General features: G+C 37.5%; 5 protein-coding genes across 7 annotated transcripts in view; 2 read left to right on the top strand and 3 right to left on the bottom strand.

Moving 5' to 3' along the window:
- Window positions 1-13,521: 13,521 nt before the first annotated feature.
- On the top strand, window positions 13,522-35,784 carry LOC132107027 (brain-enriched guanylate kinase-associated protein-like). The gene is made up of 7 exons (XM_059513156.1): window positions 13,522-13,939; window positions 21,085-21,287; window positions 22,914-23,075; window positions 28,563-28,629; window positions 29,461-29,568; window positions 29,687-29,767; window positions 33,123-35,784. Exons 2-7 carry the CDS (start codon window positions 21,190-21,192, stop codon window positions 34,506-34,508), a joined length of 1,902 nt encoding a protein of 633 aa, XP_059369139.1. The 5' UTR covers window positions 13,522-13,939; window positions 21,085-21,189; the 3' UTR covers window positions 34,509-35,784.
- A 563-nt stretch (window positions 35,785-36,347) lies between these two features.
- On the bottom strand, window positions 36,348-39,510 carry LOC132107028 (retinol dehydrogenase 14-like). Its single transcript, XM_059513158.1, has 2 exons — window positions 39,085-39,510; window positions 36,348-37,423 (listed from the first exon to the last, which is right to left on the bottom strand). Exons 1-2 carry the CDS (start codon window positions 39,436-39,438, stop codon window positions 36,806-36,808), a joined length of 972 nt encoding a protein of 323 aa, XP_059369141.1. The 5' UTR covers window positions 39,439-39,510; the 3' UTR covers window positions 36,348-36,805.
- Window positions 39,511-40,378: 868 nt separating this feature from the next.
- On the bottom strand, window positions 40,379-51,129 carry LOC132107026 (cysteine-rich protein 2-like). The gene is made up of 8 exons (XM_059513155.1): window positions 50,946-51,129; window positions 46,288-46,382; window positions 44,953-45,010; window positions 44,507-44,632; window positions 43,730-43,798; window positions 43,487-43,581; window positions 41,572-41,629; window positions 40,379-40,812 (listed from the first exon to the last, which is right to left on the bottom strand). The coding sequence occupies exons 1-8, from the start codon at window positions 50,986-50,988 to the stop codon at window positions 40,748-40,750; spliced, it is 609 nt and encodes a 202-aa protein (XP_059369138.1). The 5' UTR covers window positions 50,989-51,129; the 3' UTR covers window positions 40,379-40,747.
- A 3,342-nt stretch (window positions 51,130-54,471) lies between these two features.
- rad51b (RAD51 paralog B) lies at window positions 54,472-116,172 on the top strand. 3 transcript variants are annotated; one of them, XR_009424219.1, is made up of 12 exons: window positions 54,472-54,718; window positions 54,805-54,918; window positions 55,010-55,114; window positions 56,857-56,993; window positions 57,071-57,190; window positions 57,794-57,977; window positions 64,211-64,283; window positions 82,619-82,728; window positions 88,862-88,940; window positions 104,517-104,675; window positions 115,318-115,633; window positions 115,707-116,172. XR_009424219.1 is itself a non-coding variant. In XM_059513160.1 (11 exons), the coding sequence occupies exons 1-11, from the start codon at window positions 54,635-54,637 to the stop codon at window positions 115,431-115,433; spliced, it is 1,281 nt and encodes a 426-aa protein (XP_059369143.1). In that variant the 5' UTR covers window positions 54,472-54,634; the 3' UTR covers window positions 115,434-116,172. The 3 variants fall into 3 exon arrangements, 2 of the variants coding, with proteins under 2 accessions (XP_059369143.1, XP_059369144.1); XM_059513160.1 differs by having other exon boundaries at window positions 115,318-116,172; XM_059513161.1 differs by lacking the exon at window positions 104,517-104,675 and having other exon boundaries at window positions 54,474-54,718; window positions 115,318-116,172.
- A 3,188-nt stretch (window positions 116,173-119,360) lies between these two features.
- The window catches only part of LOC132107031 (mRNA decay activator protein ZFP36L1-like), a 3,655-nt gene continuing 959 nt past the window's right edge, over window positions 119,361-122,056 (bottom strand). Inside the window, exon 2 of the mRNA XM_059513162.1 lies at window positions 119,361-121,088. Coding sequence (XP_059369145.1) covers window positions 120,084-121,088 — 1,005 coding nt within the window. The 3' untranslated portion in view covers window positions 119,361-120,083. The remainder of the gene's footprint in view (window positions 121,089-122,056) is intronic.

The following is a 122,056-nucleotide window of genomic DNA, read 5'->3' as shown; positions in this document are numbered from 1 at the left end:
TATTCAGCATAGAAATGTCAGCTTCTATTACATGAAACAAACCTTTTTATTTTGCTCATGATTTGTATTAATATGAACAAAAAATAGTAATAAATAAATAAAAATAAAATCCAAACTATTGTTGTTGTTGGATTAACAATAATATTTGTATTATTGTAATATATTAATAATTGTTTTATTCTTATTCTTATTATTATTTAATATTGTTGTTGTTGTTTTATATCAATGATTTATAACACTCTGAGAAATGTACACTCTACATATATAACATCAAAAAAAAAAAAAAAACACATGCCTGAAAAGGTTTAGGTTGGTAAAATGTATTACCTATGATACAAATATAATTTATTTGAATATTACGATTTGAACCTGAATATTACCCCCCCCCTAAATAAATAAATAAAAAATATTATTTTCTGCCTGTATAACCCTTTGATTACTCAGCAGATAAAAATTTTTTTTTTTTTTTTTAAAGCAATCAAGTTTAAATCAAGCCAAATCAAGCCATCTCATTAACCTGGCTTACACATAACATACTAATATGCTTCTAATATCCAAATCCGTTAAAGGATTTTTAGGCTGCATTAATTAATCTACATTAATCTACATTAATCTGCATTAATCTACTGCACTGAAAGACAGCGGAGACCAGGACAACTAGAGCCCCAGATACAGATCCCCTGTAAAGACCTTGTCTCAGAGGACCACCAGGACAAGACCACAGGAAACAGATGATTCTTCTGCACAATCTAACTTTGTTGCAGCCTGGAATTGAACTACTGGTTTCATCTGGTCAGAAGAGAACTGGCCCCCCAACTGAGCCTGGTTTCTCGCAAGGTTTTGTCTCCATTCTGTCACTGATGGAGGTTCGGTTCCTTGCCGCTGTCGCCTCTGGCTTGCTTAGTTGGGGTCACTTCATCTACAGCGATATCGCTGACTTGATTGCAAATAAATGCACAGACACTATTTAACTGAACAGAGATGACATCACTGAATTCAATGATGAACTGAAGAAATCAGAAATCAGAATCAGAAATCAGAATGAGCTTTATTGCCAGGTATGTTCACACATACGAGGAATTTGTTTTCGTGACAGAAGCTCCGCAGTGCAACATAATGACAGCGACAGAACAAAAACACAAAATGGAATAAAAAATTAAAAAAAATACAAATAGGTAGGTAAGGAACGAAAATATACAAATTGACAATGTATGGTAGGTATAATACAATGAGCATTATGTATGTACAGGTATATTATGTGCAAAAAAATTTAAGTGTACGCTAAGTATGGTGTTAGATAAATAAGTGTATGTATATATAAATATAAAGTGTAGTGTGTTCCACAGTTATTATCAGCTGTTCATAAGATGGATTGTCTGAGGGAAGAAACTACTCCTGTGTCTGGTCGCTCTGGTGCTCAGTGCTCTGTAGCGTCGACCAGATGGCAACAGTTCAAAGAGGGAGTGTGCTGGATGTGAGGAGTCCAGAGTGATTTTAACAGCCCTTTTGCTCACTCTGGATAAGTACAGTTCTTGAATAGAAGGGAGGGTTGTATCAATGATTCTCTCAGCAGTCCGAACTACACTCTGTAGTCTTCTGAGGTCAGATTTAGAAGCTGAGCTGAACCAGACATTTACTGAAGTGCAGAGGATGGATTCGATGATGGTGGAGAAGAACTGTTTCAGCAGACCCTGTGGCAGGTTAAACTTCCTCAGCTGACGAAGGAAGTACAACCTCTGCTGGGCCTTTTTCACAATGGAGTCAATGTGAATGTCCCACTTCAGGTCCTGAGAGATAGTGGTCCCCAGGAACCTGAATGACTCCACTGCAGTCACAGTGCTGTTCATGATGGTGAGTTGGGGGAGTGCAGGGGGGTTTCTCCTGAAGTCCACAGTCATCTCCACTGTTTTGAGTGTGTTAAGCTCCAGGTTGTTGAGAGTGCACCAGACAGCCAGTTCTTTAACCTCCTGTCTGTAAGCAGACTCGTCACCGTCCTGAATGAGGCCAATGCGTGTGTTGTCATCTGCAAACTTCAGGAGCTTGACAGAGGGGTCCTTAGATGTGCAATCGTTGGTGTACAGGGAGAAGAGCAGTGGGGAGAGAACACAGCCCTGGGGAGCTCCGGTGCTGATTGTACGGCTGCTGGATGTGTATTTTCCCAGCCTCACTAGCTTCTGCCTGTCTGTCAGGAAGCTGTTGATCCACTGACAGACAGAGGTGGGCACGGAGAGCTGAGTTAGTTTGGGCAGGATGAGGTTTGGGATGATCGTGTTAAAGGCCAAGCTGAAGTCCACAAACAGGATCCTCACATAAGTCCCCAGTCTGTCTAGGTGTTGCAGACCATAATGCAGTCCGATGTTTACTGCATCGTCCACAGACCTGTTTGCTCTGTAGATAAACTGAAGAGGATCCAGCAAGGGTCCAGTGATGTCTTTCAGGTGAGCCAGCACCAGTTTTTCAAATGACTTCATGACCACAGACGTTAGAGCCACAGGCCTGTAGTCATTTAGTCCTGTAATTTTGGATTTCTTTGGGATGGGGATGATGGTGGAGTGTTTGAAGCATGAAGGGACTTCGCACAGCTCCAGCGATCTGTTGAAGATCTTTGTGAAGATGGGGGCCAGTTGGTCAGCACAGGATTTCAGACAGGCTGGTGTAACACAATGTGGGCCTGGTGCTTTTTTCCTTTTCTGCTTCCGGAAGACCTGGCGCACCAAATCCTCGCTGATCTGAATTGCAGGTGTGGGGGATAGGGGGGATGCAGGAGTTGTGAATGGTGAGATCGCTTGATTGGAGATGTGTTCAGGGCGGGTTGCAGGAGTTGTTAATGGTGTGAACGGTTGTTTGGAGAGGTGTACAGGTTGGGTTGCAGGAGTTGTGAATGGTGTGAATGGTTGTGTGGGGAGGTGTTCAGGGCAGGTGATGGGTGTTCTTTCAAACCTGCAGTAAAACTCGTTCAGATCGTCTGCCAGTCATTGATTCTCCACAGTGCTGGGGGGTGGTGATCTCCTTTAGATTTTTCCACACTGATGCGGAGTCGTTCAAAGTATACTGAGTCCTTATTTTTCCAGAATAATTCCTCTTTGTCACTTTGATCTCCTTTTCCAGTGTGTATTTAGCCTGTTTATACAAGACATTGTCCCCCTTCATGTAAGCATCTTCTTTGGCCTGACGGAGCTGTCTGAGTTTTGCAGTGAACCACGGTTTGTCATTGTTGTAATTTAGTTGAGTCTTTGTAGGAATGCATATATCCTCACAGAAACTGATATATGATGATGTTACGGTCTCTGTGAGTTCATCCAGATCGGTGGCAGCAGCTTCAAAAATACTCCAGTCAGTGAGTTCAAAACAAGATTGTAAATCCTGCTCTGCTTCATAAGTCCATCTTTTTACAGTCCTTAATACAGGTTTAGCTGATTTTAGTTTCTGCCTGTAGGTCGGTATAAGATGGACCAGAAGGTGATCAGAACGTCCCAAAGCTGCTCGTGGAACAGAGTGAAATGCATCCTTTATTGTTGTGTAACAGTGATCCAATATATTACTGTCTCTTGTGGGACATGTAACAAGCTGTCTGTATTTTGGCAGTTCACGGGAGAAATTGGCTTTATTAAAGTCCCCAAGAATGATTAAAACAGAGTCTGGGTGTTGTTGTTCTGTCTCTGTGATCTGATCAGCGAGTTTCTGTAAAGCTGGGCTCACGTGCGCTTGCGGAGGAATGTAAACGCTCACCAGAATGAACGATTGAAACTCCCGCGGCGAATAGAACGGCTTGCAGTTAATGAAGAGTGTTTCGAGATTTGAGCAGCACATCTTCTTTAACACAGTTACATCTGTACACCACTGTTCATTGATGTAAAAGCATGTCCCGCCGCCGCGCGATTTCCCCGTATATTCTGCTTCGCGGTCTGCTCTGAACAGCTGAAAGTCCGGTAGTGGAGCGCGCTGTCCGGTATGGCGTCATTCAGCCAAGTTAATGTGAAACACAGAGCAGCAGAGTGAGAGAAATCTTTATTTGTCCGAGAGAGCAGAAGCAGTTCGTCCATTTTGTTGGGTAGAGAGCGGAGATTTGCCAGATGGATGCTAGGCAACGGCGTTCGAAATCCGCGTTTTCTGAGTCTCACGAGCGCGCCAGCTCTTTTTTTCCCCGTCTGCGCGTCCTCTTGAAGCGTGTGATCAGCGCAGCCGCTCCGCCGACAAGAATGTCCAGCAAAACATCAGAATAGTCGAAAACCGGTGATATATCGGGAGATGTGTGTTGCCGAATGTCCAGCAATTCGTCCCTGGTGAAACTGATTGCAGGAATATAACTAAAGACAGGACAAACTAACAAAAACACAAAAACAACTGCAGAGCACGTCACGGAGGCAGCCATCCTATATCGGCGCCATCAAAGGGAGATCCAATGAAGGAGTCTCACAAAAAGGTGACTTGACTTGACTTGACTTAAATTACAGTATCTATCAATCAGAACTGTTCCTCTTTCCATGACATTTGTTTTATTGTTTTTCCATAATTTAAATTATGGTCATATACATATCCCTCAGTCAGGTCTCTAAAAATTATTGAGAAAAACAAATACAAATGGAATGTGTTGGATGCCAGAAAGACAAGATCTCTCAAGACTAAAGGTAAAAGTCTAAAGGGTAGCACCGATTGTCAAATGAGGAAAATATACAGACGGTCAATGCTTAGCTTTGAGTAAATAAAAGTGAGGTTTTATGCTTACTGCAGTGCACCACAGAGAGCAAGTAGTACATCTTCACAGGGGAAGTTTATGTACTCATGTTTAGCAATTGAGAAGTAAATGCCAGTCCAGGATCCCACACCTGCCTGTTTCAGCGGATCTCCTATAGGCTACCGGGGATTCCTGATGGTGAACTATTGGACTGTCTATGGGAGAAAACAGAGAGCATGTTTTTTGCCGAGCCATCACCAATTATCCCCACTTGTGCTGATGTAACGGGAATCAATTTCACAGCCACGGGCTCTCAGGGGTCCCATCACCTCATCGTCTTCCTGTCAGAAGATGTGGGGCTAAATTTGCCTCTGGCACCATTGGAAAATAGAGAGATTATTAAAGACATTCATCATAGGAGAATCTAAAACTGTCCACTTATTATGAAGTACAGTTCAAATTATAGAGATCTGCAGCCCTTGTGGAATAAAAGTCCCCTTTGTCTGGGCTCTTCCCACATTTGGCAGCGAAAAGGAGCCCGGAAGGAGTTGTTTGCCTGAATGTGTGCAGAAGGCTGGGCTTGTCGCACAGCACCAGTGGGAACTCATGAAAATGCCCTCAAGCCAACACTATATATAGCAACGTCCACAGCAGTAAGTAGCACCATGGACTTGGGTTAGTTTTCTGGGCAGCATGGGAGGTATATTGAGGGGTTTTTGTTTTGAGTAGGGTTGGGTTAACGTATTACAAGTAACACGAGTTATCGGATTACTTTTTCCCCCGAAGTAACTTACAAGTTACTTACTTTCCCAAAAAGTAAATTTACAATAAAATATTGGCGTTACTTTTTCAAATCAGTAATGAAATTTACTTTGTTTTCCCATTCATTGAGAGAAATTGGGAGTGAAGTGCAGAGCACTTCCTTCAGCTTGATGCTTTTTAATTTACTTTTGGTGCAAAAGGGCATTTACAATTGCAAAAAAAAAAAATTATATATATATATATATATATATATATATATATTAAAGTCAAACTATTTTTTTAAGTAATAGAGTGAACTGCTATGTTAAATTTTTCTTGACAATATTTTTAAATAAAGAAAGAGTAAAAACATTTGTTTGCAGTGTTCTCTGTCAACTCTTTAGAATCAGAACAAGAAATCTTGATTCTTTTGAATCAGTCTCAGGCATTTAAAAATATATATTAACGTATATTATGAAAACTATATAGTAGGTTAAATGTAGCAAGCCATATTTCCATGTAGCCTATTGTGTATTTATCTGTACTTTTTCTGAAGATTAGCTTTCAGTTTAGATCAGCTAAAGTTAGCTTAGCTAATTTTATATTTGATGTTTTGGGACGCTTTTTAGCCAAATACACAGAAATATGTTCGCATTCATATTACCTTAAAGGGTCATATGACGTTGCTAAAAAATTACATTATTTTGTGTATTTGGTGTAATTCAAGTTGTTTACGCGCTTTAAGGTAAAAAAAAAAAAAATACAACCTTAATTTCCACAAACTGTACGGGAAATGTACATACAGTTTATTTCTAGATGGTAAGATAAGCTTTTCATTTCAGTTTAGAGCAATATAGTAACAGAGGCTACTGTATTATTCATTGTATATTTCAAAAATCAAGAAATGTTATTATAGTATAATGTAATGTAATGTTTAATGCATTTTATGATGTTGATATAAAAAAATTGAATACATTTCCATTCTCTTTGCTTTTTTGTACATGTAATTAAATGAAGTTTGATTAAAAAAAAATAATCTAAAAAGTACATTCCCTACAATTAGTATTACTTTACTAACTACAATTTTTATCATGTACTCTTTAATTCGTAACAGACTACAGTTTTTAAGTAATCTACCCAGGGTTTGATTTGATACTGAGAATCATGAAATCTGTAAGGTCTGGTTTCAATACAAATTTCTAGCTTTGCTCATATTATAACACTGGTTTATAATAATAATGATGCAGGTTGTAGAAAGAGTCAGCGTCATCAGCAGCTCTTTTACTGTGTTCTCCCTTCTGTAACACTTCTGCTCAATAAAATTAAAATGACTCATGAACAGGCCTCCTGTAATCATTTAGCTGCTTTAGTGCCATTATTTCCCTCACTCCCCAAACCTCCTCCAGTCTCTCTCTGCCCCTCTCATTTAGAAAATATTGATTTACAATGCATTTTACTGTTAATATACACTTAGATCACTATCAAAGGGCACCTATTATGCCCCTTTTTACAAGAAGTAACATCGGTCCTGGGTGTCCCCAGAATGTGTTTCTCAAAGACACGTGAGGCACAGCAGAGGTGATGATTTGTTCAGACTGCAGCTGGGGTGTTTTTGCATGAGAAACTCAACAGATGTAACATCACAGAAGGCCATCTTTCAATGTGTTGAACTTTTGCCACACTTATTAGCCACACAAGCAGCCTAATTAAAACTAGTCATCGGTGACTCATCACTTCACTCTCAAACAGTGGAGGGAGGAGCGGTCCATAATGTGTAATGGTGATATTATCAGGAAATAATGAATTTGGCTTAAACAACTAACAACAGACAATCTAATGCTTGTGCGACAGATTCCTTTATATTTAATGAAAATGTTAAACTCTCAGCCATAAAAATGAGTGTGTGAGGTGATCTGGTCATCTGTTATCAATGTGCAGTAGAAAGCATTGACCTGGAAGAAAGAAGTAAAAAAAAAGAAGGTATTTTGTGCTATCAATAGATGTCCTAATTAAGGGCAAATTTCTAAAGCAATATCTCTCATGACCTGACAAACACATCTCTTCATAAAATGTACTCATTTGATCTGCATGTGCTTGACTAGCTCTGATATATTGGTTGATAACAGACGCCTCTTTGCTTTTAAGAGAAAAATGCTGGTCATATTTGAATACAAAAGAGCATGTTTTTAATTTAAGAATTAAAATAACATTTACAAGACATTACTTTTAGCAGATGCTTTGATCAAAAGCCACTTACAAATGAGGACAATGGAAGCAATCCGAATCAGCAAAACAGCAATAATAAGCAAGTGCTATGACAAGTCTTAGTCTCATATATACTGTATATATATATATATATATATATATATATATATATATATATATATATATTATTTTTTTTTTTTATTATATTATATTACATTTCAGTGCTTTCAACACTCATTTATTATATATAATTGTTAAAAAAAAATCTATTATTATTTTTTAAGTAAGGCTGTAAGAAACATTTTATTTTGAATTTATGGTTGTGCCATGACATTTTTAGAATCATTCCATTTAAACATTATTGAAAAAATGTATAAAAGAGTTTGAGTTCAAATGTAATTAACCTGAAGTGTACATTTCTAAGTAATTTTGTTCATTTGTTTTAAAGTTTCCTTTTCTTTGTTTTGGATACTCATTTTTTGTCATTGACCAAATGCTATTAATAACAGTATCTCCATTTTTGTTAGCTAAATGGAAGTGGATTCTAATCTGGGTGATAAACTTGCTCTTCCATGTAAATGGCAGCCAGGGGACCGAATGATTCTGTGGCCCAAATATTGAGTTTTTCCCAGCCACTAATGCAGATGGTGGGCAGTTATTAGGGCTAAACAACTTAAAATCTGGGTTTCGTGCTCATTTAATGTCTAGGCACAGGTCTCATATCAGGTCTCAGATATTTTATTCATCTCGAGGACATGTGGGTTGGTATCTTGCAGCCAGACACACCAGCTGGAAGTCACGCAGCCTCACCTTTAGTCCCAGCAACAGCAGCAGTCCACGGGCCTCTAGTTGGGATAGTATGAGCTCAGAGGCGACCACCTGGCTAAAGCTCAACACCAATAGATGAAGCAGAGCAACCTTGTTGCCAACAAAAAGGGCGTAGCCCCCTCAGAGAAACTGGGAGCTGCCAGCAGGGGGCAGCATTGGCCAGTAGGGAGGAAGGGAGCAGCTCCAGTAAAGTGTCCTCCGGACAGGCCATGTCACATTTGGCTGTGTTACAGCATCAACTGGAACTAAAAATCGAAGCCAGTTTGAAGTTCTCGCAGTTCCTGGATGAAGTGAGCCGAGTCCTTCACCCTCCCAACATTTCATGTTGTCCAGGCAGACTGAATCTCTTCTAACTCTTCCATCTCCAGTCACAGTCACAGCAAGTCCAGGATCACAGATGCTTAACAGCAGCCGGGGGACGTCGATTTTATCCCTGCAGAGCATCTAATCCGTGGATGGGATGCAGGAAGACCAAGGTGCGCCAGAGAGTGTAGGAAAAGAATACCTAGAGACATACATTGACTCTGTGCGAAGAGAAGATAAGATAAAAGAAGTTAAGGCCAAGAAAGAGACGGCCATCACATTTGAGAGCAATGAGAGAAGAGAGGTTAAGGGTCCTCCTCCAGAAAGTCATCCAAACCCCATCCAGAGAATCAGACCTTTGAGTCCACTGCGCTATAGAGAGGAACCCCTCTCTAGATCCCCCAACCGATCCGTTTCCCTTCCCAGGGACATCAACACAGTAAGCCATTCTTCTCACTTTTTTGTTTTTGTTTTTAATAATCATTATGATATAATTATTTTATTATTTACATTATTTTATATTTTTTTAATCAATTATTTTGCTAATAATTTTTTAAGTTTAATATTTTTGCTATAAATATTTATTATAATATAATTATTTACATTATTTTATCATTTATATAATAGTGGGGGCAGTGTTGGTATATATATATATATATATATATATATATATATATATATATATATATATATATATATATATATATATATATATATATATTATGGTTCATTATTGTTGATTCATTATTATTGATCATTATTATTCTTTATGTGATTCCATAAGTTTCAAAAACTGTATGTTATTCAATAAAAACTATACTGAGAGTGAAAAAAAAATCAGTTTACATTTAGATTTTTACATTATTAAGACTTACATTTATTATTATAATAGGGCTATTGCAGTTGGGCCCTCCAATGGACCCCAGGTTGAAACACTGATCTAAGCTTTGCTATCAATATTCATTGAATACCTGTTATATGACAACAATTACCAGAAATGTTTTTAGATTTTATTTCTTCTTCAGAGTTTTAGTGAAAATACATGAGTAGATTTACAAATCAATCAATGAAGTTCTTAAAGTCCCCTACGCTTTAAAAGAACAACCTCCGAGCAATATATTTTATTTTTCTAAGGTACTGCTGCCATCCAAAAAAAGGATCTCTTTATAACAACTATCTCAACAGACATTTTGGAGATATAAAGGCCTGGCTGTGTAGGATGCGTTATCATACAAACCACAGCAGTAGTAAACAATGCAGTCTGTCCCTGACTCATAAATATATCAGAAGGCATTGCTTTCAGTCAAGCTGAGCTCTGAAAGGAGAAGGCTTCCAGAATTGAGCCATGGTGCTTCACTCTCCATATTAGTCCCAAACACAGCGGCATGTCGTAGTGTGTGCTATATTTGTAATCTTCCTCTCCTGTGCTCTGACTGCATGCGATCTAATAGTCTATAGGAGTATATTAAAGTGTAAACGAGATGCAGGCTTTGTCCCGTTCTGTTCAGCAGAAGAAACCGTATGTGTGAAGGATAATCAGATCAATAACTAATCCGGCGCTAAGGGAGCCGGGTTTCTCATTAGTCTGCATGGATCACATACTGTATCTGGCAACTACTTGGATCAATGTAGTTTTACATAACTGTACTGTAGATAAACATGTGTGCGGTTATATCACGCTGCGCTGAACTGGTGCACTTTTTCAAGCACAAAGTACACACAGGCAATGTAATATTATTCAAAAGGCTTCATTACTCCAGATGAGCTGGTTGAACCTATTAACTTTCAAGTGTTTTAAACATGTTTACCTGTTAAATTCACAAAGCGTTCATTTGTGGAACACACACGCACACACACACAAATCGTTGGCTTAATTTATTATCTGATTAAAATGCAGTCTTTGCCGTCACCTTAGCAACTGCTTGAAAAAAAGGTGGGCGGTGAGGGGGCAGAGAGACGAGTCTGTGTGTGTCTGAGAGGAGAGAGAGAGTGTGTGTGTGTGTGCGCCTGTCAAATGTAACTTGCAGAGCTCCCTTGCCATTTGTCGGAAAGTGAGATTTCCAGTCGGTGCCAGAAACAACCTTCATTTGAAAAGGAGGTTGATCTTTATATTAGAAGATTGAGTCGATTTCCTGCTTTAATGGACACTGCAGATAATAAGCAAACCTTCACGGCGTCAACTACAGTAGTGCCATGTTTTAAAATAAATGTATGGTTCCTTAACACTACAAAAAGCTAAATATGAAATGTAACACTTATTCACTATTCACTAAGAATTACCTAAAACATTATCTTCTCATTGATAGTTGTATAAAGTTATGTTTAGGCATCTAAAATATGGTCATGCAGAATAAGGAATTGATTTGTGCATCATAATTACTAATAAACAGCCAAGACACTTGTAATATGCATGCTAATAAGCAACTAGTTAATAGGGTTCCCTAATCTAAAGTGTTACTGTGTCATTTTTCAGTAGTATTTCATGACAAGAGTACACTGTGGCTCTGTGATGCTGTCTAAACATTGCTGTTTGTTTCAGTAGTCCAACACGCAGCAGTGGAGTGAGTCGGGGTAACTCAGGCACATTTATGTAAACTACATATTTTATTTTATGGTTATATGATGATCTAAACAGGGTGAGATGAACAGAGTGTAATAAACCACATTTGTGACCCTGGACCACAAAACCAGTCTTAAGTGTCAATTTCGCTAAATTGAGATTTATTTATCATTTAAAAGCTGAAAAAAAAAATAAGCTGTCCATTGATGCATGGATTGTTAGGACAATATTTGGCCGAGATACAACTATTTGAAAATCTGGAATCTGAGGTTGAAAAAAAAAAAAAATCCAACTACTTTGAATATTGCCTTTGTCCAAATGAAGTTCTTAACAATGCATATTACTAAGCAAAAATTAAGTTTTTATATATTTACGGTAGGAAATGTACAAAATATCTTCATGGAACATGATCTTTACTTAATATCCTAATGATTTTTGGCAGAAAAGAAAAAATTAATATTTTTTTGCCCATACTATGTATTTTTGGCTATTGCTACAGATATCCCTGTGCAACTTAAGACTTAAGGTTTTGTGGTCCAGACTCACATTTATTGTGTAAAAAAACCAAGTCTGTACCAAAATGACATTCATTACAGACTACATGATGAATCACATACAGTTGTGGTGTCATTTCATTGTTGTCATTTCGTTGCCATTTTTGCCTCTAAACTCATAAAAACCAAGTTTTTTTTATTTTTTATTTTCTTGCAGTGATGCCATTAAAGAACCATTTCTGGATATTTTTGGTTCTTTTTGTTTGTGTATGTGTGCGTTTACCGGTAGTTGTTAAATGCATGAGTTATGAGAAACATGAGATGTGTTAGGAAAGAAATATGTGAATATCACTTGTAAACAGTATATATATTTTAATCAAACAATCTGTGATAAAGTCAGACTATGCAAAAAGTGTAAAAAATATTATGTTATTGGGTATTTGAGGTACATAAAGTGCTGATAATGAAATTAGCCTTACAAAGACATATGAATTCCTTTTGATTCCATAAATTATTCAAACATAATTTCCACCACTCTCATTTATGTCACGTAATGTTATCAAACAAATCAAAAGTACAATCTATAATTTTTTTTATTCGCTGATAATTTTTTAAAACAGGCGTGCATTTTTTAAATGTATTTATTTTTTTGCATGATGTGATGAAAAAGTTAAGGAATTTTAGAAATATTACAAAAGTAAGAAAAGTAATGAAACCAGTAAGGGTATATAAACTCTAAAAGTGTTTCATGTATTTTTTTAAAGTCCATAGGGTCAAAAGTACAATGTATATCTTCTTTATTCGCGGGTAATCTTTTAAAAACAGGCGTGCAGTCTGCCTTTTTTTTTTTTTTTTGCAAGACATATAAAAACTACAAAAAAGTACTCTATGCTATGTAAACTTCTGAGTTTTCAATCAGCAAAGATGGCAGCATCCAGTTATTTTGGGGCTCCCTGCACCAGCCAATCAGCAGCCATTGAGATGAACGAGAATGCTCGGTATATGTCTGCAGTCTTAATTCTTATTATAGAATTAAATCTTAATAAAGTCTTAAGTCTTCAACTTAATGTTTAAATATCTAGATAGCAACCTAAGACCCTGTTTACACAAGTGCGTTTTTGTTTCAAAACAGCGTTTAACAATGAAAACGATCCTCGTCTACACTGGCGTTTTCACTGCGTTTCAGAAATGATCTCCGTTCACACTACACAACGGAAAACGCATGTCACATGACCATACATGCAGGTACAAACATAGATATGTATACGTAAAAAATAACTAAAGAATATAGTTAACTAACAAAGTTAAACACAATATAAACATGATAACATAATAAAAAAACCTGATTAAGTATCCAAGTGATCTAAACTCTTCATATATTATTAAATACTTTACAAAATTAGCATACTATACATAGCATATCAGCTTTATCATTTAGATTTTAGGCTTGTAAACTATTAAACTAGCTTGGATGTGTTATCCCACATTGGATCACGTACTGTCTGCCTGGTGTTGAATTAATAAGACTGGAACAGCCCTTGGTCACTGCTGCACACTAAATCTGAATGGGAATGTGACATAATCTCACTCTTGCATTATTCATGGGGCGGCAGAGAGACAGAGCGAGCCAGCGAGAAAGTGGATCATCCCTCCCTGTGATTGTTTCATCAACAGATGAGCCCACCTGTTTCCCTCTCTCACACCATCTCTCCCTCTCACACTCTTCTTCTCACCCGCTCCCTCTCTCTGGTCTGCTGTCTGTCCTCACATCCTGTGGATCCTGGCGAAGCCGATGAGTGAGTTTCTCTCGGGGAGGAGGAAGGAGAGGGGGCGGCGTGTATGATGTTGTGTATCTGCATTCAAGCTGTGACTGTGCTTTCCATTCGCACTTAATCTGTCAAGATTTCTCCCCTCCTCACACATGAGCTCGGTGCAGAAGTACACTGGCACCATTGGGTAGAGAGAGAGCAAGAGAAAAGGGAGAGACAGAAGGAGAGAGAGAGAGAGCGGCGGTGTGTGCCTCAGACTGCGCAGTGATGCCTCGGCAGCTTCGGGAACCGGGCGCACGTTCCTTTCACTAATTGCCTCTTCTTCCTTCTTCCAGGCTTCGGACAAGGAGATGCAGACCATAAGGTAAGTGGCTTCACCTTTCTGTCATTTTCTGTTCCTCTACCCCTCTCTTTCTCCCATCCCTGATGCCCGGACTGCAGCAGGAATTCACCCTCGCAGCGATGCCCGCGCTCTCCACCAGAAAACGGGGGTTTGGCTGCTTAGAAAGCTTCAGTCTGTTCTGGAAGCTCAGTTGTTTGGGTTGGTAATGCATTGTGGATCACATCTGAGTATTCTTGAATAGTTACATTTGCATTTTAGAGATGTAGAAAGCCACATAATGGCCATTCCCAAACTGAACGGCACCTTTCCATTGGCTGGAGAAGATTCAAGCCATGCATGTGCTGTCATCAGATAGCAGTTCCCAAAGGCAACTTCAGAGATGGGGCTTGGGATATTATTTATGAGCATGCTAAGTGTTGACTGCCGCTGCTGTATATTATAGTATAGAAGTCATGTTTGGGGGGTAGGTATGACTCAAGCTCAGTGGGGGGGCTTGACGGATTTATTGGGGATTCCCCCTCCTTCGCATTAATTATGATAGATTACAGGGTGAAACAGAAACCCTCCAAAGCATGCTGATGGATTTTAGCTTTGTGTTGCTAAGAGAAATGAAAAAGTGCTAAGTAAATATATTTGCGAGGACTCTGCGTCCATGATGAAAGCCTCTTGTCACAGTGGATCGCCTCGATTAAGACGTCAGCTCGCAATACAGCAGTCCAACATTAATTTCCTAAAACATTTCCTGCCTGCATATCTGAACTAATTAGACGAATTCAATAAACTGCATTGGATACATTAAAATGCATACAAATATTAAGAAAGCAGACCTAATCGTTTGTGTGGAGGATGCAGTTTTTAATGTGGAATCTAGTATAGGTGGTGGTTTAAGTTAACAGTGCACCAAAATTTAATCTGTCGTATTAATATTCCCAGTGCTGGATTAAATAATTAACAAGTCATTTTAATTGAGTAGAAAGGAAGTGATTGTTGGTTAGCTTCTGTTATAATCACTTATTATGTCAGCGATGATTCTGCAAAGGTGGTACATGAGGGCTGATGGACAGAATATGCAAACATAAGGTGAAACACCAATTATCATCTCAATTTTTTGCAAATGGCCAGCATGGCCTTGACCCCTCAGTGCAGCAAATCTGTTGTAACACACTGAAATTGCTCCTTCTTGGTCCTTAACTCTTCTTCCACACAGTAAAAAAGCACGAGATCCATTCACATTTGACAGGAAGTTACATTTTTTTAAATTACAGTAGGATCTTTTTGTATATAAATGAGTCAATCTCGCAAAGCCTGCCAAAAACGTGCACATCAGATTTCACCCCATAAAACTACGAGAAAATAGAGACTACTGCATACATTTATGTTGTTAAATTAGATTTTAATTTATAATTTAACTATATTTATATTTATAATATCACCATAAGCCGATATATAACTATATATAAATATATATCTATATATATATAGTCTTTTTAAATATGCCATTTTATATTACATTCATGAGAACTAGGGGAATAAGCTTAATGCATCGCAAACTAATCTTAATATGAAACAGGCTTTAGTTATAATTTCTTCGAAGGTAAAATATGATTCAGACTTATTGTGTTGAGATATGTCAAAAAAATGGACGCATGCGTGGTCTGCCATTTCAAAACAAGGTAAAATTGTCATTTTGTAATACAGTCTGCAATATATATGTTTAGAAATACGTACATATATTATGTAACGATGCATATGAGATTATTAGAGTAACAGAAATTTGCTGCGGTGTAACTATTGTGTAAACCCATTACGACGAGGGTCTTTTGAAAAGTAATGATTATTTTCCAGGCTAAAGAGTGACTTCTGCTCATACAGCAGCACAGTTAGACTGTCCAGAACTGTTGCATATGATCATTCTCTTGGTTTCAGTGTATGTGGCTCAGTTGAATGATATCCCCAGCGACGTGACTGAAAACAATCTTTGTTTTGCAGCCTTGGGCTCCGATGTTCTCATCTGTTCTGAAGAATTGTTTATTAAAACATGGTTTAAATCAATCGGTGCTGCTATTTTTAACACTTGTGAGTGCATCTTTTTGCTGTTGTATGTGTACATATCCCCGCATGTTCAGAAATTTCTACGTACCATTCAGCCTGCCAACATTCAGGCTTGCAGATTTAATATTTTATATACTAGCATATCCCTGCATCTCAGAGGTATTCTGTGTGTGTGTGTGTGTGTGTGTGTGTGTGTGTCACTTAATTAGTTGTTTTTTTTACATCAAAATAGTAATAATGGAAAAACATATTTTGGATAAATATATTTTGCTGAAAATATTTTTTTTTGCATTGTGTTATTGATATTTGTATATAAACATATAAACACTATTTTCACAAAGATGCTTTAATGGAAATAATTCCTACTGAAAATGATTATTTAAGTATTTTATTAGATAATTGTTTCAATAATTGATGCTAAATATAAATGCAAGTCATTGATGTATTATTTCTTTGATTTGAACTTTGATGTAAAATATGACCCATGGACTTTGTGAGATGCTGCTGATATGGCTTATCAACCATTATTGCATTCGAAGGTATCAAACGGTAGGTGCTAGGCACTGAAAACCTAAACTCGACTGGGACAATTCACCTCATTCAGTGTCATGACAAGATGTCGTCTCCGCAAAGTTTCCTATCCTAGTTTTCTACAAAAATGGATCTAAATGACTCCCAGTTGATTTGCTGGGCACCATGACACATTTTATCATGGCCTTCGGCGTGACATGTTGCTGCTGCTTCTCAGATTTCCGTTGCTCATCCAAAATTCTGCCTGGATAGACTGTCCCGATTCTTCTCCTCTTCGTTTATCTGCCATCTGCAGGCCGCGTAATCCATTTAAGCCATAATTATTCCCCGCTGTTTGCAAGTGGGTGGCTGGTGGATGGAGGGATGATGTGAGATTGAAAGTGATAGATAGAGGGCGAAAGAGACAGAGAGAGTAACAACAAATCAAGTCAGTGCAGATAAATGACTGGATTGGTCCATTGTGTCTTGTGTGAATATCATGGCTTCTCTTTTTAAAGTCAGAATGACATGGCATTCACAAATCGTCATACTTCCATAACGTGATGTATTTCAGATTGAAACAAAATAGTCAATGAGAGAAAAATAAAATAAATAAATAAATAAATAAATGTAGGACAGGACTCGATTTTATCCATTGGGAATTTAGCGCATTGTAAAAAGTGGGCGTTTCATGCTAGAAAGGAGCCAGACCTGAATGCGATGTGGAGGAGTGCTTCCGACTTGACTTTTGAGGAGGTTTTTTTGGCCAGGAATGTGGAGACTGAAGGTCTGGGTTGTATTGGCAATAACAGTATCCTAAAGTAATGTGGAAATCGTTCTTTAGGCTGCTCCTGCTGACTATCAGTTGTGACGTTATAACCCTGAAAACTCAACATGTGTTCCACTTCCAGATTTTCCTATGGGAATTATAATGGGGTTTTTAACTTGATGTTATGTGGACATTTCCTTGTACAATGCAAACTGCGCACACTCACACTCCAAACATTCTTTTGTAGTTACTTATAAAAACAGAATTTTTTAAATTAACATGCTTTGAAATTTCACAATTATGAGAAACTTTCCTATAGAAGGATTTTGGTCACACTTTAGTTTGGGGACCAACTATTACCTCTGGCTTTTGTCTCAGTGAACTGATTTGAGAAAAAAATGAACTGATAAAATACTATAAATACTGTAGGTACAGACTGTGACTAAAATATTTATAGTGATTTCAAATGCATTGGTGACACTCGGGAGAATTATGAGTGTATTTATATGTGGTAGTGCAAAGCACGATCAAATTCAAAATTCAAAAACAAATGCCCTCATTCTGCACCAGTTCTTTTTCATGAATCAGTGAAAAAATTCATGAAACAGACTCGAACTTACTCATGAGTTAGAAGTTTGAATTAGATTCGCTCAGGAAGCGTACTATTGCTGTCTACTTCACTGAACCGTGAGTTAATTTCTGCTGTTCTTCTAAACTTTATTCACCAGAGAATCCTGAAGAAAGAAAGAAAAAAAGAAAGCAGCTGTTTTCAACATTTGTAATAATGATAAATAATTATGCAATATATAATAATTTTATTTAACAATATTATTGATTTTATACTATATTTTGATCAAATAAATGCATTTATTGTTAGCTTAATAGACCCCAGACATTAAAAACGGTATTTAATATTTTAGGTTTGTAAGACTTACATTAAACTACTGTATTTACTGATTTGGTTTTCCTATGACAACATGTAATTAAAGATATATTCATAGGGTTACACTTTATTTTAAGCCAAGGTGTCCTTGTTAAAGTGTCATTATACATTTAAGTACTGATGAATGTGAATGAACTACATGCATTTACTATATAGACAGGGTTAGGGTTTGGTTTAAGGTTAGTTGCATGTAATTGTGCATCATTTATTATTATGATAGTAAGTACATATCATGAAAATGCGTATAAATAGTACACCAAATAAAAATGTTGTAAAGTACTCGTGGTATATATACGAAAAAATGGACTTTGATGCATATAATATATAGTTATCACATGCATGATACAAAATTTGCTGCAGTGCATATGATATGCAGGTTTTGTGTGTACATGTGATACGCATCCACCCTACAACCCTAAACCTACCCATCGTGTAGCATATACACGCCAAAGTCCATTTAACCAATAAACAATGGTAGTTTGAAATATTTTAAAATACATATATATATATATATATATATATATATATATATATATATATATATATATATACACACACACATATATTATTGGTGTTAAAGAAATGAATGATACTGTTTATCATGAGTTCCAGATGTAAGTTTGGTTCATAGCATTGTTGGCAAGTCTATGGTATTTGGGCGACTTTCACACTGTTTCCACGTGTTGTTTTTTAGTCCACAGGGCTAGATGATCCCCCATCTCCCGGTTTGACTATATTTTTTTACCAGAACTGGAATAGGGTTATTTTTATTAACAATTGGACTGGATTTGTTATGCAGACCTGGCAACCCTCGTCCAATTTGATTCCATGTTGTTTAGTTGATCCAAAGACTTTGTGGGATGAATGTCGGTCCACGAGTGCATGTGTGGTGCATCATGGGATGTATGCCAGTGCAGCCATGTGTGCACATACGATGAGGGAGTTTTCTGGGAGATAATGTCTCTGCGTTGAGAGGCGCAGAATACAAAGTCTCGTTCCTTTCTTCCGTCTCACTCCTTCCCCTCTAATCTTCCATCTCCACTTGTCTTTCATTCCCTCCCTCGTGCCTCTAAGATGTCAGCTGCTCTTTCTGAAACATCAAGCGCAGCCAATGCAGCGGCTGCAGTCCCCCGTGATATAAGACGCATTGGGTTCTGTGGCCCGCTGTGGGATTATACTTGCCCCTCGTGATGTGGTACATGTTCGTGGGTGAGGATTTAGGGAGATGTGCTATATTGACACCCTGCGGTGATTCAGGCGGGAGAGAGAAAAAAATGAGTGTGCGATGAGTCAGAGGTGGGGGGGAAACCAAAGAGAAATGCATAATCAGTTGTCACAAAAATCTCTCATTCCTCACCTGATGAACTGGATGGAAATATGTGACATGAAGACAGGAAAAATGATGTCTTTCAGTGCAAGTATCTGTGCAAAAATAAAAACAGACAAGTAAAAAGGCACTTTCCATGAATAGGATTTAATAAATGGCATTATAACATTTTGTAAAGCACTGGAGGTAAATTATTGTGTGTGTGTGTGTGCTCTTATTTTTGTGACATATCAGGACACAACTCTGTATAATGACATGGGTATGACACAGGTATTACTAGGAGAGGGTGACTTATGAGGACATAACCCATGTCCCCATTTTTCAAAACGCTTATAAACCATACAGAATGAGTTTTTTTGAGAAAGTAAAAATGCACAAAGTTTCCTGTGAGGGTTAGGGTTAGCTGTAGGGTTGGTGTAGGGCCATAGAATATACAGTTTGTACAGTATAAAAACCATTACACCTATGGGATGAACACACTTTACACAAAAACAAACGTGCGCGCGCGCGTGTGTGTGTGTGTGTCTGTGTGCACGGTCCTGGCTACGTTTTGGGGACAAAATATATTTAAAATGAATGTTAATTATTATTATCATTATTATTATTATTGTAAACCTCTCTCTTAGTGTAGTGGTGCCTTGAAAATTAAAATGATTAAAATAATCCACAAAATGATACAACAATGCATTGACCTTCACATGTTATGTTGATATGTAATTCATTTTTATTAAAAAAATATATTTATTCACTCATTTTAATTGCCCAAAAATGTTTTGCTGTCCCTTGCATTATGTATTTCCCCTATTAGAGCAAAAACCTTTGAAATGCAGTACTATAATACAGTTAATAACAATAATGCTCTTACAGTTTAAAATAAGTTTTATCTTTTAATATATATTAAAAGGTCATTTATTCCTTTGATGCAAAACGTAATTTTCCGCATCACAATCATATAGGAATGATATCTGAATGATCAAGTAACACTGAAAGAGATATTACTCTTATTGTATATTCAATTAAATAAGTACAGCCTTGCTCAGCATAAGACTTCATTTTTAAGAAAATAACACATTTAGCATGTTCCAAATCTTGGTAACAAATTTCAGTAAATATTCAGTATATATTCAGTAGCTAGTTTAAAATCTAGTGAGACTGACAATCCTTTTCTGAAGTTCGAGCACCTCCTTTCAAACTTTTGAAGAGTTTCGGGCCTTGTTTCGAACCCTATTAGTGGAAAAGTTGCCATAAATGTGTGGTATAAATATTCTCCAAACTGCAGTACTCTATATATTATCTATGCGCATCTATGCACACGTAAAGTTCTGCATGTGAATGTTTTTGATGAAGTCGCAAGTAGTCTCATCACTTCACCTCCAGTCAAACCGAAACATCGGCCCAAAGAGGTTAATTACGCCTGTCGCCGCGGGCTCATTCTCGCCGTGACAGTTTCATGCACGAAGCTCCAGATGAATCGCAAGTTTAATGACACTTTCTTAATTGCTGTCGCTATTCTTTTGTAATATGATTGCAAGTGCCACCAGCCACTCTCTTTGCTCTGTTGGCAGGATCTCCAGCGGTCTGTCAGGGCTGCATGGGAAACCTAACCTCAGACTCAAGCAGGAATAAGTGGAATCCCTGTTAGGGAGCCGAGAATACATACACAGACCTTCATGAGAGGTGGTCTACTGCGAAAAACCATGAAAAAGATATATATTGGGAAAACAGCCCTTAAAACACCCCGGAATGGTTGTAAACATCAGAAAAAGAGGTAAGATGCTCTCTCAACCCTGTCATCTGCCCAGCGCAGTCATCCCATTAACCATGTGCATCTCTGTCGAGTGCTGAGCTGTGACAGATTGACCCAAGACTGTGCTACTGTACACACAGAAAGGACCATAATCATCTGCTCTCCAATCCACTTGTGACTATGGATGTAGTATTGTTTTGCTAAGTAATGCTGTTTAAAGAAACAAAAAAAGGAAAATAAATTATATAATGAAGGTATATTATAGCTGAAAGGTTGAACTGAAAAAAAAGAAAGAAAAGAAAAGAAAAAAAATAACAGGCACATTTTGACAACTAGCAATGGTGTCTTACAATATTGAAATATTGGAAATATGTGCTATTAATTATTGAATTTGTTTTATCAATTGATAGCCCTTGTTTTTACGATTTCATTTTATGCATTTTTTATTAAGTAGTTAATGTAAAAATTTTCTCGCTATATGCAATTATTTTCAGAAATCTGTGCAAATTTTACTTTTTCAATTTATGAAATTTGGTTTATTTTAAGTCACTAGTACACTTGCAAACTAAAACTGAAGCTTTAAACTAAAAACTTTTAGCATTCAAAGTTATGTGCAAGTATTCAGAATTATTTACAGAAATCTGTTCAATCAATCTTTTAATCATTTGACAGCCCTCTCTCTCTCTCTCTCTCTATATATATATATATAGTACCAGCTTGTTCTTTAGCAATGTATCATATTATTTTGGAACATATAGTATTAGCATGGTGTTCATTGACATTACATGGAGTACCATGAATAGCATATTGTTATTTATTCAGTTTCATAATATTACTATAGTGTCACCATACTACATTTTGTTAGGGGAATCTAGCTTTCATTTTACGTCAGGCTTAATGCTTTTGCTTATTGCCTGTCTGTATTGAAGCATCAGCAGTGATAACAGTTTTTGGTGTGTTTTCTGCTGTCTCCTGTCCTGTGGTGGCTTGTGTGTGCTCGCATGTGTATATCGATTGCCAGTACATTTATTGCTCAGACGTGTTTCATCCTCACTGCTTTAGACACGTGTCGTCTGGCCGTCTGATCAAACGAGTTTTGTGGCATGGTGAAAGCCGTCGGCTCTGTCAACAGTCAGAAAGTCATTACCATTCACCACACATCTGTTCATCAATATTAAACCATTAGACGCCGTCAGTGGTTCTCTTTTGCGTATCATAAAAAGCTGTGTTTGGTTCCATCCATCTCTCCCACCCCATCCCTGCTTGTGTGTTTGATCTATAAATAGACCGTCTGTACATGGCATTGGTCATGTGACGAAGGATCAATGTGGGAAACGGGAAAAATGAGTGTTAGGGATTAAAAAGGTCAGTAAACCTGATTTACCAAGGCACTCTTAATGTGAGTGTGTTTGAGTTGCACTAAATGTGATCAGTGGGTTGTTTGACAGTTATCAATCATGTCAGCAACAATAAAGAATAAATACATTCATAAATCTGGTCCAAACTAAGGGTGTAATTCATACAAAAATTTGCATTCCCTTTATTGATCCTGAATGTCTGTCTGATCCATGCAGAACGGATTCTGGGACTATTTTGTCAGTTTTTGTCATATGAAGCAAATGTAATCACATGCGCATGTGTATGCAGCTCTCTGCAGGAACAGAAGGAAGACCTGCGCAAACGTCTCTCCTACACCACTAATAAGCTGGAGCTTTTAGAGCGGGAGTTTGACTCCACGAGGCAGTACCTGGAGACCGAGCTGCGCCGAGCCCAGGAGGAGCTCGACAAGTTCACCGACAAATTACGCCGGTAAGACAAGCGGATACAATAGCATCTGGCCTTAATATAGTGGAGCTTTCTATTCACATATGGTAACTAACTGAACAATTGATCAACTTGGCTCTCAATTTGCCTACTTTACTATGCTCTTTAAGTATTTACCTGCTGTTGCTGCAAAAGATATTAGAGAAGCACAACATTGGATTTTTGTTGGTAGGCTGATATTTTTCAAGTGTTATATTTGTGATTTTAATTTATGTAGGCTATAGCATTTGACCTTTAAATCTTAAATCATTAAAATTACTCTACTAATTAAGGTAAATACAGTAGTGTAAAAGTATTTGAAACCCACCTGATTTTGAATTTTATTGTAGCCTATGTTCCTCTCATAGTATGGGTTTATATTAGTCAAGACACAAAGTATTCCCAAAGTGTCCAAATATTCCTACTTCTTTTCTATATAGTAGGCAATAATCAAAATTACATTTTTTTTGTAGGTTGCAAGTCTTCTTGTAAAGCAGTTACATTTACATTACATTTAGTCATTTAGCAGACGCTTTTATCCAAAGCGACTTACAAATGAGGACAATGGAAACAGTCAAAATCAACAAAAGAGCAATGATATAAAAGTGCTATAACAAGTCTCAGCTAGCTTAACGCAGTACACGTAGCAAGGGCTTTTTAAATAATATTGTAAATAAAAAGAAAACAGATAGAAAAAAATAGAGCAAGCTAGTATCAGAGGTCTTTTTTGCTTTTGTTAATTGTATAATAAATGAAAAGAAAACAGATAGAATACAAAAAGATATGATTAGATGATATGATAAGATTTAAGAATAGAATTAAAATAGCGAGTGCTAGAGTTAGAGGGTCAAATAAAGATGGAAGAGATGTGTTTTTAGCCGATTCTTGAAGATGGCTAAGGACTCAGCTGCTGGAATTGTGTTGAGCAGGTCATTCCAGGAAGGAACATTTAAAGGGTTAGCTCACCCAAATATTAAAATGATCTATTTAATAACTCACCCTCATGTCGTTCCAAACCAGTAAGACCTCTGTTTATCTTCGGAACACGGTTTAAGATATTTTAGATTTAGTCCGAGAGCTCTCAGTCCCTCCATTGAAGCTGTGTGTACAGTATACGGTCCATGTCCAGAAAGGTAAGAAAAACATCATCAAAGTAGTCCATGTGACATCAGAGGGTCAGTTAGAATATTTTGAAGCATCGAAAATACATTTTGGTCCAGAAATAACAAAAATAATGAAATTTTTCAGCATTGTATTCTCTTCTGGGTCTGTTGTGAGTGCGTTCACGAAATGAGGGTGAGTCATAAATGAAATAATTTCAATATTTGGGTGAACTAACTCTTTCATTTAAAAGTCCGTAAAAGTGACTTTGTGCTTCTTTGGGATGGCACAACCAAGAGACGTTTAATTGCAGAATGCAAGCTTCCAGAGGGCACATAAGTTGTAATGAATTTAGGTAAAGGGGTGCAAAGCCAGTGGTGGTTTTGTAGGCAAACATCATTGCCTTGATTATTATCCGAGCAGCTATTGGAACCAGTGCAAATTGGTAAAACAGAGGTGTGACGTGTATTCTTTTCGGCTCATTAAAAAATTAATCTTGCTGCCATGTTCTGGATTAATTGTAAAGGTAAAGAGTCAGTAAAAAAAAATTTGTAAACAGTAAAACATGATGACCGCACTGTGAATGTATAGGGATATTTTTGCAGGTGTCAAATTATGGTGTTTCCCAAAAGCATCATTAGCCAACTATGGTCAACAGTATTACCAACATAATAGTTTTCCAAATCTATATTTCCAACAAACATTTGCCAACAGCATTACAGAATTGTGTGGTTGGAGCTACAGCTGTTAACCTGTGGTTTGAAGCATATTTTCTTTCTAGGACATGTTAGCTTGTGTATTTTGCTCAAGTCCATGTATTGCAATCTATATTGTTAATTCCATACATTAACAAATTTGTTTATGTCTTCTACTTTAAACATTAAAACATAATTTCTGAAATTTGTATTTGCAATACTACTACAGGGGCACCTGGAGTGATGTAAGGGAAGCTGCAAAATATGGCTAAATAACGGAGAACATGTTCATTAATTACAGCAATAATCCAAAATTAATTTGCTTAATATCATTAATGACAGTTATAACTAATGTGGTTGTTCGAATGACATATTTGACAAAGTTCCTGTTTTCAGGAAACAGTAGCTAGTCACAGGCTTGTCTCTCCAACAGTGCATCGTATTACGGTGATTAAGAAAGTTACATTGTTGTTCAGGAAACACACCTCTGAAGTATAATTGTCTGCTACTTCTGACTATCTGCATGTGAGCTGAATATAAAGCATAATTGTGTAATGCTGCAGGGCATAATCAGGTTCATATCTGCATGGCTAAAAACAAACAAAATTAAGGTTATAGATTGCCCTAGTCAAATCCCTGACTTTAATCCAACAGAAACTATTTTTACAGTGGTGTTTTGAATGTATTATAAAATTGCACTTAGTATTTTTTGCTTTATTAAAAAAAAGTTTTACTACTAAAGAAATAAACAAACAGTACTTTTGAAAAATATGATATCAGTAACCTGATTAAGACTGTTTTAATTGTACATAGTTAGTTGTACTTAGTTAACTCTCGGGGGTTGCCATGTTGAGATCCAACACTTTCTCACTACCAACTCTTCAGGGTACTCCATTGCTTTTAGTTGTTTGCATGCATAGAAACCATTTAAGCAGAAACCATTTTATATAAATGTATACTTTCATTGGAGCACCTAACCCCACTCTACTCTAAACCTAGCTCAAAATGATCCCGTTCCATCAAAACGCTTGCATCTTATTCAAAAAGATACTCCCGAATATTAGCATGGTGCAGTTGGTCAAGAGCCAATGGCTTATCACAACCAAAGCTGACGTCAATCAATTTTTGAATTTGTGCACAGACTGCAGACAGGATCTGAGCTTTACAACAGATGGAGATCGTGTCCAAGTATATATATATATATAAAACTAACCATTGGCTATAAACAAACTCAAAGTCAAACCTGACTTGAATGTCACCACCATCAAGCTTCTGACAATTATTTATTCAAAAAACATTTTGCCTGAAAGTTTGAGTTGGAATAGTTTGCAAGAGTGCAATTAGAAACACAAGAAGACTGTAAAAGCAGAGTAGATAACGCACTGTTTTGCTAGATAACATTAATTGTTCTGACAACCCATGTAGTTCCATTAAACCACTTGCAACTGCCATTTCCAAGACGAGTAAAAACTCTGATGTATTACCAAAGTATTTTGCAGTAAAAAAATGCAGGCATTTAACTAAAAACCTATTTGAACCTGTAGAGTGCAGGTCCCATCCCAAATCACACCCTTAACTCTTGGAGTCTTCCTCTGAGTCCACACTTTCATGACAGTATGTTGCTTTAACTGCTGGGTGGAAGTCTTCTTTGGAGCTTGCCTCAGTGCGGGCTCAGCAAAACTGCACATTGAGGGCACAAAACGGCCGCAAAAGGGGCGCTCGTTAGCATCGTTCTGTAAGATTCTGAAGACTGGGACACCCTAAGGCCCAAAACACGCTGCACGATTTCAGCAATCCTATAAATTCACTGCATGTCACACAGTGCGACGTGGATCTAATAAACTTGGCTACGACGTGTGCAGACTGTGCGATGATGACACCCATTAGACTAGGCAATGCACTTTAAAAGAATAAAACATCAGCATGCACTTGCAGCAAACAAAAAGATCATGATAAATCACTTTAGCTGTTGTATTTTTTTATATGTGCTATATGTGGAAACGGCAAAAGAGGAGAGCTTGAGTTAAGCAGTTTTATGTCACATTGATTTCATGTCGTAATTTTATTGGTTAGTCAGTAAACGTGGATCGTAGCAGCAAACACACTGTGCGATGATCATGCTGTATCATAGGCTATCTGTGGTCGTAAGACCATGACAACGACCGTCTTTGAACCTCTCTCACTGTACAACTCAGGACCACCGATTAGGAGCCACAATCACAGAAATCACCACGACTGTTTCACAATGCCAGTCCTTTGTCTGGGACAGCTGAAAATCGTGCAGTGTGTTTAGGGCTTAAGGCAGGGGTCTCCAACCCTGCTCCTGGTGAGCTACTATCCTAAAGATTTTAGCTTCAACCCCAATCAAACACACCTGAACCAGCTAATCGAGGAGTTCGTGCTACTTGTTAATTACAGACAGGTGTGGTGTTGCAAGTTTGGAACTTAAGGCCATGTCCACAGAGTTTTTCCTTCTTCCGTTTAAAAAAAAATCTCCATCCACATGAAAACGCAAAAGCATGCTATAAAGCACTGTCAAGAGCATGCCAAGCCAACAGGTGCCAATATAATCTCAACTGTAAGGCCATGTTGGCCAATCAGAAGCCTGAAAGAGTTTCCAGTAGGCGGAGATAACAGCGCATGCTCTGATGTCACAAGCCAAAATCTCCGGTCTCGCTGTCTACACGATTACACTGCAACCGGAGTTTCTGAAATTCTTCACCTTGGCAGGCATTTTTAAAAATGTCCTGTTTCAATGACCTAGTGCTGTGTTCACGTGTGGACGAATGGCCGAACCGCATTGAAAAAGCTGCGGTTTTGAAAATAAAGTGGACAGGGCCTATGTCTGCAGGATGGTAACTCTCCAGGAGCAGGGCTGGAGATCCCTGTCCTATGGTCTTGTGGACTTGACGGACACAAGCACATGATGGCCATTGTAAATTAGCAAGACTGCAAGTGCACATAAAGTCTGTCATTTGGGACAGGGCCTTTATCATCAGTAAATTAAAATGTTTGGCTTTGCTGCTTCCACACCACTATGTGTCAGTATCCATTTGAGATGACTGCCATATTGACTACAGTGAACTCCATTTTCAAGGAAAGAAAAACAAAACACACACACACACACATCACAACTCTGCATTATGCCTTTACTTAAGGTCTCTTTTACTCTCTTTGGGGAGAAAATAGCAACCATTTAGCTGTGAATACTGTTTAGTTAGATACGGTGAATAATAGAGAGTATCACAGACTTCTTCACATTATATACATTTTTTTTTTGTGGCAGCTGCCATTATGAATTTTCTTTCATTTAAAAAGGTGCTTTTGCCATAATATTTATTCATACTACAATTTGGGATGCACTGTTTCTAACCTGGCCTACTATTGTGGATGGATAGTAAGCGAATTGGGACACATTGTTTCACTTCACTTGGCCAATGCCAAGTGCGTAGGAGTCAGTTATACAGTTATAGCTTGGCCATGTGTTGGGCTCCTCGGTCCATTGTAAAATAAATGCTATGAATTGATGCTGCAACACATACCATAATATAATGTGGAAGATGAACAGGTGGTAAGAGTTTTGGCAACCGACATTTGATTATCTAACAGATGTATCTAAGAAATAAGGAAGGCATTTAAAACCTTCCAGTGCATGCTGGATTAGAAAAAAGACGTTTTGTTCATGTGTTTCCCACAGAATTCAGAGCAGTTACTCAGCACTGCAGAGGATCAACCAGGACTTAGAGGATAAAATCCACCGAAATGTGAGTGCACACATTGGCCACACACTAAAAAAAGCACAAATTATACATGAGGTGTCTGGGTGAACGCACACACACTGCTTTTTTGTTTTAATGTGTGAATGTTTTTGTTTGCATATGTGTTTACGAGTACTCATCTACCTCTTTAAGTGTTTTCCTGATTAAATGGGTTTTCGGCTAAAAGTGTTTACATCGCTGTCCACACTTTCTGTCCATGTGTGTGCATGTTTTCTGATGTGGCAGATTAGGGAACGTGTTAAACATGTACAATAGCGCTGAATGCACTAAGAGTCTATTTGAATATCAATAAACTGCAACGGGTGCCCCTGACGTTAATTATAGTCCATTAAAGCAGCCTGTCCGCCTTCACATGACAGTGTGATAGTGAGTCTATTATGCTCGCAAAATCTGCATCACAGCCTGTTTGTTAATTTGAAGTTCGAAACAATTCAATTATAATTAGCCTGCCTGCTGGAGTACATTGTATGACTATTACATGTCTGTATTAGGATCCACCCCTCAGGGTTTACTCTGAGTTTGTTATAGTAAACACATTTTTTAGCAACAGATTGCGCCTATAAAGACGTCAGTGATGACCCTGAAGGTTATGGGTTCAGGTATGAAAGAAAATCATCTGATATCAGCCTTCTATTGATGTTTCTTTCAGTATGCTAATTAATTTCCATCTGCTGCAGGTATATCCTAGAATTACTAAACACGTGCACTGACTTCTCCCAGTGTGGAATTGTCTATGTTAATACTGGTGGTCTTTTAGGGCCTATATCATTGCACATGGATTTTTTTTTTACTGAAAATGTGCTCCTTTTAATCCAGTCACAGCACCACGACGATGAGAAACGGGCTCTTAGCAGAGAAATCATTGTCCTTAACAATCATCTCATGGAAGCTAAGATGACCATTGAGAAACTGAGAGAAGACAATGTAAGAGAAATAATGAAAATGTGATTTCTTTTACACACTGAGGCTTAATGAAGGTCTTTCAAAGGATGGTGTATTTGCTTTTCATTACCTAATGTTCCTTTTCTACCACTCTTAATAGGACTTGTACAGAAAGGACTGTAACCTGGCTGCACAGCTCTTGCAGTGTAATAAGTTACATTACAGAGCCCAGTTATCTGAGGTAAGTTGGCAGACAAACCTTGCTGAGTAGATGTGTCCATTATTACTTTATTTTTGGGTGCTACAGTATGCAGTAATTTGTGGCATAAAAAACTTGTTAGTTACTTCATTATTTCCTTTCTCTAGGCAATTTTTTTTTAATTAACAATGATTTTATAAGGATGTGCATGATTTTCCATCCTGTAAGCAGTGTTGCCAGATTGGATGGACGATTTCCAGCCCAAAAGCTCACAAAAACCCACCCACGCCAACAAAAAACCGCCCAAAACTTTAACTAACAAAATAATGTGATACAACAATGTCAGTAAAAGGTGTTAAGAGCCATTTTAACTCCTTAAAACTAAATAATAGGCTAAATAATAACGTTAGATAAATTTCCCATGGATCAAATGGTGGCAAACACATTAAAGACAATTACCGAATATGATTAAAATAGGTTATGCAAGCAGTCACCGTCAAAACGTTTGATTGATTTACAATTGATTTACAGATACCCTCGAAAAAACATATGCATCATTTTCAATGTCAACAGTCAGAATTTAAATGCATAAGTGTCCAATATAAGTGATAGGAAAAAGCAACGTAATTAGGTATTTCACACTTGTTTATGCACACATATAACAGTCAAAACTGTGTTGTCATTCATCGATAAATACCGTATGAAAATTAACAACAACAACAATAATAATCGCCATCCGAATCCATGAGTTTATCACTGAGGTGGTATGTAAATTCATTTTCACAGCGGTCCACATGAGAAACAATACCGCCCTTATAGGGGCTGTAGTCTTTTGTGAAGTTCATATTGTAGAACATTACATTTGCACAGTCAAAACTAAGAAGATATACCAATCTGTACTGTTTAAAAGATAAAAGACAAGATCGTTTAGATATAGATTAGATCTAAATAGATTATGTTATAAATTAAATAATTTAAATGTGCTCTATTTTAGGAGTTGCAGTAATATTAGAGTCTTGGTGTCATCTTTCCCTCAACAGGTGTAATTCACGTTTTGAGTGTTAAAACACTCTCCCACTCTTTACCATGTAACATATATTTAGGCATTATGATCACTCATACAGTTCATACATTTAAAATTAGATCCGTTTTTGCTCATGAATCATCACATGTGTCTGTAGATCACTAGTGATTGGCTAAAAGCACGGCCGCGACGTCCACATCAGCATCAGCACCTCTGCACTGCAGTCTATAACAACGTGATGACTGTCCGGATGCAGTATATGCACACTTGAGCTTGTTTGTTAGCCAATTAGCCTATAAAATTTATATTTTTGAAAACCGCCAAACTGACCCCAAACCAGCCCAAATTTTGTCCACCCGCCCAAGACAAATTTTACCCGCACAATCAAATTCAAACCCGCCCAATCTGGCGGGAAGCCGCCCAATCTGGCAACACTGCCTGTAAGGTTCAATCAAGCAGCAACCTCCCGCTCTCTTTCGTGAAGCCTATACGGAAGTGACGTAAACTGTAATTTGTCAACTGGCCGCTAGAGGCTGGCTGCAAAAGGGAGTCAATCCCATAGAGCGTTTGCGCTCAGATATTGAATGACTAATTATAACAGCTATTATAAAAGCTTTTTTTTGTGCTTTCAAAACAGGGTAAATATTAAAAATAAAATAAAGCCTATAATATACACCACCATTCCAAAAAAAAAAAAAAATAATAAAAAAGCTCAGTAAAAATGTTTAATGGTTTTGAGACAAATCTCCTCTGCTCAGTAAGGTTGCATTTATTTGATCAAAAAATTTATAATAAATATATAACTAAGTACAGCAAACAGAGAATCTAAAATTTTAATATTTTAAAATGCCTTTCCTCTCATCCTAAAGCTTCCAGCTTTCAGTGTCACAGATCCTTCAGAAATCAAGCTGATTGAAAAAAAAAAAATATATATATATATATATATATATATATATATATATATATATATACGCTAATATTAAGTATCTAAAAATGAAATGCACATTTCTCTTTAACAACAATAAATTTAACATTGAACAAACAAAAGAGCATAACAGAAAATTTGCAACTGGTCTGTCAATGTGTTGGATAAGTTATTTATAGCCAAACTTCTGTTCCAAGCTTTTATATAGCCTATTTGGATATCATACACACAATCTTTTTCCAAAGGTATTTTATCTAAATAAACTCAGCTATCCCCTTTAGTGCAATGTCACTGAACCAGTAAACTCTTTTTGAAAGACTGTAGGAAATCATGAAGCAGGATTCTTTTTATTTAGTGGTATATCTATTAATATTTAGGTCAACCACAGTAAATTATGTTCTTGTTTAAATATTGAGGTTCTGTTCCAATTAAGAATAGATGACTCTTCTGGCATGGTGAAAGTTGGAGGATATTTAAGTAGTACTGTGCCAATAATCCTGGCAGTCTATTCTTCAAATCTGCTCCAAGCCTTATGCCATGATGCCTAGAACAGGGACTTATGTTGGAAAGCTGCCTGCTGTAAAAACCTGTTCATATTTGGAATGGAAACATCAATGTGCCTGTTACACAATGTGCTCAAGGAATTCAGCCTTGAATATTGTTTTATATGAAATTGCCAAAGCGTTGGCACGAAGCATTCATTAAAATAGCTGGACATAGCTGGACAAGGTGTCTCGTGGTTATGAGAAAAAATTCTGAATTTCTGAATAACCATAAAGAAATTTCTTTAAAAGCATCCCAAAAAATCTCAGATGCGACAACACTCAGAAGGTCAACAGATGTTGCATGAATTAGATATCAAATTGGATTTGTTGAACCGAGACCAACCCTACTGATTTTGAAGGAATACAGTTTTTACTTTGTCTTGGCTTCTCTTATAATGTTTCTATAATAAGCCATGTTCTGTTAGCTAATTAGCTGCAATTTACTTGCTTCTTGTTGCTATGGTGAAAGAAATGAGAGGTAAAAAAAAAAAAAAAAAGAGTTGTGATATTGAATTGATGCCTAGTACTCCGTGTATAGTGTCAGTGTTCTTCCCGTGTGTAGTTGAGTTCTTCCCTCTGGCCAATTTTGAAATACTAAAAACCATGTACTTACATAGACCATTAGTACAGACTTGTCTGAAGATTTAATACTGGCCTTTAACAACATCTTTGGCTGCCTGCTTTGCAAATGGTTTTCACTGGGTACTTTGATTCCATTCACCGATCTCTTGTATGTTTTTTACTGCCTCTTAAGGATATTGACCTCACCTAAGCTGTTATGCCCTCTTATCCCTCCCAAATAGGATTCCATAAGAGCCTATATTTTTCTCTTAGTGTGCGAGTCTTTCAACTCCTGTTGTTCATTGGGTCCATCTAATGGAAATCTGTTTTACTCTCTTTCAGTTGCCTGCAGAGTTTCAGGAGCGTGTAAGCTTGCACATGGAGGGTTCTTCACTCTGCCACTCCCCATATGCCGACACAGTGCCTGCCTCTGTCATTGCTAAGGTCCTGGAGAAACCAGATGAGGTCTGCAGCAGTCAAGCCTCTCGCTCACCTAGCCCACAACCCCAGGAACGCCAGGGTTTCCTTGTGGGCACAAGCCTTGTGGGTAGCACTGAGCGCCTTGGCCTCCGAGCTACTTACAAATCAGACCTTTACAGCAGTGACACAGCACTTTATTGCCCTGACGAACGGAGACGAGAGCGCAGACCCAGCATGGACCTCCATGGACAGCGGACAGTGTATGAACCCCAGAACTCCACTGATAGCAACCCAGAAGAAGGATCCATGTCCCTGCAGCCCGGCTTCTCGCAGGACCACTTCCGAAAGTTTACAACCTCTGTGGGAGGAGGCTCTAGCTCTTACTCCAGCTTTAGTGGAGGAGGGTCAGAGGACAAGGGTCAGAATCCCCCAAGCAGTGCTGCATCTTCTCCACGCCACCAAGCCCTTTACATGGACTGGAGAGATGGGGGTGAATATGAGCACAAGAGTGACTCTTCCTGGGAGAGGGAGAGTCCAAGCGCCTTTTCCAAGGGCCACACTTTTCAACCGCCTGAGTCCAGCCACCATCAGAATGGTAGCTCTCCCATCTACAGTAGAACAATGTCCTCCTGTTACAGTGAACCTTATGAGCCCCTGCCAACTTCCACCTCACCCAGCATCACCTATGGTGACAGCCGGCGTGGAAGTGCTTTTGCTCCTGAGGAAGAAGAGCTGATTGGTCGGTGGAGGCAACTAAGTGTGGAAGATCTGAGTGCCCACTCATTACGCAGTCCTGGGCGGGCCTCACCCTACAGCTTTTCTGAGCAGCACTTCTCTGTCCGGCCTGCAAAAATTCGCCTTGGTCCTCTCTACAGTAGCTTCCAGGAGGGTACTGACGTATACCACCATCATGCTGGGGTAGTAGATCCCTTCTCTAGCCCCAGCCCTGATTGCAGCCCAGGCCTACGGCAGCAGCAAACCCAACCTCACCTTTACCACTCCAAGGAGGATAGCCAAGAGTCCGAGCACAGCCTCTACAGCCCCAAGGATGGTGGGGTGGCAGCCGGGGGCCAGGTAACGGAGTATGTTGACGTTAGTCCCAACAGTTCAAATGAGTCACTTGACCATGGATCTCTGGACATGGTTGCCGAGCTACAGCATTACCAACCCGAGAGGCACAGCATGTCCCCTCAGGGAACAACCCCACCACCTCCTCCACAGCAGCCATACCAAAAATTTGGCACACTAGGGCTGTCACGTAAGGACAGTCTCACCAAGGCACAGCTCTATGGTACTCTACTAAACTAAGAGCAGAGTTTCCTGGTTACGCTCTTTTACAGTCCTGTGGTACTCTACTAAATTAAGAGCAGAGTTTCCTGGTTACTCTCGTTTACATCTCTGTGGTACTCTACTAAACTAAGAGCAGAATGTCCTGGTTACTCTTTCACAACTCTACGGTACTTTACTAAACTAAGAGCAGGGTTTCTGGGTTACTCTCTTTTGTCAGTAGGTGTTGAATGTTAAGCTACAGTTTGAACCAAACACATGATGGGATTTTCTGTTGGAATATTTTCAGTCCATCAGCTCTCTTATGATTTTTCTCTCTATTTCTGTATCTGTTACAGTGTTTTCTAAACATCGAACATTAATTGCTCATGTTTCTACAGCTGATATGAAGCTCTAACATTCAGCACTATTTGTATAGCCTATTTTGACAGTTTATTAATGGTTCTGTGTGGTTTGTGAGAAAGTATTTTAAGTGCATTAGCTGCATTATGAATTTTTGGAAACTTGTCTAAAGAGAGAGAGATTTACTTTATTTTACCAAAAGCCTTCTGGGCTCATAAAGGTTGTGAATGGAGAGCACATGCTATGTAAAAACAAATGCTAATTTTGACAAGAAAATTGATCTTTTATTATATAATTTATGAATAGCTGTATTTATTGTTAAGTATGCTATATCTATAATTGTTTAAATGTAACACTATGGAGAGATTCAAAAATCTATATAATTGTAAATAATTTTTTATTGATATAAATAAGGCAATCAGCACAATTATACAAGCTGCAAACAATTTAACATGCCTCAAATGAAGTTAAATCATGGTGACAATTTGAGATTAACGATCCATTGACAAATTGTTCCACAGGTTTGTGGGCGAGACTTTTTTTTAGAATAAATTCTGCATGGATTCATATTACCCCCAAGTCATCCCTTCAAGGTCAGGTCTTAGCCAAAGTGAAACTTCTAATCTATTTCTATTTCAAATAGATTTGATTCTACTCAAATCTATTACACCATCAAACAAGTACATTTTGAAAGCACTGGGCTTTTCTTTTCTTTTTTTACTTCTGATGTGTTTTATTGGGCGATGGAATTTCTGAGGTGATTGTTCTTTTCGATGTTTTCTCTCTTTTGTTCCTCAGTGCTGTAAGCCCCTCCCTCAGGCCCTCTCTACCTCACGATTCAATCCCTCTCTCCTTTCTTAATCAACTGGGATCCTGTGTCAGTTGACACAATGATGCATGACTCTGTTTCTTCTGTTTTGCTTTCTATATCTAATAAAGCACAATAGTTGCACCACGTCTTTCTGTTTAACTTCCTTTTTGTTTCCTTTACTGTTGAAGAGCTAGACTGGCTACCGATGTGTATTGGGAAGAATTTATAATCTGGAGTTCTGTTTCCTGCATGAAATGTTTCCTTGTTGTATGTGAATGGCAGCATACACAGGAAGGACCTTGGTCCTCCTCCACAAATGACAGAGTTTCTTTCCAGCATTCAATTTATTCAGTCTTTACAGAACAACAGAAGCACAGCATTTACACTCAAAACATTTCATGTTAGCGCGTGTGATTAAGGACAGTAACCAGTAAAATCCCTACAGCTCCACTCTGAATAAAATTGATCTAATAATAGCTAATGCAAAGAGGTATATAGTGGAGGAAATTAAATTCATGCAGCAATTACTCTGATTCACTTTTTTGTTTGAGTAGTGACACCACACTATATGCAGATCCACAACCTACGTGTTTCCTTTTTGGATTTCATTTGGACACTGGAATGCCACAAACATCTTCAAATACATCTCAAAATGAGTCACAGGGTGGGAGTTGCCAGGTTTATTTCACAGCCTTATAAGGTGATGACATTCTGGGAGACTAAAGTGTGTCTAATTCACGTCAGAGAAGAATAGGTCTGTCAATTTAATTGCTGATCAACATTAAACTACATTGGATGTAATAACTTGGTCACCAGTTAATCTACATTAAGAGATATGCAGTGGTGCACATGCTATTCTGTATTCATGTTAGCTCTGAGCCATGTGTTTCTTGGGCACGTTGCTCCTGTCATTTGTATTCAAGGGATATGTCGGACTCGATACTTTCAAGCTCTCATTCTCAGAGAAGAGTGAGTCACAAGCCTGAGGCCATCTCTGAAAACACTGCAGCAAAGATACAGGGAACAGATGGAAATTTTAATTTTCTGTCCCTTATCCCACAAATCCCTCAGGTACTAGGCCAAAAACACTCCCCAAAAATCCAGTGCACTGATATTCGAGGTTTGCATTTGCCACATTTGTGAAGAGTGGTTCTGCTTCATCTCCTTACCCCTTAAGCCCCACCATGCTTTCACTCAGGTCCCACAGCCGTTTAGCAGTATGGTCATCGGTGGCTTTAGACAACAACTGTTCTTCTTCGCAATTAGCAAAGCATTTTCCAGACACACCCTCAACTTCAGGCGAGCAAGCCAGGTACAATGGGGTCTGAGCACCCTCCAGTGGGCTTTTGAAGAACAACCAAGAGACCAGCATGAAAAGAGGCTTAATCAGCAGGGGGATGTTGACGTGCCGGCCCAATCTGGTCCTTACGATACCAGGAGTGAGGGCATTTACAGTTACCCCAGTACCATCCAGCCTGCGGGCCAGCTCGCGAGTAAACAGTAGGTTGGCAAGCTTGCTCTGGCTGTAGCAAAAAGCTTTGTTGTAATTCTGTTCGCTGTTCAAGTCCTCGAAGTTGATGCTGCCATACTTGTAGAGCTTGGAGGAGACCACGACGATTCGGCTGGGAGCCGACTGCTTCAGGAGGTCCAGCAGAAGGTTTGTCAGAAGGAAGTGACCCAGGTGGTTCACTCCCAACTGCATTTCATAGCCCTCTTCTGTCCTACTGTAGGGACACTGGTAGAGACCAGCGTTGTTGATAAGAACATCAATCCTTGGCTCCTCCTAATTTTGTAACACAATTAGGAGTTAAGGAAATTTGAGTTTGTGCACATCTAATCACACTTAGTTAATCTAGTGTATGAATGCAATAAAGAAAACAAACAACTTTAGACACATGAAAAATGTGGTACAGTCATTTAGCTTGGCTAAGACTGAAATGTAAAAATACAGATAGACTACTATCCTCAAGTCTTCTGACATGATGTTTCAGAGGCAAAAACTGTGGATATAAAGACCTCAAGGAGGCTGTCTGAGGAGGCTGTCATGGGATTTGAGGTATATCTATGAGGGAGAATGCTATTCTATCCAACAGAATTTTGTGTAGCTAGATATTGACTCGCTATGTAACTAAAATGGCTTTATATAAATGTTTATTAAATCTACATGGGAAATAAGGGCTGGCTGTCACTTGAAGTTGTTACAATGGCTGTATGTCAGTAACTAAAATGATTTGAGGTTTTAAGTAAAACCAGTAAGACATGCTACATATTAACTAGGCCTGTTGGCATGTGTTGTGTCACAAATTCATTTAATTTATCAAATACATATTTATTGTTACCTATTATTGTTTAATTAATGTAACACTATGAAAAGACTTAAAAATGGATGTAATTGGAAATTATTTATTTAGCTTTAAATATGGCAGTCAGCATATTTATACACACTGCAAGTAACAAATATTACAAATCCCTAAGATGAGTTAGCCTAAGTCATGAAAATAATTTGAGATTTCACTGCGACCCGTTGACGGACCTTGTGAAAATATCCTCTCAACCAAAGTTATACTTCTAATCAAAAATACAAGCAATTAAATGTGTAAATAAAATTCAAATATGAAAATTAAAATGACGGTAATAATAAATTATGACAGGATTTTTCTGACGCTCTCCATTAAAATGACGGACAATGTTAAAGTATAACACAACCTCAGCAAAATACCCACAGTTTATACCACCCACATGAAAAAATACTATAGTAATTTCTATTAAAGTGTTCATTTTACTGTATATATTATACTATTTACAACACTTTTTTAATGAATGCTACATCAAAAATGTAGTATTAACTATAGTGAACTGATCAAATTTAATAAATACTGTAGTATACTTTAGTTTTTTATAACAGTAACCAGTAATCTATTGTAGTATAATATATCCTATAGTTGTAGAAAACTTTTGTAATTTGTTTATATTACTATAGTTGTTATATTACAATAAATTAATTCAAGTACTTTTCTATAGCATGGTAAAAAAAACACTATAGAATTTACTATATATTACAATATGATTTTTTTCATGTGGGATGTTATGGTATAATTACCAACAATAATAAGTGATGATAATAATAGAACTAAGTTGCCACAGTTTAATTGCGCTAAAAATAATTGTAGTAATATGGTTAACACAACAGGAAGAGTACATAACATATATTTCATATAATATTTAGGACATTGGATAGCTTCACTGAGAAACACAAGTGCTCAGTGTTTGACCTTTAGTTACACAACATGGAAGTGTTAGCTTTTTTCCTGGTTTGTGTGAACTACTTTTGCCTGAGCCATTTCTTCGTGCATGAATTCATACTCCATGATGTTGTAGCATACATTTAATGACATGCAACCTAGTTTCAATGACTAAAAGAGAAACAGACAGTTGTAAACAAACCCTGATAATTTCCTCGCAGAAGCTGCGCACCGACTGGAGCGATGCGAGGTCCAGGTGTTTGACAACGACCTCTCCCTGATTCGGACCGGCTTGATTCTTGATGTCCTGGGCCGCCTCCTCGGCCCTCTGTCTGTCCCGACAGGCCATGACCACACGGGCCTGTAGCTTCAGCAGCTCCGCGGCCGTCGCCCTCCCGATGCCGCTGTTCGCCCCGGTCACTATCACAGTCTTTCCGCGCATCAGACCCGCGGGGAAACGCAGCAATTTCAGCGCTTTCCGCCTGAAGAATATTCTCCGGGCAATGAAGAAAACCCCACCGCCGAGGACAGCGGCTAAAATGACCGCAGCAGACATCAGTGTAGGAGAGCTGCCGAGTGTTGAATAACAGCGTGCGCGTGAGCACAGCTGCACCACAATACCCAGAATGCACTGCTTTGTTATGGGTTAAAATGTATTTCCCCTATGGAAGTGTGTTACACGATATACCATAGAGCTTAATTATAATAATCGGCATCACTGTATGCAAACGAAACGTAAATTTGACTATTAGTGCAGCGTTTCCGTAAATTTATTAGCCTATAACTATATAAAATAAAACAGTTGCAAACAACATTCATTAATGATCTGTGACAGATCCTTGTTCTGTGCAAACGCTGATGTTATGATATAACAAATATGTTATAATATATAGACTAAAACAACATCACTAATAGCACACAGAGACATCAGTGTTTGCTTATCTGCTGCAATAAGTCTATAGGACGTTTCTTTTACATTTAGTCATTTAGCAGACGTTTTCATCCAAAGCGATTTACAAATGAGTAACCATACGTTTCGTATCAGATGTCAAATAGGTTCTTAGAAGATGTCTTTAAGATGTTTATGATTGGGAATGTATGTAAAACTGAAATCTTACAGACATCTGCCAGATGTTTATACACAGCAGATGCTTTCCAGATCAAATGATCTTTAGCAGACATCTTGCAGATGTATAGTGCTGTCTGGGATTCAATTGTATTATTATAGGGCCTATATAGTAATATAACACATCTGCATTTCCATCCTTTTAACTGAACACAATTATTTGTAATTTATGCTTGATTTTTTTAGAGTTGGTATTGATTGATCAATGGTTTCCAGCTTGAAAAAGTGAAATAAAACAATTGAATACACTTAACAATGTTTGTTTTTATTAATTTCAAATACAAAGTTTTTTAATACATAAACATACCAGAGTCCAAAGTTCAAAAAACAAACAAAAAAAGTCCAAAGTTGAGAAAACATGTACTGTCAGTAAACTATAATAAATAAGTGTGCTAAAGTGCTACACAACTACACATATGTTAAAACTACTGGCAAACACATTTAATTCTGAACAGAATTTTGTTGTGTTACCTTTAATTCGATGTCACAGTCAAAAAATCCATATCTCAACTACATTCTTAAAAATATATAAACCATATATAAATACAGCAAAAATGCTAAACACATATTCCTGTTAGTAAGTAGTAATACTAGCTCATTTTAGTACAATTAAGTGGCACTCTGTAGATGAACAAGATCAGTGCAGACTCAAGAAAGAGAGGAAGTGGAGTTAAAGGAAGCAGACGAGAAGCTTGAATCTACGGTTGCTAATAATATACTGCTGGTGTGGCTGTGGTTCTTAGGACTGGCTCTCAGTATTTGGGTCCTCGTAAATGTAACTGCCAACACCTCCAGTGTTCACTCCTGAACAAAAACAGCGAAATTATATTATTATGGGTTTAAGATGAATATTTCAAACCTCAAAACAATGAACCTTTACTACACTCTAATAAATGCTGGGCTGTTTCAGTAAACATGGACTAACCAAACTTTTAAGTTGAAAATGTAATTGAAAAAATTTCAGCTATATTTTGATCCAAAGTTGGGTTGAAAGAATCCAGAACTTTTTGAGTGTATGATTTAAAGAAGTGTAACAATAGTTAACTAAATCTTTTGAGGCATATTTAGAACAAGAATTGTTAAATTACAAAAACGTGATGATTTTTACAAAGCTCATTGTTCTGAAAACCGCAGTGTGCTCTGATTGGTCAGCTATCCAGTGCGTTGTGATTGGCCAAATACCTTAAGCATGTGATGGAAATGTTACGCCCCTTACCATATTTGGAAACACATAGTGTCTCGACAACATGGTGGCTGTGGTAGCAACAATCCTACAGTTACGCCTTTTTTCTTTGCGTAAACATTTGGGCGGTGTTATGCAAATCTTCCAAAACAGTGACGTAGAAATGTGGGGGCGTGTTTAAACAAGGTGTTTTAGGAAGGTGTGGACGAGTCCTAACTTTTATAAAGAATATCTCTTTGGGTTTGAGACTTTAGTCTTTGCAACTTTACAGATCTTATAGGCACAAACAGCTTGTAACACTCCAAAGAAAAATACAAACTTGAAATTGCATCATATGACTCCTTTAATATGTGTAAGATAATGAACAATGGGAAATGTACCTTTTGGCCCAAAGAGAACAGCGTAACAGGGTTTATGGCAGTACGGCTGGCCATCGTGCTGCAGTTTAAAACAGAACCCATGTTCACTATTAAATCAGATTTAATCAAATCTGGATGAATTGCACAACAGTTTAGTCTAGATGTTTTTGAGCTGCACCTTAGAGAGGGGATAGTTACATTTCTATTCCATCCATGCAGATACTTTTTTTTTTGGACCAAATTATATTTTAAATGCATGTACATATATGTAGTGAACATCACAATATAAGCAAGTACAACCCGAATTCCGGAAAAGTTGGGACGTTTTTTAAATTTTAATAAAATGAAAACTAAAGGAATTTCAAATCACATGAGCCAATATTTTATTCACAATAGAACATAGATAACTTAGCAAATGTTTAAACTGAGAAATTTTACACTTTTATCCACTTAATTAGCTCATTTAAAATTTAATGCCTGCTACAGGTCTCAAAAAAGTTGGCACGGGGGCAACAAATGGCTAAAAAAGCAAGCAGTTTTGAAAAGATTCAGCTGGGAGAACATCTAGTGATTAATTAAGTTAATTGATATCAGGTCTGTAACATGATTAGCTATAAAAGCTTTGTCTTAGAGAAGCAGAGTCTCTCAGAAGTAAAGATGGGCAGAGGCTCTCCAATCTGTGAAAGACTGCGTAAAAAATTTGTGGAAAACTTTAAAAACAATGTTCCTCAACGTCAAATTGCAAAGGCTTTGCAAATCTCATCATCTACAGTGCATAACATCATCAAAAGATTCAGAGAAACTGGAGAAATCTCTGTGCGTAAGGGACAAGGCCGGAGACCTTTATTGGATGCCCGTGGTCTTCGGGCTCTCAGACGACACTGCATCACTCATCGGCATGATTGTGTCAATGACATTACTAAATGGGCCCAGGAATACTTTCAGAAACCACTGTCGGTAAACACAATCCGCCGTGCCATCAGCAGATGCCAACTAAAGCTCTATCATGCAAAAAGGAAGCCATATGTGAACATGGTCCAGAAGCGCCGTCGTGTCCTGTGGGCCAAGGCTCATTTAAAATGGACTATTTCAAACGTGGAATAGTGTTTTATGGTCAGACGAGTCCAAATTTGACATTCTTGTTGGAAATCACGGACGCCGTGTCCTCCGGGCTAAAGAGGAGGGAGACCTTCCAGCATGTTATCAGCGTTCAGTTCAAAAGCCAGCATCTCTGATGGTATGGGGGTGCATAAGTGCATACGGTATGGGTAGCTTGCATGTTTTGGAAGGCTCTGTGAATGCTGAAAGGTATATAAAGGTTTTAGAGCAACATATGCTTCCCTCCAAACAACGTCTATTTCAGGGAAGGCCTTGTTTATTTCAGCAGGACAATGCAAAACCACATACTGCAGCTATAACAACAGCATGGCTTCGTCGTAGAAGAGTCCGGGTGCTAACCTGGCCTGCCTGCAGTCCAGATCTTTTAGATTAAACGAAAAATACGTCAAAGACGACCACGAACTCTTCAGCAGCTGGAAATCTATATAAGGCAAGAATGGGACCAAATTCCAACAGCAAAACTCCAGCAACTCATAGCCTCAATGCCCAGACGTCTTCAAACTGTTTTGAAAAGAAAAGGAGATGCTACACCTTTTCCGGAATTCGGGTTGTATATATATATATATATATATATAATCTTTTTATTTTATTTTATTTTTTTACTGAAAATATATTTAGTTTAAACCTTTAAAGGCATATAGATCACAAAATGTACTTTGAGGGACAAAATAATGTAAAAATATAAATTATTTAGATTGAAATACAGGCCCAGAATAGTATGGAGAATATAAGTAACTTAAAATTTGCTATAAATTTTTGGGCTGAGAATCAACAGGTCTTTCCGTTGAAAGTGTTTAATGCTGTCTCTGTCCCTCACCTCTGCATGGCTGCCTGGAGCCAGAGTCTTGCTGCACCTCTCACAGCGCAGACAGGGCCTGTGCCAGTCTTTACCCAGGGAACTGACCTTTTCAGCTGGAACACAAAGAAGGAAACACGGGCCCTTCTGTAAGCATCAGGCAACCTCAGGAAATGTTAATGTATGTCCCGGCACTGCTGAACACACAAGTTCCAGCACAAGTCCATATTTGGTGAACTTTGCTGTCTGAATGTCAGCGCTTACCGAAGTACACTGTCTTGTTGCACCTTGGGCAGATGTTCGGCTGACCAGAAAACGAACTGAAGCTTGCAGCTGGAGAATATTAGGTAAACAGTTATTCTCAAAAATATCATTCATTTAAATGACATTAACATTTAATTACCATAAATGTAATACTCCTAAAATAAAATACAGAACTCATTATCACCACCCTCTTTGTTCTAGAAAGCACAGTAGAATTAGCCCATGCAAATGTTGCAGTTGCCTCGCTATATGGTTGCTATAGGATAAGGATAGTTCACCCAAAAATGGAAGTTATTGGTAACAAAGTAGTTGCTGGTTGCCGTTAATTTCCATGTTACCAGCAACTGTTTGGTTTTCCACAATCTTCAAAATATCTTCTTTCGTGCTCAACAGAAGAAAGAAACTCAGATTGTGGGTGAGTAAATGATGTAATTTTCATTTTTGGGTGAACAGTCCCTTTAAGTCTGTGGGGGGCATGGTTTTTTTTCTATGAAAAGAATTAGAAATTTGCTTCAGTTACTAACAATATAATATATAAGTGATTTATACAATTTTATAAAAATCATTAAAGATTTGAGCTGAAGGTGGACAACTTTAGAACTATGCTATAAACTATCAATCAGATGACAGAAGTCATGAAGCAGATCGCATATAACAATCATTTTTTTAAGGCAAGTTTGGATCGTGCTGAGAATTTAAAGGCATATCAAACAAATACAGTAGGCTGTGTTGTAAAATATTTAGTCTGCATTATTGTCTATAGTAATATAAACTCACCCTTCACTGGGCCCCTAGTAGCCTTTTTCTCTTCAGCCTTGGGCTTGGTTTCCATTGCAATGGGGGCAGTGTCTTCACTCACAGGTGTTTCATAGACATATGATCCAGCCCCGCCGATATTCACACCTATAGGGATATGACAGGCAGTACAGTTGCTTCTTTTCTGATTGTGTTTGACATTACAGTGTGTAAGAATCTAGCATACATTAGCATTCTTTAACATATATTTTTTCACAAAAGAAAAAGTCATACAGGTTTGAAATGACACAAGGCTGAGTAAATGCTGACAGAAATCACTTTAATCCATATCTGAAGATCAGATATTAAAGCTGCTCTTGTGCAGGCTGTCTGTCTCATTAAGAATCTGTAGCATCAAAGGAAGGAGTGTCCTACTTGCTGCAAGCCACACAAATTATGATCTAAGGCACTAATTAGATGTACTGCACCTTTTGGTCCATAGAGGGCAGCATAGCATGGCTTGTGGCAGTATGGCTTCCCATCATGCTGTTTAACAGTGGAATAAAGCACATCACTGAGATTAATTAGGCATCCAGTTCCTGTCTACTTGTACGTTGTCATCAAAAATTAACACTCATGCTGTCCAATTATTAAAGCATGAAATATTCTCAACATCTAAAGAGTAAACAACTGTACCGGCCCTTTTGAAAAAGAATTAGGCTACGCTTTTAAAAAGAGTCTTATTATGAAAATAATACACTTTAGAAAAGAACTAGTGCTAATTGGAGTAATGTTTTCTGACATTTATTTTGTGGAATCTTACAGTTAAATGAAAAATGTATTATAGTAAAAAAATTATAATAAATGCATTAATAAATGCAACTAGTTGGACTATGTAATTTCATATATACTTTTATTGTCTTTGAAATATGGTTGCCCAATACTGCCAAATGAAGTGACAAGCATTGATGGTAAACTAAAAAATACCATAATGTAAAAAAAAACTTGTATGCTATGTATTTAAATATATTTGTATTTGAGCATTTGTAATGGTGAAGTTGCATAGTACATTTAAAAATATATTTTTAGTAACTTTTCTTACTATTTTAGGCATATAAAGATGACAGAAATACAGAAAAGAGTAGTACGTTGGCATGCTATTCCAAATTCAGAACTGTCTTTATGAGTGAGTCATTGAATATTTCACTAAACTGTTTTGTTAAAAAAACACTGATTCAGTCATGATCACAATTCAACAGCATCATGAACTGTTGTGATTTACTTACAATTCAATTCAAGTTTATTTGTATAGCACTTTTTACCATACATACGTAGATACAAATCATTACAAAGCAACTTTACAGGAAATTACGTTTCTACATTATTTAGTAGTAGCTTATCAGTGGTGACTGTCAGTTTGTGTGCATATGACAGGATTTTTCTGAAAAATTTATACAAGACGTAGTCAACCAGGCGATGAACATTATTAACAGCAATTATAATATGATGCAATCCCACTTGTAGCAATATTTGTTAGTTCTGTATGTTGTTTCAGGGTTAGCATCATCTCTTACAGACTCGAAGGACTGATTAATAACAAAATTGCTAAATAAGAGTAAAATTTTGAATTTGCAAACTGGAAATCAACATCACTGACATTAGATGTAATATAAATGTACATCTGAATGTCATGATGCAGCAACTTCCAAGGCAGTAGCAAATATACATGAAGGAAAAGTGCATTTAATGGGATCTCTATCTTCAACACGTTGTTTTATTGGGGTGTTTTTTTTTGTTTGTTTTTTTAGCTGTCTTCCTCTCACCTCTGCATGTCCTCCTGGATTCAGAGTCTTGTTACAGCGTTCACACTTCAGACAGAATTTGTGCCAGTCTTTTCCCAGGGATGTTACTTTTTCCGCTACAAGACACAAAGAGATTTATTCCCTTTCCAGATCATCATTCATCTGAAGATGTACATTAAGATGATGGTTTAAGGGGCTCTTTAAATAAAAGTGTTAAATCTCTTTCCTGAAGCCAACAATTGAGCTGAAATGACTCCGTAGAGACTCTTACTGTAATGGTGCCTGCCAAAGATCAGAGCTTTGAGTCTATCCTGGACCATCTAAATGTGTTTATCCATTTAGTCTTTTGTCAATGCACATCTTAATGAGTCTCAGTGAGAGATAATGTGAAGCGTATTGTCTGTCTGTTTACTGTCTCACAGAGGATGTCTGGGAGATTTGGATGACTGCGAAACACTATCATAGAGTGAAAGGCTCTTATCAAATCTGACCTTGTCATATCGAGGCCAAAATATTCCAGACACGTGCCTCAGGGAGCACAGAACACCCTCATGAGGTGATCTCCACAGAGCAGTGTCACGTCTCTCGGGTAAGGGACTACAACGAGCTTCTTCATTGGTTCTGTTATGTCACAAACCCAGATAAACCCCGCCCCCGGGAACATGCAACAAAGGAGGCGAGGCCATGTTGTGCTGCTTTAGAGAAGAGGAAGAGAAAACTAGGAGTGCACGTAAGAATCTGTGCATATATGAATTGCGATTCTGTCTTTTATGGATTCTAATAGATTCACAAGTTCCAAAATCATTGTTCTAAAGCAGTGGATCTCAATCCTGTTCCTCACGGCGCCCTTTATACATTTATACACATTTTCACATAGCTATGAGAAACGTTAAACATGGACGCGCGTATGTGCTGTATTAAAGCTTTAATCAGAATAAAACCGTATATTAAAAGCTAACAGAAGCAGTAGCATTAACGAACAACAGCGTATCTAAAAAGTATGACACAACAACAAACAGACATACCATTAAGAGCCGTGCTTGCACAGGTTCTGTACGATCCTCTTCATTAATAATCTCTGCATCTCAATCAGGCTCAAATTGATAAGCAATATAGAGGACGTCATTGTTTACAATACAACCAGAACACATTCTGAGCTTGAGAGGGGCGGGATGTATGTGAAAAATACGTTTTTTATTTATTTTTTATTGTTAATTAATTTTTTATTAAATGTTAGACTGCACCCCATAAACGCAACCAAGCCTAGAAAATAACTAGTCAACCACCCCTTTAAGACCGAAGAACTGCACAGTAACATTTCAGGTCAGACTTTGTGAAATCCATTCCAGGATGTTTAGGCAAGTGTGTTTATTTGTCTGTGTTCTGTTGCAGGATGTTGCCTCAGGGTAACAAATCCATTTTCTTCATTTTGTGAGCACATGATGCATAGAAGGCAATAAACCGGCTAATAAAGAAGGGATAACTTTGAATAAACCAGTAAAAACAATTCTAGCGAAAAACAAAAATTTCTCTGCATGATACACCATGTGTTTCTATCTATCTATCTATCTATCTATCTATCTATCTATCTATCTATCTATCTATCTATCTATCTATCTATCTATCTATCTATCTATCTATCTAATCTATCTATCTATCTATCTATCTATCTATCTATCTATCTATCTATCTATCTATCTATCTATCTATCTATCTATACAGTACTTACACACGTCAGTGAAATAAAATGAATCATGAAAATATTAACCATCACTACTGTTTTAAATGTATATCCATGGAATGTTCCTTGAGAAATTCAACATATTTGAATGATTTCTGAAGGATCATGTGACACTGAAGAGTGGAGTAATGGTGATGAAAATTCAGCTTTGCATCACAAATACTTGTTAAATGTATAATAATATTTCACAACATTTCTGTTTCGACTGTATTATTGATCAAATTAACAGCCATGGTGAGCATGAGAGACAATCATCTTTTAAAACAAGTATCCATTATTATATATCAAACTTTTTAGTGAATTTCAGAGAAACTGAAATACAAATGTAGCCTATTAGCCAGTTATAGTTCCTTCATGTAGCAGTTTGACAATTTTCCATTGCCATGCAGTTTTGTTTCCAGGCAACTAGTTAAAATGGAAATAATATTTATTTATTATAACAATATTTTATTATTTTTGTATATTTTATATGTATTTTTTGCTTTTATGGTGTCTATTTAATGCTAAATGCATGCGATATTACTTTTTTGGTTAATCTTATCTATTTTCTTCTCCATCTTTGTGCTCACAAACACAGCAGGACAGTAACAAGATTAAAGACTGTTTGTTTTTTCGTGCAGCAGACAAATGTGCTGGAGTTGAACAGACAGTAATTAGTCCTTGTCTCTAGATTTGCAGTTCTGTTTAATGCTTTCATGATGCCCTCTTAACCTGGGTATCAAATGAGCTGTTTCCATAGTGAGGATATGTGTGGCAAATTGCAGTCTGACAGAAAGTTACAGAGGTTGCAAACACTTCATCATCATTTTTTTATTTATTTATTTTTTTTAGAAATACTAATAATTTAAATAATTTAATGACTTTCATGGACCAAAACCAAAAAAGGTTAATAAAGGAACAGTTCACCCAAAATTGAAAATATACTCACCCTCAAGTGTTCATCAATGGATCCTCTTTAGTGAATGGGTGCCGTCAGAATGAGAGTCCAAACAGCTGATTAAAACAACACATTAATCCTCAAGTAATCCACACCACTCCAGTCCATCAATTAATATCTTGTGATATGAAAAGCTGCACATTTGTAAGCAACAAACACATCATTAATACGTTTTGAACTTAAACAATCACTTCTGGTCAAAATACCAGTCTCTCTAATCCATAATATCACTTCAATCAGTGAAAAAGTCCATCCTTTGTTGTCTTCTCTGTTGTTAAGAACTGTTTTGGACTGCTTTTAAACTTTCCTTATTCAGACTAAACAACAATTTCACCAGGCAGAGGACACACTACTCGGGAAAGAGGACTTGTATTTTAAGTCAGAAGAAGCAAGCAACAGTTTGAAATGAAAAACATCTTAATGATAAATTTGTAAATTGTCTAAAACACAGCTTTCTGTTTCACAAGACATTGATTGATGAACTGGACTGGAGTGGTGTAGATCGCTTGTGGAATATTGTGATGATTTTATCAGACTCTCTTTCTGACGGCACCCATTCACTACAGTGGATCCATTGGTGAGCAAGTGATGTAATGCTACATTTCTTAAAATCTGTTACGACTCATCTACATCTGTCTGAGGGTGATTGTCTGAGGGTGAGTACAGTATCATTTTTGGGTGAACTATTCCTTATAACCACTGACTGGAAAGAGAAAGGCCTGCACAAACTGCTGTTATAATGGCATAAATACATGTGTGCGGGCAAAATGCATGTTCCTAAAAGCCATTTAAAAGTAGCCGTGTGCCAGGCTGCATACTTAAAGGTTATTTGATGTATTCAAATGAACAAGAATGCTTTCTCGGGTCACAGCTGTGAAAGTCTCAAGTAAGCGAGGAGAAGCCAGAGACAAAGTGGATCTCACATTTTAATTATTATAATGCTCAGTGGGAGGCAGTCAGCTCAGCATATGATATTAGCACAAACAAAATGATTAATCATGCATGTTGATTTTATGCTTTGAAAGAACAGAATGAATGTATGAATAAATAAATGTCTTAATTCTGGCTGACTGCTGTTAATGATAAATAATCAATTAATACAACGACTAATTACAGTGTGGGGACAAATGCCGGTGAAACCTGCAGTTGAAAATAATTTTGGCCTAGTTACATTTCACCATGAGATAAAAAGCATGAAAAAACATCTCTGTTTAACATTTTCCAATAAATCCAAATCTGTTACACACCCCATTAAAAGGAGGTTTTTAAATGAAGGGAAAGTAAAGGTCTAGAATGGACAGGTGAAAATGTTTACAGGACTCATAAAATGGCTCAAATAAGGCCGACTGTGGTTGCATTTCAATTTGGTGGTTTTATTGGTTTATGCTAATTGCATACTTGTTTCACTCATGGCTGGTTACATAAAATAAGTCTCAAAGCCTATTGAAAACCTAATTAAGCGATTGTTCTTGCACGTTTTACAGTCACCAGATTTAATCAAAGAGCATAGCTATTCTAGTGCAATGGGATTATGAGCATTACCGTAATAGTGTCATGTAATATATTATACAGTCATATTTCATTCATCTTTATCCCACATTTCACGCGTCTTCCATTATTAAATCAGAAAACTCTCTCTGTATAGCTATACAGTGGTGATTTCCATTTAGTTTATTTCACTGTACGAGCTCAATTTGGTCTCTCAAATAGGTTACCATGCACATAAAATACTCAGCAGATAACATAGCTTGATTAGATGCAGCAATCTTAATCATAAACGTAATTAATTTACTAAGAATATCGTGCAGGCGTGATTAGCCAGGTAGTTAGGCTACCATCGAGTCAGCACTAATGTCTGAATGGTTTGCAGAGGTTATTTATAAAGCATACGAGAATTAATGTAAATTAATACACTAGGTTATTACATCTACGGTGCAGACACCCGTTTGCATTGTTTTATTCGTGGCACTGCGAAATAGAAGAAAAAAAGGGAGGACTTACCAAAATAAACAGTTTTGTCACATTTGGAACATTTTGATGCCATGTTCCGTGCGAAGCTGGGATTTCCTTTGATTTAAGCACGCTGTCTTTTATTCAGACCGGAGTGCATGCGACTTGCTCGTTCTTAGAGATGCTCAAAGCGCGAGCGCGTCCTCCCTTTCAAGATCGCCGGCGCGGATCCTCCCTCGATGACGTCAGCGCAGCGGGCGCGTGAATGTGCTCACCCTTCATTTCATTAAACATCGATGTCAGCGCACACAGAGCATATAGACACCATGCCATTCATAGAAACCTTATAATATATGACAATACCTACTCCACCACGACCGAACACAATACTGCACTGAAAAACATTTGATATATTATTAATAGCCTACATCATAAATATTATAGAACACATCTATCTACGAAATACATTATATAATAATGTAATTATTTATACATTATAAAATAATGTAATTATTTATTATTATGAGAAATAATACAAGGATTAGATTAGTTACTATAAGAAGTACAATGCAAGTTGATGCAGTCTGACTTTCAGGAGAAAGATGCATACAATCTAGAAATTCCGAATTTATGCAAATATTATTTGTAATAAATCAATGTTTTAATTCAGATATAGTTCAGACGTATTTTTTTTTTGATGGCACAAATTCAGTTTTTGGACTTCGATAGCCACGTTTTTGATAAACCATTTCGCCGTGTAAATAAAAAAAAAAAAACAAATTATTATAATTTTTGGGCTGGAAAACGATTAATTGCGATTAATCGCATTCAAAATAAAAGTTTATGATTACATACAATATATATCTTTTTAAAAGTATATATATATATATATATATATATATATATATATATACTTGTATATAATGTGTATTACACATAAATATATTTTATATATAAATTTCCTTAATATATACATTTGTGTGTATTTATATACAAATCAATATACACAATAAACACACACACACACATAATATGTAAACAAACTTTTTTTCACATTTTGAATGTGATAAATAGTGATCAATCTTTTTGCAGCCCAAATTTTATTATGATTAGTTATTAATTTCCACATTGGTCACACAGAAAGGCTACAGCACATTTTATCCGGACATATGCAAACAAGGCTAATCTGCAGGCCGAATAAATCACTAAGACATACACATGTTGTTTGTTGACCCTCTTATAAAAGGCAAAGTAAAACAGGATAAGAGGATGGCGTATGTGTCAGACACAAATGGACAGCAAGCCACTGATGCTTTTCAAACTGTTTGCATTTATCCATGTTGACCCTTTTGTGCCATTACAGTGTTTACAGAACTAGAATAACAACTGAACAAATAAAGTACATCAACAAATGAAGGAACCACTGATAATGAACTGCAAGGGCCATTTACTCTAGACAGAAACAGGTGGATCATGTTGAGCTCAAAAACTTTACCTCAGGCTGATTTTGTTGATAATGTTTAAGCATTATAAAAGTCTTGCATGCTGTGTTTCTATATACAGATATGCTGTAAACTGATGAAAACACGGTAGTTTGATATTTATAATTAATAATTGACATCATGTTCTGGTTGTTCTGTTGCAATAAATCTTTTACCAAAATATATTTTCCGTATTGGCTGGAATTATCTGCAGTCATTCCTCTTGGTCTATTTTAGCCAGACCCTCGCCAAGTGTCATGAACAGGCAGGGTGCTTATCTCTAGCAGGTACAGAGATAGTGAAAGACAGGCCTGATACTTTGTCCATACATGGGTCTTTTGTGTGTTCACATCGGCCGTCAGATGCCATGAGAGCAAAGCTGGTGGCTCATACTGTCTGTGAGCTTGAAGACGGGTCAGCGAGTTTCTCTATACCATAGAAATAACATACTGGTGCATTTTGGTGCTGATTTAAACACGTCCTCAGAGACTTGGTCATCTGATTTGGTCTCCCCATTGTGGCCTCTAAATAAAGCATGTGTATTTTCAAAAGCCATAAACTATTTCTGAGGATGGGGACTTTGGCCCCTCACATTTATCATGCTAAAATATTTTGAAAAATGGTTTCCATTTGTCATCTTCATTGCCTTGCAAAAACAAGAACGTTTGAACTTTTGATTCCCACATGCTTTTAAAAACCTAAACCTTTTCATTTCAGTTCTTTTGTTGACAATGATGTCTCCTTCTTCCAGAAATTTGATGCATTACGTCACACCTTGCTTTTCCTCCATTCAAGTGTCTGTTAAGTATCTTAACAAAATTCCCATGATTTTTTGCATTATTCAAATGAGGAAACTATAAAAAAGACTTCCACTTTATTGATGTCAGGAGGGAAGAGTTGACAGTGAGGCATGACAAAATAACTTGGAAGGATCACAAAGGTTATCAAAACACTAAGAGGTTTAGAGGAAAGCATTTAATCAAGTCGAAATAAACATTAAATATAGCAAATATGATTTATATGATTTGTTTTAGCTAGGATTAACCACAACCTCCCTTATACATGCAACTTATGCAAAATGCAAAACATGCAAAATATGCAGTAATTATCAAGTCATTATTTTTCACTTTATTTTATTAAAAGTGGTCAAGAAACATATGCTTTTGATCACATATAGTACATGTAAATGGAAGGAACCCCCCCCCCCCCCCCCCACACACACACTTTACTTAAGTTAGTGAAAATTCAAGTGCAAAAAAAAATTAAAAAAATAAAAATAATTACAATTGATAAAAAAAAAATAATAATTGAAAAACTATTACAGCTTTTGGAAATATTTTTCACAATTATTACTATTTTTTATTTTCTGTATTTCACAATTATTTTGGTTTAAGATTTAGTCTTTTTAATATCATTCATTTTAATATATAGGTTATCATTTTATTTAGATATTTTAGTAGCCTATTTAATGTAAAATTAAACAAAACGGGACATGTTGCTATGGCAACTAGACGAAATTAATTTGTTTATTTTTTAAAAGCAACAACAAAAACGTATGATCCTAAATTAGTTTTATTAATAATATTAATACTATTTTAAGGCTGTTCTTTTTACTGTACATTAGTGCTGTCAAACAATTAATCGCGATTAATCACATCCAAAATACATATATACATAATGCATGTGTGTCCTGTGTATATTTATTATTTATATATAAATATAAATATTAAATACACACGACACACACATGCATTATATTATATATATAAATACACACACATGCATATATATATATATATATATATATATGTGTGTATTTATATATATTTCCAAAATAAATATTGTATGTGTGTATTTATGTGGTACAATCTTTGGTACTGTATGTTCCCTGTCTTGCACTGTAAATAATAATAAACATATAAACATAATAATAAGTATGTCCAATAAAATTAATGAGTTGTACTCTGTTTATTTAAAAATAATAATAATAATAATTGTGTATTTAAAAAAAAACAAAAACAAAACAAAAACAGCTTTATTTAAATCGTAAACTACATTATCCACAATCCACATGGACTACACTTTTTCGTTTGCTTCCGGGCGCGCTTCGCTATTTCAAAACTCATAACGTTTTCTTTTTTTCATAGAAAAGTTTAATTCTAAAGCTCTCTGTGCCATGTGTGCAATCGTTACGGAAGAGTGTAATTAATTATAGTCATATAACGATCGCATAACTCTTACAACGGTTCTTCTGTGCCAATGGCAAGTAAGAAGTTACGAAGGACGGGCGTCTCAGCGGAACTCTGCGAGCGACTCAAGCGCCATCAACTGGAAACCTGTCAGGTGAGAGACCCAGCCTCAAACCTCCTGCTCTGTTATTATATGAATGGAGGAGACTTCTGTAAACGTGTGTGCTGTGTGACCTGCAGGATGTCCTGTCCATCACACCAGTGGAGCTCATGCGGCTGGCTGGACTCAGTTACCCCGCGGCTCTGGAGCTCCTGCAGCTGCTCAGTAGAGCCTGTGCCCCGGCTGTGAGCCGCGTGAGTCTCCGAGTCTCTGACCCCGTCCTGCGATGATTTAACTCGAGAAGTCTTTCATTAGTAGTGAGTGATGTGTTTTTGTTGATGACAGGCATGGGATTTGTGGAGGAAGAAAGGAGAGCTGTGTTTCTCCACATCACTTCCTGCCCTGGACACATTACTGCGTGGAGGACTGCCGAGGGGTGCTCTCACTGAGGTAGCGCTAGTCTACCGACGCATCTGAGTTAAAGAATCATGTCATTATTTACACCACCGCTCAAGCGTTTGAAAATAATTCAGATTCATGTAAAATATTAATACAGTTAAAAACACCTGTGCTCTATTCGATTAGATTTAAAATACTACTGAATGTTCAGTAGCCATTAGCCAGACTTCAGTGTCACATGATCCTTCAGAAATCAAGTTTTCATTGAGTGACAATCAAATGTCATCTGTCATTATGTCAAACTTGTGCAATATTTGATTTAAAGGGTTAGTTCACCCAAAAATAAAAATTATGTCATTAATGATGCTCAAGTCGTTCCAAACCTGTAAGACCTTCGTTCATCTTCGTGAACCAGTGGCGGCTACTGGTCTGTCAGAGAGGGGAAGCTCTAATATTAAACTCTGTAAAACTGAAACAAGGAATGTGGTGTATAATTGTGTGAAATGTATGATGAAAATCAAGCAATTTCGCCAAGCAAATATCAAAGAAATAGGTTGCAGCAGTTTTTATTTCGACTGAACTTGAGAAATCCGCGATGGGACTGAGCGCGAATAGCTTCAGTGATTCCTTATAGTACAGAATCGCTGTCAGTCAAAAGGAGATGCAGTCTTTCGACAGACCCTTCAATCATCACGCAGAAGCTCGGAGTCCGGGCCAGCCCACTCCCCATTCACCCCCAGAGACGCTGAGCGTCCATGGGCGGGACATAATCGCAGCGTTTATCCAATGACTGTCTAGTTTCGAAGCGCTGAAAAAAACGTTCACAGCAGTCCCATGGCAGTCAATGGACGCTGGGCTTCAATAGGGAAATGCACTGTGATGCTGCGGGAATGTATGAGAAGGAAATCGAGTCAGCCGACCTGCTATAAGTAACTGATTCTGAACGAACTCGTCTTTGAGATGAACGTTTTCTAACGCATTTTTAGTCAATAAAATGTTAATACAATAGTACATATTTGACCATTAATTTTGTGACATTATAAGGGAAGCCGAGCTTCCCTTGCAGTCTTAAAGAAATCGCCACTGTCGTGAACATAGTTTAAGATATTTTAGATTTAGTCCGAGAGCTCTCAGTCCCTCCATTGAAACTGTATGTACGGTCTACTGTCCATGTCCAGAAAGGTAAGAAAAACATCATCAAAGCAGTCCATGTGACATCAGAGGGCCAGTTAGAATATTTTGAAGCATCGAAAATACATTTTGGTCCAAAAATAACAAAAATTTAGCCCTTTATTCAGCATTTTCTTCTCTTCCAGGTCTGTTGTGAGTGCGTCACTGCAGTGTTGTGAACACGCTCACAACGGACACGGAAGCGAAGACAATGCTGAATAAAGTTTAATTTTTTTTATTTTTGGACTAAAATGTATTTTTGTTGCTTCAACAAATTCTAACAGTAGACCGTACACACAGCTTCAATCGAGGGACAGAAAACTTTGTGGACTAAATCTAAAATATCTTAAACCGTGTTCTGAAGATAAACGGAGGTCTCACGGGTTTGGAACGACATGAGGGTGAGTTATTAATAACATAATTTTAATATTTGGGTGAACTAACCCTTTAAGAGCTCATTTATTTTCCCTACACAAAGCTATTTTATTTCTTCAAAAGACAACATGTAGCACACAAGTACAGTACTTTTAACATTATATAGGTTTGGAATGACATAAAAGTGCATGGATTATGCCAGTCATCATTTCTGGGTGAGCTATTGTGACGTGTGTGTTGTTTGTCAGGTGACCGGCCCGTCAGGCTGTGGAAAGACTCAGCTGTGTATGATGCTCAGTGTTTTGGCTACGCTGCCGAGGACTATGGGAGGTCTGGACAGCGGGGTCATCTTCATCGACACAGAGTCGGCGTTCTCTGCTGAAAGGTGTTGGAAACGTTTGCTCACTCTCTGTCATGTACACGTTTAGCGTTTCTCTCACACAAACGATCTGTCGCTCTAAGATTGGTCGAAATGGCACAGGCCAGATTCCCAGAGTTCTTCTCGGTGAAGGAGCGTCTGCTGGAGATGGCATCTCGTGTTCATCTCTTCAGGGAACTCACCTGCCAGGACGTCCTGAATAGGTTTGGCAAACACTTATACATATTTAATTATAATTAATTCAGTTTACTGTACTTTCAAAGAAATCGTTATCAAAAAATGAAACCTGTTATTTTTCCTTTTCAAGCTGATTCACAATGGCTTCCATTTAATTTCTATTCATTTCTATGCAGAGCTTTTAGAGGATCAGCTCAAACTATAGAGTGTGGCGCTAACTACGCCAATGTTTTGGTTTTAGTTCCAAGGGAATGGAATGGGTGCCATAAATTATAACATTAACACTAAAAGAATGAATTATTGAATTAATTAATTCATTAATAATTAATAAATAGATTAATAAATTAAATTAATACATTTTCTTTTTTTATATCTCACACACACACACACACACACACATACATATATATATATATATATATATATATATAATGTAAAAATTTTTAAGTCTGCTAAATATGTAAATCTAAATATGAAATGAAAATGCAATGAAACAAATCGTGAATTTAAATGGATTGCCTGTAGCATTATTGAATATAGATGAGGTCATGATAGTCTCTTTTGTTACGGCAGGCTGTATTTAAGCTTGTAAACACATATTAGTGGGGCGTTTTATTGATGTTGCACAGGCTGGAGCGTCTGGAGGAAGACATAATTGCGTGTCGAGCCGGGCTCCTTATTTTGGATTCTGTGGCTTCTGTTGTGAGGAAGGAGTTTGACACGTCGCTGCCGGGAAATCTAACGTTCAGGAGTAACTTACTGGGCCAGGAAGCCGCTGTACTCAAGTACCTCTCGCAGGCCTTCTGCATCCCAGTGAGTGTTTACATGGGTGTGTGTCTCTGCAGATCTGACTTTTGCAAAAATCATGCACTTGTAGTACATACGTTCAACCTCAAGGTGTCGCTACACATTTACGTTTTTTGAGTTTCAGTGCTGTGTTTTAGGTCACCTCTTTATTTTAAACACCAGAAAGCATCAGAGAGCCCAGATTCATTAGAAAAACACTGGAGGCCCATTCACACAAAACCATGTTATCTGATCTTGGGAATTTCCGCACTAGTCTAAAATCTTCAAAGATATATACCCGATGCCTTTACTCACCTCCTTTTATCTCGAAGAGGAAAGGTAGGATTGCACGGGAATATGGTTTTCTGCTTCCTACTTATAAAGAGTATAAGAGCTAGAGGACTGATCCTGGATCAGGTTTTGCTCGATCTACTCCTCTTATCCACTAGGAGGACAAATTAATGCATACAGTGGGGTCCAGTTTATTTAGATATTTTTTCTAATTTAATACATATTTTGAGCATATATTTGAATCATTTCAGTGTTAATGATTGATATAGAGAAGCATATAAAATAACAAAGTCATGTTAATTGCTTTTATATTTCTATTTATTTTAGCTTCTGTTCATTTTTTTTCCAGCAAATAATTAAACATTTAAGTTATTATTATCCTTATTATTACTACTACTACTACTGTTGTTGTAACAGAGAAACATCAAATGCTAAGAAATTCATTTGTTAATTGCTTTTGTATTTCTAATTATTTTTGTCTTCATAAAAAAATATTTTCAGCAAATTATGATTTTGAAGTATTACTATTATTTTAGCTATTGTTATTATTATTATAGATAAACGTAAAATACTAAGAAATTTGTGGTTGTTAATTGATTCTATTTAATTTGGTTTGTGTTTAATACATATTTCTAGATTTTAAATATTTAAATTATTAATATTATTACAGAGAAGCATACAATACTAAGGAATCCATATAAATTTGTTAATGGCTTATTTTTTGGTGTTTTTTATTTATTAAAAAAGCTAAATCATTACAGTATTATTACAGAATTAAAATAAATTGAAATATGATAATATAATTAGCTGAAAAGGCAAAAGAGTAGTGGCGACGTAATGGGGTCATTTGCGATGATTGCCCTTGATTCAAGCCTTCGGTTTACCCGCGCTCATAACATTAGCACAAAATCAGTTCAGAATCAATCACCAAAAGAATCAGTTCAGTTCAGACGCTCTGTGTGTCGGTCTGCTTCACACTGAATCACACATGCGCAGTATCATCAGCTCCTCGGTTCTCGAATCGGACGCGTCTGACAGAAACGGTTCTTGACTCGTGAACGAGTCAGTCTTTTGTTCGTTATCTTCGTTAACAAAATATTCTAACTGACCCTCTGATGTCACATGGACTACTTTGATGATGTTTTTCTTACCTTTCTGGAAATGGACAGTATACCGTACACACAGCTTCAGTGGAGGGACTGAGAGCTCTCGGACTAAATCTAAAATATCTTAAACTGTGTTCAGAAGATGAACAGAGGTCTTACTGGTTTGGAACAACATGAGGGTGAGTTATTAATGACATTATTTTGCAAATTGGACGAACTAACCCTTTAACAAGCTTTTTAGTATTTTGCATGTTTCCTTTTCGCTTTAATGGCAGGAGCATATCTTATTTATAGCATTTCTCAAACTCTGTTTTAAATTCCTGATTTTCACACTTTAGTTTGGACTGTATTAACAAAAAATAATAATAATTTAATATGGGTTGCATTACAAATGTGTAAACAAGTCATGTTTATAGTTACTGAAGGCAAACTAGAATGAATTTATAATTTTATTGACTATTTTCGGGCTTTGTTGACATTGGGATCAAGTTTAATTAGTGTGCTTCAACAAAATACTGTGCATTCCCTTATTCCAAAATAACTAGTGGACTGTTCTCAGAGGACATCCCAGGCTGTAACCCCAAACTCATCTGATCTGCAGTTTTCCTGTGGTTCCCTCCAGCCAGGCTCGTTTTAAAGATGGCTTTTGTGTTTTAAATCATTGCAATAAATGTCTGCCTGACACTGCCACTGGCCACAAGTGAGTAGAAATGGGCCTCAACATGAAACCACATGCTAGATAACTCCTAGAGGTAGGTAACTATGTTATAGCCCCCCTCACACACATAAAAGCTCATAACCGTTAAACCGGTCACCCAAAATAAAACCTTACACTTCAGCACCTAGAGCAGGGGTGTCAAACTCATTTAAGGTTGAGGGCCGGATCGGAGAAAATGTCCCCTTGTGCGGGCCGAATTACCTTTTTGTTAAACTCTAGTTTGCTTACAATTACATTCATATTAACCATACAAACTAATATAATTTACAAAAATGTATATATGTGTGTATATATATGTATATATGTGTGTGTGTGTGTGTGTGTATATATATATATATATATATATATATATATACACACACACACACACATATGGGAAATTTATTTTTTTGAAGATTATGCTAGGTTATTTTAGGGGTGTGCAGTACTGACAAAATGACATATAGGCATATATATATATAAGCCTGACATGGATAAATAAATATGACACTAAAGCCACCAGTAGGTGGCAGCAAATCTCTGTCTTTATGAGTGAACTGACTCATTCAAAACGGCTGATTCATTTAGAAATGAAGTTAGTGATTGTCTTTATGAATGGGTCACTGAATCATAGATTCAAATGCTTTGTTCAAAAACAAAGATTAATTCAGAAACAAAATACTCAGTGCTGCACTGTGTGAGACACACAATTGGTCTTACTTTGGTCTTGTTAAAAACTTTTCCTTCCCGAAACCGAGATCGACAGCACTGTGACTAATGTAACACACTTACTACTAGCATCTTTTTAGTTGAGCTATTGTATAAAAGCGATCGTACTGACATTCGGGAAAGCAACACTCTTGATATAGTTAGACATTACTTAACGATCATGACATAAATATCAAAAATACAGGGCATTTTTGCCTCATATCTTGAATTATATTGTAACCTGATAGCCTTCATCCGACACTGAAAAACTCTCAAAAAGGATATTTGTTTTTTTTGTTTTTTTTTGCAAATTACAAAATGTCAGTTCGCACATCATTAAAACAACAGTTAGGATATTAGTAAACGATAAATATTGCACACTCCTTTCTCATTTACTTTCTCCATACGAAGCTGTCCAGTGCGTCAGAGTGTAATTTAATATCACGAGTTGTGATTAAACTTAACGTTACATGTTGGCGTTGAGATAATAATACCCTTTTCCATTTCTCCTTAAATAGTAGCCTGTCCGACGTTCTAGGCAAAATGTCTTCTTTTGGACATGTTTAAAATCACAAGAAAGTTGCCACACAAGCATCAGTTACAACGCAGCTATCATCAAATCCTCATGCTGCTCGAGATTCTGGCACCGCTTTAAAATGCGCATGTTAAGTGTCCGGACACCCGAGGCATAATATCAACGTAAATTAATTAGTAATTTGTTCCTCTTTAAATTCTAAATAAAATATTGTAGGGAACACACTTTATTTAATTTTCAAACTGAGGTTTAATTTATTATTTTATATTATTGTTGTGTTGAAATCCTCCTGCGGGACGGATTGGACACCTCTGTGGGCCGTATGTTTGACACCCCTGACCTAGAGCCAAACCCTAATGTAATGAGGTTATTAAGTTTGTTCTCCCAAGCTTTATACATATAAAGGAATGTTGAAATGTTTTAGGTTTTGGCTGGTTGTTTTTATCTGTGTATTTTTTAGAAAGAGCCATGTGAGATTTAATCAAATCAGAACATCGACCTAATTACAACAAGAAAATCGTTTTGTCTTTTTCAGTGCAAGCTTAAGTACTGTGAATGACGTACAGCTATATTTTAATTAACTCCATAATTAATAGTTCAAATAGATCATGTTGTAAGCAACGCTCCCTTGCCTGGCCCTTATTTCTGGAAAAGCCCTATTAGAAAATAAGGTAACACTTTAGTATAGGGTCCAATTCTCACTAATAACTAGTTGCTTATTAGCATGTCTATTTCTATTTATATATGTATAGTAACAGCTTTAGTGAGGGAAAGAATACAGTCCCATCAACCACTGAGAATGACATTAAACCAATGTACATACATGAAAATCTCTCACTTTTTGGCGAAATTCGCCATTTTGAAACCAAAATAGGTGACCTACGTGAATCATGTAGATTCAATGAGAAAACATTTTTTTGGGGGGGGAATATTCAGTGAACTGCGAACAGGTGCGCGTGCCAGAAGGGAGCGATGGTGAGTGATGGTTTCAATAATTTTTTTATATTTTCTGGTATATCTTAAGTTAAGTTACCCAGGAGCTCTGTTGACATAGACTTAGCTAACGTTAGCTACAGCTTGATGAATTGAGTCATTGAACACAGCAGCTAATGTTAGCTAAAGCTCCGGTGGAAAATTATTAGCTAACGTAGATTTTGAGGTGAGGGGACTGACAAGGCAGAAGGTTAAGTGGTCCACCGTTCTATCAATAAGCAGACCTGCCAACCTGTACGCAATTTGCGTAGCGGATATGCATTTTAGTTCAAAGTACGCTGGTATGATTTGTTACTCTAAACTAGGGGTGGGGAATGTTGATCCTGGAGGGCCTGTGTCCCTGCAGAGCTTAGCTCCAACCCTAATAAACACATCTGAACAAGCTAATCAAGGTCTTCAGGATACAGGTAGGTTTTTTTTTTTCAAGGACATAGGCCCTCCAGGATCAACGTTCCCCACCCCTGCTCTTAAAGGGATAGTACACCCAAAAATCTAAATTATGTCATTAATAACTCACCCTCATGTCGTTTCAAACCTGTAAGACCTCCGTTTATCTTCATGAACACAGTTTAAGATATTTTAGATTTATGCTTTAAGTTCTATACAAAATATGCATATACAAATTTTTAAGTATTTTGAGACCACAAGGAGAGCTTCTGGGTGGAGCTAAATAGCTCTTTTAGCCCACTTTGCTCAATGCGACTCTCTGATTGGTGGAATTTTCTGCACAGCATCATGGGTAATGTAGTTTTTCACCATGATTTCTACTTTGAGGCTTGATTGTTAAATTTAAGTTGAATTAGTGTGAACAGATAGGTTCGACAAAAGCATATACAATTAATTAGCGACCTTAGAGATTATAACAGGTCTGTTCTTAAAGGTTTATCAGTTATTGTTCAAATCTATTTCCCTCTGGAGAAAATGAATAATGTTTTTACTTCTGGAACACAACTGTAAAGGCCAGTTCAATATACACCAACAGATGCTCACAAATGACAACAGGCACATTTATAAAAAAAAATGTTAAATCAATGTGTTATTCCTGTTAGCGTTTGCCGGCGATTGATTGAACATGTTAAATCGCATTTGGCGGGTCTTTGAAATATCTGAGAAGTGACATACTGTCCTTGGTCGAAAAGAAATTGAGGTTTTTGAAGAAAAGGTTTTTTTTTTGTTTTTTTTTATTGTGGACTTCAGTGGTAGCCAATAGGTTGAAGTTCCAAACTGCAAACTGCAGTTTCAGAACAGCTTCAAAGAGTTCTACACTATCCTAGCCAGACATATCTAGTGAAACAATCCGTAAGTACTTTTATTTTTTTTTACCTCAAATACTTGTCTTGACCTAGCTCTACGATGAGCATGTGCGACTTCATGCATTACATAATCACATTACGTGTTTAGGTGGTTCAAAAAGGTAGGGTAGGGCAAAAACATCTCATTTTCTCCGTAACGTGTGAAGTCAAGCTAGTGCAAGACGAGCATTGGTGGTTAAAATATCTAAAAGTTTTCTTTTTTTATACAATGACAGATTGTTTCACTACGGCTGGGATCGTGTAGAGCTCTTTGAAGCTGCATTGAACCTGCAATTCAGACATTCAACCTATTGACTCCCATTAAAGTCCACTATATGGAGAAAAATCCTGGAATTTTTTCCTCAAGATCTTGTTTACTGTAAAAAGAAAGACGTGAACTTGATCTTGGATGACACCTTACAAATTTTTGTCATGCTGGGGGCCCTGCTAGAATTTCTTTGCCTATTTTTTACTCACATGTATATACCACTGATTTCAACAGTGTTAAGTATTGTGATGATAAATTCAGCATCTGCTGAACTTCCATAGTGACAGCAGACTGTTTATTCTCATCTTTGTGTGATCCATTCAAACTGGACTGAACTCAAGTACAGATGTTTCCCTTCTGTCTCCCTCAGGTGGTTTTAACTAACCAGATCACCACACGTGTGGGCGAGAAGGTTCACTGTCCTCAGTGGAATCAGGCAAATGGTAAGAACTGGAGTCTACACTGATTTTTTGTGGAGAATGTTTTTGTGTTAAAGGGATTCTATGGTGGAAATTTAGACCAGATATTCCCGTCAAGAGGCTCTTCTGTTTCACCCCTCCCTAATGAGTTGTTCTCTGATCTCGCTAATGGAAGCCATCGTTCCGAGCCTTTCCAAGATGGTGTGTGGGACAAATGAGCATCAGTTATGACCTTCCACACATGCAGCTGTTGTAGATTCTTTAGAATTACATCCTTAACCTTGGAGAAGATGGGATTACGCTAACCAGGGGGCTGAAACCGCAATCCTCCCGCTCTACAAACCTGTCTGGGCCTTCTGCGAATCCCATGACATCTCTGATTCCATGGCTGTGCAGTGACCCGTGTCTTCTGTCACTGTATTTATGGACTTGAGCAAGTATCTTCTGGCGTGTGTCCAGGTGTACAATGGGAAAGGGTCTAGTTTTGGGGCAAAGCTTTGAGAAAAGAGATAAAGGCTCCGTTCTCATGTTATCTAACAGGCACATGTTTGTGGCTTGTAACTTTACCCCCAGACACCTCTTTCTTTAAATCCCACTGTTCCACTCGACAAGGTGGGGTTACCAGTAACTCTTTCTCCCACTCACTTACTCTCTGTATCTTTCTCTCACACATGCACACAATCTCTGTTTTTCTATCTCTTGGGATTATGTGGGAAAAGAATGACCCTTATACAACCTCAGCCTGTTTATCTCTTCTTTCTGCATTTCTCTGTCCATCCTTGGCCTTATCTGATGCTTACAGTTACATCTCGATTTGTCGCAAGACACAAGAGAACCAATAACTCAAATAGTGTATCTCTGAGATGCCATATTTGAATGGGCTCAAGTGATAATATTGAAATCAAATGAATGCTTTTAGTGAATTTTTCACACACAGCTATTCTATTGTGATATCGCACAAAGATATCATGGATTAGACAAACTTGAAATAAAGCACAAACATCAATATGGATTACATTTATGGTGCTCTTTTATAATTTCTGGAGCTTTACAGTAGATATTATTTATAGAAATTTTTAAAAGAAAAATGCTACAACAAAGTCACGCTATATACATATAATAGAAATGAAAAGAAAACGTTATGATAACTATAATTCATGTTAACAATACTAGTGTGATATTGAAAATTAAATGAAAACGTCACAGTTTTTCAATATTCCAATATATTCTTCCCTCAACTTAGACAAGTTGATGCGTACCTCTCCTGTCTCAGTGCGTACACACAATCACTGTAGCGCGTGCTGCCACTATGCTAGCGTTTAGCTTAGCACCATTCATTACTAAGGATCCAAACTGGGATGTATTTAGAAGCCACAAAACACTATCTTTTTTTTTATTCGCTTAGGAAATCGCCACTGTTTATTTTGTGTCACCATACTCGTTACACCATACTCGTGTAACTACTCATGTAACTGTCTTTAAATAGGGAAAACATGGAAGTGTTAGGTGGCTTCTAAATACATCCCTGTTTGGATCCTAAGGAATGAATGGTGCTAAGCTAAATGCTAGCATAGTGGCGGCGCGCTACAGTGATTGTGTGCACGCACTGAGACAGGAGAGGTAGGTATCAACCCGTCTAAGTTGAGGGAAGAACATAGTGGAATATTGAAAAACGGTGGCATTTTCCTTTAAGAAAAATAAATGGTATGATAAATAAGCCCAATGCTATGCTACATTAACAATATCATGATGACAATATCTATAGTACTTTTAAGAAAATGGCGTGATAACTAAATCTGATGCTCTGATTGACGTTAGCAATTCGATTGATGTATTGCTCTTATCTGTACGATTAAAACTGAAAGTGTAATTTAAGTTCTTTTCGGGGTTATCAGGAGAAAATGACTCATAACGCGTATCCACGTTAATCGACTCCAGAGGGTTAATAAAACAACATGCATTTTTGTTATTCGTTACCTGTCCTTTAACTTATTGGGAAAAAGACATTTGTCTGTAAACTAATTTAAGAAATTGTTGCATGTTTAAATGTGAAGCACTGTATAATGTCGTTCCCATTATTTAGGCCTAATTTGCCTAAAACAAGAAACGAATAAAATTAAACCAGCACGATTAAATCTTTGAAACTCTAAAGAATTTAATAAAACGTCCTCACAATTAAACTCAAGTTCTCTCATTATAATCAACAACATTCACACGAAGTAAAAAAAAGCTTTAGTAATTGACAACTAAAGTAATTTTAAAGGGAACCTTCTTTACTTGTTTTTAAAGTAGGGTAATATCATATAGCCTAAAAAAATCCCTGTTTTTTTTTTATTTTAGAAAAAAAAAATCTGATTTATGATTTAAACCGATTTTTAAATCAATATTCAAATGACGAAGGAATTTTACAAAACAAGTTTTAATATAGTTCTTTATCATTCATTTAGCAGTCAAATTTATAACTGCAACAAGATGATAAAAAAAACAGTACTGTTATTACATTCTGGAAAGATGCTATTTTTTTAATACTAGCCCATCATGCATCTAACCATCCACTCAGCGGATGTCAGTGTCATGGACGGAGGACCTGTTAATATTTTTTCTAGTTTATATTTCCATCTGGTTATGCCACTGGTTTAGATTTTTTTTTTTTTCTTATAGAACTTGTTTGTAAATAGAGCAGTCACTGTCTGTGTCTACACCGGACGCGAAAGTTGTCATCTGTGCCCCACAGCGAAAAGTGTGTCTAAACTTGATGACATCACACTATAGTGTCAAATCATCTGAACACAGTGTCAGAACATTTCATCATAAACAGAACGAGCATCAGTTCACTGATGGGGATCGAGTCCAGTGTATCCATCACTGTGTTCTGTTGTCTTTTGTTGGATCGTTCCACTCGTGTCCAGTGTAGACCTGGCATGCGTTTTTTTATTGTTTTATTTTACAGCCCTGCTTGTTTTAATGTTTTTATTAAATATCTGTATTGATTGCATGGTCATATTATCGAATTATTTACTGCCATGCGACCTACAAAAGTAAAGCTTGGCGAGTCGATGAACGAGCATTGCTGCAAGTTGATTTTCGACGGATGTGCTGTGCTTGTACAGCCGCGGTCGTCTTCATTTCGTCGGGTGAAACATCTCTCTCACTCCGCAGCAGAGTCTGTGAGAAGCAACAACTTCCCCTCCACGCGCTATGATACCAGAAACATAACATAGCATCTAAAATAATAATAATAAAAAAATAACTGGAGAGTTTCAAAGTGGCTTAAGCTATTTTGTGTAAACTTTTTCCCCTAAAGCCTATCACATGCCAAACTAATAACATTGTAAGCATTACATCTTTAATTGCTGCTTTCTGCTGTGAAAATTTTGTTTGTGATGAAAATAACAGTATATTTTTGTCAGTTTTTTTATCTAAACAGATCGATTAACTTCAAGATTTCAAAATCAGATAGCATGCTGATAATGTAGTATACTGTAAGATTACATTTGTTTGAACGCATTATTGCAAAAGCGATTGAGTGTGAATCTGTTTAAATTATGCTTTAACCCGAAAATAATCAGTAAAAGAAACAGACAAACTCTTAACATCCCGCTCGACTCTTGCAGTCAACCTTCTGATCAAGCTAAATATGTTGGCTGTTGGCATGAATTTTACTTGTGATAAGAAGCTCATATTCAAGTGTTTGTGCAAAAATTATTAATGTGCATTAATGACAGGGAGGCGCCGTCTCATCACTTTAATTTTTCATGATAATGAATGTATAATTTTTTAATTAACATAATATCGTGGTGTCTCACATAGGTACATTAAAAATATATCTACAGAAAGCTTGAAATGTTTTTAGACGAAAATTAATAGTGTAATGTGTGAATGTTGCATTTCTCTCGTCGGAGAGAGCCAGCAATGTGAATATAGCCAAAACAACAGTCCTATATAAACCGGTTCAGCAAGTGAAAGCCTCTGTCCATATGTAAGAGCAATTCACACTTTTATCTCGACCCCCACAATCCATGAATAACTACCCAAAACCCAACCCCCTCCAGCTGAACAGAATTCGGTCTGTGTTTTGGCTCTGAGGAACGGTGTGTTACTGGGCTGAAACATGCTTTCACTCAGAAGTAGGCTACTCTTTGTATTCATAATTTTCTCGCAGCCCATATTATTATTTTCACAAGACCATAATGATAATAACGAATCATCAATTAATAATTAATCATTATTTTACGAAAATCATTGTTATTTGTGATCGTGGATGTTTGCGGGAGGCTTTAAGACCAAGCGGAATCCTCTGTTCCCGCCTCACAGCGAGTCCCGCGCGCTCAGTGATGCAAGCTTCACTGTCTGCGGTTTGACTTTACTGAATCAGATTGAGGCCAATACAACTTATTGATCATGAGCCCAGGGCCAGAGCAAGCTCAAATGCCGCTATAGGCAGAGCATGATCGTGCCGCCCCCCTCACATTCACAATTAGGGATCCTTAAGATGCATGTAAACATTTTTTTTTTAATCTATGAAATTTCACTAAAATAAAAACGTGCAAGCATGTTTTCAGAGTTTTAAATTTTTTCATTCTGCAAAAAGGTGAAAAGGGTAGCCTACACAATGCAACAGCTAAATTCTGTTTTATAGGCTAATAGATAGTGTACAGAATAAAACTAAACATGTGCACTCAACTTTTTAGCTCACAAAACTGGAGTTTTCGATTGTTTTCTTGACTGATAGCCTACACACATTCACACACCTACATTTCAGAAGCGTGCGCGTCGGGCTTTCGCAGCGGCAAACGCTTTGATTGCGTCCTCGGGTTTAACTTGTACTTCGGAGATCATTTTTATCAGTTTAAGCTTTGAGAAACTGCGTTCTCCATAGCTCACAGTGACAGGGAGAGTGAGAAGCACTCTCAATGCTACAAAAACACTTGGAAAATTGTTTTCCATCCCTTTTTCACAGATGAATTTAAGCACATCCAGAGCAACCAGGCGTCTGCCCAAAGCAGTCAGCTCTTCAAACAATTCATGCCCATCAACATCTCGCGAGTCTCCATGAGTCAGGGCCTTTTCCAGTCCTAGGCAATCCTGAAGGCTATTCTATTCTCCTTTTCTTTGAGATATGCGATGTCATCTAAAAATCCAAATACGCCCATGGTCTCTAAGCAGCGAAAAGCGCTCTTCCACGGAGGCGATTACTCATGACCAGATAAATTTATTAGTTTTGACATTTTTGAATATACATTAAAGTATTTTGCATACATATAGACCTACTAATAGGGCGCTGTCGTGCGGGAATTTTTATTCGAAATGTAAAGTTTTTTTATTTATTTATAGCTTTTATTTTATTTATACCTAATGTGAAACAAATAAATTAATGATTCTCTCTCTCTCTCTCTCTCTCTCTCTCGCCTTCTCTCTCTCTCTCTCTCTCTCTCTCCTTCTCTCTCTCCGCCCTAGGCGGCTGCCTAGTTCGCCTATAGGCACGCGCCGGCCCTGCATGAGCCAAACATTTAGCAAGGCAGGAAAATTCTAACGGAAGGAAGACGTATATCATTGAGCTAATGCTGTTAAACAGAGAGAGATGAGAGAAACTAGTCTAGGGCTATTCTTAAACTTGGAGCTCATTATATTGAAGTAGCCTACAAATCCAAACAGCAGAAACGTTATGCATTTTATGAATAATGAAATGTTATGAAAATTATGCATTTTATTTATTCACACTGTATGGTTGAAATATTATTTTAGTTCACAACTTTAAGTTCCGTTGTTTAAAAAAATTCTTTATTGGCTAATGTTTCATAAACCTTCGGTTGCTCTAAAATGCCATTGTTAATTTCTAAAATGTTATGCCATTATTAATTTCACAGTATTTTTACCACCTAAATGACTAATCTTTAAAGTCACAATCCTATAATGCTCAAAATTACACGGGCCAATGGTATTTTTTTAATGACATTATTTTATTATTATTATTATTATTATTATTATTTGAATAATTGTAGCTTACATAAATAGGTAAAGCAAAACAAATATTCGGATTGTCGTATTTTTTACAAGAACAAACATGATAACATATTATTAATTAATAAAAAATAATTTAATCAATTAAAACCTTTTTTTAAACTTGAATTTAAATACTATTAAACTAACTTTAAATTCTCAAGGAGTTTATAAGTAAAAAAAAAGTTCTAAATGAACTTGTGTTAACAATATAATAAGAACTAACAATATAATTCGATTTTTTAAAATGAACAATTCCTGTATAAAATGGGACAGCAACTTTTATATCAGTGGTTCTCAACCTAGTTTCGCGAATGATTTTAACACGCGACTGAATTACAGTTACGCGGCGGTACACGCGGCGGTAAGCCCCGGATAGGATGGCCACCTACTGTATATATAGAACATTTGAAAAGAAGAAAAGCACCATGATAACGAAATCCAACGCTACGAATCACATTAACAATATTATTAGAATATCTATAGAAATTTTTCAATAAAAATGGCATAACAAAATCTGATGTTATGATTCACATTAACAATATCATAACAATATCTATAGAAATTTTGAGAAGAAAAAGCTATGATAACTAAGTCTAATGTGCTCACTGACGTTAGTAATATTATCGCAATATCTTGGAATTTTGAAAAAGGGAAAATGGCATGATTAAATCAAACGCTATGATTCACGTTAACAAATATTATTCTATAGAAATTTTGAAAAGAAAAATGGCATGATAACCAAATCCAATGCTATGATTCATGTTAACAGCGGTATTGCAATGTCTGAAAAGAAAAATGCCACAGTTGTCGCTACGTTGCAACATCCCTACTTCAGAGTCTCTCTTTTTTTGTTTCACAAAAGAAAGTCATATTTTCTTTAGTTGCTTCATGAGGGTGATTAAAGTATTACAGAAACTATATTTTTGAGTATACACTTTCTTTAAATGTTTACATTTCCATAAAATTGTAAAATTAGTTTACAAATACTGATTGCAGCTTGGACGTCTCTTAGCACCTCATATAAGGATGTCTGCTTTTCAAGCTGTTGTTGTACTTTGTAGCTAAGAGCAACTGATTAAGACTGGGTTTTATTGGTTCTCAGACAGCCAGTTATTGAGAAAATTTGTTTTTCTTTGGCCTTGGGAATGGAAACTGCCTTTGAGGTCTTTTAATGAAGTTGTAGACAAGAGGCCAAACCTTAGCAGTTTGTATCTTCTTGCATAGTTGAATCTAAGATGTTGACTATGGTCCAGAATAGTACAGTAGTTGCTCTCGGCTACTGCTTCACGCTTGTTATTTATAAGAGGCCAATACATATAACTCATAACAGATCAGCAGATTTACTGACCATTTCCGCTTTGGCTCAAATACCATTTTTTCCATTAGACATCAGCTACTGGCCTTAGATTAATGTGTTTACTTTTGGGGTCAGATGTGATTTAAGTGCTTGTAGCATGAGCAGACAACAGTTCAGTTGTGAGGCCCCGGGCTCCCCCACCGTCTGTGTGTAAAAGAGGCCACAGTGATTCACTTCGAGCTCCTCAGAACATTGATAAGAAGGCTATTTTGTGTAGTTCACTAAGAAACAAGCAAGACTTTGTTTCACTTTGTTTTATCTTCTCCATTTCTTGAGACTTGATTTTGTTTGAAACATTTCTAAAATAAATATTTTGGTAAGATTTTAGTATAGTGTCACGGTTGGTAAACCGTGATCTCTGGGTTTTGCACTTTGTGGGTGAAGTCTGTGTGTTACGCGTCAGCATTGATTAGTTTGTGGGCGTCTCCATTAATTGTAATCAGCAACAGCTGTCACTCATTACTCATCCCTATATATTGGCTTGTCTAGCGTCTTGTGTTTGTGAGAGCGTTGTTTCATGTTTGTGACCTATGTTTTGCTTTCTTGTGTGTTAGTGTTGGGCGATATGGTCATTTTTCAAATCGTCATATCGTCAGCCCGTGAGATCGACGATACACGATCTTATCGTGCATGGGTGGAGCAAGAGAGAGACTCTTTGTTCTTGTGTTTTAAACCGTGCAGGTGCGTGAGAGAGCCTATGGAATCACCAATTATTGAAAAAAGATACTTTAAAACATACTGATAAACTAATGTTAAATATAAAAATACTGTATTTAAAACAGCTACGTTCATATATATATAGTCGGACACAACTGTCATATCGTGCGCCCTGTGACAATTTGCCGCATCTGTGTGCGGAAGTTATCAGTCTAAATGTTCTGCATAATCAGTCAACGGTGAAAATCAATATTAGATTTCATTTAAAGTCCAACAGTTTAACACTAATATTGGGCATAAACGAACAAGTTAAATATAAAATATTTAAAACAGGTAAGTTCATATATTTGGAGTAAAGTTGAATTGAACTGATGCATCAGCGCTCCGGACCGCGCGCCTCATGACGAGCTCGACGCACCGCAACAGAAAAAAGAATGAGATGCATTCTAACATAACTGGCATTAAACTCAGTGAGGGCTCGTTTAAAATAGTGCACATATATAGGCCGTTCAGATTACTTGTTAAAGTGCAATGAAACACCTTATATCTGCAGACGATGTACGTCTGTTTGTGGATTGTGACTTAGTATCGGCCAAAACTCTGTATTTTGCATGCATCACAGTATAGTGCGGTGTGCATGAAAATAATAACAAGGCTGCAGAGCAAACTTATCCATAGTGGTTCTCACGTAGTCCTTCTACGTCATCACCACATAGTGAGTGTTATAAGTGATAAGTCTAATAGAAGGTCTACGTGAGAACCACTATGGATGATAAGTTCGCTCTGCCGCCTTGTTAATATTTTGTCTTTACTTTATTTGTAACGCCAAGAAAGAGTTAATCTGTCATGTATGAGAAGAGCATGTTGTCGTGTAGCAGCCATTTAATGTGTGGGACACCAACTCCTCGTTTTCTATCTCTTTCATTTCATGGATTTAACGAGTTATCAGAGTCAAGGCGGACAGTTTCAGTGACTACAGGCTCTAATCCTCCTGCGCTCGCACGCGCTGTATGTGTGTGTGTGTGTGAAATGTGATGCTGAAATGAAATAGCTGGGCAGTTTTATTTTAATAAGCAGCCTAATAAAAATAATAGTTATCATTATTATAATCTAATACATTAATAGGAAAATGAGCCTAATATCGTCTTGATTATTGACAGAGAAATCTGCTTATGTCTATATCTCTGACTATCGTCGATACACGATACTATCGTCAATCGGCACAACCCTATTGTGTGTTTCTGTGTTGGATGTCCGTGTCTCCCCGGAACCCCGTCCACTCTACGCAACCCACCACCAAGCAACACCACTTACCTTCGGCTCGCTTCCCCGCAGTTCCTGTGTCACCCTCTCCTGCTGCCAACTCACCTCCGCCTTCCGGATTCATCATTCATCACCACCATCTTGAACTGTGCATTCCTCCCAGCGTTATTTGTGTCTCAGTATTGTATTGTTTCATTATCTTCATTAAATCTCATTTATCTCGCACTTGCTTCCTGCCACTCACCCAGTCGTTACAGAACGCTCTCACCAAACATGGAAGCAGCGAGCACCACTTCACTGTCTGAATTAATTCACCACAGCGTCAACCGCATGGATCAGCAGAAGGAGAGCATTGTAAACACCGGACGCGCGATCCAAGCACTGGTGACACAGGTGTCCAAGCTCTCCCAGCGGATTCTTCAACTCACCTCTCCCACTGCGCCCACCGCTCTGCCTGCGCCGCCCGTCCCCCGGGAGACCTCCCAGGACCACTTCCGGCCAGAGCCGCGACTTCCGGCACCAGAGAGTTACTCTGGTGAGCCAAACTTTTGCAAGACTTTCCTTAACAAATGTTCCATGCATTTTGCATTGCAGCACCGCACCTTCGCGACAGAGGAGTCCAAGGTTGCGTTTGCTCTTACCCTATTTTCTGGCAGAGCCGCCTTATGGGGGACGGCGGTGTGGGAGAATCAACATCCGTGTTGCGCCTCGTTCCACTCCCTCTCCGAAGAGATGAAACGGATCTTCGATCGAGCCGGGGCCTGCAGGGAGGCCGCTCACCAGCTCTCGGACCTTAAACATGGAAAATCATCAGTGGCGGACTATTCCATTCAGTTCCGCACCCTGGCGGCCGCGTGCCAGTGGAACGAGGCGGCGCAGTGGGATCGATTCCTGCATGGGCTGGCCGACCATGTTCAGAAGGAAATCTACCTCCTCGAGCTGCCCCCAACGCTCAACGGCCTAATCGACCTGGCACTCCGGGTGGACGCTCAGATTAACGGATGCGGGAGCGCACTAAGGCCAAGGCCAATCGCCACCGGTCAAAGCCTCCCGTTTACTTCGTGGGTCAAAAGGTGGGGCTTTCTACGAACAATATTCCTCTCCGTGCCGTTTCTAACAAATTAGCTCCCAAATTCATTGGCCCGTTTACTATCACCAAGATCATTAGTCTGGTGACAGTCCGCCTCAAACTACCTCCAGCGTACAGGAGGATACATCCCGCCTTCCATGTGTCCAAAATTAAACCCATGTTTTATTCACGTATTAATCCGCCTACCCCGGTTCCACCGCCACCGCGTCTCGTAGATGGGGAACCGACCTATTCGGTTAATCGAGACTCAAGACGGAGGGGACGAGGATACCAGTACTTGGTGGACTGGGAAGGTTACGGTCCGGAGGAGAGGAGTTGGGTACCAGCTAGGGACATACTGGATCACTCCCTTATTGATGATTACAATCAGCAGGTAGGCCCTCCTGGGAACTCCAGGAGGCGTTCTTAGGGGGGGGGGGGGGTACTGTCACGGTTGGTAAACCGTGGTCTCTGGTTTTTGCACTTTGTGGGTGAAGTCTGTGTGTTACGCGTCAGCACTGATTAGTTTGTGGGCGTCTCCGTTACTTGTCATCAGCTACAGCTGTCACTCATTACCCATCCCTATATATTGGCTTGTCTAGCGTCTTGTCTTCGTGAGAGCGTTGTTTCATGTTTGTGACCTATGTTTTGCTTTCTTGTGTGTTTCTGCGTTGGATGTCCGTGTCTCCCCGGAACCCCGTACACTCTATGCAACCCACCACCAAGCAACACCACTTACCTTCGGCTCGCTTCCCCGCAGTTCCTGTGTCACCCTCTCCTGCTGCCAACTCACCTTCGCCTTCCGGATTCATCATTCATCACCACCATCTTGGACTGTGCATTCCTCCCAGCGTTATTTGTGTCTCAGTATTGTATTGTTTCATTATCTTCATTAAATCGAATTTATCTCGCACTTGCTTCCTGCCACTCCTTCACCCAGTCGTTACATATAGGGACCAGCTCTCACTATTAACTATTCGCTTATTATCATTCCTATTATTAAGAAATTGACTGTTAATTAGTACTTAGAAAGCACATATTCTGCATGACCATGTTCTACATCCCTAATTCTACCCATTACCTTAACTTAACAATTACCTTGCTCACTTGGGAGTTTGAGATGAAAGTAGTTGTTAATGGTTTGTTAATAGCGAGAATTTGACCTTTAAAAAAAGTGATGTTTTATATATATATAATGTTTTTAAATTATGAAGATTCTTTATGAACATATCAGAAATCCGAGGTTTAAAAGTTGTGGTGAATTAAGGTAAGGCTTGTTCTGCAAGTAACTACGTTGTAAAAAAAAAAAAAAAAAACACTTTCATTGCTAAAACACTTAGAACGAGCTGTGTTCAACCAAGTCTCTACATTTCTCACACACAACAACCTCCTTGACAGTAACCAATCTGGCTTCAGAAGTGGACATTAAACTGAGACGGCCTTGCTCTCAGTTGTTTAAGCTCTAAGACTGGCAAGAGCAGAATCCAAATCTTCAGTACTTATCCTGCTTTATCTGTCCGCTGCTTTTGACACGGTTAACCACCAGATCCTCCTATCAACCCTACTGGCAAATGACATCTCAGGAACCACACTTCAATGGTTTGAGTCTTACCTATCAGATAGGTTCTTCAAAGTATCTTGGAGAGGTGAGGTGTCCAAGTCACAACAACTAACTACTGGGGTGCCTCAGGGCTCAGTACTTGGACCACTTCTTTTCTCTGTCTACATGGCATCATTAGGTTCTGTCATTCAGAAACATGGCTTTTCATACCACTGCTATGCTGATGACACTCAACTCTACCTCTCATTCCATCCTGATGATCCGACGGTAGCTATTCACATCTCAGCTTGTCTAACAGACATTTCTTCCTGGATGATGGACCATCACCTTCAACTCAACCTTGCCAAGACAGAACTGCTTGTGGTTCCAGCAAACCCATCGTTTCATCACAATTTCACCATCAAGTTAGGCACATCAACCATAACTCCTTCAAAAGCCTTGGAGTTATGATTGATGATCAGCTGACTTTCTCAGACCACATTGCTAAAACTGTCCGATCCTGCAGATTTGCTTTATTCAACATCAAGAAGATCAAGCCCTTTCTTTCGGAACATGCTGCACAACTCCTTGTTCAAGCTCTTGTTCTGCCCAGGCTGGACTATTGCAATGCCCTCTTGGCAGGTCTTCCAGCCAATTCTATCAAACCTTTACAATTAATTCAGAACGCGGCAGCAAGATTAATTTTTAATGAGCCAAAAAGAATACACGTCACACCTCTGTTTATCAATTTGCACTGGCTTCCATTAGCTGCTCGCATAAAATTCAAGACATTGATGTTTGCCTACAAAACTACCACTGGCTCTGCACCCATTTACCTAAATTTGTTTCTTCAGACTTATGTGCCCTCTAGAAGCTTGCGTTCTGCAAGGGAACGTCGCTTGATTGTGCCATCCCAAAGAAGCACAAAGTCACTTTTACGGACCTTTAAATTAAATGTTCCCTCCTGGTGGAATGACCTCCCCAACTCAATCCGGACAGCTGAGTCCTTAGCCATCTTCAAGAATCGGCTTAAAACACATCTCTTCAATCTTTATTTGACCCTCTAACTTTAACACTCACTATTCTAATTCTATTCTTAAAAAAAAATCTAACTACCTTTCTAATCTTTCTGTATTCTATTTTCTTTTCATTTATTATGCAATTGTATATGTGTGTGTGTGTGTGTGTGTGTGTGTGTATGTGTAAAGACCTCTAACACTAGCTTGCTCTATTCTTTTTTTTATTCTATCTGTTTTCTTTTTATTTATTATATTATTTAAAATCCCATGCTACGTGTACTGTGTTAACCTAACTGAGACTTGTTATAGCATTTATATATCATTGCTCTTTTTGTTGTTTTTGATTGCTTCCACTGTCTTCATCTTTGGATAAAAGCGTCTGCTAAATGAATAAATGTAAATATAAATGTAAAAATATCCTGTTTAATTTACCTTAAAAATAGCAGATGAAATTCACCATAAATAATACAAAATGACAGTGTTTTGGGTATGACATGATAGCATGTTGATTGATACCTAATATATTTATTATACCAGTTTACTTACAAAAATGTACATTTTACCTTAAAATTTATGGATTAACATCATAATAAAACAGATGGCACAGTAGAAAACAACAGGATGGATCAGAGTTCATCGTAAGTAGCCTGTCTATAAATATAGCTAATACTTACATAGTGCACAGGGTCACATGACAGACAAAATATCATCAGATTCTAACATATACACTAAAATAATACAAAAATTAACAAAATAACAGAAAATGTAACACAAAATGTACATTACTGATAACAAAAATGAGAAGAAACTACATTATTTATATAAAACATGTTATGCAGGGATTTTTGGAAATTGCAGTGTTTGTATTTCAGATTTATTTGTAAAACCCATAGATTTGACAAGAATGAACAGTAAGATTGCATGTATTGTTTAACAATGTTAAAACGTACAGTTTTTAACCATATATAATAAGGTAACAAATTATATGTAAGTAGCCCTTTTGCGATGAGGAACGGAACTAGATTATGCACTGCACAATGGTTTTGATGTGAGTGCACCACATGAACGATAATTTATGACTCTTTCTACCCCCTATGCAATGCAAATTGACGATTGTGCAAAGTTTAAAGCAGTTTTTAAACACAGAAATTAATCCTCTGTGATCGCCCCCTGAAAAACACATCTGATCAATGTGCTGGATCTGACCTTAAATCAGTGTAATTACATCTTTTAAACCCGACTAGTCATTCAGATAACCCACTGATGAAAGCATATAGTTTTGCACAATCTACTTGTGACTGAGGAAAAGAACAGTATGTGTAAAACAAATCAGCAATTGAGCTTTACAACATCAATGAGACATTCACAAATATTTTTCCCAGATGATGGAGAGTATTCAAGAGAAGATTGTTGGGAAAACTGCATGTCTGCATGATTATTATTGGCTCAATTCATTTGCCAAACACTACAGGCTTTCAAACCAAATCAGCCAAGAGGACAAAAAACAATTTTTTAACCGTATTATCTTTGAATCTGCATCACCACATGAGAGCCTCTCCCTTGTCTATATCCAGTCCAAGTCAACAACTTTCCCATTCCCGTTTGACAACCCATCAATAAAAAATATTTGGAAATGCTGAATTTGGTGCTGATTTGTGGATTATTAAAAAGACAGCTGATTGAAGTCTGTGAATAGCCATGCTGTCACGCAGTGTGGGAAAGCACCCATTGCTTCTGTTGAGATCGGAGAGTGTAGGCGGATTGTTCTGGAACCCAGAGCATTGATTTAAGAAGTTGGGTCTTAACTGGGCGTCACATTTGTTTAGTCTGGCCCTCTCCAACCTTATTACCATGAAATTACAATGCGTGCTCATTAGTCTGCATTTCTTTCAGACATCAGAATGAGTTGTGCCTGCTGATAGTGCTGTGTATTTGCTCATGGTTTTAAGCCCTTAGTCACTATAGTAATTATGCAAATAAGGTAACAGCACAGACGTGCCCACAAAATCTGTTGAATGCAATTCTTACGGTGCAGTTCCTCAACTTGCTGGTTGAGGCTGCGTTTACATGATAACGATGTAGTCAAAAACGGGAAAGTAATATTTGTGCAGTAAATCCACACTTTGCTGAAAATGCGTTAGCAAACTCTTGAGCAGCAACAACAGTACCATGTACTCCGCCATTGTTGTGTATGTTTGTTCATGCTTGCCTTTAAAATTGACATGTACTGGTCATGTCTACATAACTAACATGTAACACGCGCATGACGTCACCATTTTCAAAGATTCCTGTATTAAGTGTTTACACGGAAATTATAACTTTGCCATTTCAAAAACTTGCACTTTGAAATCCGTTTTCCAAAATATGCGTTTTCAGTCCGCAAAACACTGTTGTCATGTAAATGAACAGGCAAAACGCATGTAAAGTTTCCAGTTTTCGGCTGAAAACATTGTAAAAAGCACCTGGGGATACAGCACACTACTGCTATCTGGTATATTTTACTTTTTCCCCTTAAGCAAAAGTTTGCTGTATGTGGGGTCTTTACAATAATTAGGGGTCAAGCTAACTAACTATCCGTTAGTTGTTGTTGTTGTTCTTCTTTTCTCTTCCTACGATCTGGATGACTATGGCAGCCCATAGAACTGCTTGTGGGAAAGTCATGAAATTTGGCACAAAGATAGAGGACAGTCTCAATATTAACTATAGGAAATTTTGAGTCTATCTCAAACTCTCTAGCGCCACCAATTTTGCTCTTATATTTCTGCTAATAATTTTTGAACTGTAGGTCTAAAGCAAAATTAGTTTTTCTTCTGATTCCTTGGCTCATAAATTTCTACAGGTAAAATGTAAAATTTTGAAAAATATACTTTTCCAAATTTTTGGGTTTGTCCGATGTCCGATCAAAATGATTTGATAGGCCTACTTAATTTTCATATGTCACTTGCAAGGTCATTTTCACTACAGTCCTACAAAATGGTAGCAGTTGTGTTAGTATGAAATGAATGAATAGATACATTGAAGGGTTATTTCCGCCAGAACTGAAAATTGTCAACCTTTATTCACCCTCATGATCCAAAATTTTGTTCATCTTTGAAACACAAATGGAGATTTAGAATGAAATGTGAAATATTTCAGTCCTTCCTTTTTACCAATACTTTGATACTTCAGAAAGTTCATAAAAAGATTTTTTTTTAAAAAACATAATTTACATGCAAGTCTTTGATCAATGCACACAGAGTACGTTAAACATGGTAAACATGCAAGCTCAACCGCATTCGCTTGATGTGAGCAAAAATAGATTTTCTGTGCATCAAACAAGCAGCTTCTGCTTACCAATCAATAGTGTCTCTTCAGAAGACGGATTAAACACTGGATTTATATGGATGTTTTTATAAACCTTTTTGGAGTGTCAACGTTTTTGGCTTTAGTTTTTATCTGTTGTCTGTTGATGTGAAACAGAGCTCAGCCCGATCTGCAGCTGTGAAGTGGTTGCCTATTGTTTCCAGATTTTTTTAGGTTTTTTGAGGATGTTGATTTTTCAGAGGTGGGGCCTTCCAGGCATCCAGTTCACTGACATGCCGTGCCAGCCTTTTCAGGTTTCCCCAGCACTTGACTTTCCACAGGAAATGTTTTGAGGAAGTGAGAGTTGCTGATGTGACAGTTGTGAATGGTATTGTCAGATTACAGCATGGTGCTTAAATGTTGCACAACAAAGAACCATGAGAAAGACTCTCAGACCGTGACCTCAGAGGCCCTGACTGTTTCTGGTTGCAGCACAGCAGGAGAACAAAAACACGCAGGTGTGTTTACATTGCAGTTCGAAGAAGACCCGGATGAGTGTTGTCAATAGTAACATTGGTAACTTCCTCAGGTGTCTGACCTAAAAAGTGTTTCCATTGTTTCTTGGGCTTATCATCTGCTCTGCACTCAATCCTTAAACAACAGTAATGACTCAATGGCTCAAAGTGATTCACAGTGGATGAGTGAGTTATGGCGATTGGGAAATGGAGCAATATTCAGAAACGGCTAGTCTAAAATTAACCTCCCAGTGGCGGGTGAAATGAGAAATTCATATTTATTTCTGATTATGAAACAGTATTAAATATTTAATATTATGTAGCACAACTGTTTACAGCATTGATAATAAGGATAACTGTTTCTTGAGCAGCAAATCAGAATATTAGAATGATATCTAAAGGATCGTGGGATACAAGACTGGCGAAATGATGTGGAAAATGCAGTAAATTACTTTTTAAAATACACGAACGGTATTACAGATTTTATTATTTTATCTAATAAATGTAGCACTGGTGAGTGTCTTTTTTAAAATTATTAAACATGTTAATATTTAAATGATAATAATGCAAAATTATATAAAGAAATTACAAGTTCATAAGCAACATATAATTGAGTGCTAATGGATATTTCTATAGTATCATGTGTAACATTTCTTTAACAACCAACAAATTTTGTCATTTATATTACAATTATATTACCAAACTTCAAATTAATGACAGTGTTATAAGGAATTTATGTATAGTTATTGTGAATAAAATTGTTATGCATCCTAGATATATCCATATGCAGTAAAAGTTTGTTTGTCATTTGAATTTTAATCAAGTAATTTTAAATCTTTCCCTGCCATTGACAAGTTTTTACAGCTTTTCGTGTTTTGACTGTTATACACTCGGGGATGCTATTACCGGTACACGTATTCTGAACGAGTACAAAACCTTTCGAACATAAACACACGTGAACCAGACGGAAAAACTAGTGATCTCTTATGTAAACAGATGCATATGATAATGCGATCATCAGCAATAGACAGCATATTAATGGAAACTGCGTAATGTTACGGAGTAAAATGATGATCCAGGAAGTGGTATATGTCTATGCAAGCTTTGGAGATGTTGATGGAAGTGATTAACTGGATTTATGCTTTGATAACCGTGCTGAATACTATCCAGATGTAGTTTTTGATGAAAATCTGATTTTCTCATCTTTTTGCTCAAAATGATAGATTTTAATGAAACCTACCTATATTCAAGTGTTGATTTGAAAAAAGTATGCTTTTTTGTTTAAAAGTAGAGGTCTTTATTTTGGTGCATTGAATGTACAAATATTCACACAGCAAAATATACTGGAGGCCATCAAATTTTAGTGAAAATCATCAAAATGGTTGGCAGTGGCTAAAAACTTTTTTCAAAAATGCTGGAAGGGAAAGAGTTAAGAGAGATTAGGTTAATCATTGTTAGAATAAATTTTTAAAACATCATCTAATAAAAGTTCTAATAAAGTGACTAGCTGATTGTCCAATTAATTATTTTAAAATATGTATTTTATTGATTTTTATGTATTTATTTATATACCAAACTGAGTTTTTACTCCAATTTGGCACAAATGTTAATGTCGAACTCTTGACTTTTTTTGTTTGTTTGTTTTGTCCTTCAGTATCTAAGGAGGAGGACTCAGGTTTTGTGACAGCGGCGCTTGGAAACACATGGAGTCACAGTGTTAACACACGCCTCATCGTCCAGTACGAGGACACAGAACGGAGACAGGTAAATACCATAGACAGTAAAAGAAATGGACACAGCGACCCCATTGGATTCAACGGAGACAAATTAAGTCAATTAGAAGCATGCACTTCCTGGGGGTCGAGCGAACTGCGCAGACTCAAACTGAGCTTGATGACGTAGAGGTCACGTGAGCAACCTGTCTGACAATTGTAAGTCTTCTAATCGCTGTGTCAAGAGAAATCTGAATCACCCACTGAATCTTGCAGACGTTGTTGAATAATTTACAGTAATTTCTTTACTGTGCGACAGAGAGTCGCAGGTTATGATGCAATCGTTAGCCTATTTTTACAAAAACTGCTTCTAAGGGGCCACAATGTAAGATACAAGGTAATGGGGCCTATTATACATTTTCGTGTTTCTTTAGAAATAATGAATGGACAAATGGAGTCTTTAAACGCCTCAGATGTAAAGTTATTCGCTGTCAAAGTGACGCCAAAATGAATGGGAGTCAATGGAATGCTAACAGCAGGTGGGGGTCCGCTAGCCAATGGCGACGCCCAGGGATGCTTCAATAAAATATGAAACCCTGCCCCCCTGGTAAATAATTTCTTACTCCTTTGTGTGAATTCGCAAAACTTTGTTTAAATATACAAAAAGCAAACTCGATGTGACTTAATGAACCAATGCAAAACCAACCGAAAAACACCTAACCAGGTGACAAAAATCCTAGTAGATGTGTATAGGGCTGGGCGATAAAACGATAACGATATGTATCACGATATACATATAATCGATATCAATAAAAAATGCATTCAACAAAACGTTCAATATTTTTTTTTCTTCGTTAGAAGAAACGAGAGGTTGCGAAGCAAGTTTGGTTGCATGAACAAAGGCACTTACTCTCTGGTAACCTAGCAACGTAGGTGTGACACGCTACCAGCCAATGTAGCATTTTGGTTGCGCCATATCGTTGTCTCGTGTTGGATTCTTCAGTATTAGAACCAAACAGAACCGGCGTGGAATGATAAGTGGAAAGCCTTATTTGATCGGTGAGTGATGTAGATAAGATGACTGACTGCTGCGCTAATTCTGACAGGCGCCTGTGCATGTTACTGAGAGAACGAGCAGAGAGAGAGAGAGAGAGACCCTCCTCTGGCCTCTCGCGCGCGCTCTCACAGTCTTCAAACTGTCTTGCTCTCCCTTCCTCGCGCATATTCATCAAAATTGATATTACCATCAAAATCAACTGAGAATTGACACGATGATAGGTCAGAAGACTGATGTTTCACGTGGAGCAGTCAGAGATTTTTTTTCCCCTGAATGACCGCTGGGTGTGAATTGTACTAAAATAACGTTGCCTTATCTTCTCTGAAAAGCGTTCCACACATTCAGCTGACATAAACCACACTTTAAATAAACAAACAAAACCTATCCAGTGATGAAATGTTTTCTCTGTTGACACAAATCTTGTGCGATGTCCTAACTACTGGGATAATCACACGTGATCTCGCCGCATCATGAAAGGTGCGCCTTATATTTTCCTGCTTTTTTGTCCTTTGCCATTCACACCTATGAATCAGAGGAAGGTTAAAGGATTAGTTCCCCCCAAAACGAAAGTTTCCTAATCATTTACTCACCCCCAATGCCATCCAAGATATCCATGTCTTTCTTTCTTCAGTGGAAAAGAAATTAAGTTTTTTGAGAAAAACATTTTTTTCTCCATATAATGGACTTTAACTCAGTTAGTTGCTATTTATTCCTCCAAAAAATTAATTTCCACTGAAGAAAGAAATTATTAGGAAATTTTCATTTTGAGGTGAACTAATCTTTTAAGTTTATAATAAAAATGTTTAAATGTAATGTATTTTTCTCCTGGTCCTTATTTTAAATAGGTCATAAAAATATCAATAATTATCGATATCGACCAATATGAAACACTTATATCGTGATACAGATTTCAGCCATATCGCCTAGTCGTAGACATGTACACTTTAAAAATGACCAGGTTTTCTTGGGAAAAGGGATCAGTGGTATTGATGACATCATCTTGCAACACACCATTTTTTTTGTCCAATTATATTCTCTCTAGAATGATCATGTCCCTCACCCAATATCTGAAACCGATAAGCAGCTTGCAAATCATGGTTTTGCTGTTTTATATATATATATATATATATATATATATATATATATATATTCATTTATATTATATAATATTATATAGTTGATTTATTTCACTAATTCCATTCAGAAATTGAAACTTGTATATTATATTCATTAATTACAGACAGATTGATATATTTCAAATGTTTATTTCTTTTAATTTTGATGATTATAACTGACAACTAAGTTAAATACCAAATTCAGTATCTCAGAAAATTAGAATATTACTTAAGACCAATACAAAGAAAGGATTTTTTTAAATCTTGGCCAACTGAAAAGTATGAACATGACAAGTATGAGCATGTACAGCACTCAATACTTAGTTGGGGCTCCTTTTGCCTGAATTACTGCAGCAATGTGGCGTGGCATGGAGTCGATCAATCAGGTGTTATGAGAGCCCAAGTTACTCTGATAGTGGCCTTCAGCTCTTCTGCATTGTTGGGTCTGGCATATCGCATCTTCCTCTTTTCAATACGCCATAGATTTTCTATGGGGTTAAGGTCAGGCGAGTTTGCTGGCCAATTAAGAACAGGGATACCATGGTCTTAAACCAGGTACTGGTAGCTTTGGCACCGTGTCCAGGTGCCAAGTCCTGTTGGAAAATGAAATCTGCATCTCCATAAAGTTGGTCAGCAGCTGGAAGCATGAAGTGCTCTAAAACTTCCTGGTATACGGCTGCGTTGACCTTTGACCTCAGAAAACACAGTGGACAAACACCAGCAGATGACATAGCATCCCAAACCATCACTGACTGTGGAAACTTTACACTGGACCTCAAGAAACGTGGATTGTGTGCCTCTCCTCTCTTCCTCCAGACTCTGGGAGCCTGATATCCAAAGGAAATGCAAAATTTACTTTCATCAGAGAACATAACTTTGGACCACTCAGCAGCAGTCCAGTCGAGACGCTTCTGACGCTGTCTGTTGTTCAAGAGTGGCTTGACACAAGGAATGTGACAGCTGAAACCCATGTCTTGCATACATCTATGTGTAGTGGTTCTTGAAGCACTGACTCCAGCTGCAGTCCACTCTTTGTGAATCTCCCCAACATTTTTGAATGGGTTTTGTTTCACAATCCTCTCCAGGGTGCGGTAATCCACATATTACCACATAATACCACATATTTTCCTTCTCTTTGCCTCTCTATTAAGAGCTCTGTGAACAGCCAGCCTCTTTTGCTCCTTGTGCAAGGTGTCAATGGTCGTCTTTTGGACAACTGTCAAGTCAGCAGTCTTCCCCATGATTGTGTAGCCTACAGAACTAGACTGAGAGACCATTTAAAGGCATTTGCAGGTGTTTTGAGTTAATTAGCTGATCAGAGTGTGGCACCAGGTGTCTTTAATATTGAACCTTTTCACAATATTCTAATTTTCTGAGATACTGAATTTGGGATTTTACTTAGTTGTCAGTTATAATCATCAAAATTAAAAGAAATAAACATTTGAAATATAGCAGTTGAGTGTAATGAATGAATACAAGTTTCACTTTTTGAATTGAATTAGTGAAATCAACTTTTTGATGATATTCTAATTCTATGACCAGCACCTGTGTGTGTGTGTGTGTGTATGTATATGTGTATATATATATACTGTACAGACCAAAAGTTTGGGCACACCTTCTCATTCAAAGAGTTTTCTTTATTTTCATGACTATGAAAATTGTAGAGTCACACTGAAGGCATCAAGGGCTATTTGACCAAGAAGGAGAGTGATGGGGTGCTGCGCCAGATGACCTGGCCTCCACAGTCACCGGACCTGAACCCAATCGAGATGGTTTAGGGGTGAGCTGGACCGCAGACTGAAGGCAAAAGGGCCAACAAGTGCTAAGCATCTCTTGGGGAACTCCTTCAAGACTGTTGGAAGACCATTTCAGGTGACTACCTCTTGAAGCTCATCAAGAGAATGCCAAGAGTGTGCAAAGCAGTAATCAAAGCAAAAGGTGGCTACTTTGAAGAACCTAGAATATGACATATTTTCAGTTGTTTCACACTTTTTTGTTATGTATATAAATCCATATATAATTCCACATGTGTTAATTCATAGTTTTAATGCCTTCAGTGTTACTCTACAATTTTCATAGTCATGAAAATAAAGAAAACTCTTTGAATGAGAAGGTGTGTCCAAACTTTTGGTCGGTACTGTATATTAAGGAAAGTAGCTTCAATGTTTCCCACCTAAACTTCCTACTTCCAGGAAATATGTCAGTACAGGGAATAAAACTGCTCTTATCCAGCGATTTCATCTTTAAGACAAGCTTAAAAAAAAAGAAAATGTCTTACTCCACCAGCCCTCTCATTTTTAGGCCTGCCCTACTTGTTTTCATCCTGTTGAATGATGGCATACCTCATTGCCCCTACACCCTTAGAGCCCTGAGGACTTTGTTTTTCTCTTTTCCGACTGAGCTCCCACCTAAAGAAAAACGCACTGATAGAGAGGCAGTGGTCCAAAACTGCTGGTACACATGGCAGGCAATGGTGCCTGGCTCTTTTGTGTGGTTCAGTAGCTCTGGCAAAACCACTTCAGTAAAAAAACCCCTCAGAAACTCCCTGCTTTTCTGTCATTTACTGAGGAATTTATCCATTAGAGGTAAAGTCATACGACTTCCTTACATGAAAGATGTGCGTTTGGGTTAAAACAAAGAGAACTGGGCTGTTTTGGGTGACCAGAAAGCTTTGTGTTCGTGTGTCAAGGTGCGTCAGTAAGGAACAGCATTCACACAAGGCAACTGGCAGAAGGTTTTTAAAAGCAAACTCATTCTTAACCACTGGTAACCGGATATTCCTGCAAATAAGCCTAGAGCGAGGCTTGCTGTCTGTGATGGTTCACTTGAGACAGAAAAGTGTTTCATGAAGTCCCAAGGAATACCGCAGTCGTTTTAATCAGAAGTCACAAAAGTGCCTTTTGTTTACTTGTGTTTGGGAGTCTGAATCATTTCCGACATGTTCACGCAACCATTAGCAGACAGTAGCGTCCTTCATCTCACTCCCGTTTCCTCTTTTGAGTTTTGATGAGTAAGTTTTTTTACTAATGTGTCTCATTTTGAACATGCCACACCCCAGCGCAGGGTTTTGATATTAGAGGCTGATGACAAAAAGAGTTATGTAGATTCTCAAGGATCTCTAATAGGCATTGATGCAGGTTGCTGGCAGACTCTGCTGAGTCTGGTAACTCAATGCTGCTTCTTTCTAACAGGAGTTTTCCAGGATCCTTTAATTGCTTATATGCCCATCGATGCAACAGCCACATAAATGACTTTATTTGTTGCCTGGGGGCAAAGAGTTCAGTCATGTGAAAACTGAAATTCAAGTAGTATTATTAGGGTTGTTAATTTGGTCTGCTAAATAATAATAATGATATATACTGTAATATATTATAAATATTATATTAAATATTATTGCATTATAAAGTATTATTATTCTTATTGTTGTTGTTGTTGTTTTATATAAGTAAATAAAATAAGCTGGTGGAAAACAAGTGTCTCCTGACTTGCACATCAATGTTGTGGTTGCAAATAATGCAATTAACACAATTAATTAATGCAAATCAGCATTAGCGTGCTTCTGAAGGATCATGTGACACTGAAAAGTATTACTATATTTACTATACACTATACAGTATTAGTATATTTCCTGTATTTTTGATAGCATTAATGAATCCTGTTGAGAGACTTCCTATTTCAAAAGTATCATATTAGCCAAAATTTAGCTTCGCCATAACAAAAATAAATTTCATAAAAAAATAAATAATAATAATAAAAAAATAAATAATAATAATAAAAAAATAAAAATACAAAAATATATATATATAAGAATTGTAATAGTTTTTCACAGTATCACATTTTTACTAAATACAGTATGAATATTCATAAAATTATTATATAAATATATTCAAATTCTCAGTCTGTTGTATGTCTTAATTATAAGTAATTAAACTTTGGCCTTATATTGATATTGTGGCTTCGAAGCTGAGCCCTTCCCTTACTCATTCTGAAACTCTTCTTGTTTCTTGTTTTAGATTGTCATAGCAAAATCACCTGTGGCCCCTTTTGCCGTGCTGAGCTACACTGTTCAGAAGGAGGGCATCCGTCTTGAGGGTGAGTGTGCTAGATAAACAGCATGAACTCATGCCCATGTAATCTGAAATAATCACAGCAGTGCTTCCCACACATAGACTTTACTTGGTATATATGGAGAAACATTTTTGCTTTTATTATTTTTATCCTCATATTTTTTTTATCTGCCCAAAATAATGGAACCATCAGCAATCGATTAACTAGTGTTAAATCTCCCCTCGCCCTACACTTTTCGTGTCTGTTCGTTCTGTGTGCGCGAGAACTGTTTCCTCCAGCTGACGTTCCCTGTACTGCAGAGACACCATGGCAGTGTTGACTTTGTCGCTAGATTTAGCAACTTTTCAGATCCCCCTAGCGACTTTTTCCAAAAAAGCAACTAGTGATGAGTCTAGCAACTTCTTGGACAAACCTTAGCGAGTCTCATATTACTCACTTTTGCTGGTGCATGAGCGCAAGATTTTGCTTTCCAGCACGCACACACACACCTCTTTCTCTGTTTCTAAGTTTGCTTCTCTAATTTTGCATGCAAATATAGCTGAAATCACAGTTTAGGAATTGTCTTTTCTTGTTTTATCTTCTGTCTATTTAATCTCATCAGATGACGGCTCAATTATAAATTAGGATTTTTGTGCAGATTTATCTATTTTAGTCGTAATAGGCCTACTACGATAATAAAGTCGAAATATTACGAGAATAAAGTTGAAATATTATGAGAATAAAGTCAATACTACGAGAATAAAGTCGAAATGTTTCGAGAATAAAGTAAAAAAATATTACGAGATTAAATTCGAAATATTACAAGATTAAAGTTGAAATATTACAGGATTAAAGTCTAAATATGAGAATAAAGTTAAAATATTACGAGATTAAATTCAAAATATTACGAGAATAAAATCGAAATGTTTCGAGAATAAAGTTTTTTGTTATGTATATAAATCCATATATAATTCCACATGTGTTCATTCATAGTTTTGATGCCTTCAGTGTGAATCTACAATTTTCATAGTCATGAAAATAAAGAAAACTCTTTGAATGAGAAGGTGTGTCCAAACTTTTGGTCTGTACTGTGTATGTATATATATATATATATATATATATATATATATATATATATATATATATATATATATATATATATATATATATATATATATATATACAGTATATATATAAAAAATATCTTTTAAGGTTAAGTTTTGTTTTAGTCATGCAAGATTTCGGTGGTTGCAGCCTAATCTAGATTTTAGGAACTGAAAGTCACAACATAATTTGATTTCTTTTTTGGTGAGTGTCAGTAATCTGAATCATCCAAAAAAAACACGGTTGGTTGGAAAAACCAGGGCTTAATTTGTGCCGGAACAAGCCGGATCCAGCACCTCCGAAATCTGATCCGGCACCTCATTTTGGCGGATCCCCCTCCTCCAGGAGCGGCGTTTCAGTATGGCAGACAGAGAACAGCCAGACATGTGCCGTGAAAATTATCATTATCAACATGAGCCTTCACTCAAATTATCGCGCGCACACAGCCTGGAGACAGATCTCCGTTTATCCGCAAAGCAAGGGTAAACAAATAACTGTTTGAATAGTACAGCATTTTCTTTACTCAAACACTATGTCTGTTAAGGCATTTGTTTTTGTGTTTATATCATGAGATTTTGGCTAAGTGTATTAAATAACAAGAAAAAACTAAGCGCCCATAGCAACAATAAACGTTATACCCTAACCTGTAAAAGGTGATGATGGCATTTAATGCGCTGCACTTGCCTCAGATGCAGACAAAACACAGATCTCCTCATTCGCCAGTCAAAGACCTTGTTAACTCCATTTGAGCTTGTTTTTATATAGCCTAATGTTAATTGCACGTGTCTGATACAACACAAGCAGTGTTGTTTAATTATTGATTTTTCTGCCTTTTCTTTCTTTTCCCCCTGTATTTTATTAGAGTGTATCATGAAACTGTTTTATTTGTCAAAACCCATCAGACATCATACTGTTTGTATTTGGATGCTTAAACAAAAAAAAAACTATGAAAAATAACTTGTATATTATACTCGCGAGGCAGCTTTATACACGCGAGCATTGGATGTGACTGTAAGGGCACATACGTACAGCCTGTGGAGCGCGTGAGTACCAAATGACTTAAAATACTTTTTAAGGTAGGTGTTCAAATTGTACATTTTTGTGACAATGCAACAATTACCTGATTAGTCAAGTGACAGTTCTGTCAGCTGTCCTGATCGAAATGTGAGCCTTGTATCGCAGCGTGCAGCAGGTCGCTGTAGTGCAGACAAGATGCACTGATGAGAAGCACGCTCCGAGAGAGTTCATGGATTCGAAGACTGGGTTCGAATGACTGATTTAATCCAATAGTTTGTGTTGATTTATTTTATTATTCAAATCTATGTTGAATAAATGCAGGAATTTCTATTTATTATTAAAACCATGCAATATAGCTACACCCAGAAATGTAGGACCTGATTAAATATAACTCTATTACACAGAGATTTGAAAAATAAAATTCCACAACTTTTTCAAAATGTTTTTAGTCCCGGAAATTGTTGTTTTAAAATCGCATGGCATTTCCATGTTATTCATGACCTTACAGACTAAATGCAACTGGTGCACACTCTTAAAATCACTTAAACTGGTCCAGCAATGTGATTGCGCGAGTGTTGCGTTACCTCTTCCTCCTGTAATCACATGCCGGATCCGTAACCCCGCTTTGTTCCGGGACCTCGCAATTTACAAATTAAGCACTGGGAAAAACGCTAATAAGACAAAACACTCATTTGTGTGTGTGGTTTGTGTTGTTAAACCTTCTTGGTCAGAACTTCTGCCCACTGCATTTTAACATCCAGGACCTCTGGCTGTCCTGTCAGGACCATTTTAATTCATCCGTGGGCTTCACAGCTTACATCGCGGCGGTTTGTGTGGATTCTCAACACCACAAAACTTTAATGGGAAACAGGATATCAGAGGAGAAACATAGTGGGAATGTTTTGGCTCTTCGGCAGAGGTTTATGGTGGTGTATGTGGTGGATTTTTTAGCACTTGGAAGAGAATTCAAAAGTAATTCACCTTGATGTACCCGAGTTCATTTTGGGCTTTGTAATAGAAGTCGTTTGCTTATGTTTTTTTTTACTGAAAGCTATGATTGATATCAGTGGTATCAGTTCAGCATATTTTAATAACAAAGAATAGTCATACAGCTCACACTTCCTGTTAATGTCTGCTCTACAGTTGATATGAGCTCACATTCAGGAGCTTGTTCTTGTTTTCGTTGGCTTTTATTAGAGGAAGCAAGTACTAAATTAGCACATTTGGTGCATTTGTTTAGAGAGGTGTTTTAGATTTGGTATGGGAAATGTAGTAAAGAAAAAAGTTTAAAGCTGCTACTAACAATTATTAGGATAATCTTTTAATTATTTTTTTTAATCATTTTGTTGGTTAATTGGATTTTCTTTTTTTTATGAAATCAGCTTGCATTTGAAAAGTCAGAAAAAGAAAATATATATTATATATCTCTCACCTTAGTGACAGGCGCTAGTCAAACAAGTATGAGATAGTGCTAGTGATGAGAAAGTGCGAAATAAACTATGAAATGTCATAGTAATGTCATCAATTAAGTCATGAAGTTTCCAAAAAGGCGATTAAAGCTGCCTTTAAAATGTTATATGAGTCACTCTTAAGAATAATATATATAATCAAAAATCTCAATCAATCAATCGGTATGTACCCTAGACATTTGGGGTATTATTTTAAATACATAAATTAAAAATCCTTTGTTATGCACTTTATAGGGTAAAAATGTGTTTATATTAGCCAAACATCAATAATTACATATAAAACATACAGTATATATTACATATATCAGATAGTTGGGTTTATTTACAACTAATTTACAAATATTATCCAATATTTTAAATGCTAAACTTTGATATTATGATATAACGGAAGAATACTTGTAATTACTTAGAGATATATATGATATCATTTCGAATTTGCTTACTTATTCCAAAACAAACTAACTTAATTATTTTTCCTTCAATTTTCGGCCCAGTGTGTCCTGAATTTTCAGGTTCAGCCAAGAATTTTGACTTTTGATGCATGGCTATGTCTAAGCAATTCTCTATTTCTGTATTTTGCTGACAGAGATACTCTATGAAGTGTTTGTGTGTCAGAGAGTGAGAGAGTCTTATGTGTGTCCAGTTCAGTCTAGCTATTGAATAGTTTGACTGTGGTCTGGCTCTCTGCATCAGTTGTGTTAATCAGTCTCTCTCTTTCTCTCAACAAGTGCATCTTTGATGTGTGGCGCACAAGGCCTTCCAGCTTTAAATAAAGCCCCTGTATGAGAAAGGACTTTGAAACACTATTCACACACTTCTTTCTGAGCTCTTTACACAATGTCCTCAAGTCAATCACACATGCATACACTAATGCTTCCTGCCAATATTTGATCCCAACACATCTCTGTATTTCACTATAATCCAGAAATAATTATGGTTGGTTACTGGTGTACGGGTGATGCCAAAAATGCTGATGCAAATAAGTAAAATAATAGAAACCTTGATTTCCTCCTATATATCTGAAACAAACACCTTTTCCTTCAGCTGTGACATATATGATGTGATGTGAGTCTCATGCTCACCAAGAATGCATTTATTTTATAAAAAAAAAAAACAGTAATTGTTAAATAATTTAAAATCTTGTTTTTACTTTCTGGAACCGCATTTTTTTTTTTTTTCAGCCTTGCCCAGTGCTGTCCAGTGTTCTGGGTCACATGATCATTCACAAATAATTCAAATTTTCTGATTTGGCCCTCAAGTAACGTTTCTTATCATCCCAAAAAGGTGCTTAATATTTTGGTGGAAACCATTATTTTCCCCCCAATAATTATTTGATGAATACAAAGTTTAAAAAACAACAACATTTATTCAAAATAGAAACTTTCTATAACTGTGATAAAGTCTTTTCTGTCATCCTTGATCAATGTAATATATGCTTGCTGAATAAAAGTATTATTATTCATATTTTTTTAAATTATGTGAATTGCATTCTTGCATTCAAAACAGCTGTTTTCAACATCAGTTTTCAACATGACTGCTTAAAAACACAAGATGTCTCTCATTTAGAAACGATGGAAAAACATGCACTTGGAATAAATATTTTGGCCCTTAACCCACCAGTAAATGATGCCTCATCTCGATAAATGATCTCATTACTTTTAACTCATTCTGTATTGCTGTCATCCCTCCATGTTGCATAACTTCCTTTTCCAGAAATGTCATGAGACATTTTTATGTGATTTTCAAAGGAAGTTGTGAGATGGTTAGTTAATCTCAGTGTTTAAAATGTCCAATAAGCCTAAAGTTTAAGTTCCTGACAAGAAACAAAACCATAGGTCTTCTTACATCAGACATTGTCAAAAAATGTGAAGACGAACAGTTTTTCACATTTAGTTCCCAAATTGTTGAAACTATGACTTTGGAGTCAGTACATTTTTCTTTTTTTCTTTTTTTTCCAGAAATCATTCTGATATGTTTCAACATGTATTCCCACATATGAAAATGATTTCTAAAGGACACTTAAGACTGGAGTAATGATGCTATAAAATCAGCTTTAGGATAAATTACATTTTAGAATTGGAATATTGTACAATATTACAATTTTTACTGTAGTAATTATTATACTGTAGTTATTACTGTTCAAATAAATACAGTCTTGATGAGCATAAAATACATTTTTCATTAAAACTATTAAAAATATTTCTGATCCCAAACCTTCAAACGATAGTGTAATTTTTTAATTTTTTATTATTATTATTATTTATTTTGTTTCATGTTTCTGATCCAAAATGAGAGGACTGGTGCTCTTTTGGAATTGTTTGGATTCATTGCAAGGTGTAGACTCTGTGTAAATAAGAGACCTATAAGTCATAAGTGGTTTTGTGCAGTGTGACCCGTTTACTCAATAACTGAAAAATTATTAATTTGAGAATACTTCTCAGCTTCTTTTTGATTTGTTGACTACGCAAAGGAAATGGCATGCAGTTGGTGTTCAACCTGGTGTTCAACCTCTAATACAAGGCAAAATGCAGAGGAGAGAAAGAACAAAAGAGATATTACCCTTGATCTCAAATGTCTGGCATTTCACTTATGGATACAGGATTGTTTAACAGCCTGCTGGGACTCACCATGGAGCACATATGCTGTCACTGCAGAATAGAAGAGCTGGACGGCACTGTGTCTATCTGTCCATATGGTCACCCTTTTCATCTCACCATGAGTGCAAAGTGACTCGAACCTGCTTTCATACTTTACAGTAAACGCCGTAGCGCCATATGATGGGAGCATGCTGACATTAATCATGAATATGTCTCTCAGTACACACTGATTCATTTAACTGAGCTTAGAGCTTCATGCCTAAATAAATATCAGGAGCATTTATTTAATAACTCTGCATACAATAAGCTCTAAACACCTATATCAAAGTGTTAGTAAAGGTGTGTGCAAATGTATCACTATAAATAATGTAGTTCATAATGCTGATAGTAGTACAGTGTATAGTACTGTAAACATCATATTCTTAAAAGAAAAAAAAAGGTAAGAACAAAATTATGCCTCATATGTCTTATCAACTAATCACAAAAATTAGCTGCTAATCACCTAAGATTTGCAAATTGCCACCTTGAGAACAAAACTCTTGAGCTTTATTTATCTAACCTAACTAGTCCCTTAAGTCGACCCTTAAGTAATTTATATAGATTCCTTTGTTTGAATGAGGTCAGTGGGAAGTGGGCTGAGAAAGATACAGTACATGTGTGAAGTAGTGCTAAAGATTTTTGCTTTAAAATTTATTTTTATTAGGAAATACTTTTTTGGAGTGTTGGATCAGTTACTACAGAGTCAAGAGTCAGATTCATATGAACTATTTGTCATTATTCAAAAAAAATTTGAGGTGAGGTATTTTATTACCATTTCCACTGTATGAATTTCTGAATTGTTATCCAGTCTGAGGGATTGTAAAACATATTTCTGTAATGGGACTTCTTGATTTTAATGCCTTTCCCTTTCTTATTTGTTACTTGTGGTTTATTATGGTTTTCTTTTTATTAATGTTTTCAGATCTAGTGCTAAGCATGCGCATAAGAAGAATTCTACAAAGGAATCTAATATATTTGAGTCAAATGTTGTTCTTGCTTCCAGCTAAGGCCCGAGGCCATATCATTAAAGAATGGTAGAATTGCCATTTGGCAAAGAGGATGTAGTGTGGTCTACCACTCATGTCTTGCTGGGAAACTTGAAAAAATGGATGAATGGATGAATGGAACTTGCTGAAGTGGATATTTTCTAGAAGTTCAGCTTGGTCTCATTCTTTTTGAATTGAAATGACTGAACTTCTCACACCTGAATTATTGGCAAAGGTAAATTTGCTTCATCTGAGACGGAATGTCTAAAACAGATGGTATAGGCTACAAAGGAAGTTGTATGGACAAACTTACAATTCATGTGCAGATCTTATTGAGGCGTGCATGCCTAGGTTTCCTGTATGTTCATGGCCAGTGGCATAACCCGGTCAATCCATGAGATGGATATGAATGTAGCTCTTTATTGAGGCAGCACTACTGGGTATCATGTGGCAATCCACAACCACAGAGACTGACACTGGCACCCCTACTAAATTCATGTGGATTGTCTTTAAATGGCTTATTATTATTGGGCAGCACCTCCAGGACATTTAGAAATGGTTTCCATGGACTATTTCATGGACCATCAACACCTTCTTCTTGGGTTGAAGGCAATCATGTTCCTGTCCATTTGTAAATAAACACCCAGCAGAGACATCTAGTGAAATGGTCCGCTATATCACCTCCCTCAGCTAGGACCAGGTTTCCTTAGCATTAGCTTTCCTCCACTACAATTTTTAAATTTACTAGCCCCTTTCTTGAACATGCAATTAAGGCTGTTGCAAGGGTGTCAAGTCTTGTTCTTAATGAGGCACTATCCTGCAGAGTTTCACTCCAATCCTAATTAAATTCTGAATTAGATCAGATTCCAGATTATTAGAAAATTCCAAGCTGGTGTGTTGGGGCAGGTTGAAACTAAACTCTGCAGCTAAACTCTCCAGGGAAGCAGGATTGGCAACCCCTAGTCAACTGGAACTGCATGTCTGTTCATGTGCATACACAATGGGTGAAGTGCCAAAGGTGGAGAAGAATGAAGAATGAAGTTTTACCCAAGAGCCCTTTAACTGAACCAATCACGGAAAATTACTGCAAAGCCTTCAAACTATGGTGTATGTATAGTGTACCTTGATGTTATCCTGGTCAAACAAGAGTCAGGCCATTAAACACATATCATCTGAAGTACCAAAAAGCAAAAAAAAAAAAAAAACTCATTCAAAATCTTCACATTCCTATTGCTATGTATTGCTATTGTAATTGACAAAGCATTTAAGTGCCCTGTACAGTTTTATCTTGTGAAAAGTGCCATGGTAAAGCATAGGAAGCAGTGAAGTGCACTGGGGTAGGTAGTTCAATTGTTTTTTTTTTTTGGTTTGTAGTGTTTTATGGTTTCAAAACCACAATTTTCCATTATACCGTTCCTGCGTTATGCGCTGTTATCCATATCTCCTCGATGACTAAAAGAGTAGGAATCCCTCAGACTGACCCCTACTCCTCCTGTTGGTGCGAGTGAGCGGTCAGTCATGTGTGTGTGTGTAGGATGGCCGAACTCAAGGCCCAGGTACACTTCACATTCAGCATTCCTTTCCATCTCGTGCACAGCCGCATCTGCACAGCTTTCAAAAGTATACTCAACCGCAGATGAGCATGGACAGATAAGCTCACATGTGCAGTACCATGGGGTGCGCGGCTGTGTGCAAGCCCTCTTGCTGATGAAAATAACGTAATGCCGACGGTGTGCGGATGGCCGAAATATACTTTACGCGATCGCCAACCGGCTGTTTTTTGCCTTATTGCAACGCTCTGTTCTGGACTTGCACAAACTGCGTTGCAATGCAATCATTTTACAAAATGTAATTTATGCTAAAATATAAAGTCAGTAAACGCCTGTTAACACAGGTCAGAAAAACTGAAGATGAATGTACAGAGAAAAATACTGTTGCAGGCAGATCACTCCCATCACTCTGTTCATGATGCACAAACTATTGGAAGAAAATCCTCAATATTGATTTGGGGGTTTATATGAATGTGTTTCTGGGGGGAGCTGACAGTCTTCTGAAATGTTTTTTTTTTTTTCAACAACTGTTTATTGAATTTTTCTTCTAGGAACAGTAGTTTAAAACAAAAAGCAACTGTGCAAATTTTGAACCCATCCCAACCCGTCCCACCCCCTGGTAGACTTCAAAATAAAGAAAAAAAAATTCATAAATAAAATAAACAATAATAATTAAAATAAATTAAGTAATATTAATTCATAAATAACAATAAAATAATTTTTACAAAGATTTTAGAAAAGATGACAACATTAAAAACTGAAAGCCATAAATGTACAGTTTTTTTTACATTAGAGAAAAGTTGAGAGATAATGTTCAACAAATACACAGTCCAGGTTTGTCTGTCCATTGTGTGTGGAGGATTAAAATGGTTGACTAGCAACTTTTTTGCCTGTCTTCTGAAAACTTTACGTGGTATAATTTCACAAAGCTTGTCAGAACATTCTGTTTTTGCTTCAAATTGTGCTATTATTAAATCAAATTATGTGTATGGTTATTATTATATAACTGAATGATATGAGTGATATGTATATGAATTATATAACTAAAATTAAATAACTATAATAACAGATTTAGGTTAACTAAAGATGTCAGTCTTATTCATTTTTTCTTCTTAGGAAACAAATCAAAGAAAAAAATTCTACTGTTTCTAATATTTTGTTTGTTGCTCAAAAACAAAATATTTTGTGTCCAGCAGGATTAATGGGGAACACCTGGTGGTGATTAGTCCTAAGCATGGGATTCTGGGGAATGGAGTTGGAAATACAACAAGCCCCGAGTGGAGTGCCCTCTATTGGAGTTCATGGGCACTCCAGCTAATGATCGTGACACCATCAGTGGTTCAACCGTAACGTTATGAAGTGATGAGTATACTGTTTGTATGCGAAAAAAAATTTTTTTTGACTTTATTCAACAATTCCTTTGTCAACAGTGTCCTCAGTGTCTCTCTACATCACTCAAACTGCCTCCACTCTTCTGTGTCAGCCGCTCCACAAGGATGTGCTGTTTTCTTTCAAAATCAAAGCATAAATACATGTAGAAACAGTGCATCCTTGTGGCGCCGCGGACACAGGAGAGCATACCCAGAATTCGCTTCATAACGTTACAGTTGAAATACTGATGGCAGATATTCTGACGATGTCTTTCATACTTTACTGGACCTTGACAGTGTAACTTACTTGGCAGTCAATGGGACAGTCTCAAGCCTCCCGGTTTTCATCCAAAATATATTAAATTGTGTTCAGAAGACGAACAACGCTTTTACGGGTTTGGAATGATATAGGGGTAAGGGATTTAAGACAAAATTTTCATTTTGGGGTGGAGTATCCCTTTAACCCGAGTGGGGCATCAGAGGCTGGAAGTCCTCACCTAGAGCCTCAGCAATACTTTGCACAGGATTATAATGATGTGTGAAGCCTTCTTCCAAACTACCCTGATTAAAAAATAAATAAGTAAATATCTTGAGGATCATGCCCTTGGGGATTAGTATTTGTAATGATTTAGTAGCTGAATTCTATGCAGAAAATGAAGCTCCTTGTGCTCAAATTGTGATTGAGAGTAGGTCAGGGTAGTGTGAGCCTGTGATAAACGGGTTGTTATGGGGTTAGTCATACGCCTTTCTTGTACCTAAGGGGCCGTTTACATGACAATGTTTTCAGCCAAAAACAGGAAAAGTTTTATGCGTTATGTTCGTTTACACAACAACGGTGTTTTGGGGACTGAAAATGCATATTTTTGCATGGCATACGTAATACAAAGTTTTTTTGCGGATATGTGTAAATGCGAATCGTTTTGAAAATGTTGTCATGAATACGTGAAACTTTTTGTAAAAATTCAAGAGAAATTTTTTTCCATTTTTTACTACATCGTTGTAAACATGACCTAAGAGATGAGTATTGGTGTATATGCACTTTAATGATTAACCTTTACATCAGTGTTAGTGAGGTCACAGACGGCAGCTTCTGGTGTCAGTCAGAACACAACAGATGTTTGTAGGGATTAGCTGACTATTTCTGCCTTTTAGATCTCTCTCTTATTCTGTTTCTCACCATCTCAACACATATCCCCATAATTTTGCCCAAAGTTTACTTTCGGATTGCGTCCTAATATACAGTATTACTCAGTTAAAATTGTATGTGCACCTCTCAGCACTCATTCTGTAAACATGAATTATACCCTTTCTGTACCAGATTCACAGCCCTTTGCTCTTGGTATAATGTTGCATTTGAATATTGCACTCTACCTGAAATCTTAGCAAATAGCTGATTTGAAACATCTAAACAGTGCTTGTCATTGTTTAATTGTTTCTCTTAACCTGTTGCTCACAACAAAGTTTGTTTTTTAAACTTTGTTCAACAGGAACTAAGTGGTTTCGTTGATGTGATGTAGCTTACTTACGGCTCTGAATTTAATTCATTATTTCAAATTGTAATAAAGTTAATTATTATTATTATTATTAATTTATTCTGTTGTGTCTAAATAAAAAATAGAAAACACAACATGTTAAGGCATCACAGAATTGTGTAGTTTATCCTTGTGATGGCAAAGCTGAATTTTCTGCAGTCATCGCTACAGCTGCTCTAAAGCCCTATTCGGACGGGACTAGTTTTCTAAACTACGTTTGAGTTTCGATTCTTACTACCTGACGTCTGCGATTTTCATGTACCAATTCGGACCGGACTAACATCTCCGTGTTTATTACAGAGGTGGGAGGGTCTGATTTGTGCATCTGGGCGTCACAGAGATCACGCGCTCTGTATGCGTGCATTGCATTAATTCAGAATGATTGCTATTAGTATTATTACACAATAAATACTAAATGGCTAGTATAGCAAAACCATGTTAATGTGTGGTTCCTTTAGTTTAACTTGTTTTCCTTTTTTTTCTTTTCTTTTTTTTTATTAAATGTAATTAAAACATTATGTAACTGAGTACATAAATGAACGTGAGTAATCTTACCTGATGCTGATATTACAATAGCCAGTATTAACAGTTTACTAGATCTTGCTCTTGATTTTATTATTTTTATTATTTTTTTTATTATTATTTCTTTGCCAGTAAGCAAATATATCAAACATGCACGCGGTAAGAGCATCTATGGTAATTCACGTTGGCCAAAAACACAAGGAAACGCGTTGTGAAATAAAATATCACCGCCAATCACAGACATTCGCATTCAGACGGGATTAGTTTTCTCAGAGGATCACTGAGTTTGCTGAAAAACAGTAGCTAATTTGCTCTGGAATTATCACAGAGGTTGTGTGAGAAAAACACAGACGTGGCAGATTCGGACGGGATTAAAATCACCAAGTAGGTCTGTGAAACACCTTATTCTCTAACGACCCCCTGTAAAACTAGTCCCGTACGAATAGGGCTTAAGACTTGGCCTAATTGAAAAAAGTGATGTTTCCTAAGAAGTTGAACTTGGCTGTACTTGTACAGCTAAAACAATGATACTTTATAATTGTCCTTAGCCCCGCCTATGCTCTATTAGGTTTCTATTGGAAAACTGTTATGTAACACATCTAAATGACAGTAGCTTTGGTCCAAACTCATTAGATTGTGGTTAGACTGACAAAAATGTTTCTTTCCGTAATGGGCAGGGAAAAGCAGGTCTGGGATAATGCTTCTCCTGTTGCTACACTACAGCTTAAGACTGTGCCTTTAATGAGAGGGATAACAGGCCTAGATAGCTGAAGGCAAAGGGAAGCCTTTGTGAATGGCAATATCCTCTTGGAATTAAATTGCCAAGTTTAGCATTGATCCTTTGGAGGGGAGATTTTATTTAGTCCAGCATTGGTTTCCCATCCACCCACCCACCATCTCTTTCTCAGCTGCTCCTGTTTTTTTCCCCAGCAACTGGTAGAAATCGATGCAGTTGTTGAAGAGGGGAGTGTATAAGAATATATGAATAGGTGGCTCGAGAATGAGTAGGCTACTATATTTGTGGCCTCAGGGAGTGGTCCACCCCAATGATGTGCTGCTCTCTCTTCATTATCTAATTTTCCCTCTCTCTGTGTTAGGTGTAAACACACAGAATCATAGAGGGAGCAAGGGTGGGCCCGTCAAAATAGGGGTTGTCTTCTCTAGCTGACAGATCTGTGTGTGGTCTTCCAGGAATTGTGAAATTGGAATTGGTTTGTATTGCACTGTACAACGGCTTTCTAATGAAAATGGTCCTATTATTCATCAAGCTCAGAACTGCTTGGCCTGATGGTGAAAAAGCTTTTTAGCTTATACTGAATTGTTGGTTAAAAGTGCATATTGTTCTGAATTTACTATGATCTTAATACAGATACACTAAGTATATTTATAATTAGCTTATTACCTTGTTTATACCTAGTTTTCTTTCTTCCTTCATATTTTTATAATTATCAAATAATCTTCCCCCTTTTTATAGACCAGCCAAAAAATTGTGCCCTCCAGGTAAATTTCATCAAGTTCTTTGCTAAACGTGCTCTGGCATGTTTGAGTACTTCTAACAAATTTCCTCATTAAATACTTTTAGTTTCAGATAAAATGCATGAAGTTTCACTTCAGATTTGCCTTTGCGTACTACCTAAAGAATATCCAGTGCTGGGAATCCCCAGCGTTATAGCTTCAGGCCGAATTAGCCTGGATTTAGAGTAGTCTGACACCGCAAAACACAAAGCAAAGTCAATGAATGACTGTAAAGCAATCACCAGGAACGAGTCTGTTGTTGGTTCTTTTGGCAAGCCGTGTTAGGTCATAACTAAACTGTTTTACTTGCATAATATTCACTTACTGGGTAATTATAAAGGAAAAGATTTCAGGTTCAAGGACAGTTGATGCGAGCCGATGGACAGTGAAGGGTTAAGTGTGTTTCCTGCAGGAGAATATATTAAATGTGGCCATAATCACATTGCAGGAATGCAGTCAGTGTACTCTTGTGAAACACCCCCTAAGCCCTGGCTCTGCTCCACTCTCTCAGCGCCTCACACAAAGATGGCTTTGTTCTCTCCCCCTCTCCCTTTTCTCTTTCTCTTTCCCGACTTTTCATTTCTTTGCCTCCTTTTAACTCTCATTTGCTGTCCTCTATCCCAGTTTTACTTTCCTTCTCTCAGCCAGCGTTCCTCTTTTCCACTTTTACTTTCTCTCTTTTTCATGGATTCTGGGTTTTTCCCATACCTTCTCCTACCTTTATTTTGTTTGGAAGATCATATTTCTGGACTGCCATGTTTAATTTTGTTCATGTTGTGTAATTGCTTGTTTTCTCTAGAAGAAAATATTTATGATTTATAAAGAAAATCATCCTTTTTATTTTTTTTACATCGTCCAAACAGAGAACCGTATCTACAATGTGCTTTCAATGACTAGATTATCAGATATACTTTAATGCAAAATTGTGTTTTGCATTGTTATTGATGACCAACTTAGAACCAACCTGTCTGCAGAAGTTTGAGAAGCCAAAACAACTTTGAACTTCACACTTTAGTTATGTTGTGAGCCACTTCCCAAGCTCATATTAGAGAGTCATTGAGAGAATTGTCTTGCTTAGAGGCGGTTCATTTTCGGTTACTGATTTATCCAGGTGTTGGGTAATTTCTGGAAATTTGTTCCTTCTTGCCTGTTCAATTGGTGAAAAGACGTGCAAGAACTGGTGGGATTTCTTCTAGGAACCGCCATCTGGTCACATCTCAGACTGCAGCTGCTGCTCTGTATTCCAGCCACACGTTTATCCATGTGAATATGGAAGTACCAGATGAAAGCCTCTGCATTAGCCATGTTTCCCTTAAGATTCATTCGTTTCACAGGTGCTGGTGCTTCACCAGTGCTCATTGAGTGTATATGTGTTGTTGCACAGAAGCACATGTGCAGATTTCTGTCTGTACTTATGTGTTAGTGTCATTGTTGAACAGAAACCCCCTTCTATTTAAGTGCTAAACAGAATGACTCACCCTGTCAAAGCTGCAAATGTCCGTACTCCCAGGACTCAGTGTTCCTCTTTCAGCAGAGGGCATTGTATACATGGGTACCAAAACTCCTCTTCAGTAACTTTCGGTCAAACCCAGACAGACAGAGCCCTGTCAGTTGGATTCTTCTTCCTGATCCCCAAGGCCTAGCCTGTAAAGAATGAGGTTAAGTTGAGCTACATGAATGACCCTGACCCTACCTCCAATGAAAAACAAGCCTGCAAACAATGGTGTTTACTGTCAATGGTGGTTATCATCAAATTCATTAAATTTATATTGAGATTATGTAAGGGCAATTACACAACTGCAATCCCCCATTTCTGTTCTTCATATTTTGGCTCTGTTGAAAAGCCGCAGTGTCCTCAAATCTCCACAGAGAAAATGGAGCATTTCTGAATTAGAATTTTTTTTTTGCTGATGTCCCCAGCCTTGGCTCACAAAGGACAAAACGAGGCTCTTATTAAGCTGCCCCTTTGCCAGGCCACATGGAGGATTTGCGAGTTCAGTGGGATCTGCAGGAACAACAAGGGAACAACGAAACTCTTCATTCTGTCAGGAAAGCATGGCAGAGGATCCTGGACCTACAGTCTGTTTTCAACTTATTTGAAGCCTGGGCAACATGAAAGTACCATTTTTATTTTTTTAACCCAGCGTGTCTAAGCTGAAGCCTCACATTATTTTCACACAGATAAACTTGAAACAAAAGGCCTTGGCTGACTCAATGTTTCCAGCAGGGTGAGGAGTACAGGGATTTTACAGAGCTGTACCATGTGTCTTGGCCGGTACCGCACTGACTCATTATTAGCAATCAGTGTTGGATCTGGATGCCTTAAGCTGCTGTGGTTCTGCGGGGTAAAGGCTCCCATGATTGTGAAACGTTTTTCGAGCTGCTCATCTCTGTAATTTAGCAATTTGGTTTGATTATTGTGGAGGTTTTGTTTCGACTGAACCCAGAATAGCTTGGGGGTTTTCAAATCATTTCTGTTTCCTAAGATATACTACTCAAGTGCAGAAACAGATTCTGATCGGGCTGACAGGTTCTCCACAGCTCTGGTTTCTCAGTGCCCAGACTGATGTGTACCCCTAATGAGAAGATTTCTGGACTGCGGTGCTCCAGGTGAAGGGGCCCTTTCTGTGTTGCCTTATACAGCAGCAGGTTTCACTAAGGTGTTCATTTCAAGAAACTTTTTATCTCCTCCCAGCCCTCCAGACTCCATCTGAGCTTCATAAATCAAAGAGGCAGAGTCGCAGGGGTTGACACGAGAGCCCTCAAGAGAAGTCGTCTCTTGTTCGCTCTGTGCTTGTCCTGGTTCAGCGAGTTGGGCCTTGCGGACCGGGTCACTTATTTTACATCTGTACTACTTCATGCAACTACTGAGTTCTCAAAGCGCTCATATGCCATTTCTAAAAGGGTAGCATGAAGAAGGGTGAACGTCAGGCCATGAACACCCCTCCTAAGCTACAGGTTTCCATTCGCTATTTCCTGTCTTGCTACTCTACTAAGGACTTGCCCCATGTGTTCTGCTTTATGGAGTAATAAAAAAGCATAATAGCTCTCATCTATTCTTGTTAACAGCACAGTGTGCGCTTGTCTGAGTGTGACAAAGGGTGAGAAAAAGACTGGATATCAAGTGAATTTGGAGCGGCCCCCTTGAAGGCATATGTAAACATTTACGGTTTGTCTCAAGCTGCTGGTGTGATTACAGAGGCCGTACTGTACAGAGGCAGTCAAATGTAAAATGCAGAGCACATGAGTATGAGTGGCCTACTTGCTGGAGAGCATTTCCCGACCACTCTGCTTCACTGTAATAGCAAGGCGCTGCCTCTCAAAACGAATGTGTTGCGTCTGATATAGAGGCTTGTTGGGAGATCCATTCAACATCCGTCTACACTGTTCAAGTATGTTTATGGTTTTGCTTCTCTCCAGATTGAATAGATGCCGTAGTACAGGGAGGGGATCAGTCTTGGTGGCATAGAGTGACGCAATGGAAATGCAACCAAATGAAGTAAATGATTATGTTTGTAAGCAGCATTTTCACGCTTAGAACATTGCAATACCAGATGTGAAATCAGCAGTCAGTTCTGAAGGATTCATCCAATACAAACCCTCTTATTATGATGTGTCATGTGTTGTTACTGGTTGTTATTGTTACGGGGAACTGGAGAAATCAGTCATGCCTGTTATTACTCCAAGCATGGAAGTTGCCAATGTGTGGGATGCTAATATCACTCAAAGGTTGTACATTGTACAAGGTTAAGGGCGTTCACATTGATAGCAATGTGTGATGTCAAAGCGACAGACATTCTTTTTCAGTGAAAGCCCAAGTAATGGAGATAGTTGCGGATCCAACAGCTTTATACAAATAAGCAATGCAGGGAGTGCCTACAGTGATCTTCCAATTGATGCAGATTTTTAGCGCTGTCTGTAGGAAATGTGGCTTCACTGGAAGTTTGGTGTTCATGTATTTGCTTTCTATTCTAAACATCATGAGGTTTAGACTGAAAATGAAACAAGACTAGCACCCAGCCTCATGGGAGACGTTTTTCTCATGAAAAACCAGAGCTTGGGCATCAAGGGGTTTCATAATAAGCATCACGGCCACAGGAATGACTGTAGCAAAACATAGCTGGATGTGTACTTAGCCATGTTCTACATTGTCGTCCCCCACAAACCTGGCCACAGTAAATTTGGCACTCATTTCCCTCAGCTGCTTACTTGGGGTATGTTTGCTTGGGTTTTATGGGAATTCATATTGGACGTTTAACCACTTCGGTTCCTTACCAAGACTAAAAGCACCGTAGATTACAATGGAGGATCAACCAAACGGCTCTGTGGAGCCCTTATTTTCTCCCACAAACTTTCACTCAAATTGTGTAACCAACCCCTATTTTTCTTGTCATGTCTGTTTTGGAGTCTTTTTTTGTAGCATGTTCCAGAAACATGAGTTAGTTAAGTTTAATAAGGTAAAAACTAGGGACACATTGGTCAGCACTAAAGGGTCGACCAAAAAGGTCAAATAAATGGATAAAGAGAAATCTTGCAGATGGCAAGTTTTAGAAAGAAATCATTTGTATTCATGTTGTCTTTAAACTCTATAAATTATTAAAGGGGTCATATGATGCAATTTGAATTTTTCCTTTCTCTTTGGAGTGTTACAAGCTGTTCGTGCATAGATAAGATTCCTAAAGTTGCAAAGACTCAAGTCTCAAACCCAAAGAGATATTCTTTATAAAAGTTAAGACTCGTCCATGCCCTCCTAAAACCCCTCGTTTAAAAGCCCCCACATGTCTACGTCACTGTGTGGGAAGATCTGCATTACACTGGGCAAATGTTTATGCAAAGAAATAAGGCGTAACTTTAATTCTCGCGGTAGTATTGCTCTGCCGTCATGTTGTGGAGATGCTGTGTGTTTCATTGTGAAAGCGAAACTACTTTGTTTGGCCTTCCAAAAGAGGACACAACTAGAAATCAGTGGTTTAAGTTGTATTTACAACACTGTTCCAGAACAATTCAAACCAAATATTTAGATATGTGCAGCAAATTTTTCAGAGGACTGTTTCCTGAACTTGGGAAGGCTTTGCAGACAGGCTGTTTCTATAAAGTGGGGCAATTCCAACTTTGCAAGGACAGTCTGGCTCTTCTGACTCACAGCCTGTAAGTACGTTTTCATATTTAAAGACTTTGCCACTGATGATTCAAAAGCGAGTTTTGAGCAGTGAAGAGTAGCAGTTGTTGTTTGTCGTTTCTCCGATCACAAATGGAGACATGGTTTTATGTTTATGCGTCACGATATGCAACGCAACGTGTAAAAAGACAGTATAAGTCATTATAATCAGTAATTATGTACCCACTGGATGCAACAAATGCCTCATTTGTAATGGGTTTCATTGGTTTTATCTCATTGCGCCGGGACACATGGCATGACAGTATGGTGAGGGGTTTAACATTTCCGTCACACGCTTGAGGTATTCAGCCAATCAGAGCACACCTTGCTGTTCAGAACGATGAGCTTTGTAAAAATTTACGCGTTACGTCATTTGGGCAGTATTATTGAACACAGTGGCACTGAGAAAATTATATTTCAGACACTTTAAGGTCTTTTATTTTACAATTATAATATGTTAAGTCCAACAAATCGTTCGGTTTGTAACAGAGATCGACCGATATGGGTTTTTCTATAGCCGATGCCGATGTTTAGAGGTCAGGGTCAGCCGATGGCCGATATGTGCTGCCGATTTTTAGGGCCGATATCTTGAAGTTTTCCCCTTCATTTGCATGCTAAAATGTCACACTACTAATAAGTGGATGCACAACATTATTGAGCACCGACTTGAACCATCTCTCGAATCTTAATTTTGTGCACTGCACAGTATTAAAATAAAAAATGTATCCAAAGTTAACCAAACAGATCAATAAACTGACCAAGTATTAAATATATAAAACAGGTAATATATATATATATATATATATATATATATATATAAATAAAAAGTCAATCATTTAAATAAAAGTTTTAGAGCATTTATCAAGTAGAATTTTTCAAGTTTGTTGGAACATAAGTGTAAACTTAAATATACATTTAAATAAATACAATTTTAGAAATAAAAATCAATTAAACTGAAAAATATAAAAAATAAAAAATAAATAACAGTAGTGCTGCAAACACACTAGCAACCAGCAATATTTGTGTTTGGTATGAATGACACAGAACATCTAAAGTGCATTCTAATTTCAAACTTACACCGCAGTCTGTTCATTATTAAAATAAAGTACAGTCAACCAAACATATAAAAGGTTACACTGGTCAGTTTAAATACAGTCGTGGACAAAAGTTTTGAGAATTACATAAATACTGGAAATTGGAAAAGTTGCTGCTTAAGTTTTTATAATAGCAATTTGAATATACTCCAAATGTTATGAAGAGTGATCAGATGGATTGCATAGTCCTTCTTTGCCATGAAAATGAACTTAATCCCAAAAAAACCTTTCCACTGCATTTCATTGCTGTCATTAAAGGACCTGCTGAGATCATTTCAGTAATCGTCTTGTTAACTCAGGTGAGAATGTTGACGAGCACAAGGCTGGAGATCATTATGTCAGGCTGATTGGGTTAGAATGGCAGACTTGACATGTTAAAAGAAGGGTGATGCTTGAAATCATTGTTCTTCCATTGTTAACCATGGTGACCTGCAAAGAAACGCGTGCAGTCATCATTGCGTTGCATAAAAATGGCTTTACAGGCAAGGATATTGTGGCTACTAAGATTGCACCTAAATCAACAATTTATAGGATCATCAAGAACTTCAAGGAAAGAGGTTCAATTCTTGTAAAGAAGGCTTCAGGGCGTCCAAGAAAGTCCAGCAAGCACCAGGATCGTCTCCTAAAGAGGATTCAGCTGCGGGATCGGAGTGCCACCAGTGCATAGCTTGCTCAGGAATGGCAGCAGGCAGGTGTGAGCGCATCTGCACGCACAGTGAGGCGAAGACTTTTGGAAGATGGCCTGGTGTCAAGAAGGGCAGCAAAGAAGCCACTTCTCTCCAAAAAAACATCAGGGACAGATTGATCTTCTGCAGAAAGTATAGTGAATGGACTGCTGAGGACTGGGGCAAAGTCGTATTCTCAGATGAAGCCCCTTTCCGATTGTTTGAGGCATCTGGAAAAAGGCTTGTCCGGAGAAGAAAAGGTGAGCGCTACAATCAGTCCTGTGTCATGCCAACAGTAAAGCATCCTGACACCATTCATGTGTGGGGTTGCTTCTCATCCAAGGGAGTGGGCTCACTCACAATTCTGCCCAAAAACACAGCCATGAATAAAGAATGGTACCAAAACACCCTCCAACAGCAACTTCTTCCAACAATCCAACAACAGATTGGTGAAGAACAATGCATTTTCCAGCAGCACGATGGAGCACCGTGCCATAAGGCAAAAGTGATAACTAAGTGGCTCGGGGACCAGAATGTTGAAATTTTGGGTCCATGGCCTGGAAACTCCCCAGATCTTAATCCCATTGAGAACTTGTGGTCAATCCTCAAGAGGCGGGTGGACAAACAAAAACCCACTAATTCTGACAAACTCCAAGAAGTGATTATGAAAGAATGGGTTGCTATCAGTCAGGATTTGGCCCAGAAGTTGATTGAGAGCATGCCCAGTCGAATTGCAGAGGTCCTGAAAAAGAAGGGCCAACACTGCAAATACTGACTCTTTGCATAAATGTCATGTAATTGTCGATAAAAGCCTTTGAAACGTATGAAGTGCTTGTAATTATATTTCAGTACATCACAGAAACAACTGAAACAAAGATCTAAAAGCAGTTTAGCAGAAACTTTTTGAAAACTAATATTTATGTAATTCTCAAAACTTTTGGCCACGACTGTAGACCGTAGTATACCAGTCCACTCTGCTGTTATGCACGTTTTTGCTCATGTGAAGAGGATGATCTTTTCCGTCTAGTTTACATTAAAAAAATAAAAAATCTTATAGTTTAACTTTCAGATACATTGCGAATATGGAAACATTTGGATATGTGCAGAACGAGACGTGAGCAATAACCTCCAAATACATCTAGCCAAACCCGCGCTCGCTTGTCCTCGTATAGATCGGATCATTTTTCGGATCAGCAAAAAAAAAAAAAATCCACATTCTTTTCGCTGAAGTGGGTGCACGACGGGATGTCGTAACGTGGCTCTACGCACCGTCACGGTTTTACACTCTAACCTCTTTCCTTCATCATTATATCTGACAGGGAAGCCAAAATGCGTGGGGCGTTCAAGCTCCTCCGTTCCTCTGCTCGCCATGACCACTGAGTGTGGACTGAACATGCGCAACTTTTTTTTTTTCATAAATCAATCCGCGGGTCACGTGTTTGCCGAACCGAAGATATTGATCCAAACGGATCAAGGATCAGTGATGATCCGTTGCACCACTACTATAGTGTCATTTGAAAACATTGCAGTTGCGTTTTAAAATACAACAACGAGCACCACGAAACCATTTAAAGAGGCGCATTCAGCGTTCTCCTTGACGGGAAACAGTCAACAAAGTAAAATGATCTCCAACGTATGGCGCGCTCTCTTCATTTTATCAAATGATCATCATCACATCTATTCATTTTACAGTCCTGCTACTAGCATTTTATTCAGACTAAAACCCCTTTAATTCGGTTGAGAAAGCTTTTTTTCCCAAGTGGCTTTTGCACATAATAATACCGCTGCGGACGCATTTTGCAGCATTAAGGTTATTAATTGATCGTTAATTTAAACGACGATCGATCATAAAAATGATCGAATATTGACATCCCTAAATACAAATGAGTTGGATGGAAAACTGGTTATTGTCTGCATCAAACCATGCTTTTGAACAAATGTCATTCACCGTTCGGGGCAGCTCCAGGACAGCTGTCTCTCCGAGCACGCTGCTGTCTGTGAGCGGGGCGGAGTAACGGAGCCCTCAATCACGCTACAGTGTTTGTGAGAACTGCCAACTTCTCCACCCCATTTACTGAGTGAAATTCTCTGACTACCTTTATCTCCCAGGACTTTTGTTGAATCTTCCAAAAGTTTTGGCTTGGGGTGCTTCACATGCGGCAGCAGCACTTTCCACCGCACCAATAACACGGGGCTGCCTGCCGACGTGCCTGGCTTTAAATCGGCGCTACTAAACACGGATATCGGCCAATGCCGATATATTAAAAAATGACAAATATCAGCCCGATATATCAGTCGACCTCTAGTTTGTAATGTGTAATGAACCAAAAACCACATACTGAACAGTTCATTATAAATACGTTTATCGTTACACCACTCTATATATATATATATATATATAGATATAGATATAGATATATATTTAGATAGATATAGATATAGTGTACAACGGGAATAAAGATGCCCCGGTGTAAAAGGCGCCTTTGATATAATTTTTCTATTTGATATTATTTTTAGAAAAACTCGGCTCAGTACTTTCCAAAAAATCCTTGTTATATATGTGTGTGCGTATGTATATATCAGGGATGTGATTTTTCCGTATTTTCCGACCTCTGTTGGTTACTTCATTATGACTGAAATTGTGCAAATGGCCTAAAGCTATTAATTAAACTGCGAAAAGACTGAATGGTCCTAAGAGCACTGTACGAGCTCAGCGCCATCTGCAGGACAGTTAAAAGGGCTCAAATGATTCAAAGCGTCAAACGCGTGTATAATCAGCGCTGAAATGCGTTACTCGGCCCGGTGACTTTTTATGAATGGCGGTGAGATTGCTTAGTGCTGTCATAAGATTCCCAAACGGTTGTGATTTAATTATATAATAGGCTGTAGTCTGACGCACTACATGTCTGCGGTTACAGTACTGTTTAGTTTTGATTCACTGTTAGTGCTAGCTGTGCTTGGTTTGAGCCGCTTTATTTTATTTCAATTCAATTTAAGCGCTTTTTACGATACAAATCATTGCAAAGCAACTTTGCAGAAAATTCAGTTTCTACAATATTTAGTAGTAGCTTATAAGTGGTGACTGTCAGTTTATGTGCATATGATAGGAATTTTCAGAAAGACGTTGTCAACCAGACCATGAACACTATTAACAGCAATTATTATGTGATTGCATAGTAAGTAGCAATATTTGTTAGTTCTGTAAGTTGTTTCAGGGTTGGCATCATCTGGTGTCCTCTGAGGGTCAGCATCATCTCTTCTCAGGTGTTCTGGATCCAGACTGGAGCTTGTGTGAATCCTAGATACCAAAGCAGAGAAACAAATAGAGACATAATTAGCGTAGCTGCTGTTTCGACCAAGTAAAATTAATTAGTTTAACACAAGCTAAAGAATAATAATGCACATTTGATCAGATACAACTACAGTCACAATTTAAGAGATACATTATTCGAATGCTTGGCGAAAGAGATGCGTTTTTAATCTAGATTTAAACAGAGAGAGTGTGTCTGAACCCCGAACATTATCAGGAAGGCTATTCCAGAGTTTGGGAGCCAAATGTGAGAAAGCTCTACCTCCTTTAGTGGACTTTGCTATCCTAGGAACTACCAAAAGTCCAGCATTTTGTGACCTTAGGGTGTGTGATGGATTGTAGCGTGGTAGAAGGCTAGTTAGGTACGCAGGAGCTAAACCATTTAGGGCCTTATAGGTAAGTAACGATAATTTGTAACTGATACGGAACTTAATAGGTAGCCAGTGCAGAGACTGTAAAATTGGGGTAATATGATCATATTTTCTTGACCTGGTAAGGACTCTAGCTGCTGCATTTTGGACTACCTGTAGCTTGTTTATTGACGAAGCAGGACAACCACCTAGAAGTGCATTACAATAGTCCAGTCTAGAGGTCATGAATGCATGAACTAGCTTTTCTGCATCAGAAACAGGTAACATGTTTCGTAGCTTGGCAATGTTTCTAAGATGGAAGAATGCTGTTTATGTAACATGGGAAATATGGTTTTCAAAAGACAAGTTGCTGTATAAAAATAGAAGAGGACCTAGTATTCCTTGTGGCGCTCAATATTTTACTGGAGATAAATGAGATGACACCCCATTTAACTAAACAAAATGGTGCAGTTTCTGTGCTATGGTGGGGCCAGAAACCTGACTGAAATACTTTATACAGATCTTTCTTTTTTTGCAGGAAGGAGCTCAATTGAGCAGACACAACTTTTTAAAAAAATTTTGACAAAAATGGAAGATTTAAAATAGGCCTATAATTTGCCAGTTCACTAGGATCTAGTTGTGGTTTCTTAATGAGAGGCTTAATAACCACCAGCTTGAATGGTTTTGGGACGTGACCTAAAGATAACGACGAGTTAATAATATTGAGAAGCGGTTCTTCGGCTACAGGTAACAACTCTTTCAACAACTCTATTTGCATTTGGGAATGCAACATTTCGTCATTAGAAACCTATAAATCTATAAAGTTTCAGAGTTACATAATCCTTCAGAAATCATTCTAATATGCTAATTTGCTGCTCCAGAAACATTTCTTATTATTATCAATTTTAAAAACAGTTTTGCTGCTTAATATTTTATGTGGAAACAATTATACCACTCAAACATTTGTATAAGATAAAAAAAAAAAGAGAGAAATTAATAATTCTGTTCTTTATGCATGAAAGTGATGAAAAGTGAGTGACAACATTAAAAATGATTTCTATTTAATAAATCCATTAACAAATTTAATTAATATATTTGATAAATGCTGTTCATTAAACTTTATATTTATCAAAAATTCCTGAAAATTAAGTTTATCACCATTTCCAAACAAAATATGAAGCAGCAAAATTGTTTTCAACATTGATAATAATCAGAAATGTTTCTCAAATTAATTGTAATGATTTCTTAAAGATCACGTGACACTGAAAACTGGAGTTGTGATGAAGAAAATTCTGCTTTGCATCACAGGAATAACATTACATTTGATAAAATATTAAAATTGAAAACTTATTTTGTATTTGTAATAATATTTCACAATATTTATTTTATTATTTAATTTTTTTTTAACTTTTTGATCAAATAATTCAGCCTTGATGAACAGAAGATAGTTATTTCAAAATCATTAATAATTGTAATGTTTCCAAACTTTTGGCAGGTACTTTAATAATAATAACAATTCTATATACTTTACTATAATATATTAAAGTACTTTATTATAATATATTATTATATTGTTGTCGTGATTTATTAATTGCTGCCTTTTATTTCTTTACAGGACAGTATGTATTTTTACAATATAAGATATATCTTTTAATGAGCTAAAATATATATTTCTAATAATGAGTGCTTGGGGCGTGGCTTGGGGCATGGTCAGATTTTCCTTCTTTTTTGTCTCTAGCTGATCAAATGCCTGAGATATATATATATATATATATATATATATATATATTTATATATATATATATATATATATATACATATATATATATATATATACATATATATTATTAATCATTTATTTTTTTCTAAAATAGGTCGTTACATGTTAATTGCATCACATTTAACCAATTTAAGGGTAAAAAAAAAAATACTTGTTTAATTTGCATGCCCTTTCCCCCCCCCGCCCCCAAAAGTTAAACAATTTTAAAAAGTCTGCACACTCCCTAAAAACAGGCTGTTTTTTGTTTAACGAATAGCTGTTTTTCTATATTGAAGTCTCTTCACCGTTTAGTCTCTTTGTTTTAATGGTTTGAACCAAACTAAAAAAATATCAAAATTAATTTGTATCCTTTTATGTTTTCTAGGGAATGAAAACCCAGAAAGTGTTTTAAACCAAGGAACAGATCCAGGGCTTCAGCCAATCAGAGTGAGGACGGGGTTCATCTGCAACCTTTCCCAGGCCACACCTTCTACTGGTTAAGAACTTCCTTTGGCCCCAGAATGCAGTGGCCGTTATTGCCATATTTAAAGGCCAATAAACAAATGTGAAGTGACTAATGTTTTCTATGTCAGTTCAACTCTCAATGCCGTCCATTATCTGAAGAGAACGATGTGTGATGATGCATTTGAACATCAAGGTTATTTCGATGGTCATTTGGTGACTATAGTGACTACCATGAGGTATACAGAATTTAATATTTATCATCCACCATAGCTATTCCTAACACCATGCCTGCTCTATTATTTCTTTCAGGTACAAGCTATGGTTAACCATTGCAGGAACATGTGGTAGACACAAAGTAGACGGATTGGACTTTGTAGAACATTACCTCCATTCTCATCCAGTTAGAAAACTGCAACATCAGTCAGCTATTGATTGACAGATGTATTTTTCCTCTCGCTGCTCGTGTGATAAGACAGCAGTCTTGGACAAACGCTTCTTGACCCTGGCTGGCCGTTGCCATGGATTCTGTTCCCATGACTCCTGTTCCCATGGTTCCTTCTGCCTTAAAGGGAAGTTTGTCTGATTAGATGAACAATGGTGTTATTTTGGGTGGTTCCCCCTTTTTCGCCTTGTTTTGCGTTTCATTGTATATGTGCACAGATACGCATTGACACATTCTTTGTATTTATTTTTATGACTTGTTCCTTCCTAGTACAGCTTTTATATAGAGTTCTAACATTAATAAATGCAAACTCAAGGTCTTCCAAACTCTTAATTATTTTGATTTCATTAGTAGAATCTGCTCACAGTGCAGACGTCAGTCACATCTTTAGCTCTCGGCCAGCAGATAAAGTCAGTTGTGACAGCCAAACACGCAATGCTGAGTAGGTGTTCTTTCTGTCTATCTTTCTCTTTCATCCTCTTTCTGTATATCTCTCCTCCCTTCCCCCCATAAACGGGCTGATAGGCTGAGAGTTGACATGTTTTTACAGATCTTTTAATGGTTGACCTGTGGCGATATCACTGCCTGTGCCTGTAGTGAAGGGAGGAAAATTCTCCTTCCTCCCCTGTAAACCTGAAGGCAAAAATCAGAGCAGAGAGTCATGAGATCCTGACGTGGGTGCAAAAAGTCCACTGCGATCAGTTCTCACCCAAACCAGCCACACAAAAAGATCACGCACACATCTTCTTGGGGCCTGATGTCAAATATCAGTAGATTTCAATTAGCCTTGATTCTTTTCTCTTTTTTTAGCAGTGTTTGTTTTTGAATTGATAAAATTGGATGCTTGTGATCTCAAGTTGTTTTGTTCTGCTTTCTTAGGCTTATTTAGTTATTGCACTGGCTTGAGGTTAAACCGACAACCACGCGTTCCCTTATCTAGAAACTCCCCGAAATGCCCCTTTTAGTGCAAATCGTTTCAATCTTCTGATACTGTAAACTCGAGAGCAGAGCTCTTTTTGATTATTCATTGCCCTCTGAAACACTGAAAAAAAAGCTGATAGAGTTATTACAAAGTCTATGCGGGTATTGCTCAACTGAGACTTTGGCCTTATTCCTCATGTCTGTTCTTAAAGGCATAGTGACCCACAGCCCTGGTGCAAATGGACACGCACTGTCAAGTGTGTGTTCCTGAAAGAATAACTAACAATTACAGCACTTTTCCCAAAAATGACAAGCACTGGATTGCTGTTATGCTTTGCTACGTAATGTTTTAAAGGGTTGCCTCATATAAAAATTTGTCATTAACTTCCTCATGAAAAAGACCCAGTGACAATTATATACAGTAAAAATAAATTATATAATTTTATGACTACACTGTAAAACATAATTTTGACATTTTAATATATTTTAAAATGCAACTTATTCATGTGATGCCCAGCATCATTACTCCAGTCTTCAGTGTCGCATGATCCTTCAGAAATCATTTTTAATATGCTGATTTCCTGCTCATAAAACATGTCCTATGACCAATGTTGAAAACAGAAGCTTCTTAATTGTGTTGAAATGGTGATACATTGTCTTTTGTAATATGCAATATCTCATTTTATTACATCTAATATGGTTATTAAATGACAACAGGGTTTCCCATTTTTGGTGAACTATTTCTTTAAAGACCAAAGGCTAAAGCATTGAAACTGCTGAACTTTGTACTACTCAGATGGTCATCTGGCTCCTATCTGCTATGATTGTATTCATGATCACAGCTTTCCTCAAGAATCTCTCTCGAAGGGAAATTAAACTAAACCAAGCAAAGACTGACCGTCCTCGCAGAGCATGGATGCTTGTTCGGTGACGCAGGGAGCAAACATGCACTATACCACTATGTACTATACCTGACTGTTACTACAGTAACAAACTGTCTGTTCTCAAGGGGCATGTGCTTTCTATCTAGTCGTCCCGTCATTGCCAGTACTTTTGAATGAGATTCAAAAAGCCATAGACATCAGTGCCAGGAAAAGACACAGTTCAGGGGCTCTTCACATCCTCACCACTGGGCCGGGACTGAATTTTGATTTCCTGTGTTTGAGCACTTTTCCAGGAAAACAGTTTGAGCTGTGTAGCCGGTTCATTTACAGCCCCCACGTCTCAAAGCATTCAGCTGTATTGGGATCAGTGTGGAATGCAAGTTTGTCGAGGAATAAGAACTTATCCAGGGAGAATGTCAAAATATGGCATGAAATAATAAGCACAGCTGTTTGAATTGGAGTTGAGTATCAGAGCCAGTGGCCTTGCTATGATGAACTTACAAAACAACTTTCTGAAACCATTTTGAGAAAAAAAAAAGACAGGGTCAGTTTGCTTATAAATAGGTGTTTTATTGATTTAAACTGCAATCTGTCGTTACAAAAGAAACATATTGATGTGAACAGCAGTAGCTGCTAACATAGGACACATTCGACTGTAGCTCGCTCAATGTCAATCCTGTTAACCTCGAATTTCAACGAAAATCTATATAACCACTCTGGATTACAATCCTAAAAAGGTTCAAGACTCTTGGAATGTACTGTTAGGCACTTAGCAAATAGAAGTGGTCCAAAATCTGTAAATAAATACGAACTTTGAGTCATAAATCAAAACAACACATGCTTGCTGGTGTACATAACATGGTTTCAAAATGAATACACAAATGCATCTTTAACAATTCCCTTATTAACTGCCCATTTAGATCGAAATGCTGCTGCGATCAGAGGTTCGGACCACTGCGAGGGTCATGAGATTTGTACTATAATGCATTTACTGTCTACGATTTGTTCATATCAAAAGAAGTCTTAATGAGAGGATCCCAGTCTAAACATCAGATTTCTAAAATCACAGGCACAGGACTGTTATTGTCAAGACAACTCGGTTTACATTCTAGATGGTCAGAGCCAAATAATAAAGGATTATAGAGGCATAAACATCCTGAAACTGCAGTCCAACATTAGGGAGAAAAATAATAAATAAAATGCAAAACAATCCTCTTTGCATTCTCATTTTAAATTAAGTTTCACTTTAAAAATAAATCAAAATGTAGTTACAAAATGTCATTGCAGTATAATATATTAACTGTTGAAACTTAACGAAACGACAATCTTACGATTAATACGGAAGATCATAATTTAATATAAAGGAAAATATATTCTATTGTTTCATTATCCAGATAAATACAAACAAAATAAAAAAAATGCTTACAATCAGCAATAAATACATTTTGATAAGTTAAATAAGCACTGACAAGCAAAACTTTCAGTTTGAAAGTTCTCATTTGCAAACAGAAAATACCAACAATAATTGTAATGATGCAATAATAACTAGATTATAACAATGATAGGGGAAATACAATATTGAATTAATGATAGAACATTTCAACGATCTGTTTGCAATGAAACAATTAGTGGCCACTGAAGTCATATCTTTAGTGGTAACATGAACAGGAAGGACATCTCTCACACATCACACAAATAAAGGTGACTTTGACATCTTCTCTCTTGAATAATCCCAACAACCAGAACACACTATTTTAGCGCAAGGGATCACATGTTTGTAGGGATAATTACCACGGTGACAGCGCATTTAGCACCACTAGACGTAGAAATATCTTTAAGAATGATTCATACAAATCCAAGATGGGTTTGATTTCTTTTCTTTAAACCTTTTCTATCCCAGATCACCCAAAATCAATGTGACTCAACAAGTGGTAAATGAATTGTTTGATAGGCACTTAAAGTCCCGAGGATCTACCGGCGAGGGTCTTCTGCAAGAAAAGTGGCACTTCCAGGTCTGTAAAGCACGTCGTTGCTATAATATTCAGTAGATTCTTTAAAGGTCCTTGAACAATTTTGAAAACTCTTGCTTTTTAGTTTGAACACTATGAACTAAATATGGATTCGTTTAACATGATCCAGTGAGGATTTTGAGACCTCAACGTTTAAGTGGGCCTTGAGGGGAACAGCTCGTTGTTTTTGCATTACGTCAGGCGTGTTAAAGACATCTAGGGAGGCTTGGGAATATGCCGAAGGTTGATGCTACAGGGTAATACACTTTCTGATTTGACTCAGTGGCTACGGAAACACTGTACTTTAGTCCACTTCTCTGCTGTAAACAAAGCAAGGACAGGAAGGGATTGCTAGGAGGAAAATGACTCTCTTTCTCGCCAGCTCTCTCCGTGCTTTCTCTCTCACGCCTGAAACCCACGAGGGCAGGTTTTAATCGTCAGAGATGGAGAGTCTGCTGAAGATGGGGAGGCGACGTGTCGCGTCCAGCACAGGTGACTCGGATCCGCTCTGGCTGCCCAGGCTGCTCTGGTAACCCTCCTGGTCGGAGAGGGAATCCAGGGGGCTTGGGGGAGACTCGGACATTGGCCTGAAGAAGGAAGGTGCGGTGGGAGAATGAGGACCGGGCAGATCAGGAACAGTGATGCCATCTAAACTGGGCGCAAACAAGTTGGCAAACTCTTGACTGGAGTAAGTGAAGGGGTTGCTGGGCCACTCGTTGACGTTTTCGTTGGAAAATATGGGCGGAGGTGTGACAGAGGTCGGGCTGCCCTGGGAGCCACCTGAGCTTGTGAAACCGGCAAAACTGTAGCTGTGATGAAGGCGAGGTCGCTCCATCTTGTTGAAGGCGGAGAGAGGAGGGGGTCCGCATCGCTCCTCTGCGTTGTGGATGAAGTGACAGCGCGGCCCATATGGGCAGTAACCAATGCTGTGGAAGGTGCGACAGAGCTCTGTCTTGTACTTGGGGTGGCGATTTAGACTACGAAGCTCGTGCATCCCATGGGCAAACTGGCACTTGTCACCATATTTACAAGTGCCATTCTCCTCAAAGGGCCTGCAGAGTTCGGTCTTATAGCGGCTTGAGTTGACCTGGCTGTTTCCATTGGCACCAATGCACGTGATGTTGCTCGGCCTTAGACGCTCCCCGTTCTCAGAGTAGGACCGGTCGCGGAAGCGGTTCTCCTTGTTGTTGTTGCTGCCGTTCATTGAAGCCGAGCCGTCCATCTTGAGGCTGTTGATAAATTGGTTCTGCGTCGATTTGGAACTGGTAACAGACACGGAGTGGCGGCGCTGGTAGAGTCCCACTGAAGGGGTACCCACCACCTTCCTGTCCAGCAGGGACCCGGTGGGGGTGAAGGGGGTATTGGCACCGGTGGTGGGGACAGACTGTAAATGGGAACTGGAGAGGGGACTGTTGTAGCTCATCACCTTATTGTTCTGAAAGTGAAGAAGAAGAAAAAAACAATGTCTCAAAAATGTAGCATGAATATGACTCCCTTTGCTCCAGATACCACCAGTGGGAGTTTATTATGTGTTGATGATATTGTCTGTTTTCAGGTCAAGTCTAGGGCCTGGATTTAATTCTGTTTTAAGGCTTATTTTCTTAGAGAGAGAACTAACGACCCTGAACTATTAACCTACGTAGCAATCTCTTAAAAAAAGTTAAAGGTTTTATTAAGTCATAAAAGATGAAAACTCACAAGACTCATGTATCATCTCCAGTACCTGCACAAATTGTGCGTAATACTATGATGATTTATTGCACAACCAGTAACTACAAAAGCCTTTTTCTATGATATTAAAGTTACAAAAACTTTAGTTTGTATAAATGTTTTGGGGATAAGAACAGGATAGACAACATGTATGTCTGTTGGACAGCTCTGGCCATTGTATTGTGTTGTATTATGCCTTTATTTTTTAATCTTGTTCAATAAGTGTCAGGTGGCTTGTGCCAATAGCTCGACCAAAACTATTTTGTCATTTATTTGCCCTTTAAAACTCCATGCTAAATAGTGAGCAATATTCCAGTTCTATTCAGGTCAACTGACAGCACTTTGTGAGGAATTAAAGTCATTACTGACTAATAATATTCCATCAGTAATAGCTCTCAAAGATGATTAGCAGTTGATTGTATTAAAATGTGGAGGGACATTCTAGGGTTGCTATATTACTGATGCCAAACACTATTGGTTCCCGTATGTCACGTGATAGCGACGCGACGTTTGAAATGAATGACCTTCAAGAGCAACAGCAGAGGCTAAGATTAATTGCAATAATGACTTCAGGTTTAGCCCCTTCCTCACACAAAGCTATCATAAGGCTTCAGACGACTCCGAATATTGCTCACCAGACATATAAACTACTAACACAACACTGCACTGGAATAGCATGGGTGAGTAACTGTT

This window comes from Carassius carassius, chromosome 27 (genome assembly GCF_963082965.1).
Source record: "Carassius carassius chromosome 27, fCarCar2.1, whole genome shotgun sequence".
Classification (NCBI taxonomy): domain Eukaryota; kingdom Metazoa; phylum Chordata; class Actinopteri; order Cypriniformes; family Cyprinidae; genus Carassius; species Carassius carassius.
The sequence above is the reverse complement of the archived record's forward strand: the minus strand, read 5'-3'. Positions and strand labels throughout refer to the sequence as shown.

Bases quoted from the DNA above. Each gene is read 5' to 3' on its own strand.
- LOC132107026 (XM_059513155.1), bottom strand. From the start codon at position 50,988: ATGGCATCAAAATGTTCCAAATGTGACAAAACTGTTTATTTTG. The intron at 45,011-46,287 runs GTGAGAGGAAGA...ACTGTTAAACAG, and splicing joins ATCCAGGAGGACATGCAGAG to CATGATGGGAAGCCATACTG. The intron at 41,630-43,486 runs GTGAGGGACAGA...TTTAAACTGCAG, and splicing joins CTCCAGGCAGCCATGCAGAG to CACGATGGCCAGCCGTACTG.
- LOC132107028 (XM_059513158.1), bottom strand. From the start codon at position 39,438: ATGTCTGCTGCGGTCATTTTAGCCGCTGTCCTCGGCGGTGGGGTTTTC. The intron at 37,424-39,084 runs GTTTGTTTACAA...TTACAAAATTAG, and splicing joins TCTGCGAGGAAATTATCAGG to GAGGAGCCAAGGATTGATGT.
- rad51b (XM_059513160.1), top strand. From the start codon at position 54,635: ATGGCAAGTAAGAAGTTACGAAGGACGGGCGTCTCAGCGGAACTCTGC. The intron at 57,191-57,793 runs GTTTGGCAAACA...GATGTTGCACAG, and splicing joins TGCCAGGACGTCCTGAATAG to GCTGGAGCGTCTGGAGGAAG. The intron at 88,941-104,516 runs GTGAGTGTGCTA...TGATGTCCCCAG, and splicing joins GGAGGGCATCCGTCTTGAGG to CCTTGGCTCACAAAGGACAA.
- LOC132107027 (XM_059513156.1), top strand. From the start codon at position 21,190: ATGAGAGGTGGTCTACTGCGAAAAACCATGAAAAAGATATATATTGGG. The intron at 23,076-28,562 runs GTAAGACAAGCG...TGTTTCCCACAG, and splicing joins TTCACCGACAAATTACGCCG to AATTCAGAGCAGTTACTCAG. The intron at 29,768-33,122 runs GTAAGTTGGCAG...ACTCTCTTTCAG, and splicing joins ACAGAGCCCAGTTATCTGAG to TTGCCTGCAGAGTTTCAGGA.